The sequence below is a fragment of the Typopeltis vanoorti genome, chromosome 7 (assembly GCF_054136105.1).
Source record: "Typopeltis vanoorti isolate ZY-2024b chromosome 7, IOZ_Tvanoo_1.0, whole genome shotgun sequence".
Taxonomy (NCBI): domain Eukaryota; kingdom Metazoa; phylum Arthropoda; class Arachnida; order Uropygi; family Thelyphonidae; genus Typopeltis; species Typopeltis vanoorti.
In genome coordinates, this window is record NC_143555.1 from 43,386,416 (window position 1) to 43,530,594 (window position 144,179).

At 35.5% G+C, this 144,179-nt stretch overlaps 1 protein-coding gene and 1 non-coding gene across 2 annotated transcripts; both read right to left on the reverse strand.

Annotated features, from left to right (window-relative positions):
* Positions 1-15,823: 15,823 nt before the first annotated feature.
* On the reverse strand, positions 15,824-110,061 carry LOC150104633 (neuroglobin-1-like). Its single transcript, XM_090395235.1, has 4 exons — positions 109,953-110,061; positions 68,879-69,190; positions 36,696-36,927; positions 15,824-20,720 (listed from the first exon to the last, which is right to left on the reverse strand). Exons 2-4 carry the CDS (start codon positions 69,082-69,084, stop codon positions 20,526-20,528), a joined length of 633 nt encoding a protein of 210 aa, XP_090251361.1. The 5' UTR covers positions 69,085-69,190; positions 109,953-110,061; the 3' UTR covers positions 15,824-20,525.
* Positions 110,062-114,617: 4,556 nt separating this feature from the next.
* On the reverse strand, positions 114,618-114,690 carry TRNAT-UGU (transfer RNA threonine (anticodon UGU)). The gene has a single exon. It is a non-coding gene; the product is annotated as a tRNA-Thr (tRNA).
* Between the last annotated feature and the right edge of the window lie 29,489 nt (positions 114,691-144,179).

Below are 144,179 nucleotides of genomic sequence, written 5' to 3' on the forward strand. Positions count from 1 at the left end.
CCACACATTACGGAGCAACCGGACGTCCTGATGTACTAGATATAGCTATATTAAAAAACATAGCGCACAGCTATCAGATACAAACAATCAAAGACTTAAATTCTGATCATAACCCCATCATATTACAACTAGGCACCATATAAGATTTAACGGAAAACACCACCACATTTATAAATTGGAAACAGCTTCCCTCAGCCTTCCAGGAAAACCTTGGTCCAATACCGCATATAATATCCGCCGAAGATATAGAAAAAACAGTGAAAAACAACTACTGATAGCTATAACAGGTAACAAATATAACCAAATGTGCACCATCAAATAAACTCCCAGAGGATATAAAACGTCTTATCCAAGAGAAAAACAGATTAAGAAGACAATATCAGAGAACAATGGACAGCGGATAAACAAGCAGTCAACAGAGCAACAAACCAGGTTCGATATGCCCTAAACCATAACTAACTCTGGAATATCAAAATTCACCAATTAAACAAAGAGGATCAATCAATATGGAAAATGATGAAATCACTCCGTTCAAAGCGTTTTACATTTCCTCCAATCCAAGGTGAATCTAGTGTTGTCTACAACGACGAGGAAAAAGCTGAAGCATTTGCTGACAGCTTAGAAAAACAATGCAGCCCCAATTATATCAATACAGATGTAAAATTCACACCCAAGTGCGTAAAATAACTCAAAATGCCTCACTCCAATCCAACAACAAATCCGTGTCACCAACAGAAATATATGAGATTTTAAGAAAACTAAATAACAAAAAGGCTCCGGGTCCATATGGAATAACAAACAAGGTACTCAAGTTACTTCCCCGCAAAGGTGTTATGCATCTGGTAGCCATCATTAATGCCATCCTCCGGTTAAATTATTTCCCAGAGCGATGGAAAATTGCCGACGTTTTCCTAATTCCCAAACCTGGAAAAAATACACAGTTTCCTGAAAATTACAAACCAATCAGCCTTCTTTCATGAATAGGTAAGATAGCCGAACGTGCTATTCTCACCCGGGTTCAAGAGCCACCAACAGATATCAACCATGTCATTCAAGATGAACGATTCGGCTTTAGGAAATATCATTCCACAACGCTACAAATTCAGTGAGTTATCGAACATATAACCCAAGGGTATGAATGGCACCAACACTCTGGCGCAGTTTTCCTGGACATCACTCAGGCATTTAATAGAGTGTGGTATCACGGACTAATTTTTAAACTACACGAAGTTGGTATTCCATTACCACTAGTTCTACTCATCAAATCATATCTAAATAACAGAAAATTTAAAATAAAACTCAACGGTATCAAATCCACAGAGAGGAGAATCACGGCCGGAGTCCCTCAAGGCTCTCTGCTATCTCCCCTACTCTTCTCCATATACATGGCAGATCTCCCCAAGCTGTCCCCAGCTATTACCGCTCTATATGCCGATGACACAATCATTATAGCCAGATCCCTCCGTCCACACCTGGCCACAATCAAGCTGCGGAGAGCAGTCAATGAATTGGAGGATTGGTACACCAAGTGGCGTATCGCAATTAATCCAAACAAAAGCTCTGCAGTACTTTTCACCAGACGTAAAGCAGAACCGAATACAAGCATACAAATGTTTGGTAAAATCATCCCTTGGCGCAATTCTACCAAATATCTGGGAGTTCATCTTGATAGACGTCTAAACTTCAAGTCATATATGGATAGTGTCGCCACTAAGGCAAGTCAGACCATAACGCAGCTATATCCACTTTTGAATAGGAACAGCTTCCTAAGCATAAGCAACAAAATCCTCCTTTTCAAATCGGTAATCAGACCGCAACTAACTTACGCTTCTCCAACCTGGGGTCACACAACTAACTAAAAGCAACATCAACAGACTTCAGATAATACAGAATAAATGCCTAAGAATGGCATTTAATGCCCCATGGTTCGTCAGCAACATCCAGTTACATCAAGAAGCCAATCTTCCAGATATTAAGACCTACATGACAGACATTGCGGAGAAATTCTTCATAATCACCCAAATCAGCTAGTTCGACAGGCAGCGGACTACAAGCCCTCAGATCGTTTCAAATATAAAAAACCGAAATCCTCCATCGCAAGAGAAAGCTGATACAGCCTCAATGCTCACAATCAGCGGGTAAATTACCCACAATAATCTCATCACCCACAATCTAAAATCCAGATGAAAGGATAAAGAGTCAACGACTTAGTCCATTAACCAATTAAGTTCAAAGTTCAAAGTTATAAAATTTAATGAGGATTTATTTAATGAGGAGGAGACCCAGGAAAATAGATGGCAATGCTGTAGCAATGAAGTTTTAATTGAGGCTCGGCCGTTACCCAGCCATGACTAGTAGAGCTTTTAGCTCAATAACATCTTATCCACACGGATTTTCTTCATTCAGATGAAGGCATAAAGAGTCAAGGACTCAGTCCATCTTCCCCCCAAAAAATTATAAAATTTGCGCTCATGATATATGTTGCTCACACGCGTTTTAACGGTATTCTTTTTTGACTTCGGTTAGGTTATCTAAAATGCGCACGTCGGTTATAAAGAGTGCTGCTCATGTAAACAGGCCTTTCTATTAAATGAAATATAAACAATAATTTAAAAAAATAGACAGAAGACATCATGAAGTTAATTTGCTATTTGAAAAAAATAAAAATGATTCGGGAGCCTTCATAAAAAATTTAACCGGAGTTTAGTTGCCTGATCTTATACGGTGTCGTCAGCGTTTTTCAGCCGTAAAATACACTCATTTAAAAAAAACATGCTAATCTTATTCTAATATTAAATAACTAAACACAAAAAGAAGTTTGAGATCAAAACTCCAGAGATCAAAATATTGGTCTAAACATCGTAGGCTATGTTTAGATCAATAATTTGACACCTGGATGATTTGGTGGTGGTAGGTCCGATGGCATTAATTTATGTATACTGAAGACGCATATTCGTCTGTGAGTGGAACCCTTATTATATATATAAACAATATTAAAATAACTTTATAAGTTATTATATTTGCGAACCGTTTCTTGATATTAAGTTATGTTGTCTTTTAGGTTAAGAATATGGACTCTTAACTGTATGTTTGCCTTTCTCTTCTTCCTTCAGTTGATGTATGTTTACGTTGCCTAAAACTGAATTTATCGGTCCAGTTTTCTACATGAAAAGAACTAATTTCTTTCCGATTAATTCGGAGATTTGCTTTATTGTATGAAATGGAACAAAAATTATTTCAATCTTTAATGTTAAATGCTTCTCTGGCTTGCTTTTGTTTTTATATGAAATACTTAAAATTCCAATCATTTTTAAACAAACACAAAATGCCGATTTTAATAAGGTTTTATATTTATTTATGCAAGATATATTATGGGGGTTTAAATATCGCATTCTTCCATTTTGCTCGTTGAATTGGAGTTCAATGGCCTTCTTATCTCGGCTTCCTTTATTTTGTCGTGTACCTGACGTACATACTATAAGTGAGAGAACTAGTTTTTTCCCTCTTTTTTATTTTTAATTCGGTATGAGCACGAGGAAATGTCTGAATAAGAGGAAGTCACAACAGGAATGAGTAATCAGGTACAAGGTGTGGCAGTGAAAGGAATGAAGATGCATTTTGTTCGATTTCACCGTTTAAAATTGCGCTTTCGGAATGAGATCTTTAAGAGAACCAAATGGACGATCAAATTTATTCCAAAGTAGCTTTGTGAATTGGGTCTAATACTCCGAAAGCGCCCTCAAGCGTACTACTTGTGAACTATTTCCAATTATTCTTGTTCGAGTTGTGCATTATACTACTTGTTTAAAGAGTACCGGTGATCACGTGATTTTATTCATCGAATTTTGGATTGAAGACTGGAGATGCGTGGATGACTTCTAAATGGAAATTTGGATTAAAATGAAATTTTAAATTCTCGGGATCGGTATTAAAATTTTGTTAAATTTAAGTATACTTCATTTTTCTCCTCATTCATAAGGAGCATAATCCGCATAAAACTGAGGTAGAAATCAGATCCATTTTCTAAAAATTGTGCACTTTTATTTTCTGCTCTTTCAAACCCTTGTTGATTTGAATAATTTATATATACAAAAAGAAAGGATATTTGCAATAAGACAGTGCTTCCCAAACTTATGAATATAAAGCCCCCTTTGGAAAAATTAAAATACTTCACCGCCCCATCAAAAAAAAAAAAAAATCGTAATATAGACATTATTATAATATTTATTTATATTACATTATTATTTATATTAATATTATATTGTTTATTTATTATATTATTATAATATTTATTGTACAAACCCATATTTCAAATAAGAAGGATCGTATTTTCGAATTTTTTCATACGACATTTTTTGCCTCTTACCGTCTGGCGCTGAAGACGATGCGGAGTGTTCTGGTAAAATATGAGATACTATCGTTTATGAGTCTGCTTCTGCTGATTGTTCACTGGATTTTTTTTTTTTAATCAGCCGCTTATCCATCTCAGGGTTAAATTTTTAACGTGGAATAGATCAAATAATAGCATCACGTGCCGATACTGGCACGCCACAGACTAACAAGATGAAATTAATGAATTACGTGAATAAGGGAATCCCCTGCATTTATAGTTTTGATGCATGTGATCTGTGCTATCAGCGCAGTCGCCCTGCACCCAACAAGCGATTTCTTTCCCTCGCATCGCTAGCACCTGTGTACACTAGCAATGAAACATTAATTTTAAACGAGCACAAGATTTTGCGTTTGTAAGCTTTTTTGTGCTTCTTATCAATACCTTTGAAATGAAACTTACATATGAATAAGCATATATTTACTAATATTCATTAAGCACCGAAACACGCAGGAAGCAAGATTTGTGAATCAACACCAATGTGCGATTTTTTCCATTAAAATATAAAATTAACAAAAAAAGAAATAATAATAATAATAATTAAATACGTTTTTTTTAGGATAAAAAATATCTACTTAGTCTTAAAACATCTTAAATTTATTTTTATTATTTCATGGCCCCCCTCAACAGAATTAATGGCTCCCCCAAGGGGGCCGCGGCCCACATTTTGGGAAGCGTTGCAATAAGAGATTAGAAATGTAGAAGCCGTAGGTTAATTTCTAGAAGAGTTAAAAAAAAACAAAAACGACTGTAGTAAGAAACATTGTCTTCCTCCAATAGCAGAAGAAAATAAAATTGATGACACAGCAGAATGAAAAGAAGACACGACCAAGATGACAAACCAATTCTTGACGCGCAAGGACAGATCTACCCCCCCCCCCCCCATTTTAGAACAACTCTTCTGAACATTTATCCCTAATCAAAAATGAAGGTCAGTGCCAACTCAGCTAAAAAGCAACTTCAAATTAGACTTTCTATACAATTGCGGAACTTCGCCAGTCCGTTGATCATTTTTTTTTTTTTTAAAAAAGTTGAGCTTTTCTCTATTTAAACGCTTCTTTCACACTGCTAGGGCAGGATTTATCCTGCGTAATGTCTTCTAAGCACAAGATTCATAATTTTTTAATATAGAAACGATTATTTGTAGAAAAAAGAGGGGATGGTTAGTTTGACTATATTACCCACGGATGATTGGAGAGAGAGAGCACATTAATAACTTGTGTGGACCTGGGGTTAGATAGTTGGGGTGACTGTTAGTCACTTAAGACTAAAGCTTATTTCCTTCTTCAATACCAGGGAAGATCTCTTTCCCAAGGGGTATTATGCAGCCATTCGGAAGATGTACAGAAAAAAAAAAAAAAGGGAGGGGAAGGAATGTCATTGCTAACTCATAGATCCACAATCCATGCGAGGAAAAATACAAGTCCATGATATTTTTAGTACAATAAAATGTCAGCAATTCAGCATCATCTCGGCAAAATTATAAGGTCGAAAATGTATCAGTCTAGTTCGTTATACGACATCAAAATTCTTTATTACGAAACTGCAAGAAAATCAGAAGTAGAACCAGTGAAGATTGATATTATTACGAAAAATTAAGAGCGTTTCTTCTCCCCTCTCAAAAATTCTGAGCAACCGCTTGAAAGGGAATTAAGCGATGATTTTTGAAGATATTTCTTGCCTCCTTACTTTGATATAATACTAATCGAGTTAGAAATTCAGTTCCACGAAATGAAATTCAAAATAATTAAGTTAATATTTGTTACAGAGATTCTCAATGGACAGATTTCAATTAACGCAAGCCTAGTAATCCGAGGCCACGCGACACCACATCAACGTATAAAAAAAAAAAATAAATAAAATAAAATCCACGTGGTTAACAATAGACTGCACGATACTCGCAACTACAGCATAAAATGCAGAAGACAAACTAAATATTTTAAGCACTGGGCATGTTCCAATGCTAAAGTACTAATTCTGCGTGCTCATCCATTTATTAACTTTATGCATTTGTTTTGATTACCTCCGGGTTGTAAAAGACTACACATACTGCCCACTCAGGAATGTGACGTATCAACATAACTAATATTGGACACAATTCAAAAAATTGGGCAAAACCATAAAAGACGTTTTATCGATACATCTGGATAATTGACTGAACTAGGGGAGATAGCTTTTGCGTCGATAATAATGTATATTTATTTATTTTACCAATTAAAATCTTAGAAATGACAGTTAAACCTACCTCATTCTGTAAAAGTCTTTCCTCGAAACGTGGGCTGTTCAACAATCTGGAAATTAGTGAAGTGGATTCCTCCGAACAATCCCCTAGGTCCAACAACATATACAATTCCTGCCGCCATTTACACTTAACTTCCCCCAAAACTTTTTAAGCATATCAGATTATTGCATATTATATTACAGTTTCGTTTGACTGATTTACTCTTTTATAATAAAGCAAGTGGATGATAGAAAAGGCATTAATCGATAGAATGCATTTTTATTGATTGGCTGTAAATCTATGGGAAAGTTAATTCTCGTCTTGAGGGGGGGTGTAATTACTGTAAACGATGCCATATTGGAGAGGTTTAGAAAACGTGGGATTTCGTGTAGGGGGATATATATATATATATATATATATATATATATATATATATATATATATATATATATATATATATATATATATATATATATGTTAAAGATACCAAGCAATTTTAAACCCTCTCTTTTGGGCTATTGCGATCATGTTATATACAAGTCGAAGCATTTTGTTAGAAAAAATGTTGAAATTTTCCAGTTCATAAATGGAACACCTTAATGTTTTAAAAAGAATCTTTTTTTACAAATTAGAAAAATTTAAAATATGAAAAATGCTGACTATGAGATCAAGGTCCTTTTTAGAGACTTCCAGGGTAACGGATAGCAATGCTGTAGCCAATGAAGTTTTAACTGAGGCTCGGCTATTGCCGTTACCTAGCCATGACTAGAGCTTTTAGCTCAATAACACCCCATCCACACAGATTTTCTTCATTCAGATGACGGGATAAAGAGTCAAGGACTCAATCCATCTCCCAGTCATTTTAGGACGAAAAATGCTGGTGTGAGTATTATTAATTCTGCAGGATAACTTTAAAAGGGAAGTAATTTATGTGATTCATATTCAATTTCATTCTGATTTTATTTTATTGTATAACTTTGCAACATGAAAGGTATTGGATGACACCTGGTGACAAATGGGAGGAAAAAGAATTTAGGAAGTTTGTGCTGGTAGCTTTAAAAATGTGCTGCCGTATTTGTACTTGATTAATTTTTAATGATCTTAAATCCATAAATTTATTTTTGTAAGGTAAAAATTTCGGTAGATTTCACTTATAGAAGTGTAAATTTGATTCTTTTATAAAGAAATTTAATTAAATTCTCAATTAATAAGAATTTGCTTCCTTGGTAGAAGCATCCTTGTAAATGTAGTAGTATTTTACATGAAATGAAATAAAGAAATCCAAATCAACTCTTTAAGTGGGGGGATTTCAATTCGCATTTTATATTCACGGCATGAACTAGTCCAGAAGTATTTTTATTTCTATTCCCACGTAGTAAATAAATAAGTGAGTAGAATAACTGAAGTACAAACAAACAAGAACAATTTTTTTTTTTTTTGTTTATTTGTTTGCTTGTTTCCAGGAGTCGAAACCTTCCCTACTCAGTATGAAATTAGTTAACTGACCTTCAATTTTACAAAGCCCCAGTTTAACTTCTTGTGTCTTACACAAGATTTACGTGTATAATTATGTAACAAACTGGTCTAAGTGAATCATTACAGTAGACTCCGAGCTGGATTGCATACTACACACACGTACTAGTATTACATAACACAACCTGTTGTCATAGGAAAGCAAATGTCCTGTCTTAAACATGTTATGTATCGATTTTCATCAACAGAAATTACAGCAGGAAAACCGTACACTCATTTCCGAATTAAACGTGGAATCGACAAAAACATTAATCACTTTTTAAAGCAATAGGTACAGAATTTTTTTCTGAGACAGCATAACACGTGACATAATTTTTGCTATTGTTCCATTTTAAATGCAACAAAACATTCTTAAAAGAACTGGGCGATGGACTGAGTCCTTGACTCTTTATCCCGTCATCTGAATGAAGAAAATCCGTGTGGATGGAGTGTTATTGAGCTAAAAAGCTCTAGTCATGGCTGGGTAACGGCAATAGCCGAGCCTCAGTTAAAACTTCATTGGCTACAGCATTGCCATATTTAAAGGTAAAGCCGTCTCTAAAAATTCGGACGATCCCTAGACCACTCATTCGTGGGCGAAAGACCGTCCATCTCAGCGTTGGCTCCACTCAGTGATAGCCTTCCACTCACACACCACCACCGAGCAGAACCGCTCAAATTCCGAAGAAAAGCATTCACTGACAAAGCCCCTCAGCGGGCTGTGGCGGAGAACACTTTCCCTGGAGACTCAAATTGCTCCCTTAAAGCAAAAACCATAAGAGAGCGAACTCAAAACTCGCGAATCTCAGCGCCCCAGGGGGTAACAGCAACAGCCAAACCTCAGTTAAACTTCATTGGCTACAGCATTGCCATTTGTTACCCTGGAAGTCCTAAAAAGGATCTGCAACAAAACATCTTAAAAGAACTGGGAGATGGACTGAGTCCTTGACTCTTTATCCCGTCATCTAAATGAAGAAAATCTGTGTGGATGGAGTGTTATTGAGCTAAAAAGCTCTAGCTGGGTAACAGCAATAGCCGGGCCTCAGTTAAAACTTCATTGGCTACAGCATTGCCATTTGTTACCCTCTGTTTAAGTAAAGGGGTAAAATCTCAAAAAATCAGACGATCTCTTAGCCACTCATTCGTGGGCGAAAGACCGTCTAAATCTCCGCGTTGGTTCCACTCAGTGAAACTCGATCACCGAGCAGAACCGCTCATTCCGAAGAAAATAATTCACCGACAAGCGGGCCATGCCGGAGAACACTTCCCCCGGAGACTCAAATTGCTCCTGTAAGGCAAAAACCCTAAGTGAGCGAACTCTCGAAACTCAGCAGGGTAACAGCCGTATGTTTAAGTAAAGGTGATATCTCAAAAATATCGGACGATCTCTAGGCCACTCATTCGTGGACGAAAGACCGTCCAAATCTCCGCGTTGGTTCTACTCAGCGAAACTCGACCACCGAGCAGAACCGCTCATTCCGAAGAAAATAATTCACCAGCAAGTACCCCTCAGCGGGCCGTGGCGGAGAACCTTTCCCCGGAGACTCAATTGCTCCCTTAGGGCAAAACCTAAGAGAGCGAACTCATTAACCCAGGATAACAGCAACAGCCGAACCTCAGTTAAACTTCATTGGTACAGCATTGCCATTCGTTACCCTGGGAGTCCTTATTCCTTATAAGGACTGGCTTAATGGGGCGAAGCAAGAATGCTTTTCATCTTCCCCGTTATCTGTAGAGTACAGTGTAGGGATAAGGTGTTATTGAGCCATTAAAGCTCTGATCATGACAGGAAGATAACAGCAATAGCCGAGCCTCAGTTAGAACTTCATTGGCTACAGCATTGGCTACAGCATTGCCATCCATTACCCTCCCGGGGTTCATCATTCCAATACCCATCCTCATCCAACACCTACCCTGGGAGTCCTAAAAATACAATTTTGTTATTTAATGTATAACATATTCTATTTATGGTGTCTTTTAAAAATTTAATTTATTTGTAGTCATTTTCGAAAGTATATTTTATTTTCGATATTATTTTAAAAAATATTTTACTTACCATGTTTTTTATTAAATAACACTGTTTTCTTTATTTATAAATTGACAATTCATTTTAGGAATGCAAAGCGCAAAAGATAATGGATGCTTTTCACATGTCATATCAATAGCAAAAATAGAGAATAAAATATTAGATGTTCAATTAACTTGCTAATTAACAAATCAGCGCAATTAACTCTCCCATTTAGGAAGTTTGAAGTGAATCTAGGGAGAAATTCGGGATTATTATTATTATTTTGTTTCCTCAAGAAGTAAAATTAATATTTTAGCACTCTGTAGGGTGAACCAGGTTTGTAGAAATAGAACACAGCTTTCATTTGATGTTATCTCTTGCTAAGCTACATGCTGATCTCCTTTTATAACACCCGGCACGATTTTTACAGGAAACCATCGTGGGGTGATTAGCTAATCAATATTTCTTAATTGTTCCACGCCAGCTAGTGTATTCTAAATGGCCTACATCTGTCTCTTCGCTGCTATCTGCTTATGCGTAATTAACTTCTTGCAGCCATAAGTAGATCATTAGGCTATCCTGTTAGAAGCCGAGATTAAGCAGAAGAATTATGGAAATTAGTGAATCGATATCAACCCTTATTTTTTACGCCTTCTTAACTAATAAATAATGGAAATTTTCTATCCCCGCCCTCGTATTATAGGACATATTTAAAGTGAAGAAAAATCATGCAAGATACTCAATATGATAATATATAAATCAGGTTAAACTAATAAAAAGAAAAAGAAAAAGAAGCATGTTATTATATTACTTCCTATTGCTATCATCAGACTCGCTAGATATCATCATGGTGGATTAGTTTTCCATATAAGCTGAGCTCAGATTTCTGTTGTACGAAGGAACAATTGTGAACTAATCCATTTTGAGAATATGTAAAGTAGACAATAGTAGGTCCTGTAGCCACCGCTGGAGAAATTGCACGTCACAGTGCGTCTAGAGTATCAGTGTAACTAGAGATCAGCACAGGAGAGTGCATCTAGAGTATCAGCACAACTGTAGAATCTACTTTACATTGTTGAGTCTTGGAGAGACAATTATTGTTACTTATGCATTCACGTTATTGATAATACTAGAAATAACCAAAAATAAAAATAAATTAATAGGTTAAAATTTTTTCTCCCGAGTGCCAAATAAATAGATTAAAATTTTTGAAAATTTTCTCGTGCAGTCTTTACTTTCATTTTCAATAAGTAAGACAGTACCGATTACGATAATCTCTTCTTCATTTTGGGCACAGTGAAAAGATTTAACCCAGATTAAGAGATGATTAGTTTATTACAGACATAAAGAAAGCAGTTATATGAAATCAATTTCCGGAAGTAGGATAATATTCTTCAAGTAACCAATCAAATATCAGGTTTATACATTTATTTCCTGCTTATCTTCAAGCGGGAGTAAGTTTGGTCACAGTTATTGCTCCGAAAAATGATTATTTATTTACGTCACTAATATATGAGGAGGTCGAGCACACGCTCTTTATCTATTACACAAAACTAAATTTTCTCTTCTCTTTCTTAATCTATAAGATGATTTCCTTTCATCTAATTGTCTTTCTTGCTCCATTTACTCCGATTCTCTGTTTATGAGAACCATTTTTGTTTCTCTGATTTTCATAATAAAATAAGCAACGAATTGTCAACACACAACCGGCTGTGATTTACCTAAATAATGGACTTTGTGCCGGGGGGGGGGGGTTCGTCCACTTTCTATGCCATATCACGAAACAGTCGATGCGTTTTCTTATAAAAAATTTAATTTTTAAATTAGAAGCACATCTTAAACATATTTTTTGAAATCTTAAAAATGATTTATAATAATAATAATAATAGTTATTTATAATAACCATCGAATTATTGACTTCAAAATACGGTTCTGTGGGTATTATTAATAATATCCACAGGGAAGTTACCGAAATAGAAATAACTTTGAAAATTTAAAGAAAAAAATTACGTTTCCTCCCCTCCCCCATTCTTTCATTTGTGACGTAACTTAAAGGGGAGGGGAAGCGCTGCAGCATTCTGTGACAGAATCAGGAAAGACAGATTTAAAATTACAGAACAAAAGAGACATCATTTTAAGAATGACCTCATTCTGGGGGAAAAAAAAAGTTACACCGTACAAAAATATTGTCCACAAAGAAAAATGAAATTAATAAATTCAAAATGAGAAAAAAAATTAATAACTTGCATTAAACATATTTCTAAGTTTAATTTTTATTTGTAAACTGCCGCTTTAAAAGATGGAATCTGTAGCTTTATAGACTTTCAGAAAGCTCCTTTAAATGTTTCAGTTCTTTTTTTTATAAATGTAACGTATCGAAAACCAAATATTTTCTCTCTACCAAATTATGTCGATTTATGATAGTTTTGGACTGGTTATTGTTTGCAAGAGAGAGTATTTTGTCCGTTGTTCCTTTTGTTATGTAATGTCCAACAGGTTTTATATTACAGTTCTTTTATTTTTCCATTTTCTGCAGTAGTTTGTTCTTCCAAGTAAAATGCCCTTAACTTATCCCGAAGTAATAATTCCTATCAGGTTTCCATTAAAACCACAGCCTTCGCTTACGCTAACGTAATATCAGCGCCAGCAGAAAATGTTATCATCGCGTAATAGTAACAAGTATTGTTGGTGTGAATTGGTGCTTGCGTCACATAACGGAAGAGAGGAGATACTATTACACTGTACGTCTACATTTAATTATGGATTATGAAATGCTTTCTAAACGTACAAACGATCAACTGTGTTGCAAAGTGGGCATATCTGTTCGTGAGATAGTCCTAAGTTTATTCAAGAAAGGACGCAGTGATACTCGTGTAGCTACTGCCGAATGTTCCAATGATTTCAAAGAGCTTTTGCACACGTTCGCAGCGAACTTCCAAAATTGGCTGCCAAGTAAATACTGTTGCCTTTTGTCCCAGGAGACTACGGTTGCTCACTCTAGTGCTTTGTGACCTCTTTAGTTGTCCTTTCGTTTCCGGTATGTTTTCTTTCAAGGAAAAATAAACACCAACGACAGAGTTTTAACTGTTGGTCTGAGTTCGTTACTCCCACACGGGAGATGGTGTTATGAGCTTTTCACTAATGTAACGGAGTGGGCTAAAGGGGGGTAGGGAAGGGGGGACAGACGTATTCCCCGCAGGAAACTCGAAGTAGGAACTGCGGCATCGAGTCAGAAAGGTTTTCTTCAAGCCACATCTTTTCTTTTTTCTTCTTCCTTCTGTCTTTTTGAAGAATACGGAACTAGCACGTGCACTCCCTGTCCGTGCACTAAGTCTGAAGCAACGATAATGAGCAACTAGCTAGCGTCATCGCTGGTTAATGCTCGTTTGACAACTAACGCATCAAATTAGGTTACCAGTTCCCTGTAATTTAATTCTTTTCCCCCGTTTTGTCCCCCCTCCCCTCTTCAAGCCATCTTCAGTGAAACAGGCCTGTGTTATCAACGTTTTCCGCCCTAGACCGTATACTCATCGTTTGCGAGGATCTAATGGTTTCAATTAGTTCCACCATCCACTCCAAAGAATGAGATTTAAGTAACCCATTAAAAATATTGTCTTAATTATAATGGCGCACACACACAGTGAAGTAAAACTTACTTAAAAGCCTTCTACCGAACAGTAGTTCAACAAATTTGCGCAAATAGTAACGACCGGTAGCAATAAAGAGATGTGTGTGTGTGAACTCCCGTGGTTTAGGACTGCGAAAGAATAGAAAAAAAAAAAAAGTGCAATCTTTAACTGGAATGGATGTAACTATTTCTTTTCAGTTTTCTACAAACATATTTAAAAATATATAAATGGTTGAGGCATTGCGCATGTGTAAGTTTTACTTCCAGTGAAAGAGGGGAAATGCACTTTTTTTTTTAATATGTAATAACCCAAAATACTCATGAAAAAAAATCTGCTCTATAAAATGGCTGGAAAGTATCGATGAATAATTAATATTCTTTCTTATCCCAGATATGGATAATCGCGGGAAATATTCTACGCCCATACTTAGCCATAGAAAAAATATTTCATTTTCCCAATCGACATTTCCTATATTACGTGTTCTTATCCGCACGCCTTTGAATACATAGTGAGGAATATTGAATATCGTTCCTAGAATTCTCTCGATAAACACTTCAGAATTCGTTTTTGTCAGAACGGTGCGAGTTCCAGGACGATATGAATCTCCATGAGATCATTGACTCGGGGATTATTACTCGCGATGCAGACTGTAAATTAAGAACAGAAAAAGGCAGATTAAACTGCCACAGAATGGACAGTTGTTTAGTTGCAGCACTCGGAGAAACATCTGCACCGAGACTGGATACTGTTTTTGTAGTTTAATTGCTTTTGTAGGTTTAACTTGCCATGCTGACTGTGCATTGCTTGACATTGACGCCATCATTTGATTGCAGCCAGATGACCCTCAAACTTTCTCAGTGTTGCTTTGTCAAGTGTAACATTTTTTTTAAATCACAAATAGCGGAGGATAAATTGCAGTTAAAGAAAAATGCACTGTACGGAGTACGGAGTTGCATGTTAATTTTTGTGTCGGTTATTCATGAGAGATAAAGCTCTTTCATAACTGAAGACTGAGGTATGATATCTCGTCGTACGTTATGTTCGGGAGTCCAAACTAAGTGGAAAGCGAGATATGGGGTTTTGTAATCTGTTGAAAAAAAATCCATTTACGGTGCTGCTTTTAGACGACAATATTTCTAGCTTCGTCGATGGTATTCAAATCAGTCTTCTCATCTCTACTCTCATGAGACTGGAAAAGTGACTACAAAATTTCTTATTTGGTTAAAAAATTAAATGAGGATTATGAAATCTCCTTTTCTTTTTTGACATCGAGGCTGATGGCTATTAAATTCCTGTTAATATAAAATGATAAACTCTATATTTGCGCAAGAAACAGGTTTCTAACTGTGATAGCATCATCAACGTATACGCAATAGGCTTCATCACAGACCACTTTATCTTCGAGATGCATCCTAAGTAATATATTACAAAAGTAATTTATGGCAAAGGTGGACTAAGCTCCATGGCGATTACTCAATTCTTTAGGCGCAAAGCATGTCTGGTTCTAAAATAATTACCGATATCACACATAGTACAGTAGTCCTCCCTTATCCGCTGGGGATACGTTCCAAGACATCCCGAGGATAGTACCGAATCCTGTATATACACTATTTTTTCCTATACATACATACCTTTGATAAGGTTTAATTTATAAATTAGGCACAGTAAGAGATTAACAACAATAACTAATAATAAAATTGAACAATTATAACAGCATGCTGTAATAAGTTATCTGAATGTGAATGGAATCTTAGAAACTTCAGATGTGTGTAGCTCTCTCCACCTTTGCAATGATTTGCACTTGTGTTGGACTTCCTCAACCGAACTGTCTATTACTAGAAGAAAGAACCATACGGCTTCATTTCGGCGATGTAAAATTACATCGGCAAAGTGGATATTAGATCCAACATTATTTCAAAGCCGAATGTTTATAGTAGTCTCTATAGTTTCGTAAGTTAATATCTTCGGACCTAGGTTGACCGCACATAAGAGGTAACTGCTGTATTCAAATGAAAGCATTCTATCGTAAAGTGCCATGAAAGAAACACACACACAAACACATATGCTATTTTCTAATATGTTTTTTTTTATTCAGAATGTAGGTAAAGTTCCAACTTATATAAGATAGTAGAAAGAAGGCAAGTTTTAAAATAGCAAATATTGTATGGACTAGTTCTGGTCGTAGATATAGTCGGTCCATGGACTTTTGCCGATACATCTTTCTGTATATTTTACATGCACAAGCTAAGTAAACAATTTAAAATTGAAGGATTATTTCACAGGGAAAAAAGATAATTTGGTTTTATATGATGTCACAACACACATCGAAGTACATATACACATAGGAAGGATATAGAAACACAAACACATGAGAATAGGGCGAAAAAAAAAACAGTTAATGCAGGATTACCTTGAATGGCTATTCTAAATATGAAAACTGACGGAACACATTCAGCACTGGCAGTTGATTTACCTAATGAGACCACATCTGTAACTATACAAATTCAATAGGAGTCAAACTAGCAGCTAATGGAACTATTCGCAGTTTATCAAAGAACTCGTATCTTACCAGAAGAATAAAGTATTTCTTTTCTCTGCTTTATAGTATTTTAAATTATACGATCTGAAACACTGAGGTTGTTTTTGAATTGCCAACATGTTTTAGCTTCCCAGAGATTCTTGTTTAAACAATACAAGATGACGTCAGAATAATCTGCATTGTTGCAAAATAATTAGTTGTGCGAATGATTAATTATCTAAACTCTGTAAAAAATAACATATGCAGAAGCATTTTTTCCTCTGATAGTAATAAATAAAGGAGACTGATAAATGAAGAATAAATGTTTGAAGTAGTTAAGAAATCTTATAAAGAAACAGTTGGTTAAAATCAGGAAAAGAAATATAATTCCCGTATAACACGTCAAACAAAGTTATAAATAAAGTATTCTTTTGGAATATCAAAAAATTTTACTATTTTTTTTTTTTTTTTTTTTTTACGAATGTGATATTTCGTAATCTTTTATTTTATTTTATTTTTTATTTTATGAACAAATCCATGAGTTTTTCAGAAAAAAATCTTTTACTACTGAAAATAGTATTCAATTTCGTTTTGTTGTAGCGTCACTAATTTTTCTTAACGTGACAAAATGCTAGTAAACAAAAGAAAGGATAAAAACAAGCAAAGAAACACAAGTTGTCGATAATTCTGTAGAGAAAAAAAAGAGACAAAAGAGCAACACGGTCTCTTTTTTCTCCTCAACTTGTTTGAAATCTTAGAAGCAATAGTACAAAGATATCTCGCAACTACTTGTGTGCAGCAACCGCTGTGTGGTTTGTGGGGCTTAAAATAGCCGTTCTTCAATAGAGAATATTCAGCTGGTCTCAGAGAGCTCTAAATCAGGATTGGGGTCGGTGTTAAAGTACTGAGGACTTTTTTTTTCGCTGAGCTGTGAAAAAACAAACATGCATACCAGAAATAAGTGGGAGAGAATGTGTCATGGGCCTACCGATAAACTACCTGGCTTCATATTAAAAAGAAAAAAAATCTGGTACATATCAAAGAAGATCAGAACCCCCGATAGTGGAGAAAGGAAGACAAATTAACAATGCAGAAGAATTTAACCTTTGTAATAGTACACCCCCCTCCCCCTTCTTACTCCTCAACAGTTACATGCTTAAGTGATTGAAACAAATGACTAAAAGAGCAGCCTTCAGGAGGCAACCTCTGCATATTAAATAGGCCACTCGTGAATGACAAGTCGCTGTTATATTGTCCTAGCGGTGTGATAGACTAACCCAAAATGCGTAAACTACCCTGTAATGTGTGCAGCTGTGTCATACGATAAGGTCACGGGCTCTCTCTAGAGGGAACGTTATATCAGTTGAACGCAGTCTCAAATGAGGTCTGCTGGATATTTCGAAGCTCTTTCTCCTAGTTTCCTAATCTTTGAAAATTGGTTAGAAAGCTCTTAAAAAGATCTGAACTATAAATAAATTGTATATAAGTTGTAGATTTGATACTTTGTATATTTGTTTCATCCGCCCATAAATACGATTTTTTTAAGCCTATTCCTTCATTTTATATTCATCCAGTACACCAGTGTTTGTCGTACATAAACATAAATCCTGCTCACGAACTAATATCTGCCTACACTCCTTTTTATGGCACACAACTGATGAATTCGTATAAAAATATGCATAAATCAAGGAGGGCTCTTACTTTTTAGCAAAATTATATCTGATATAAGTTAAGGCGAATAGATTAAACATTTCTCTTAGGTACCGGGTATATATAAAACTGTGTGCATGTGTTTGGACATTGCTTCTCTGAAATGACACAATCTAAATATCTCAAACAAATTATTGATTCACCATAAAGTTATTGGATAAAACTAACGGAATGCAGAGGTAGTAAGCAGTAAAAATAATTCATTTTTTTAAAATAATAATGAACACGTAACCGTTTTTTTTTATTTTATTTTCATGTTGTTTTTGATGATGGATGAGAAATATTTTTGGTCTGATTGCGCACATTTTTTATCTTGCTATTATGTTCGTCTGCGTGTTTTCAAAAAACAACAATGAAAAAATTTGATAATTCTGGAAGCATGGCAAAAGAGATCTTTGTATAATTTTCTCTATAAATTATTATTTTTTTATTATTACGTTGCAAATTATACTAGCTGAATTGATGCAGTATATTGTCAGAATAAATGCAGAATTGATTTGTTTTTCGTCAAACTGAAAAATTAATCATACTTTTTTCGTAATTAATCGTAATGCGTAATTTTACGCATTATATTTTAAAAGGGAAAATTTTGGTAAAATAAGTATATATGAGAAATCCCTTGAACTTTTTGTTTGTATTGTTACAAAACATGCACAACAAAAGTCGACCGTCTGATAAAAGTCAATCTCTGAACGAAAACCATCATAGAAAGAACCAATTGAAGCCACAATTCAAAATATAGGTAGAAACCAACTGGAACAAAAGACGTATTAATATGACTTACGTGTTTCTATATATAAGAAATGGTATCATACAAGTCAGAGGATAAAAATAACATTAAACTTCACCTACTTTACAACAGTTTTTATATTTTAAGGCATAACGATGGAACTTACTTTGTTTACCATCGCATTTTCAATGAGGTATATATTTTTCTACTTGTAAAAGAATGCGTGGCTTTTTAGATGGATATCATCTTCATCTCCTTAAGATAAAGAGAAAAGTCATAACCATGTAAGAAATTTTGATAAAGTTATAAAGACATTTGGAACCGAAGGAATGCTTTAAAGACAAACACATAATTTGAAGATGAAAAAAAAAAAAAAAAAAGAAATTGATAAGATCCTAAAAACATAACTGAAACAGAAGGTATATTTGAACAATATACTGAACACATTTCTAACATAAATAATAGTTGATCAGATTCACATTTTGACCGAAAACAAACCATTATTACTCAACATTTGGATACCAGAAAGTGTTATGGAAGAAAGAAATACAAAATCTACAAGAAGGTTTGACTAGCACCACACTCGCCTACTTATCTCTCAAGTTTCTTAACCAGGACTCATATTTTCATTATAATATTATATAAGGTGTATTTCACAATCACTTAATTCAATAACATTGTATCCATCAATCGAAATCAAACACTACCTACTGGAAAGACATTGGAGATGTTATTTTTAAAATACGTTTCATGTGCAGTTTCATTATTTCTATAACAATGTTATTAATTTGTTATTAATAAAGTTAGAGCGTTAGTATTATAATTTTGCATAAAATAATAATGTACAAAAGTATATTTACGAGTTAGCAATAACGAATGTGTATTAACATATTTTAAAATTTAGGCTTAACACGAACTATAAGGTGAGATTAATAAAAATAAAATAAAGTAAAATTTATCTTAAACAGCTAAAATACAGACGAAAAGTATCGAATACACTAAGCCTCACTTATTTGGTTCAAAATCTTCTGCATGCATTTTTAGATATTTCAATACCGTTTCACTATCGTCCAGAAGATTATAGAAAGGCGAATATAACTTCACTAACAGCCGTATAGCACCGTATATAGTTTGTAAATCTTTGCTTCCAGGAAGCCCCTTTGTATTTTATTATCCTGACGCTAATTAAATATTCAGAGGAACCTGTTGTTCATAAAAGGCACGATAGTTCCCAATATTTTAAAGTAAAATTTTACATATTGTAAAATAACTGACAATTTGTTTATAACCAAGGTTTTCAAGCGGTTGTTTGAACGTAAGAGCTAAAACTGGCTTGAAATCTGAAAAGAAGCAAATTCTGATTTATAAAAAATGATGGAGCGTACATAAATACAAGCATTTCCGAAATTTGTACATTACGTCACTATTTCGTATCTCAATTGAATATTCAATTGCTTGTTTCGGGGGGGGGGGGAAAAAGAAAAGAAAGAAAAGCTGCCCAAAATGCCATCGTTATAATCTAAGCCTAAATCCTATTCAGTTCAGGAGTGGTCTTGCTTTATTATTTTTCCCGTCAGCTGCATAAAACTATCCTGGATTCGTCCTCTCTTGTGGCCATACATACATGCAAATACCCATACATATATGTATGTATGTATTATATACGCAAACAGATTTTTTTTTTAACACAATGAAATGTTCTTTTCTCATAGAGCCTTGGACACTTGATGTCTCGGACGGTTTCTTCAAGGCTGACGGAAAAAGTTGCAAGTGGCGACTTGGTGTCGCGTTCGTTATTTAACTGCTGTCAAAGGCTGTCTGGGGGAGATTGCGTGTCCTCCTCCACCGTTGCTGCAAAAGCCTGTTCTTCTCCCTGTTCAAAACCTTCGATAACGGTTTGGAGAATGAAATGAATGGTGATTTTGTAAATGTTTTCCATATTCTCAGTATAACGATCTCCCAGTGTCTCCTGGACCGCTGCCAGGAAGGGTTGCTCGATTTTCTGCAGAAAATAAAGAGACAAATAAATTCAATAGAAATTCATACAGGCAGACATTTTGAACTACTTTAAGAAATATAATACCGTTATTTTTATGCATGAAGGCAATTTGAAAAACAAATATTCACATAATCCAAAACGAAAAATACAATATATGATCTATGAAAGTGAGTTATTTCTTGCACAGACACATGTTTCAATATTTATAACATTGTAAAGTATTGTCAACTGATGGATGTCACGTTATCGACTTACGCGATTTTGTCAGACCTCTGAGAATTATGGAAGTGGCTCAGCATAGATTTAGTGAATTATCTTTTATTGTTCTGCAATGGACTGTACAAACGTTTTGTCCTTCAAGCCACAGAATTAAGCACGATGAGGAAAAACTCAAACCTTCATAATACTTGACCAGAATGTTTTACTTTCTCAAACCACAAATGAACTTGAGTCTCTCTCTTTCGTCATGTCACTTCTCAAAAAAAAAAAAAAAAAAACACGCACACACCTAGTGAAAATAGTCAGTGAGATTAAGCTTGTACTTATATACTTTTTTTTTTGTTTCTGTAAATGACAAATCTCATATTTATTCAAATAATGAAGTCCTATTCATTAGATTCACCTGGAAGTATAACTTACTCCACAGATTATATTTCCAAATGGATATTTGTAATGATTTATGAATATTGTGAAATACAAAATACGTAGGTGGCCTTGTAATAACGCTTTTTTTTTTTTTCACACAATGCTAAAGAAGACTAAACTTCAGAAGCAGTTCTATTATATCTTCGATTCCAGTCACCGACTGGAACGTCTTATAGGCGCTTTATTTCAGTTATTTTATTTTATTATTATTATTTTTTTTTTTGTAGATGCCCGAATTCCAGTGTTTTGGGCATTCCCTCTCCCTTCAAAAACTCGGATTTTTAACTCAATAATTTCTAAAAAGAAAAAAAACGAAGTTTAAAACTCACACCATTTCAGACAGTTATTGTTTAGGAACACGATATGGCGATAGTTGTCTGTTGTGCTCTCTCATCCAAGTTTTCAAATTGTTCCATAGCTACGAAAGCAGATACCTCTGCCAAGGGCAAAGATGGTCGCCTATTATTATTATTATTATTTTGAAAATCAAAACTAGAGCTAAAACTAATTTGATTCTGCGAATACCCCAAGGCAGTATTCACGTAAGCGGAAGTGAAATATTTCGGAGCACTTAATAAATTTCGATCCAATATTGTGTTTCATTATTGGAATATAGTGAACTTAAGTTTACGACTTTCCACATTTGTATGAGACCAAGAATTTTAACTAAAAAGCGCACGAGCTTTCTACCTTGCCTTTTCCTGATTATTATCCAGTTATTTTATTTATAAGTAACTGCACTATAAAACCGTTTTCATTGTATAAAAAATAAATTCTCTATGCCTTTTATTTCCAAAGTAGGTGAAGCTCATTTAGTCGTAACTAACTTTCTGAAGACCGATGGGCAGCCGGGATGCACTCTTGAGCGGACTGTCACCATCATTGATAGCGAGATTAACCTATTAATGAACCGACGTTTTCAAAGAAGAGGACAAGTGTCTCCATCTCGTGATCCTAAACCGTAGCAAGTACATATATTGTTTGAAACAGAGTTCTTCAGTTTTGAGCTGTGGGGGATGGAAACTGAAGTTTTCAGGAAAAAGCCTACTTTGCTTGTACTAAAGATCAATTAAGTCTGGAACCGGTTAGTCGATCTTTGTCGAGGGCAAATTGGGTTCAAAATGTTTATTCTTCATGTTTTAATGTTTGTTTTCGGTCTAACTAAATCAGTTTTTAATTTAAGTATACGCAAATATCTCAACGTATCATTGAATATATAAAGCGATACATGTTCAGATCTAATCTATGACGAGATTTATATTAACAAGGGCAAGTTAATTTTTTAGCCATTGATAGTAAAGTCCCCCCACTCCTTGTAAAAAGACGGAAATTAGTAGTGTATGCCCACAGATGCTAGACCCTTCGACACTTGTGCGCATGGCAGAAGGAGAATCCATTCCGATATTTGGGTAATCAATCCGTCTTGTAGGATGAGTTGTTAATTATTATACGTCGGAAAATTCACTTTTCTTTTATGAACATTGCAGTTGTTAAAGTGGTAACTATTTTGCTTGTATAACAGTTGGAAATTTTTACGTATAAACCACGTGATTTCGCTTGTTGGCGACCAATTCGTACATCCTTTATTCCTTTCTCCCCTTCAGCATGAATTGACTGGCAAACTTCCAGACATGGTTATATGAACTGTGGGCGTACAATACATTTATTCTTGCATTCTACTAACATACAAACCTAGACATAGACCAAAATCACTTTATTCAGTTACAAATTCAAAAACTAGTAATCTAAGTACAATAATTAAAATAATGACAATGAAAATAAAAGATTGAAACTATCTTAGAAAAAAGTAACAAGGAATTGAGACACATTCTTTATTATAAACTGCGTTATATTAATTATGCAGGCCGATATGAGAATCTCAAGTTACTTCACTCGAATTTAATAAAAACTGACAGAACGCACGTTGTGTGGTCTCACACGAACAAAGTCTGCATCATGTGACTACCGGGAATGAGCACACCGAGCGTCCTTGTCGCATAAATTATGCTTGCTAGAGGCCAGCGGAAGTGTGAAAATAATCCATGAATTTAAAGTAACCAGGAAAGAGATCTGCTACACTCGCATTAGGATTTCAATGTCTTGTAAATGTAATTTAAAAAAAGAATCCTTATTATAGCACTGTTTTTCCTACTCAAGTGTTTTCTTCAATCTGATGACGAAGTTTAGATGTAAGTTTGCTAACGAAGACTTAAGAACGTTGATCAAGTAAAAGGAGGAGATCGAGTGGGCAACGTATTCTCCCTTTTCTAGGAGAAAAAATAGATTAATTATCTCAGTGGTTAAATCTAATTACTGCTAGATAATCAAACTATTTACTCATGGGAAATCGTTTTACTAATAAGTTGTCAATTTACATATGAATACTAGAATTATATTAAAATTATTCATGTCGATTTTATTTCTTTATTATTATTTTCATATTTCACCAGGTTTATCTTTATTAACTAATGGATTTTCGTCAAGTACATTTCGTATATATTGTAGAATAAATTTTATTCTACAATATATACGAATATATATGTAGAAAAATTTATTATAGAATATTGCTACGTAGAATAAAAAATGCTGCGCAGAATAAAAATCAGCTAAACAATGACTCTCTCCTCATCGATAAATTATCGTTTGGTATATTTTTAACAACAATAAGCACAATAAAGATAAAACATAATTAGCATAATTTGCTATGTTTTAGCATAATTAATGTCATATTTAAGATTATGGCGCCAATAGATTCTATTTTTCGTTGCTTTTTTATGATTTACAATTATAGTTAATCAGATAAAATATCACACACAATGAGAGATGCATAAACATGTAAGGATATCGAGTCGATAGTGGAATAAGTAAAAGAAATCTGCATGACACTTATGCAGAAATCTGCATAAGTATTACGGAACCTCTTCTAAGTATCTTAATAATACTAATCCAATATCGTAACCATTAATTAAATCATGGTCTATCGTCATCACACCAGCGCACGAGGTACTAATAATACACATGATCGCTTCTTGAATCGATCTGATCTTGACAGCAGTCCTTCGGCTACTGCTAAGTTGGAAAAAGGGGAAAAAATGATAGCTGAATGGATGTGTAAGAGAGAGAAAGAAGTCCGCCTTTACGAGGTAGTAGCATGTAAGTAGGTGGTTATCGGTTATCGTATGCTGGTGAGACACATTTTATCGATTTCTTGCACGTGCCTGGTCACCTGACAAGGCATTCTGCAAGAAAAAAAAACAAAAAAAAAATGTACACTTACGGAATATTTGTAAGTTTACGAACATATAAAGACGAGATAAGTTTATTAGATTGCTTTATTGTGGAGGGTGATCGTTTTAAACTGGATCACGATACGGGAGTTTAGGAGAGATGCCAAATAAAAAGTGATCACCATTGGTTCTGACATAAACTGAGAAGCGCATCAAATGAAAAGGGACTACCAAAGTTGTTGTAAAAGGAATAAACATTGTTGGATATGAACACGGTGGAAATATTGTTGGGAATGAATAACAGTATGGAAGATCAATATCATGAAAGCCGAAAAGTATTCTGAAACAACTGAAAAAAAAAAAAAAAGTCTACAAATGGAGAAAAAATTACTAAAATCAAATGTGGGAGAGATTAAAAACAATAATCACATTGAATGCTGTCTAATCACCGTATGATAATGATAACTTTACCATAATGGATTGACTAATTCTTCAGTCATCAGATCTTAATGGTGTTAAAGCATCTTTAGAAAATGGGGGAATGAAATCAGAATTCATAATGCTCACCGGGAACAGTGGTGAATTTCGGAATCTCATACTCGATTCTTTATATATCGAGACTGATTCGAAGGCTCCCAATGGTCCAGTTCACTATTCGATGGTAATAAGCTGTCTTTAGTTTGGTTGGAGTTATGGTTCGAAGCGACTAAGTATGACTTCACTCAGTGGGTGAGTTGTGCTGTTTGTCTGGACGGTTTGCTTGCTTCGCAGAAAGTAAAACTTCATCAACTCTATATGGGATAAGCTAACTCACCTTTAGCTAAAGATCACTCAATTTACTCCCGTGTATGCGCGGTTAGCCTAGTGGCTTTACGCTTCGCAATCAAACGCCTGGAAAAGTAGTGTCCTGGGTTCGATTCCCGTCGGCAACGTGAGGAGCTTAAGGATCTTTCTCAGACATAGCCAAGTTAGCCGGTCTTGGGCGTGGACAGCAGGATTTTTCTCCACAGTTTATCTGGGGGTTTTCCTCAGGCAAACAGGCCCACCCCCTGAACGCACATGGACTACAGTCATGAATACGTCCCAGCCATATGCCGGTCCTGAGCCCGGATAAAATTGGAGGACTAGGGAAAGCAATGGTGAACTACCCCGTAAAAATCTCACCAGGAATTCTTTGTGGGAAATCCTTACAACGTCACCTACGGTCGGAAACGACGGAAAAGGGAAAATCAGTCAGTATGAATAGGAGGGAGATAGGTGTAGGAGTAGGTCCAGGAAACTGACTTTTCATCTCTTAAAATCGATAGTAGTACACGCACAAATAATAGAAATATAATCTAACCTTAGAGTCTCAGCTGCTTTAGCCAAAATTCTTCTCTCTCTGTCTCTCTTTCACACGCACACATTTGAAATAAGTGTTGGAGCAGTACTATATTTCGGAGAAATATAGTGAGGTGTGCGCGTGCAATCTTCTTTTAGCCCACATCAAACTTTTCACCCTCTATAAATACTTTTCACCATGTTGCGAGACTACGAATCAGATATTTTGTCCATTCCACATGCAACATGATCAGCAGTGCATGTGCTGTAGTTGAACATGCAGTGTTATCTTGAATGAGAAATGGGCCAAAATACCTGACTGGCAACCTCGCAACCCAGCGATGAGTATTCATTCCTTTCAAAGGTGAAACGAATGAATAGGTTTTATTAGGTTGAAATTGGAGCTTGTAGAGGGCAAGTTAAGTTTTTCGACATCATTTTTCTTAAATCTCGTCGCAATAGCATATGGACAGGATGCACTATGCTAAACAGTGTTTCGTAAAACTGCTATAGTGTTGGAAGTAGAGCATTATCCAGAAGTGCACAGCACACAAAGAGAGTATAATCCGGTTTCTGTAATCTAGAAATAAATAAACATGGAAGTATTTAATTATTTATTTATTTATTATTATTATTCAAGCTGCAGGCCTTCAATAATTAGGATGGTGGTTTCCCATCGGGCAGTGAAATTCATCTACCACTTAAACGGTCGGAATTACAACTGAAACAAGTAAGATTAAGGGGTCAGAGTCTTATGTGTTCTATTTGCGTGCTCCAGGGCCGGTTTGCGATTTTATTTATTTTTTAATCGAAATGAAAGACCGGAATTTCCTTGGAGTGGAACCCTGCTGTACCTTCGTGTGAGTGACGGTAACTCACATGCCTTTATAAACATTCTTGGTATCTGAACGAAATTCGAAATCCTAGATTCATTGAGCCACCCTCATGAAACTCTTAAAATAGCGGACGTCACGTATTAAAACCCGCTTTAATTATTATTAAAACTTGTTTTGATAAATGAGCAATAAAAAACAAGGACAAAACTATGAAAGCACGAATTAAAAAACGGCATTTCGATTCTTAATCGCCAACTTTTAACATTTGTTACTCGAGTAGCGGTTAAGTAAGGAAAAAAAAGTTTCAGCTGGCAATATACAAAACACTGCCAGTTGATTTTTCTTAAGTTAACCTAAGGATAAATAAAAATATGACGGAAAAGATTAGCTTTTGAGAAATATATATACAGTATATCAGGTGAGAGTTGAGATATAAATAAATACATTAAGACAGAAGTGTCTCCGAAAACAGTTCTAAGAAAGACCAATCAAATTAATAACAATGATTGATTATCTGTAAAAATTATTGACTGAAAAGCTATCGTTTGTTCTTAATTCTGTACGTTCATTTAGGATCCAGGAAATTATGAACTTCATTTCGATTCCTGTGACTTCACAAGAATGCGAGGCATAAAAACAAACTGCCTTCGAATTAAGTGTAATTCCTATAAAGAAACATGGTAAACAGTGGGAAGTCATTTTACATGGTGAGCTTTCTCTATACTATTCTGGAGGAAAACATAACGGAAAGTATTTCATATATCATAAATATATGAAAATTATGAAATTAAAACGAAAAAAAAACCAATTCTCAGTTAGGAATAGGATTTGTTAGGCTTTTGAGTTGATTTTTTCTTAATTAAATCCAACGTGTGTTTTTGTAGCGAACATTTTAAATAGCAGAACTGACTTGGTTTTGTCTTGAGTTTCGCCTGTCTTGAAAGATTCTGGAGATGCATTTTAATGTGTTTATGCAAAGCGATATAGATTGCATTATTATGCATGTGGAGGTTAATTTTAAATCGTGTGGTCCTTAACAATTGTTAGAATCAAGGCCCCCAATGGGGGGGGGGGATTACGGCCAATTTAAGGACTCCAAACAGTGAGGGAGTGACCCGGAGCACTCTAGCACTTCTGATACCCTTCTTTTACTCAATGTACAGCGGTTAGGAGAAGAGATATTCAATTTCTGTAGGATTCATTCTGGCAAAAGACATTACAGGAAAAAGAGCCCTACTTTGTTGTATGGAATTACGGCTAAATCAACTAATGCCGTGACACCACTTGTAATACGACTGTTAACTGCGAGTATTCTGGTAGTTGGTCCATTTTGTGGATTGAAAAACTTGAGTTTCTGTGAGAATAAAACCCCATTCTCTTCGTATGATCAACTAACTGACCTTCGGTATAAAAGTTCTTGTCCGAACCTGGATTTTTCTCTTTCGACGCTTTAAATAGGACGTTGAAGTTGTGTCCAGATGAATCCACCGTACACTTTTTGCACACGGACTGAAGAATTAGAGTTTGAAGACAAACATATGAGACGTCAACCTTTCATATCTTGTCTCAGCTGTATCAGCTAAAAAAATTTAATGGGGAGAATGTTCAACATAGTATGGTTCGGGTCTAGCCTCCCCCCCCCCCTCGTCTCTTTCTTAAGGGATGACAAAGTTTTTTGATTTCTGCAGTATTTTAATCCTGGTCTCTCCTGTAGTCTGTCATTCAGACTGTCCTCTCGCAGTTTAACTAGCTTTAGCACCCTTTTCCGTAGTTTCTCGTCTCTTCATACTTTCCTACCATCTTTTTCTTGCCCTTCTAGAATGCTTTCCATTCATCAGATCAATTGCTTTCCTAATCGCTCCCTTCTTTTCTTTCCTTATATCCCTTCTCCATACATGTACGACTCCTCCCCCCCCCGCAAAAAAAAAAACACGATTGCTCCTAACTCTTCCTGTTATCTTATGACCAATAGAGACAGTATATCCTCATTTCGGATACGATGTTTCTTTTGTAGCACCTCCTTTTGATCACATCTTCGGAGAGTCCATGTTTCTGTTCTATACTACTCTGTTGTATAGAACAGAAACATGAACAGAGTCCATGTTTCTGTTCTATACAACAGAGTTGGTCGTAGCAGTTTTGTAAATTTTTATTTTCAGATTCATAGGAAGCTCTTCATCATACGTAACTTCAAATCTTGCTTATTTACTAACTTACCTCCATCTCTGCAAGATGACTACTAAACATTTAAATCATTCTGTACATTTTATATTCAATCCTTCTATTTATAAATTTTCTTTGTACTCCACAAATTTTTGGAGATCTTTTTGGATCTTTTTTTTTTTTTGGATTTTTTTTTTTATTCAGATGTTATAACTAAATCATCGGCATACAGCAGATACCGTTGTGTTTGTGTTGTCAGCATTTCAGACAGAGTTGTAATAAACAGAAGTGTGCTCAGAACGACCGCTAATGTAATCCTACATTGAATTCGTATTACGACGTGTCTTTATGTTGTTTTGGAGCCCTAGCACATTAATTTAATTACACTGGTCATACTCAGCATCGCTGTCTTTCTTAGTGTTCATAATACGACATTCTTTGACACTGTTCCGGTCTAAAACTCTCTCGAGATCTACAAATAATTCTAATTTTTATCCTCCTCATATTTTCGAGTACTCGCCTCGATACAAATCGAAACGATTGCAGCTGTTTCGGTCTGAGCCTTTGATATCTTTTTCAATGTGTTTCAAAATTCCATTAACCTCATCCCTCTGTCATTATCACATTATAGTAATTCCCATTTCTTTCTTCTTTCTATATCGCATCAAAAAGTTCTGTAAACTCTTCTCTCTCTCTCTCTCTCTCTCTCTCACCGACAGGAATTTTATTATCCAATTACGACTCCACATCGTTCCCATCCAGAGTTGTAACTGAGATAATAAAATTATCTCATGCCCCTTGCTATCTTTTATTTTCCCTAAAGCCTCTTTTTACTTCGTCTGTAATTGCCATTTCTGATTCCTTAATAATATTTGGCACATTTCTTTAGTAGCCTTCCACACTAATTTCCATCTCGTCCCTTTGCAATTTCTTTCTCACCTGTCACGTTGTCATCTTCATCATGTCCCAGATGCTTCCCAGCCAACTCCCTTTGTTTGGATAATTCTAATTTTTATATCCGCCTTTCCCCTTCCTTATTTTATCAGTTCCAAATTCCTTTCCCATCTTTTTCTTTCGTCTTACTAACTTCTCATTTTGTTACGTCCTTATATTCCTTGCAGTTTCCATTACTTTCTGCATTCCTCATTTCCCTTTTGTTCTTGATTCCTCCTCCGCCATGCTGCTTTCTCTTTATACCACCACTTTTACATTTCTCTCTTTCATTTTCTCTCTCTATTTTTTTTTTCTTGATTAACAGAATTCTTCACTTTTCTACAGAAACATCTTTTTTTATATAGATTTTATCTTACTTTAAATAAACTTTAGGGAAGTTAAGTTTTCATAAAGAATAGCATCACATCATACAACAATTACAAACAGCGTGAATCCAATTCGTTGTCATATGATTGCTGGCCTTTCTGACCAAGTGGTTAGGCCTCCGCTTTCGAACAACAGGCTGATGACAAATCCCACTGTGGCATGGATATCTGTGAATGTCATCAAGTGAAGACAAATTTCATCGTCTAGTTTTGAGACCACCAACCCCCAGAAGACCGAATCGGCTTGAAGAGTGCACCAATTTAAGTTTCTAGGCAGCAGCAGCGTTTCTGGACAATGAACCCACCATCCATTTAAGTTTACAAGTTTTCGTGGGGAGGATTATCATAAAAATATTGAGACTAAGAGCAGTTTGCATTTCTTTTAACCCGAGAACAGTCTGAATTGGTGCCAAAAGACTCAAACTCATATCAAACTTCCATTTGATTAAGTAGGTTGAGATCAAGCGATTGAACACGAGAATGAAGTATGGCAAATTCTCATTCTTCTGAACCTATTCGCGAATGCTGCATCCTGCAACATTATGGATAAAAGACACTTTATTACTCTTAACCAACAGTAATTATTATAGACCCAGAGTGTGGTAAGAAAACTTCCCTCACCCCCACTCCACCATTGACTTGTGGTATCTAAACCAACTAATTCGTGCTACTGTCTGTTCAAGTTGTTCCAGGCTGTTGGCGTGCGCATGTTTTTTCTGTATGCCCACTATTTTCAATAGATCACTGTTTCTAGCAGGTAACTCTGTGAGGTCGCCTGCTGTTTTATTCCATCCTCAACATGATCCGACGTATTGTGTGTTTTCAAATGTCTCTTTGAAATCACTATTGTATTGACTGTCATTTATGACCCATAGTTGTGGCCCATAAGTTAGACTGAGCAATTCTTTCAAGTCTTCCCTTAGCTCACATCAAGCTGTCTTCAGCCACAGAGCATTCTCGGTATACTACTGATGCGTTGTGCGGGTAAAAATCTGTAGGGTGACAGTATTGCATAAAAGTTTATTAAAATTCATTTTATCCATTCTACAGCGATGTTTTTTTAATTATTATTTTTTTTAATAGCTCGTTAAAGCCAGAAAAGCAAACTTTCCGTTAGGGAAAGCTAATGCCATCCGTTTTATATCTTATTACGAAAAAAAAAAATAATAATAATAAATAACATAAAATAAATAACTATTCTCTTGAAAATTTTCAATAAAAAAAAGAGAAAGAAATTAACGGATGAGTGAGTTAAGATTAACCAGTTTACAGTCTGAAATATTACAAGGCTTTTTTTTTAAGTGTCCAGTATTATAACGTAAGCGTAGTTCAAGTTCATTAAACCAGATAATCTCTACAAAGAGCGATTTGAATATAGTGTAATCTTTTGAGTAATCCTTCAATCGTAGAAAAAGAACCACGAATTCTACACAGAGCTTATTTTATTATCCCCACTTCGACTTTTCCGCTACATTTATATACTGAGATATACATAAAAAAGTTGCAGTCAAGCAAAGTAAGATTAGATGCGCTATTTTCGTAACCATAAAAGTTAAAATTAGATTCCAGTATTGATTCCAAAGTAGTTTTTAAATACACTGTACACTTAACCGCTACATGAAAAAATACGCATCAAGCAAAGGACGAAAAGGAGAAAGATTTGATTGGTTAAAAATACTTCTTAAGTAAATTGTTGAAATCTAACGGTACTCGTTTTTTATTCTCGCAAATGAGCCAAACTGGCCAGAGAATATACACAACTGTTAACAATACATTATGTCAACAATACTACGAGAACATACATAACTGTTAACAATACATTATGTCAACAATACTACGAGAACATACATAACTGTTAACAATACACCAGAAAACATGCACAATTGTTAACAATACACCAGAAAACATGCACAATTGTTAACAATACACTATGTTAACAATACTACGAGAACATACACAACTGTTACTAATACACCAGATAATATGCACAATTGTTAACAATACATTGTGGCTGCAGTTGCTTCGACTTTAATTTCAATCAACTCGATTCTTTCACCGGATCTTCAGCGCAAAAAAAAAAAAAAAAAAAAGCTTTGATTAATAAATCTATCTCCAATTTATTGTAACTGAATACCTCTCTAAATTTCGTTAAATTTTTGGAATGTGAATTCAGACAAACTGTATATGAATGACTCATTAATTTTATATATTTCCCAACCGCTGGATTATAAAAATACCCAAAAACGTGAAAAAAAGAAATCTTAAAAGGCAATCAGCGTCTTTGCAAAATATTAGATTATGTTGGCGACATTCCAAAGGCTTTGCCGGCATACACACTTCGTTTTTAAATTTTTAAAAGTTCTCACAATAACACATTAAAAAGCTGTTAAGAGTTTCTTCGAGGAAGATAAAGGAAGAGGATGACATATATCGGCAAATTGGAAATACTTTGCAGGAATTTTATGCTGGAAGAAATCATAGCGAGGTAGTGTGCACTAAGAAGACAAACTGCTTCAAATTATCCATGCGCACTTAAACGTAGAATGTAGAGAGAAAGTGGGAGAGAAATTAGCTCGTGCAGGAGAATGAGTTAATGTTATAGGAACAGAAGGTTTTGGCAACATTCCTGTTGGACTAATGACGGCTTGGAAATGAACAACATGCAGCTTGTAAAAGAAAATGAGGAAATCAAATACATACGCGAAATAATTAAAAGATTTGTAAGAAGTTTTAAATTATTAGTAAAGTTTTACTATCTTATCAGTTGCAACTGCGCCAAGGAGTTGAAATATAGTGGAAGAGCCACAGTGGATTAGAATACTGATACGACTGTTCTAATCTCGTGTAAGTTGACTTTCGTAATTATGTAAAATAAACTTGGCAAAATTTATAGAAAAAGAACAAAAATAGATAAAAACTGATGAAAAAATGCTACAAATGGAGTCAAACGATCACCTCATTTACAAATTAATTTCATTGAAGTGAAATTTCTCGGCTGGTTATTGATTTTGCTTTTCAACCAGCAGGATGCGGGTCGGATCCCTCTGGGACATTGATGTTTGAGATAATCCAGGAAGAGGGTGATTGGATTATCTTACCCACAGTATACTAAATGTACGATAGGACACAAATCTTCAGTGCGTGTGGGATTGACAAAAATAATTAAGTATTCATTTTCTGATTTTAATTTGAATCGGATATAAGAATCATTGCCTCTAACCAAAATTCTACACTAAATATAGAAAATTTTCGAGCCACTTCAGGCCTCCAATAAGCTGACATTAGTGTCAGACCAATTCCCTTACTACGAAGGCATTGGAAAATTCCTAGAATGACATTATTATTTATTTATTATTATTATTTTATTTTGCTGTTAACTTTTATAACAACTTCAGCTATACATTTTCTAAGTTTCTAATTAGTGCAAAAAAAAAAAAAAAAAATCACATGCTAAAAATCATATATTCAAAATTTCTTTTTGAAAGAAACTTTTAAAGAAAGTTTTCTACAGAAAATGGACCGAGCTGAAAGGTGAAAAAAAAAAACATCTTAAAAACCAAAGCAAAGTAGTAATCCAGTAGTTTATAGAGCAATAGGAAGTATACTGAGTGAATGCAAATATAAATGTAATAACGTTTTCAATTTAAGAATATAGTCTACCGTGGAACAGAAAGTGGCATTCTTCTTCCTTTGAAATGGAGAGAACGAGGAAGCAAATACCGCAAGGTTGTTAGGTAGGCAGGTCTCTCGAACATATATTTGAAAGACCGACTATCAGAGGTCGTAAATCTTCGCTACTTGTCTACTGTTAACCATTTCAGAACCACATAAAACAAATGGCAACTCGTTGCTGTCCAAATAAATGAGAAAGCGTCAGGAAAAGACCCTTAATAAGAACGCAAGAAGGTCTAATCTCAAGTGTGGCAACAAGGAAACAAAGAGAATGAAAAAAAAAAAAACAGTATTGGATGCACAGCTATGAAGCAAGGAATTGAAGCAAGATGTATGTACTGAGGATGCATTACTGTCGGCCATTAAATATATATAACCTCTTGAAGATGTTGAACTACTATGGCTAAGATGCTCGAGAAACAATATAGTACATTGATGAACTTATCATTGTGTCATATATTTCGATGACATTAATAAAAAATTGGGAATCAAAAAAATAAAGAGGAACAGTTTAATCAAGTAATGCATTAGGTTTTGGTATTTTTTTTCTCTCTTTTATTTCACAGTCTTGATTTTATAAGATATGATTTCGGTAAACGTGTTCTTCCATTAAAAAGATCAATAAACTGGCACTTGCAAAGTGTCTGTATAATAAATACTTTATTATACATGTATTGTTGAACAATATAAAAGTGCCCGAATGAGACATAGCAATATTTGTTTTCATGCGACTTGCTCAACTTGTTCATATAATATTCGAGCAAACTTTTAGCATGGTAATTATGCACGTTTCAATATAATGCTCACATTATATGAAGTTTTAGTGCAACACCTCCATTGTATTCATAAAGATTGACTGACTTTGCTAAGCAGGATTTTGTTCCTAGGAAAAAGAATGATTCAATAGATCCATAAAATCTTCATTACCATAATTTCTCAGTTTAAAATTGGGCTTAACGAAAAATGTTCATAAATAACTAAATAAGAATAAGCAAGCTAACATGAAATAAGACATTTTGATAAAGATGATGAAACGACAGAAATTTTGGCACAAAAAAAAAAAAAAATGAAAGTAGAAAAATCCACATGGTTTATTTTACCATTTTTTCTCTCCCGAACTTCGTTGTAAATGTCAAGTATGAAGATATTATTAATATCGTGTACATAAGCCTCTCGAGGATTAATATTTTCATTTGTAAAAATAGATTAACGTTACATGTAATATTTATATTAAAGCAAACAACAGAGAAATCATTAGAATACAATAAATTTTTGTTTTGATTTGACTGAGACATTAGATAGAATACAATTAAGACTTAATAACCCCATTACAATTGAGAAAAATACCAAAAAATTTCAGAAATAATTAAGAATATATACATAACAGTTCTATTATACAGCACAAGGACAGAAATAACCAAATGAATTAAACAAGGTGACTAATTAAGTCCCATCTTATTTAATTTAGTGATGGATGAAATAATTAATAAAAGAAATAAACAAAATGGAAAAGTGTAGAATACCGATTAAAAATGACAAATTAAGAATAATTGCATATGCTAATGATATAATCTTACGAACAGAAAATGACTTTCGAAGATTATTAAATGCTTTCAAATGCAGCTGAAAGAAAAAAATAAGAACATCAACAGAAAAAAAAAACTAAAACAATGACAGTTGCCAAGGAAACCATAAGATGTAAATTAGAGATCACAGGAAAATAATTGAACAAGTTAGTAAGATAAAATAATTAGAAATAAAACTAAACTAGTGACGCAGAGGCGAAGCACATGTTGAGATTCTACGGTACCGTATTGAATCATTCGTAGTTACCTGCAAGTATATCCTTGTAGAATGAATTAAGTACATGATCCGATAGAATGAAAAAACATAATAATAAATTATGAGATATCTGAGTTTTGTAGATTACGAAACAAGATTTATATACCGTACAGGGACTTAAAGGTAGTGCAAGCATTCGCATAGTTGCAATTTTTCTGCATTTAATCTATTTAGTTCATCATACTTGAATGATCTCTCCTGGTTCTTCAATAATCCAAAAAAGAATACAGATGTTGACTCGAAAAGATGATCAATAAAGTCATTTTGTTGAAGTGAGATGAAGATATTATTCTTTACAAAATGAAAGTAAGGACACTCTGAGGAATTCATGATACCAGAGTAGAAAGTCTTCATGGACAAAGCACCATTTTTCGCTAAGTTTCTAACGTTTTATTACTCTCAGAATATTCTGAGCAACGTGGGAAGCAGTGAAATTGTCTCCACAACGAAGAGTTCTTTAGAAAATTGATCCTTGTGTGCGCATGTGTAAAATAATAACAATAAATCTCCACGTCTTTTGAGTGTCTGGAGACATTGTTTTTGTTCAATATTATTTTCTTTTGAGCAAAAACAAGTAAGGAATCGACAGACATTGTTTTATCTTTTAGAAGAAAATGAATGAATTTGATGCAGCATGAACCAAAGGATGATTATATATTAACTACTGAAAATAATGATAATATTAAAGAAAACAAATAAAATAGGGAAAAATGATAAATTCGATAATACATGCATACTTATGGAATAAGTATGCATGAAAAGTTATGGAATGTTGCGTCTGTAGTCTATCAAGCAAGAAATATGGAGATGGACTGTAGAGGTCTATGACCTCCTGTAACAATGCTTATATAAGAAGCGTAGACTTCATTTGTCAATGTAAACAGAATACAGCGAGTGTGAAGCTGAAACTATAAATTTCGGAATTATCAAGATGAATAACAATCATTTACTTACCCAGAAATATTCTTTTTGATATCCTGGTATTTTGGTGTGCAGCTTTCCAACAGAATGTAAGTAGTCTAGAAAATAATCGACGTTGTCAAGGGCTCGGATGCTTTCATCTAGTGTGGACATCACTATGGAGGCGTGTTGGGCAAGTTCCATATTTTCCCTGTGTAGTTCGTGTGTTCTGACGTACTGAAATTTTTCAAAAAGATGAAGAATGTCCTCGTTTTCTTGGAATAACCTGATATCAATCACGCAAAAGAAAAAGATTATAGATTAAATTGATATTTATAACTGTTTTTAATAAAGATATGCATATAACAAATAACATGAAATCACTTAATGAAACAATATCAGTACTAATAGTAAATATTTGATCTTTGTAGCATCAACGTTATATTCTGTAATGAATTTTTATATTTTGAGGAGTGAGCGGGATATTAGAAGAAATTATTTTATTACAATAATTTTATTGAAAATTGTTACTTTTTTCAAATTTTTGATTAATTTATAATTTATTACTAATCATTTCCCTTTGATTATTTTAATTAAAATTTAAAATATATTTTTGTTTTTTTGGGGAGCAATTATTTTTCCTGTCCCCTTCATGGATCGACCCTTGGTGCTGAAGGAAACAAAAAAATTCATTTCTTCAACCTTGAATCATGTCACAGAATTAAAAAAAAAATGCATTAAAATAAGATATTAATGGTAAATAAAATATAATGTACTAAATATTTTTATAATCATACAAAATGAAAGAGACTCGACTGGAATTGCTGGCGGTAATACGTACCGGCGCTCTTTTTAAACATCGAAGATCGGTGAACTTTCTGGATCGAGAGTTGAGGACGAGGGGGGGGGGAAGGATTGTGAGAGGTCGAATAGTTCCTACTGTAAGATTATTTATAAATGAATTATAAAATCCTATAATCGGACACATATTTCAAAACCAGACGGCGTGTGAATCAATTCTTGGCAGGACGTTGCTGCGTTAAGATCTGAAGTGTATATTTACATTTCATCTTTCTATTTTACATATATTTATTGCATGATGTTACTTTTATGTACGGGTCTTATACTACAATCGATTGTGTTGATAATCGTGCGAATTTATGGTGTGAAATTTCTGTAAATTGATAGCAATAGAATTGAACGGGAGTCTAACATCTTAAAAATGCAATGGTTAATAAGATTGTCTCGAATACCTTCTTTGCTTTCTCCTACTTGAGAATCTGATTCTATAAAGAGATCTTGAGTATTACAAAAGGTCAATGATTTATGTAGGAACAAAATCGGCCAATTTATTTAGGTTTTCATTTAGTTGGACAAGTATTAGCAGCTACATGTTGCAATATCAACTGAATGTGCACAATTGATAGCAAAATCTCAGCAATAACCAAAATGATATTACTGTGCAAGGAATACTATTGCATCTGTTGTATTATTGTCCATTGAACTGATGATCCAGATTAATCATCTCAATAAGCAAGAGCATTTCGCACCAGCTGCAGATTAAATATGGGTTGAACGTACAGTAATAGGCTAGGATGCATCCGTGTGTTAATATGCTGTAGGCGTGCGTTTTCCTTCCAGGCCTGCTTGATACAACGGGGAGCGAACAGAATCCGAACAGCCAAAACAGTACAATTCCCTTATTCAATATATGTATATAATTCTCCCAGGTCATTTTCATAATAACATTTAAATGGATTAAGCGTTTACGACATGAAATAGAGTATCCATCAGATGGAATAGTGCAGGAAAATAGGATGCTGCTTCACCAGCTCGGGAAAAATAATTCTGAGTATCTGCCTGAGTATTTCGAGAGCTTTGAGTTATCAACAATTAAAATTATTGAACTTCTACAGTATGTGTGTTCATTTGTGTACCTAATATAATTAATGAGCAAATATTATTACATTGTAGAGCTAATAGGATCTTTGATAATGACCTTCGTTATTGCTAAACTAGATCCTATCGCTGCGAAACAGCGAAATTGATTAACAGTTTACTTGTTTACAACGTAATTAACCGTGTAATGACAGTATAATTAGCCTCTTTGGAGCTTTGTTTTCCTTTTAAATTAACAAAAGCACGTAAACAATAATGTGGAATGCAAAGTCTCGAATGGGTGACATCAATTAGGCGCAATTATACAAAGGAAATTTTTATATGCTATAATTGGCATTCGCAAGCAGGCAGGATATTTACGAAGAGAAATAACGTAATTAAATCTTAGCATTGCTAGGCAAAATATCTTTGAGCGTCTCAATCGTCTAACAAACCCCCCCCCCCCCATACATTAAAAAATAAAGAATTATCGCATTCATGACCAGGATCTCTTTTAATTTACTTATTGTAACAAAACCCCCATTTATACGGGACGCAATTGCATCAATACATCGGAGGAATTCCCATTCGCAACTCGCAACTACTTTTCGTCATTTTAAAACTATTCCCTAATCAATGCCATGATCAACACCAAGTAAACTAAAATCAATCATTTTGAATATTGTTAGCTACTCATCCCAATTGAAGTTCCACTAACAATCGCTCCTCTTACCCATAATGCATCATTCTAACTGTGTTTATTTTATCTTAATGTAGTATTTCTGCCAAGCTGAATGAAAGAAGACTGTCGTTCATCAACATTAATACAACATCCTGCGTTATGCCTTCTACATTTTTCTCTTTTAAATTAACTTTATTTGATATTAGTGTATTTTTTTCTGTACTGTTTTACATTAGGATTACAAAACGTATAATAACCAAAATGGAATCAAACAAATGCGACTTAAGCTCCGAAAACTTTGGAATATACGACTTTCTTGTTATTTTCTGAGATCGGATATCATTAAGAATAAATTAGCTTGTATTTCTGAGATAAAAATAGCAACTGCGGTAACCATAGCTTACGAGAAATTTCTATCTGTCGGAAACTCCCGCCCCCCCCCCCCTTTCTAGACTTTCCGAAGTTAAACATTTGTCTCCAGAGCATCATTAGCATGAGGCAGGCAGCAAGTCAGCCATGAAAAGTTGGTCCCACATGGGACCAACTTTTCAGGCGGACATTTCTTGGAAATTGTGTGCGTTTCGGTGTGACACTGAATGACTACTTAGCTGATCGGATCTGACATCATCCGCTTTGTGTGTGTGCACTCGCGTGCTGGGTTTCTCGATGTCTATGACAACAAGTTTAACTCATGAATAGAAAGGCCGTATTAGCAAAGAAATTAGTAGAATTTTACGACTGGGGGGGGGGGGTTGCAAGCGAAAGGCAATAGAGTTGCTTGTATATCGTGTCAATGATATTATTAAGAGTCTAATCTATTGAATTCCTTCATTTGCGCCAACTGACGCTCTTGCTGAATTGCATTTTATAAATTACAGCTACCCTACCAGGAGCATGCATACAGCGAATAAGCAAACAATGAAACAGGTCAAAAATAATTCTCGAACGTAATCATATTATGTTATTTATCGAGAATGATGTGCGTTACCAATTCAAAGTTTTTTTTTTTTTTACAAATTCGGGATATTAATACTTAAATTTAGAACGTTTACAATGTAAATATCTAATTATTCAGTAATACTTAATAAAGAAGGAAATACTAAAAAAAAACAAAAAAAAAACGGAAGACTAAACCTATTTTCTTTATTTATTTAAAATTATCGGTTACTATGGGAGACAGCAGCAAATTACTTGTTTCCTAACCGCGAAGAAAATTAACTGACATTTCATTGCGAATTAGTTTCGTAATTGAATTTTATACGAAACTAAGAATATAGGTAAGTAGAATATTTAACTTAATCAGCCAACACAAGGGACTTATAACATTCTCAATTTATTTAAATTAAACTGAAAACAATGTCAGATCGTTTAAAGAAAATTAAGCCTTGATATTTGAACAAACAAAATTCACTATGTAAATAAAGCGAATCGATTACGATAGTGTTCGCTGCTTTTTCATGAATAAATAACGAAGAATAAGTTGACAAATGAGTAATGGATATTGCTATAAACTAGAAATGTTATTTAGATAAAGTATGCACGTTGTGGAAAAAGACAATTTAGCTGTTAGATAAAATCCGTGTATAAATACTTTAGCGGAGTGCAATATATTCGTACCGTTTAGCCGATAACGTGTTGATTATTTTAGTTTTATTCTAGATTGAAAATTATTATGCGCAGTGAAATTATCTTTACTTCAAAAGACATAAAATAGAGTAAAAAGGCAATTTAGATGTAATTGAGTGCGTTTCACGAAAATATTCATCCTCACTTCGTCACTTTATTTTGCAATTGCTCTAATGGAGTGCTTTTCTGAGTGTTACAGCAAGATGAGTAAATGCAATGGCAGTTGGAGAATATTTAAACTGAGGATCCTGTTGGTAAGTTGCAAATGAATGTACAATAACCTAAACCAGAATGTACAATAACCTAAACCAGAATGTACAATAACCTAAACCTAGACCTTCAAAAGAAGGTCTAGGTTGCCATATTCTTGACTTGAATTCGGTACTGACGACATATTTATTTATAGAAGAAAATAGCACTCCCTTCCGCCCGAAACTAATAATATAAAGGTAAGATTAAGAGACTAGCTGCGATCAAATGGCGAGTGGATAGAGTATTCACCCTCGCATGGGAGAGGCTATTTCATTCAGACGAAATTACTTAATTTCCCACTTAAATTCGAATCCAGTTCTTACCAACGCAGGAGAAAATGTCGCGATTGCAGTACAGACGCGTTTTCTGCAAACGGACCATCTTACCAGTAGGACTAGGGGATTCGTTCTTCATAACTGCTAACAATCGCCAATTTCGTCATGCAACGGGCTTCGTTACGTCTCCTGGAATATGGATGGTGGATCAGCTACGATTGGCGTTGCTTTGCGGGTTGAACAACGGAACCAAAAATTGTTATTTTGTCAAAAGTGCTTTTTTTCGGTTTCGACTCACGATGTATTTTTGGAGGCCCTGGCGTCACTTTCACTCAAGTGACTATGTATATTCCCACTTCCTAGTTAAGAGAATGACAGACAATCCACGGTGTTAGCACAAGGCGATTGAGTTCAGACTGCAAATACCGATGATTGAGCGGGAATACTCGAGTTCGTTTGATTTCTCACCAAATATTTGATTTCGAGATTAAACACGAATTGATTAATTCGGACTCGAGATTATGCTAACGTATTTGATTTTCCTTAACACACAAATCGTTTTAAGCATTTACTAGAATCCATTCTCGTAACTAAGCAGCACTGCAGGAAAAAATTAATGAAGTCCAATCCGTCGAAGGTTATCTGGTTTGTACTGACACCACTACGAAAAAAAATAATATGATAGACAAAGTATAGGAAATACAGAGTTAACTCCTTCATATAATTGGCTTGGTCCTTTTAGAATTGTAACATTTGTCCTTCATTTCTTTACACGTTCTATCTAACCAATCTAATTCTCTTTACACAAATTCCCTATTATTTCTGTAGGAAGAGTCCAAAGAATTCGTTGATCCGATGATTGTAGATTTTTTTTTTTTTTTACGTTGCAGAATAGTTGACTGTGGCTGAATCGGTTTTGGTGTAGCGGGTCCATACTATATTCATCAATATAATTAAAAAAAATGTTTGAAGATATTTAATAGCCATTTCGTCAATAATAATTCCAGACTTTTATAAGTCGATATTAACAAATCAATAAATGTAATTTCAAACCATGGCATGTGTACAACTGTTGAAACGCCACATAAACATTGCATTTTTCTTCCAAACTATGCCCAGGAATATTTGTTGCACATAAGTTGGTAACAACTGACAGTTTTTAAACCAAAAAAAAAAAAAAAGATGCGCCACTTCCTTGTTCAAAATAATTCTATTAATTTAAACACATTAAAAGTTATCTTCTTCGGAGACCTTGTTTTCAACTAGTTATTTCGGGTCTCGTATTTATTTCGTGTGTATACACACCCTTGCCTCTGGATACAAAGTGACTAAACATACACCGTTTGTGACAAGACTCCCTAATACAGCTACCAGAAAGTTAAATGGCACAATTCTAGAAATAAAATATTTATTTTAGTTCCAAAAGTTGTATAAAAGCTAAAGATTATAATCCTGTCTATCATTAACATAATTTATTAGTTTTATTTGCATTTTTTCTTGAAATGAAACACTTGGTTGTTTGTTAACGACCCATAAAACGTAACTACTTATAACAAAGCTTCAAGACAATACATAACAATATGGTTTTGGTCACGACACTCTCAGCTCACAGACATCGTAAAAATATACCTGAAAAAAAAAAAAAAAGAGAGAGAGAGAGAGAGAGAGAATGCTTAAAAAGTTTCCTCCACCAAATCTCATAACCAGAACTTACATGAATTCCACTAAAATCGTATATATTAATATTAAGAGAATTTATTCCTGAACATTTCTCAAGACTTCCTGCTCAATTATACAACCCCGTTGTGCTTTAATGGCCTCAGAAATATTTTGCAAGAATTAACATATTTTGCCAACATGTACATCTTCATTACTTTTTTCTTTATTGCTGCCATTATACCTTTTTATAACCCCTTACTGGTCCAAGGCTATCAGCAGTATTAGCATTCAGGACCAGCAGACAACAATATGTTTCCAAGAACTAATAAAGAAGTATCGTTGTTATAAATATGACTCTGTAATGGTATAAAAACCAAGTCTTCGTAAAATATTGCAATGTTGTGCAAAATATTACCCGATATCTAAAAGATACTGACTGTGATGAGGCATTATTTTTATCATAATTTTACAAGACTCGCCTAAAAGATAATTACAGACGTTTTATTCTTTAATAAAAAATATTTTGTAGAAAAGAAAAGAAATTTAGTGCTTGGAGTCCCATTTTCTCTAGTGTACAGTAGCAAGTTGGCGAAAGAGTAGACAAGGTTTTATATTACAGCAATTATTTTTAAAGGTCAGAGATACAACTGACGGCATTACTCCAGCATATACAGTGTCTTCAAGATGGATATATTTTCCTCTTTGGGCGGATGTGCATAAAAAATAATCATTCCCACTAACCATATTTAACGATGCAGCCTATAATCAGTCGCATATGCAAAGCCAACAGCTGCTGTTTAGTTGGTGTAAATTAAGAGAACTCGTTCCAATAATTGGTAAAAGCGCAAAATTTTATTGTTGCATTTTATGCATTTTTTCGCTTCACATTTTTATCTCATTATTGGATTAAGTTCATCTTCAAACGAGGGAGTTAAAAAATAAAAGAGCTTCTTTTTAATACGCTTGAGAATTTTATTGAAATCCTCTCCAGAGAACACCGAAAAGGTCGTTTGCTAGAGGGATGTTTTTCTAACCCACTTCACTTCGACGGACGCCCAGAATATTTTAGAAAGAGGTGACAGAAAACAAAGAATAGTTTTATACGAAAGAAGTGTCACATTTGTAATTCTCTTTCTTGTTATTCAGTGAATTAATAATCACTACATAAAGCAGACGACTTTATTATGCATTTAGTGATCGTGTTACCATTTTAGTAACCGAATATTCAAAGCTTTCATTGTTGAAGTACTTCAAAGAGGTTTTTACACTAAAAGCTCTTAAGCTGTAATACGACAAAATGAATAATTTATTCTGTAATAACGAAGTCTGGTGGGCGGCAACACATTTTCAATGTAAGTACTGAGGAACTGTGGGTACTACTACTACCCCCCCCCCAAGCGGAATCTGGACAGAATGAATAACGTGCTTAAAATGATTTATATTAACCTAACCCTTTCGCTATAATATGTAACAAGGCCGATGACCAACTTTTATTTATATTACAAGCGCTGACTATACACACATCACTGAAAAAAGTATTAGAACATCGCCTGTTTCAGAATGAAACATACCAACGTGTGTAATTTCCTGTTGTCACGTGTGAAACTAGTGAAGGGCTATGTCAGCTGTAGACAACATTTTCGACAGATGGTAATTTGTAGGTGGCGCCTCAGCAAAGAGATGCAGGAACTAATGGAAAGAAGGGTGTCACTAAAACCTCAAAGAATCTAGGGAATTCGAATTAGGAGCATAAAGAGGTGCACAGTCCCTCTTTCTACTGCCGTTGATGTTTGGCAATCCACAGCCGGCTTCATCTTCTTCAACCCATCCATTCTTAGGACCGGTAGAGTCCAATGGTTAGGAGTCGCAACGAATACAGGTGGCATGTCACTCCTCTGCTGCATACTAAATGAAGGTATTTATGCCTACAGGTCTGTGTGTTTGTTCACAGAGCCGGTTTGCCTGTTCTAAGGGGGGGGGTGGTAAATGATAGTAAATTATCAGTCTCTAACCCGTATGAGACTGATAATTTACTATCTGATTGAAATACCCGATAAAAGTTCCTCATCGTACACGGGATTCGAACCCGGGTCTTTCTACATGCAGAGAAGTATCACGATACTCTTTTCCGATCAGATGAGTAAGTGTGGTGAATGAGGGGGGGGGGAATTCCTTATGACAGAGCGAATCATTCCATCTGAGAAGTCTGTAGTGGAGGTGTTATAGTTAGGGGTGCTGTTTCTCCTGGTATGAGTTGGCCCTTTGGTGCGTAGAAGAATTAACGCCAGCAGATATGAACAGTTCTGGACAATGGCGCGCAAAAGTGTTGCCATTTTTCAGCAATCACTGGATCAAATAACTCAGCTAACTCACTTTCAAATAAAGAAACCTTTATGAAAGTTCTTCACGTCCTAGACTGGATTTGAATTCAGGCCTTTCCTACCTCAGTATTGGATAACTGCCAAAAATGCAATATTGGCAATGCTATTGTGATACGGTTTGAGGGGAAAGAAGAAGAAAAAAAAAACACTTATCTCTTGAAATGAATGTCTGTTCCAACCCATTGGAACCCCAGAAGGAGTTTGATACAGATCAAATAGAACAATTTCATTTCGACAGACTTGGTCGTGTGGATGGAAGAATTATCTAAAAATACCTGACTTACTGGTACCATCATAAACTGAGGAGCAGGATGTTAGAGGAAGGAGAAGTGTTTGAATATCAACAAGTTAAGTACCTAACGCATTACTAGGTTATAGTCTTTATAAGGACTGACTTAAAGGGGCGAAGCAGAATGTTTTTCATCTTCCCGTTATCTGTAGAGGACAGTGTAGGGATAAGGTGTTATTGAGTTATAAAAGCTCTGATCATGGTAGGGGGTAACATCAATAGCCGAGCCTCAGTTAGAACTTCATTGGCTACAGCATTGCCATCCATTACCCTCCAAAGGTATTAATCACCGCATCTCACGGTATATCTATTACTAGGTTATATTGACAATTGACATTTATGTCTTTAGGGGTGAAGCAAAATGCTTTTCATATTCCCCCGCTATCTGTTGTGGTTACAGCGAGGGTTAAACTTATGAGCACTTCGCTCTCCCTGAATGGGCATGGAGATTAAGCATCGTTATAGGAGGCTAATATAGCTTTCGGTCTTTTATATTTGAATATGTCCGTTGCCAAGTATGCTGCAGCTTGCTGAACCAAATCGTTGGGATGTGTGGACGTCTTTAGGAAAAACTTGGATGCTAAGGATTGTAGAAAAGAGAAAATATAGGGAATATTTGTGTCTCTATGGAGTTGATTGTTTCTAACATACCACAGGGCGTTCAGAATCTTTCTCAAGCACTTGTTTTGCACTCGCTGTATTTTGATAATGTTAGCATTAGAGGTGTGGCTCCAGGCAGGAGAGGCATAGGTGATTATAGGACGAATTATCATCTGGTATAGTTGCAATTTGATTCTGTTGCTGAGCTTATTATTTCTATTAATTAGCGGATAGATCTGAGCTATGGCTTTAGATGCCTTTGTGCACGAAGACTTGATGTGTTGGTTGAAAGATAGCTTTTTGTCGAGAATTACACCCAGATAATTTGTTTCTGTCTGCCAGGGAATTTTAGTATTGAATAGTAACACATTGGCCTTTTTGAGAAAAGAAGGGCTGAGCTTTTCTGGGGGTTGACTTCAAATATCCACTTGGAGAACCAACCCTCCAGCTTTAGAATGTTTTCTTGAAGCTTTCTGGTAATGAAATGGGGTTTGAGAGATCTGGTTATTATTGCCGTATCGTCCGCATACAGGGCCAAAATGGAAGTCATCGGATTGTGTGGGATGTCTGACATGTATACAGAAAACAGCCAGTAGAGATCCCTGCGGCACTCCAGCAAAGATGTGGCGCTGAGAGAATGTAGAACCGTTGATTTTTACTTGCATTGATCTATTCTGAAGATATGAATGAATTAAATGAACCATTTCTAGTGAGGTACCGGCTGAGATAAATTTGTGCAGGAGTCCAAAACGCCAGATTTTGTCAAATGCTTTGGATAAGTCTAGGAAAACAGCGCCTGTGCACTGGTGCCAGTTGTAGCTGGTGGTGATGTATTCCACAATTCTGTGGATTTGCTGGGTAGTACTATGGTGTTGACTAAAACCAAACTGTTCTTTAGGGAGGATGTTTAGGTCATTTACTGAGGTTTGGAGTCGTGAGAGGATGACCTTCTCTGCAACCTTACCCAGATTTGAGATGAGACTAATTGGACGATAATTTTGCGGTAGGTGTGGGTCTTTGCCTGGCTTATGTATAGGAATTATATCAGCCTGTTTCCAGGTAGAAGGAAAATAGTGAAATCTTAAAATTGCATTTATTATACTGGTCAGGTGCACTACTGCTTTTCGGAGCAGAAGTTTAATCACCCGATTAGTAATGCCGTCTAGCCCGGGAGCTTTTTTGTTCTTTAATTTTTTAATAATGTCATATATCTCAGCAGGTGATGTTGGTGTAATATGATCAGTGCTGGAGATAGGAAGTTTGAGTGAGTGTCTGACCTTGCTGTGAATCTTATATATGTGGTCGAAGTCAAGGTTTCCATACGAAGGCCTGCATTACTCCTCTAAGTTGTATGCTATAACTTCTGCTTTGTCTACATCTGTGTTAGCAAGGTCCTAGTCAGAGAATATTGGGGGAAGGGATCTGTCTTTGTTTTTGATATTTTTCAGTAGTCCCCAGATGGAGTGATCAGTAGGTGAAATGGAGGATAAATTTTCATCCCATACTTGGTCTCTATGGGCTTTGAGTGCATCTCTTACTGCCCCATTTAATCTGTTTAGATTTATTTTATCTTGTGGTGCACACGTGTTACGGAATCTTTTCCTAGCTCTGTTTTTGTCTCTGATCAAGTTCATGATGTCTTCAGGCAAACGATCTGGTTTGCGGGCAGATTTGTAGGAGGAAGCTACCTTTAAAGCAGAATTCATTTGTTGTGTGAGATTTGTAACTGCAGTTTCTACTTCTTCTTTTGTGCGTATGTGAGGAACAGGTCCAATATAATCCTTGAGTGCTGCTGACAGTCTTTCCCATGCAATGTAGGCGTGAGAAGGAGGACATAGGTATTCTTGATTTCCCAGCTGTAGTAGAATTGGATTGTGATCGGATGATAGTTCATCCATAGATATGATGCTGAATTGAAGTTTAATATCCTGAAGGATAGCTATATCCAGGATGTCAGCAGTGCCGAACGTACTAAGATGAGTTGGTTCGGTGGGACCTGCCACAACAGCGTTGCTTGATCCTAAGTAATTGTAAAGGATACAACTATTCTTGTTTGTGGTTGTACAATTCCACGCAGGATGCTTGGAATTCAGATCCCTGGCAATAATGGTGGGCTCTCTGATGCATAAGATGGCATTTAGATCAGAGTGAAGTAGAGATTTTTGGGGAGGGTTGTAAGCTGAGTAGATTTTCAGTTTGCCAGTGGAGCTGGTGACTACTTCCACTCCTGTGATCTCAAGGTTAGTGGTTGAAGGAATGCTCACAGAGTGGGGCTTAATGTAGTTTTTAATGAAGATAGCAGTGCCGCCGCCTCTGTAGAGTAGTCTGTCATTTCTGTATAGGTGATAGCCCCTTATTGTAGGATCGTCTGAGGCTTTTAAATGAGTTTCCCTGATTAAAATAACATCTGGTTGATACCTAGACGTGAAGTCTCGGAGTTCCAGAATTTTGTTTTTGAGGCCATTTGCGTTCCAAGCAACTATCTGGAGAGATGCTGGAATGAGTTTGTTACTATTCATTTATGAGAGCTGCGAGGATGACTTGTGTTTCACGAAGAAATCTTTTAGTGGACGTTTCAGTAGGGTTTGATAGGCTGAAATTTTGTAGCATGTTTGCTAGTGAGGCCGTAATAACAGCTGTTAGGTTTTTATGTGCTGTTGGTTGATTTTGTTCAGGAATTGGTCCAATTGTACTGGTCACATCGGCATAGCTTCTTGTTTGCTTTCGGGTGTCTCTATTATTGGAGGTCTCCGACTGTGGCCGCTGAGTCTCCGGTTTTGATGTCTGGGCCTCTGGTGTTCTTGTACTGAAGGAGGAGGGCTGTTTGATTGCCTCCATCCGTCTGTTCTTTGGGTGCTGAGTACATCCTTTGTAGTTCGCAGGATGAGGGCCACTGCAGTTGGCACATTTGGCCGAGGTTGTCCTCGGCTTTGTGCAGGTATTGGTTGGGTGGCTGTCTCCACATTTTAAACATCTATATTCCGCTCTGCATAGATTCTGGGCATGGCCAAACTTCTGGCACCTGTGGCACTGCCCAGAAGATGATCTTTTACGGAGTGGTTCCGGTGTGACTATAAGACCACAGACTGTTTTTAAGTTGTAAATATCCTTGTATATTTTATGAATCTCAACAAGGACTAATGGCATGGGCGTCCTGTCTGCTTTTGTACATTCTGCTGACTTTGACTGGAGGCAGATCCTGAGAATTTAGGTCAGCTGGTATTTCAGCTGTGTCAATGTCTTCACAGACACCATGAAGGACTACTTTTAAGTTTTTTTCGGAGCTGAGCGCAAAGGTATGATACTGGATGCCTCTTTCGTCCAGTTCTTTGGTCAACCTTCTATAGTCTGTCACTGTTGCTGGCTGGATCTTTGCCTTCATCCATGTTTTTGGCCTTAATGAAGCCAATATGCAAATTGGACATTGTGGATCTTAAAGCTGCCCACTTATGCTTTTCTCTAAGGATGATCGGAGGCACCTTTTCTTTGGGGGAAATAGCGGCGTCCGAACCCTGTTCCATTTCAGTATTGTCATTGTGGGGTTCATCTGTTGTTCTTCGCTTTTTGCGTGCGCGCACTTCTACAAAGTCTGAAGGAGTAGAAGGCACCGATTCTAAATGATCTTCAGCGACAACGTCTGAGACACATTCGGGGGAAAACGTGTCTTACAATTTCACTTTTCCCGGCCAATTATCACTCCGCAGCTTTCCTAGTCTGGGGAATTCCTTGTATACTTCCTCGAATTTGGTCTCATTCAGAAGTTTTGCCATTTCAAGACACAGATGGAGAAAGAGTAGAGATTTCTCAGGTGTCCCTAGCAGGTAAAGATAATCCTAGCAAATCCCGTAGACACTCTTAGGTGTCTACCAGCAATAAAATGTCACTATAAGAAACAAACAAAGGCGATACTAGCGGCTGTAGGCCTAGCGAATCGCCCTTGTAATTACAAATGACTTACCTGGATAAAGCACTATGGAAAATAAAGTGATAAAGTGACTGTTTATGGTAGCAAGCAGTTAACTACTATTACTAATGAATAAGCATAAATAATAAATCGCTAAAAAACATATCAATCAAATTCACAATTCATCATCAATAATACACGACACGAAACACTAACACACGATCCGCCATTCTTTTGCCTCTCTCATTAGGTTAAAGTCTGTCTCAATATTTATTTGTATTTATACGATACTAAAAATTAAAAGGTGTTTAAGTAATACTTTACAAATTAAAAAGTTATTTAAAATATTTAATTTTTTAGATAAGAATTCTAAATAACGTATCATTTACACGATTTCTAATAAATACAAAGCTTTTTTAAAATAATTTAATTATATTACTAAACTGTTGAAAATAACCACATGACATCGTCGAATAACCGACTAACATATACGGAAATCACTATACGCACGTTACGAGGTCTACCGTAATTATTTCGTTTCCCGGTTCCCCCCCCCCCCCCCCATCCTGACGGCACGAATTATTTTATCGTCTTTCTTGAAAAGACATAAAAAGGAGTGATTAATCCGACAGAGTTTATTTATATAATCTTACACGGCACTGTCCTCTTTCTGAGTGAATAATATTTGCGACAATTGTGTAGTCCATGTTAGCGGAACGAACCCATCTAAAAATATTTATTACCCGCATTAAATATACGAACTCGGGTTACAATAATCTCCAAAGGTGGGATCAGCTGTTAGCAGTGAGAGCGAATATTCATTTAACAATTGAACTTCCTGCTTTTAGTTCTCCCGGAGTCACGACTTTCCATTTTGGACTTCCGCAATGTCGATAGCATGCGCTGAACGTTTCTAGACATTCGTACGAAGATGCCGTCAGATAAATAATGATGAATGTTTCCTTATGAATCAGTGCTGTCCTTTGCAAAAGGAAGAGAAAGTGTTTCTTTTGTGCCACCTGGAAAACCGAGAACAATGGAGAACGTAATAATAATAATAAGAAAAAAAAAAAGAAGCGTAATAGCTGTGTTCTCCCTAAAGCTATTTTCTCCACCTACAGGTCTTGGGAGCGACACAAACTGTAACACACTCTTAATGATAAACAGATCAAATCTAGAAGTAGGTTGTCAATTCTTTAAACAAGGCATGAGAAAGAACTCAGCAGTGGTTACACAGATTATAGAATTTTTTTTATTCTTATTATTTTAAGATTAATGCATCATTTTAATGTCGGGAAGTCTTTATAAAGGAATCACCTCTTGAATGATTTTCTTTCTTTCTTTTTTTTTTTTTTGCACACGATACAATAATCAGAAGGGATTAATGATAACAATAACCCTCAGGACAACGTACTATTGAAAACAATTGTTGAATAACCTATGAAATTTGAACTTTCAAAATAAATTATTTTTCGTAATTGTCTGGCGAAAGAGACGACAGTACACCATGGGATGACTTTGCAGCAACACCCATATTCTGAGCCGAATACACAATGAGTGTGTCGAACTACGAAGATTAATTATATTTTCACATATAGGGCACTGTACGTGGAGGACTTCATTGGCTGATTAGTGGCAGTAAATACTGTCATTAACCTGCTATTATCTGCCACTGTGCTGTTTGAGATTTATCATTAACGAACTTTGTCCTAGTCTTCGGAGGTTACATTTTCCCCTGACAAAAAGATTCAATAAAATAAGCAGATAATGAACTAAACCCATAGTTAACTTTAAAAGTTACTTTTTCTCACCTTATTTATAAAAAAGAACAGTATGGAAACAAAATGCAGCGTGGATTATTGAATTTTTTTTTTTTTTTTTTTTTTTTTGTGGCTAGATGGGTGATGCAAGAATGCTTTTCATATTCCCTGTTATCTGTAGAAGAAAATGTATGGATATGGTAAAATAGGGCTATAAGCTCTGATCATGACAGGAGCGTAACGGCAATAGTTGAGCCTCAGTTAAAACTTAATTAGCTACAGCGTTGCCATCCATTACCCTCCCTGGTACCCATTTCAGTAGCCTCATACGACATGCATGGACTACAGTGGGATTTTTAAGTAAAGCCACCTCTAAAAATTAAGACGATCCCCCGGACCACTCCTACGAGTAGCCGAAAGACCGTCGAACTCAGCGTTGGTTCCACTCAATGGCGAGCACCCCACCACTGAGTAGAACCCCTCATATTCCAGGGAAAAGCATCCACTGGCAAGACTCACACCGGAGAACGCCCTCCCCCCAGAGACTCAAAATGCTCTCTCAGGGCAAACCCCCTCACCGGGAGCAAAATTCCGGAAGAAACCTAAGAGAGCGAACCTCTCAAAACTCAGCGTCCTATTTTAGTCGCCTCGTACGACATGCATGGGCGATAATTAAGTAAAGCCAACTAAAAAAATTAGTTGACGATTCCCAGACCACTCCATAGTGGCCGAAAGACCGTCCAACTCAGCGTTGACTCCACTCAGTGACGGGCTTCCCCACCACCGAGCTGAACCGCTCATATTCCAGGGAAACACATCCACCGACAAAGCCCCTTAGCGGCTGTACTGAAGAACACCCTCCCCGGAGACTCAATATGCACTCCCAGGCAAACCTCCCGAAATCTAAGCTCTCCCCCCCCCCCTCACCAGGAACGAAATTCTGGAAGAAACCTGAGAGAGCAAAACTCTCGAAACTCAGTGTCCATTTTAGTCGCCTTTTACGACACGCATGGGTTGCAGTGGGACTATTCTTATCCGGCCCCCACATGGGTTGATTAATGAAAACGCTTTCCTTTTAAATTTATTTTTATTTTTATTTACATTGCATTGTGGTGTTAGAATGCTATTAGAAAATTTCTGTATATTTAATTCCCTTGCTCAAGTTTACCCAATGATTAAATGAAATACAATTAAAGAGCACAAGTTCGGTTTATTAATGTGGCATTTGTTGGTCCTTTTGATTGCGTACCCATCGGATGAATTCGGATAACAATGAAACAGCGCATCGCAGCAAATTCAGCGCGTGACGCTGAGCTTTTATTAGAATGAAATAATGCAGAAATTGCTGAACGAACATAAGTCTGAGTGCAAGTCTGCATTTTGACGTTTCTTGACGAGTATAATGAGTGCTACGACTAGGTATTTTTGTTCCAGGGTACAAAGTGATAATCATGTGCCCCTTCTTCAAAACGTGCATTGAACTCTGAATGTTGGTCAGAAATAAACAGGAATGTTTCTACAGCACGATTTAACATCATATAATAAAATATAATGGAAAGAACAACTGAAAGTATTCAAGAAAAAAATCACTTAGCCTCATCTCAAAAAACTCCACCAAGGATCAATAATGGCTGCTTATAATTATTACATCACAGCCATTATTGATCCTTTGTGGAGTTTTATTTTATTTTATTTTATTTCTTTTTCTTTTTTTTTTTTGGAGATGAGGTTAAGTGATTTTACAACTTCGAGAAAATTAACAAATTAACTTTGCAAATCGAAGTCTTGTTCGATTACGTTAAACAAAAATACATTACACAGAGTAACTTTAGCATATACAAAAAATTATGCACGTTCTGAAAAACAGAACAAAATCGCTAAAAAATTATACGATATTCAGTTAAACACGAGACAAGGTTCGATATGATTCCATTAAAGCAATTCGATGTACTTTAAGCACTTGCTTTTGGATATTCGCCATGAAAAAAAAATGCGTTATATCCAATCAGATAAAGGGGAATAGCTTGCCAACATTTTTGTTAGAGAATTGTCTTTCTAGAAAATTACGTCATTTCTTTCAGGATGTGATATTATTTCTAAATGCGTGAACCATCAAGGTACACTCTAATAAAATAACATTTGCTTAAAAGGGTAATTTGAAACGTTCCATTTGAAAATAGTAAATTCTGAATTTTGTTTGGCAAATGTTCCACCATTGGTGTAGCTCATTTTTTAAGAATTTTTTTTTCAGATGGTATTTAAATTTTGGTTGCGTGACCTAGAACGTAAAAAAGCAAAAATACTTATTTCGTAGCAAGAACAGTATTTTTGATTTGTCTGTTTGACGGGTGAATTTAAGGATTGAAGCGCTTTTAATTTATTAGGAGTGTAACGAATTTGGTTAATGCAGAATAAAAGAGACATTAGCCAAAATGTCAACTAAATGCATCAAAAATGGATGAGATTTGGATCAGAATAACAACAAAAACGTTGAGCTCTTCTCACCTTGAAATTGGTACCTCAGCCTAGATCTACATCTTAATCTAGAAAACACCAAAGTTTATATAAAAAAAAGTACAGTCCTGGAATGACAACGTATTGGAATACATTTGGAATATACATTGAAGAAATGCATTTCTTCAATGTGTATGACGATTCTTCCCTCCAAATCATGCAGGTTTAAAGTTAAGCTGATTAGTTTAAGCCTTAATACCATCTTTGACTGCTTAAATTAACACCTTTAATCGAAGTTAGTGTGTGAAAAGCTGCAGTAATCAAGTGGGAAAAGGTCAGAGTAAAAGAACAAAAAATTACTGATTAAAACATTTTTTTCCACACTGAAACGAAGAGTTTTCATTGAAAGAATCTGAAAATGCAAATAAATGTTTTTGACGGAAGTTTCACGCATGTCATTGAACCGAACTTCGTGATCATGAAACAACTACCCTCTTTTGATCACATTTTTACGACCTACTGACAGGAACCTAATGGAATCAGAGTAATTTAAGGTTTAGCTAATCTAATCGTCAGAGCATCTGTGATCTCCAACTCCAGAGAGACACAATAAAGGCCTGCATTATTGGATGCAGTTTCAACTATTGGCCATAAATTTTCCAGCAAGCAGTCGAATGATCTCCCAAGCTCCCCGCCGAGAAAGTTCAGCTACACAATTTCCTTCAATACACATCGCATACTTTAACAGTAGTAATAAAACGACCGATTTCATTATAATCTAATAATAAATTAATTTCGTTATTGTTCCTTAATTTTCTTTTATCCGTTATTGTTTTAATTTTATTTTCATTCTTAAATTACGGTGAAATGACATCAACATTCTTTTCGGCTACATACGATCCGCCATTTCATTTTACGTCTTTTCCATCCAGCACCTAATAATCTCTGACCCGTTTTCATCGGAAAGTTACTGCAAGTGCTTTCTGTGCGATGAAAAAAGTATTTTCTAATTAAGAAGAAAATTATATCGATCTCTGAGATGATGGCTTCGTATAATTGCTCGGATTGTGGTATGTTGGAGGAGGGAGAAGAAATTCAAACGTGCTGAAAACATGCAGAGATAAAATGAAAGAGAGAGAAACGAACACACACACACACACACACACACACACACACACACACACACACACACACACAGGATACAGATCATTCATTGTTGGTTTTAATTTTATGTGTCCCTAACATGTGTAGTACTCTTAGAAATAGTCTATCAGTATTTGTGACTTCTCTCCATCTCAAAAAAAGAAAAAAAAAGGGAGAAGAATTAAGCAACCTGTTTTGTCATTTTCCACACCGCATCATCCTTATGACATAATTTCATCTTTCCTGTTTACAACACAAGGATTACCAAACCCTCGTATATATACTGTTACTAATGACGTTGATATTTATTTTTGTAACGATTTCTGCATTCACTGACCCCTTTCTGTTTAAATTTTTTGACATTTGACTATACAGGGTAAAAGTTTTGAGGCCGAACACACTTAACTCCTCTTTTATTTCTACCAATATAATTAGCGTGTCTCCGTACAGCAAGAATTTCTTTTATTTGTTTTCGAAATGCAAATTTAATCATTCTGAAATAGCTACGAAAGACACGCGGAAGTCCTCTAATGATGTTCTTATTCCTATGGACACGAGAATAACAGGTCATGATTTGTGTTACTTTCAAATCTAAATTATGAATAAAAGATTGTTAAAAACAAGTACGGTGTAATAGTTTCAATTGTTTGATTGTCTTATTCGGGGTTTAGAGAGATCTAATTGATATGTCCAAATAAATTAGGGTAAAATTCGATAAAATATCATTATGAATGATGCCCTATACCTCGAGAAGATCATAGTCAATTACATAGTTAATTAGGTCAATAAATCAATGAGAGTTATTTAACTATTGGATTTTAGAATGTACTGTTTCATTTACTTAAGATTCAGGGTAATTTTTAAAGGTCATCCTTAAATGGGTCATTTGTTTTCTTTCGAAATTTTAAATCCTTTTAAAGAGTCTTAAATGTAAACATGTCCGCGGAGTTAGCCGAGTGGCTTTGCGCTTCGCAACCATGCCTGGGAAAGGAGTGCCCTGGGTTCAATTCCCGACGCCAACGTGCGGGGCTTAAGGATCTTTCTCAGCAATAGCCAAGTTAGCGGGTCTTGGACTTGGAGAGGAAAGTTTTTCTCTCCAGTTTATCTGGGGTTTTTCCTCAGATAAAAACTGCGGCGGCCCGTAGGCGTGTGTTCAGGGGCCGTAAGCAGGCAAAGCGGCCCCGTGAAAACACACAGCTGCAGTCATAGAATATACCGAGAGGCATAGGGATAGTCATCTTATCCTCGAGACGGGTACGACTTATAAGGGCTTACGATATAGGTTCCTTGCGTCGTAGATGGGATTGTATACATAATCTGTAGAATTATTTCACAACAATCACAGTTATTAATTATAATATTATCTTTCGTCCTACTAAACTGTCACCGAGTTCTTTACCATCGCCATATTTTACGAGTATTTTTACTACATTACATAACTATTTTATTATTTTTTTTAAGTGGGCATTAAATGCACAAGCTATCTTCCCCTTCTCATACTATCATGCAGGATTTCCCCTGCTGAAACTCGATTTTTTAACTCCCATACAAAACTTTATAAGAACACACAGTTGAATATGTCGAGGCCGTTCGTGGCTTTGCTACCCTCAAAATAAAGAATCCAACTTCGTTGTCTACTAATAATATCCTTATTACGTAGACAACGAATCAGCTGATCATTTCAAACTGCAATAATTGGAAATGATCAGCTGACTGAATTTCAGATTCAACGAGGGAATTATACCAGAAATGACAATCTTAAAGCGGCTCTATAGGGAAGGTCCCGCTATCGAATCAAATGTGACAAAAAGTGACTTGTTATGCTTGTTCTTTGTAGAAACAAGCCACCTGAGGTGGAATGATCGCCGATAACCTACTACGTACCTTTATTTTATTTATATTTTAAGTGAATCCCACTCAGGAAGGTTGCAAACCTATTAGTGGCGCACTCAGGATTTAATATTGGGGGACCCGAGTTGAGTAGACAATTTGAGAATACGCACTAATACTCAGTCATACGACCTATGACTGAGCATTTGCAATGATCGCTAATTCATAAGTAGTATAGAAGTAGAAGACGCGACACAACATAAATAAAAAAAAAAAGAATTTTAATTAGGAAAAGATTTTATCCAAAAATATTTTCCTAATTAAAACACTAGAAATTTCTTTAAAATTTTCTAGTGTTTTTTTCTTTTTCTTTGGGGATGTAGAGTCCTTGTTCCTCCCCCCCCCCCTCTGGGTGCGCCACTGAAACCTATATTACATTAGCATTTTGTAGCTGGGCTGAGGATCAGATAAGCCGAATCCTGCTCCAGAAGTCAAACATGAAATTTTTTCAAGCTACTTCACGAAGGAGTGTCCCAGGTTTGATTCCCGTCGAAGACGTGAGGAACTTTGAGGATCTTCCTCAGGCATAGCCAAGTTAGCCGGTCTTGGGCAGTAGGGTTTTTTCCCGTCAGTTTATCTTGTGTTTTTCATCCCGCAAGCAGGCAAACTGGCCCCGTGAACATACGCTGCTACAGTCAAAAATATATCCCCCCCCCCAGCGAGAGGTCGGCTGGGAGTGGTCCTAACAAGAAGTCGTATCTAAGTAGCACGCGGACCCTGCATAGGAAGCGGGAATAACGCGTAATGAAAGAAAGAAAGAAACTTCACGTGATCACTTATTGAGCAATGAACAGTGATGACATAAATTTGAATTCGAAATACCAAAATCTGATTTGTTTTTCGGTAGTTCTCCAGATTTGTTTTGACGACTGATTCTTTAAGATCTTTTGTAGCCGGGGTACTCAAGTCTTTCAGACTTGAGTACCCCGGCTACATTAATCTAAAAGGGTTCCCGAGGTTACTTAATCAGTCCCCATTATGGGCAAGTGGTAAGCCACTTAATTCTCACATTTCAAAGTATCACTTTAATAGTCCGACCATGACTGCCGCTGAAGTATTCTCTTTAAACTTTATGCGCTAATTTATTCCTTGTTTACCAGACTACTACATCCCACTGCTAACATAAAGCACAGGAAGTAGCAAAGTGCTGCTACTGTAGTGTTACGAGTTCTCAAGAACATTTTCGCACAGGAAACTGTATGGTATTTAAATCACAACGCAAGCAAAAGACATGGAAGAGCAGGAAGCGCGAGACACAACGCTCCAACAGTAAAGCGAAAAGGGACGCGGATGATTGGCCGAGCAGGAAAGAATCACTGTTTGTAAATAAGAAAGTTTAGCTAAAGAAAGAACAGAGCAACGTTTAGTATGAATACCAAAGAAAAAATAGGAGCATTCTCTTAAAACAGGTTCATTCCTTCTATTGCGTTATGTTTTAAAGTTTATTATCATTTTTATTACAACTATTATTAAAAGTAAGAATCATTCAATATTTAGGTAAATATTTTCTAAAATTAGAAATATCTTTAAATATCTTCCTCCACCTTTTTTTTTCAAATATATCCATATAATTTATAACATTTTTAGATTTGCATTATTGTTTTATCCGTTGCTGATTGAAGCCTTGTAAGGATGATTTTTTTTCCGCAACTTTTCTAAGGCTGATAAGTCTGTAGTTTTCTGAGAGCTGGGAGTTCTTTTCCAGTCTTTTTGATTGGTGTGATATTATTCTTAATGAGCAGTTCGGATTCAGAAAAAACCATAGCACCGTACAACAGATACACCGACTAGTCGAATTTATCACTGAAGGTTTCAATTGGAACCTCCACACAGCTGCGGTCTTTATAGATGCTGTGAAGGCTTTTGATAAGGTGTGACATCAGGGTCTTCTCTACAAACTCATCAAATTCAATATATCAATTAATCTAGTAAAATAGTTCACATATACCTCAAAGACAGATTCATGCAAGTCAAAATAAATGAAACTGTATCAACCAGATGCAAGATTCTAGCAGGTGTGTCCCAGACTCACTTCTGGCCCTCCTGCTATGTTCTATCTACATAGCTGATATCCCTAAAAACCCAAGTTCAACAATCACAGTATTACATTATATGCAGATGATACTGCTTTATTAGCAAGATCTCTCAACCCACAACCTGGCAATCAAAAGACTCCAAAGCAGTATTCATACATTGGAGAAGTAGCTGATGGACTGGAGGATCCAAGCAAACCCACAGAAGAGTTCGGCCATACTGTTCACTAAAAAGAAGTTTCAGACCAAGGAAGACATACACCTGCTAGGAATCAAGATTCCATGGCAGAGCGAAGTCAAATATCTCGTGTGATGCTTGACAAAAATCTCCAATTCACCAGTCATATAAAACACATAAGCTCGAAGACATCCAAAGTAATCGCTCAGCTCTACCCCATGAGCAACAGAAGAAGTAAACTGGATACTCGGAACAAACTACTCATATACAAGATGGAAACACGCAGTCATCACCTACGTATCTCCTGCTTGGAGCCATACCTCGAATACCAATATTCAAAAGTTGCGGAGAATACAGAACAAATGCCTGAGAATGATTCTGGATGCCCCATGGTTTATTAGAAACTCCCAGATTCACAGAGAAGTCAACACATTCCTCCTCTATGACCTAGCAGAAAAGTTCTTCACCAAGACAAACAATCATCCAAACCCGCTGATCAAGCAAGCTTCAGACTACAATGAAGCAGAATTCTACAAATACAAAAGACCCAGTCAATTCTACGCTCAGCTGAACACAGCTAATCTCACTTCCCTTCATGGGCGAGCTTAAAGCTCAATAACTCTCCACTCAAAGAACTTCCCTCTCAGACAAAGGGGAATATGAAAAGCATCTATGCTTCACCATCAAATCAGTAGCGTTCTGCATTCGTTGAAAGCAAGTCACTTTTATAATGAGTCATATGCAGAGGATTTTATAACGTTATTACAGAGAAAATTTCAAGCATTTAATAGGAAAAATGCAGATAAGAAAAAACAAAAAAAATAATTTTTCAGATGTTAGGAAAGTTATATTGCCTAATTCAGAATGCATATTGGTTTCCTATATGGTACTTACACAGGACCTCACGGAAATGCATACTCTACACATTGATTCAAATTTATGAAATGCAAAATCAAATACGCTTAAACAAAACGAACAGTTTCATTCTTTTAAAATAATTCATCTTGGAAATCGATCCAGGACAGATGGATATTGATAAATATCTCAATTTTATTTTTAACGGATAAAAATAAAACACGCAGAACGTGTACTAAAATGTTGTTATAATAAGATTAACATTTCTCCAACGAATATACCAGAAAGTACATATTACAAAGACATTACATAAGAAAACAAAATGATGCGCAAATACAAATATTAAAATGTGAAAATCGGAATTTGTCACCCCAAATTTTAGGAGTATTTTTAGAGTAGTTTTTTATTGCATCGTCTTAGAATAAGATTATTCCAGAAATTGAAAATAATAGATGTAATTTTTTTAGCCGGTTCCCGAATTAAACTCGGGATTTAATCCTGCATCTCAGAAAAAAAAATCGACTAAAGAAGAATCCACATAATTTCGGACAACACTACTATTGTTAGGGTTTAGGATCACGAGATGACGATAGCAGTACTCTCAACCCGATGCTTCCAAAATCATTCATAGCCATGAGCTCAACTTCGGTATCCCCTGAGGGTGAAGTAAACACTGGATGCCTCCTGATTTCCGAAACTTTGTTAGGACTAAAAAAAAAAAAAAAAAAAAAAGCCCCACCTATAAAAAAAGGTAGAGTTTTTTTTTTTGTATTCCCTTTCTCCACCTATTCCCCTTTCATGAACAAAAGAGTTAGAGAAGTAATATATGTATATTATTATAATAATACATCCACAGTTTGGAAATCATCTGCAACAATAATAAGAAAAATATGTTTTGTAATAGAATAACTTCAGTGACAACATTCATTATCGCAAACACATTAACCTAAATTTAGTTTTGATTTATTTAGTGTATACAGTTTATGTGTGATCAATGGATAATTTATTATCATTTCAAATCGTTCGGCTCAATTCTGTCACTTGAACAGACCGATTTAAACCAAATTTGAGATGACAATAATGATTACTTGAGCCAAGTAAATAATCCATTGGTAAAATTGATCTCGTCAGAACAAAGTTGTGCTTATTGTTGGACAAAACGAATAATGTAATAAGTGCTTAAGCATGCGGCAAAACACATCTCGTAATGGTTTAGGACAGTGATTCCCACCCTTCGGAGCGCGCGAAATACCTAAAGGGGGGAGGGGGGGGGCTTGGAGGCTCGAAGAAAGTGGAAATCAAAGGAAAAACTGAAAACTACTTAATTGAAACAAAAGCATTTTTATTGACACAAAAACAAAAAAAAAATATATATAAAATGCACTCCGAAAATAAAATAATAAAATGTATAAAATCCACCTTATTGAATAAACTAGTTACTCTTACGGGAACATATCAATATTGCAAAATATACCGAGCAACTAATTAAAACTAAATAATTACAATGAATCTAAAAATTAATGGCTTCCTTGGGTCTGTGTTGCGGAGCAAAGCTTTTCATATGATGGTGATACATTGGAAATTGACACTCTTAGTTCTCTCTCTATATTTAACTGAGATCTTTTTCATTTACAGACAAAGCTTTTTAACTAGATTTTTGCTTTTCAAAACATTTCAGTTTGGCAGCAAAGACCTCTCGAGGTATTTTAACATACGATGTGTTTCCACATGTCTTTTAAGCTTATTCGGTTTAATGCTATCAACCGCCAAAATTTTCGAACAAACAACACACAGGGGTCTTTCTTCATCATTTACTCCAGTTTGTAAAACCGAAATCTAAATATTCTGCTGCATACTTTCTTGATTTTACTTTCGGAGGGATATTCTGTGAACCTGAAATTGTTGACATTCGACGCTCCACACATGTCTGCTTACGTCAAATTAAAACTTTATCCATTTTCCTACACTAGAAAAGATTGTTTTTATACAGTGTATCAGAGTCGTTGCGAACAGGAGTAAATTAACGCCGATCATCGACTTCTCACTGTTACTGCCGTCTTGCCATTTCAAGCCTTATTTATACTCGCGGAAACATTTCCAGAACATTCGAGATTTCTCGTGATGAAATCGCGAATGTTTCCGAAAGGCCGATACAGCCAGTGCAGTGATGCCAGATCTATACAATTTTCGAAAGATTTCATAACGTATCATTTTTTGATATTTAAAAATTTTAATTCATTCCTAGTTTTTTTTGTTGTTGTTGTTGTTGTTGTTTTGTTTTGTTTTTGTTAACTTTTATGGGTTTTTTCAGTGTCTCAACACAAGAATTACAAGGGAGGAAGGTGGAGGGCGCCACAAAAACTAATATTAAAAAATGGGGCACACATGAAAGAAGATTGAGAAACACTGGTTTAGAAATAAAAGTAATGTGATCATATACTGTTGATGGAAAGAAAAAAGTAAAATTGAATAATAAAAAGCAATGATAACGACAGTCTTATAAAATTAATTACGAAAGAGGTATGTGTGTGGCGGGGGGGTATTCCTACAGAAATTTCTGAGGTCGGTAGAAATATAACAGAAAAACATGGGTCGGAAAGACCTGGGTTCGATTCCCGTACAACACGTGAGGGCTAAAGGTGAGTTAGCGGGTCTCATAAGGAGGTAGGTTTTTTTTTAACCCACTCGAATTTTTCGTCCCGCAGAACAGACAAACCGGCCCCGTGAACACACACTTCTACAGTCATAAAAAATTGTCCTCCCCCCCCTTCCCCAACGCCAGACTTTGCGACAAGCCAGTTGGGGTTTTCCCACAATCGCATAATCATAGCGAACCCTGCACTAAGCGGGATAAAAGCGCTATAAAGAGAAAGACCACGAAGTTGGTTCAGTGAGTTTTAAGATGGACTGTAAAAGGGTGTTGGTTAGCAGTGACTCTTCGTTTAATGATTTTGGAGAAAAGTGGAGGAATAATTGTGACCAATTCTGCAGAGCACTGTCCATGAAAGTATCTGAATAAGAGGCAAGGCAGAAACTGAATGTCAGTGAGTGAGGAATTGAAGTAGATATGTGGAAAAAGGTTTATTAATCAGCCGTATATTGCCCTGTTTTGGATAGAATCGAGCAATCTTAGAGAGGATTTTGGTGCACCACCACAAATCTGGACAGAATGGGAAAGGAAAGATTGGCAAAACAAGTATTCTCTGCCAGGTTTGCAGGAAAAAGATCCATTACAAGACAGAAATATATGATATGATAATGTTGGACAGGTAAAAAACTGATTTGGAAGAAAATTGTAGATAGGAAGTTAGTAATGATGTAAATATTTCATGCACTATCTTATCCTGTACATGTCAGAAATTTGATGACGACCCCAAATCTGAGAGCAATATTCCATGGGCGGATTTGGGCTTAGCATAGAGTTAGCAGCTGTCTTGTGGGAAAAAGTACAAGAAGTTTTTTGGCGGCTGCAGAATCTATAGTTGAAATGTGGTTGTTCCAGGAAAGATCGGAGGTTGTGCCTATAAATCGAACAAATTCCAAGGTTTATTTATATATATACACCCACACATCCATATACCAACACACAGACAACAGACAACCGAACACCCTGTATATATATATATATATATATATACAGGGTGTTCGGGATAAATTTGACAGTTTCGTAAGGAAAAAGAAAATCTTCTTTGTATCTATTAAATTTAATGAATTGACAAAAAAACATTACAGGCAGAGTTAATTACAATACTATCAACAAGATTTACTCAAAATAACCACCATTAGCATCGATCACAGCTTCAATTCTGCTTCGGAACCTCGAACAAGCTGATGCTACAGTCTCCCTGGGAAGGGCCGCAAAAACTGTTTTAATTTTATCCATTAACTGGGCTTTTGTATTACTGGAAGTGCGATTGGTGTCTTTTTCAACTGCGCCCCATACAAAATAATCCATGGGGTTAAGGTCTGGGGAGTTTGGAGGCCAAACATTTGGACTGGTGAAGTCGTAGAAATTTTCAGACAACCATTTTTGACTTTTCCCAGAGGTGTGGCAAGGGGCCGAATCCTGCTGCCATACATACGGCCTACCATTGGCTACCCTTGTTATCCAGGGCTTGACTACAGTTAGCAACTCCACGAACAAAGCCCGAATTCCAATGCCAGGGTTCTTCAACACCTGTTCCTGCAGATTTGCGAGGAATTCTGCTGTACGAACGCAATCAGATCGTCTGCTAGGGATCTTTCTTCTTGCTACATCCTCGTAGTCACCATTGCAAGTCTCTAGTTCATGCCTGATTGTTTTTACTGTATTCAGGGAGCATTGGGCAGCAGTCGTAATATCCTTATTTTGATGGCGGGCACGAATCATCATGATACAAGTTATTCTCTTCCATGATTCAGGTGGGTTCCAGCTATTCATCCTTTCTGACATCTTGTATATGAATGAAGAAGGGTCCAAACTTTTAAATGAAGAGAAGTGTGTGTTAATACATGTAACTTACGGAAAAATATAATTAATTATAAATATGTCAAATTTATCCCGAACACTATAACAATATAACAAAACTTCTTATGTTATTGAAGTGTTGAAACCAATATATTTTAATTTACAAACTGAGTTTTTCATTACGAAGTTTGTGATAACTTCGTTACATACTTAAGTCAGAACTTTTATATCTAAAGCAAATATTCTGTACGAGAGATTGAATGCAAGAAAAACTTTTGAGGAGCACTCAGCTAACGGATTTTAAGAGACAAGAATAGCCTCCTTATTTGTTCTTCTTCCTTTTTTTTTTTTTTTTTTTTTTTAAAGTTTTGTTTCATTGGCCCTAAGCCTCATTGACAGGTTAAATCTTTTTTTAGTGTTTATTGCATCAGTCGAAACTGCAAGCCACATCTCATCAGATGAATGCTAAGCAGTCGGATGGAGTTTTACAATAATCCACATGCATTATTTATTTGACAACACTGTATACAGAGTCGCACGCCTCGAGAAGAGGACCTTAAATTCTGCACGCAGAAGTAGAAATTAAATAAACTTAAAAGATCATCAGAAAAGTCCGAAAGAAAGATTTCCACATTTTAGCGGAGAAAATGGAAACATTGGAAAGGAGAAAATGAAAGTGCTATATCCACAATGAAGCTCTTTTGCATTGAATTAATCCGAGATATAAAATGTTTCTTATGACTTTGGTGATTTTGTAATTTGATTATGTTTAACAATATAAATAATGAATCTGTCGTTATAATAAATTTTGTTGACGATTTGTTATTATTAAGGTCGACATACTTATTAGAATAACCCTTGTTAGAATAACACGAGAAAGCGGGATGAATATTGTAAAATGTCTATCAATATTTAATAGTAGTGGTCGTATGCTTAAAATAACAACAATAGTCTAGTCACAGAAGAGCGAATGCAAACGAATGTAATCCACTATACGCCACCTACAGACAATAATGCAAACGATAATAGAAATGTTAACTGCATATCATTTAATATCATTGAAAAATTAAGAATGCATATTTTTTTATTAAATTTACAACATACTGATTTCGGCAACAAATCATTATTGATTATATTGTGGCGAGTACGATATACGAGATATTAAATAATTATAGCAAGAAAATGATATATTTCGACTAAATTCTGATTTTAAACAAAGTATAATGACATGTAAGTTAAAAATTAAAATAACAGAACCGCAAAATAACTGGTTAAATGCTCTCAGTAAATTTATAGTAGTTCATATCAATGTTACGGTAAAATATTTATGATGTTTAGATCAGCTTCATTTTCTTCCCTTATCCTACAATATTAGCTAAAATTTAGTATAAGTTAATCTTTATACTAAAATAGCCATTAGTTTTAATTCTCTTTTGTTTATCAACAATAAACGAAACCTAATTAATTCTCTCTTGCATGAGTACACCCATTAGTATAATATATGTTTTTTTACATTTTATTCTTATCAGTCGATTTGTGTGATAGATTTTTCTTAGCGTAAATCTTATATCTTATAATAAAATTTAGATCAAATCTAATTTATACATCACTTTAGTTTTGCAGCCGGTTGTTGGAATGAAATCGATATTAAATTCAAGTGGTAGTGAATCTCTTAAGGGCTTGCTAGTTCTATTAAGATATTCAAAATTCTAAGAATAGCTTAAAATGATGACCATAAGGAGTTAATTACTAAACGAACATTTACTGTGTGGGGAGTTAAATTCCTCGAACTGTAATTGTCCATTAAATTCTGAAAAGCAGCTACGCTTAGAATCTTTCCCCCAAGATACTGCGGATCGCTAGCACAGCAAAGAGGATAATGGAACGTCAGATCTGTGTGACTTCTCATATGACGCATCACCAAAGAGGAGGGAGGGATGAAGAAATGTTTGTGAGTGGGATTTCAGTCCAAAAGGAGTCTTCGGGTTCGGAAAGCTGAGGGGTTATTAGAACACCAGTCCATTTGTTAGCAAAATAACAAAAGAACATTAACTACCATTCAGGGCTTTTTTTCAGCAATGTAATGCAATATCCTATCCTATTTCTCTAAGCTCTAAAAATTTCTCTAAATTCTAAAAATGATGTATTGAAATAGGGTATATTATGAATACATACATATTGTATAGCAAACTTTAGAAAATTTACTAGAAATGTACATAAATCTAAGTGATACTAAAGTGTAAAATAAAATCCCTCTATTAAGTATAATAAAAAGTCCTTATAAGGACTGACTTAAAGGGGCGAAGCAAGAATGCTTTTCATCTTCCCCGTTATCTGTAGAGGACAGTGTAGGGATAAGGTGTTATTGAGCTATTAAAGCTCTGATCATGGCAGGAGGGTAACAGCAATAGCCGAGCCTCAGGTAGAACTTCATTGGCTACAGCATTGCCATCCATTGCCCTCCAAGGGTATTGGATTGAATGAATCATCTGAATCATCAATCAATCACCGCATCTCACGGCCGATTGATTTCCCCTTCCACACCATCCCAAATCGACCGTATTGACCTGTCAGAAAGTTAGATTTATCCTAAGTAAACTTAGTAGGTGGCTAAATAAATAATTAAATTATGGAGTTTAACAGATTAATTTTTTAAACCTAACTTAAAATAATATAGGAATTATAGATGCTAAAGAGTTATATATTAATATAACTTTTTAATTTTTAATTTTTAATAAAATTTTTTAATTAAAGCTTATTTCATTATTCACTATGAATGTATCAACATGCAATCTTCTTGACTGGTAAATTTCTTTCAAAACACAAACTTCAGTTTTCTTTTTTTTTTTTTTTTTCACTGTGTGTTATGTGTATTACAATATTGTATAATAATATATCAAACTAATGGCAGAAGTATTATTTTTTGTTCTTATTTTTCACACACATACATCCAGCTTTATGCAATATATATCCAGCGGTTTTTGACGATGTAAATTTTGCACATTGCGTATTGATACTTTAATTTGTAAAGTGGCATGACGGTCCTACGTAGTATACTCGGTGTGTAGGAGTTAACTCAATCAAAAGAAGGTCTTCATCGAAATACACGTTGCATATTTTAAACAAATATAAGAAATAGAAATTTTATTTCATCTTTATGAACTGCATATCCGTTTGTTATCAACAGTGTTTCGGATAAAAAAAAAATCTTAATTTGCATGTTATGATTACAAGCGTGGTAAAATATTAATGTAGTGTAATTAGCATGCTAAGGCGTACAAATTATTTTGATAGAGAAAATTAGAATTAAGTCAAAATATCACTGAGAATATTAACCTGATACTTTTTAATGTGCTCTTTATGAAACCAACCATCATGAGCCAAAGTTTTGCACTGCATTAGGACATTTTTTAATATTTTATTATTTGGTAAATTGAAGACATTATTCTCTAAGTGGAACGCTTCATTTGGGTTAGTTCGTTACATTGACAACAATGACAATTTCTGAAATTAGTGTGACGTAGGAATTCAGCGCGAAATCTGGATCTTCATCATCATTTACTAATTAAAAAAAAAAACATGCCAAAGAGGAAACCGCAATTTCTTGAATTATTAGAATAAGAGTTGGTTCAGCCATTGCTGCTAGCACACAAACACTACACACATCAAGCACTAATTCGAATAAAAAAAGAAGTAATCTTATACCCTTTGCTGTTTCGTTTGTCAAATGAAGAAACGAAAGAAAAAATAAAACAGCTTAGCATCACAAGGCCGATGGTAAACAGAATGGGAGGAGGAGGAGGAGAACATGCAATTTAACTCCACTGAACTAAAAGAAATTGTCCCATATATTAAATCTCAGAATGAAATTCTTTAATATAAGGATAGCGATTTGGCGGAAATGAGTAACTATACTAGGGGAAGCACTTACTTGACAAACATGTTAATTCCTGTTGGCTCCATCGCTCTAGCAATTCCTTTCCATGACTTTGAAATGTTGAACCTTTGCTTCGCTGTGAGAGGAAGTCGAGGATCTGGAGGAGGAGGTTCGGGAGGTTCTTCTAACGGAGATAATGTGTCCCCTTCTTCGGACTTACGAGACAAGGAAGCGATTCCTTTAGTAAGAGCAGCACCCATGACTGTACTTTGCAATCCAGAGAAGTGGAAACTCTGTTGTCAGCTGCTGCTGGTCGATATGTGACGCATGCGTATTTGGGCGGATCACTTGAACTTGGCCTTGTAACTAGAGCATTCGCAAAAGGGAAGTGAGAAATTTCAATATACACTTCATATCGAGTTTATTGAAAATGGCATTAAGTTTTCTAATAGCAAAAATTATCCCCTAATAGATGAGAAGGCGTTAATACCATTTAAGTTGACAATTTTTAATCCCCCCCCTCTCCTTTTACGTGTTAATGGGATGAACGAATAGACATCGACTTAATCTACACTTCGTATGCAAAGCCTGAAATGCGTTTCAGCTTTAGGGATACTTAAATATAAAGATATTAGTAAACTGATATTAATATGCCAAATCGACATTTATATGCAAGAAAGTACGTCAAAATAAAACACTCTTAACGCGTCTTTTCTTTTTATTACCTCATCAGAAATCTTTTTTATTATTGTTGCTGTCATACAAAGCATTTGTCAATCAACTTATCACAGTTATTTTGAAATAAATAATTCAGATTACCACTAATAAAACTTTATTCCTGACATCATAATAAAATCTTATTGTTAATTATAATTAATAACTACTTTCTTATGTTTTAAACTTTATATGAATACAGTACTGTATTCATATAAAGTTCTTCCCAGCTCAGGTTAAACAAATACGGTGAAGGTGGACACCTCTCTGCATGACATCTCTCTCTCTCTCTCTCCCCACTGTTATTTCAGAAGTTTCAACTGCTCCAAATTTTATTCTTCCTACAGTATTTTTATACTACTGAAATATGATATTGAATATGTTTTTCATTTTTTTTTCTAAAATTTCAAGCAATTTATTCTTGATTATTGAGTCAAATGCTTGCTTAAAGTCAATAAAACAGCAGTAAAGATTTCTGTTTTTTCCTACATCAATTCTCAATTCAGCTAATTGTAAAAGAGTATAAATTTGCATTAGCTGTAGATCAAATCTCTCCTAAATCCAATTTGCTCTTCTCCTAAATAATGCTTACGAGTTGCTTTAATTCTGTTTTGTATAATTCTGGTAGATAATTTACATATATGTGACTTAATAAGGTTATTGTTCTATAATTTGCACATTCCTGTATACAGCTTTTTTATGTATGCTAATTAGTCTTACCAATTTCCATTCATTAGAAAATTTCCCAGAATTTAAGACTAAGTTGAATCATCATCATCATCATCATCATCATCTCATCCGTTTGATAACGGGTTGAGTCCACTAAGAAGAAAAGTTCTCCACTTATCGCGATCTTTAGCCATCTCGGTCATGACTCTATAGCTGGCCAGATGGGAATGTTCTTTCAGCAACTTCTTGGTCTGCTTCTAGGTCTTTTACTTCCTATATATCCGTTCCGAGCTAAATATGGCAGTCTATGAGGGGACATTCTCTGGATGTGACCAAACCATTTTAGTTGATGCTTAATGATTGTATCTATTATGTCATCTGGGAAGTTTAAATCTATTCTGACTTGCTCATTAGTCTTGTGTTGCATTCAGTGGGTGTTATTACTTTTTTTGAGGCATTTCATTTAAAATGCTTGAAGTTTCTTGATTGGTTGTTGAGTTACTCTCCAGGCTTCTGAGGCATAAGTAGCCGAGGGGGTGATAATTGTTTTATATAATTTTAATTTCAGATTTGTTGGGATTTTTTTATTTTTCCATATTTTATTTTGTTTATCCATGCAGGTCCATCCTAGGTTTAGCCTCCTGTGCTTTACTGTTTCCATATTGTTGAGGTTACTAGATATGAGACTACCAAAATAAACATACTTATTAACTTGTTCCAAATGGTGATTTTCGAGATTTATGGAAATATTTTCTTCTTCTCTACCTATCTTCATTATTTTTGTTTTATGAAGATTTATTTTCATACCATAAGTTTTACAGGAGTCATTTAGAATATTAATAGTTTTTTCTAGCTATGATTTAGAGTCTGCTAGGATAATGATATCATCGGCGTATTTAATGTGATTAATGTTGGTACCATTGATTTTTACACCTGGTTCATCAGCTATAGTTTTACAGACTTCTTCTAGGAAGATGATAAAGAGTTGAGGTGAGAGAGGACAATCCTGCATTACACCTTTCTCAACTCTGAAATCCTCGGTTTTAATGTTGTTCGTTTTAACAAAAGCTTTGGTGTCTCCATAATAATTTGTAATAAATGTTGAGGTATCAGAATCCATTTTTACGTTTTTTAAGATAGTGATCGATTTGTTTTTATTAACTGAATCAAAGGCTTAGTTGAAATCTACAAAACAACAGTATATGGGCAGGTTGTATTTCCAATATTTTTCTGCTATATTATTAATGGTGAAGATGTGGCCTGAATCCTGCTTGGTTTTCCTCTGTGATTTTTTCTGTAAGCAGCTGTGTTCTCTTTTGTATAATTCGGATGAATAGTTTATAACTATGACTTTGTTATGGGTCTATAATTTTCACATATTCCTTTGTCTCCTTTTTTGTGAATTGGTATAATAACTCCTGTTTTCCAGTCAGTTGGAATTACTCCAGTATAAAGAATTTGATTAAATAATTTCATTAAGAAGTTAATGGCTTCCTTGCCACCATATTTCCAGAGTTCTATAGATATTTCATATTTGCCCGTAGCTTTCGAAAGTTTCATTTGGTTTATTGCATTTATAATTTCTGATGCAGTTATGGGTGGTGCCTTTTCATAATATCATCTCTTCCGTTATACTTTCCTCCTCATGTTCTTTTTGAAATAATGTTTGATAGTAATCCTTCCAAATTATTTTAATATTTTGTATTGATCCAGTTTCTAGATTGTTTTTATCTTTCATTGTTAGTGGTTCATCTTTAAAGATCTTAGTTAATTCTTTTATAATTTTATATACAGTTTTATTGTAATTTCTTTTATTAGCTTCTTCGCACTTCTTGCTTTTTCCTCCAACCAATTATTTTTGGCAGATATGCACATTTTATCAATTTTGTTTTTAAGATTCTTATAATGTTGTTTATTTTCTTCTGTATTTTTTATATTTAATATATGCTTTGCTGCTCTTTTTTCTTCTAAGTATTTAAAATTTCAGGGGTCATCCATTCATGATTTGGCCTTGATGTTGTACCAAGTATGTTGCAGTAACAATTTTTTTACCTTGATTCCATGTATTTTCTATATTATTATATGTTAATTGTCTAAGCCAGAGGTCGGCAACGCAGTGCTCGCGGGCCCCATAGCGCCCGCAGTGAATTTTTAGTGCGCCCTCAGAGAAATTATTGTAAACTGCTTTGGAGCTCGCAGCGGTAATTTTGCAGCGTAGATCGCAGTATATCTGAGAGATACATTCATTACTAGTATGTGCTAAAATGCAAGAAAACAAAGAAAAAACACTGCAAATATAATACATGATGGTACAAATTAAGTGAATATTGAATCCAACATTATTTCATAGCCGAATATAGAAACTACAAGAGTTTCGTGTCGAATATATAGAAACTAAAAGTTTCGGCAGATGCAAGCATAAGTAGTGCCTCATGGGCAACTCGTAGTAAAGGTGCGGCAAGCTCCAGACCTCTTTTCTTAGTATTTTCCATAAATGTGAAGCACATCTTGCAGAGGTCAGCAACCTTTTTAATATGCAGAGCGCAATATAAACTTTGAAAATTACGGAGGGCTCATAACACAGGCATTTTTTTCTCTCATTTCAGGCTTAGAAATTCTATGATTAGTTGTTTTTAAGAAAAATGAGATTTCAAATCTTAACATTATTTTATTTACCTCGCTTTTACAACATATTTTTGTCGCATATGAATGAATATAAAATACTAAAAAATAAAAAAAAAATGAATACAAAAAGAATATTGATGTTAACAATTAGCATGTGTCTGTCAGATCAGATGCGAGCGCCTTGCTTTATCAATCATAATGGCAAATGTATTTGTTTATTATGCAATAATAGTGTGGCTATTTGTAAAAAAAGTAATATAGAAAGACATTTCAAAACCATTCATGCCAATTGTAATTTTAAGTTTAGTCATTTAAATCAGCAGGAGTCGGCAACGCGGCGCCCACGAGCGTCATGGCCACCGCAGTATTGCGCCCTTCATATTAAAAAGGTTGCCGACCAGTGGTCTAAGCTCATTTACTATTAGCGTTTGATAGTTGTCTTGCATAAATTTCTCTTTCAATTTTGACAGGTCCATTTTGTTGATAAGAGCTCGTGATTTAGGGTACTCGAATTTTAGTTTAATTTTTGCCGCAAGCAGTTCATGGTCAATGTCGAGATCTGGAGTTTTTAAAGTTCTAACATTTTGCACCGATGATTTCCAATTGCGTTTGATTAAAATGTAATCAATACAGTTCTTTATTGTACCATCTAGTGAGGTCCATGTGTATTTGTGGGAAGGTCTATGGAAAAAAGGGGTATTACAGATAAATAGATTATTTGCTTTACAAAATTTAATCTTTCTCCTCTTTCATTTCTGTTATCAACTCCAAACCTGCCCATCACATCCTCCATGCCTGGGGTGAACTTCCCAATTTTGGCATTAAAATCTCCCATCACGATTAATATATATTTCTTATTAGTCTTGTCTTAGTTGAATAACTATACTAAATAATGCTTTGCTGTTTCTCCTCCAAACTTCGAAAACTCTATCAGTATTTAATCTCCACCCAGAGGTTTATTTGTTTTCATCTGTCTGATCACAGTATCTGTTTCCATCCTTAACATTTTTGAGGCTATCCTCAATTTTATTATTATTATTATTATTATACGGACATCTCCATAGAGTTCGAAAACTCATCGTGGGAGACCCAGTCTATCATGCTTTTCCTGAACCTATTAACAAAGCACTCACAACTGACTCTGGCAACCCATTCCACTCATTCACCACTATCCAAGCAAAAAATGTAGTCTTCGCACCCATACTGACCACATCTTTATTCAACTTCTAGGGATGACCCCTTTTTATAGTCTCTCTATCCAAGTATTGAAACACTTCCCCTGCATCTATCCTATTAAATCCTTTAAGAAACTTAAATGATTCTATCATATCCCCTCTTTTTCCCCTATCAACCAACTTCTGCAATCCACACACCTTCAATCTATCTTCATAGGGAGCATTCCACAGGCCACTCACCATGTTGGTCACTCACCTCTGAATCCTCTCCACTGCTTTCCCATCCCCAAGAAACCCTGTGGATCAGACTTAAGCACACTAATCCAGATTTTACCAATTTTGTTTTTCATAATTTTTCATAATTTTTTATAATAATTTATGATTTTTTAAGACTTTTTAACTTTTGCGAAAATTTATTTAAAATTATCCATCTGAATTTCAGATTTTTTTTTAACTTCGACAGTCAGATTTCCAATTTATCTAATTTAATTTTGCTTCTCTACATTTAGATGTAATTATATTTTTTAACTGCTTGTGGATTTTCTGTCAATTCAAGTTATTCAAGTTATTAAGCCAATTATTATTAGGTCTCCATATTTTCTGTAATGTTTGTTTTATTGCATTTTTTCCTTTCCCCAAAAATTCTTCTGTGTTTTCACGAGTTAAAGCTCCCGTTTTATAATTAATTTATTTTATCTAAACACATTTTATGTGTTAGAGTCTTTTAATTTGGAGGTGTCAAGTCTTAGAGGTCTTTTCCTGTTGATGGTTGCTTTGAATATAAGTTTTATTTTTGCTGACAGTATTTCGAGATCGAAATCCATATTTATTTTCTTTAAGGATTTTATATTTTGAAATGCTGTTTTCTATTTTTTATCGACTAAGATGTAATCAGTTCAGTTTTTACACCAGGTGAGATCCATGTGCATTCGTAATCTAACCCAGTTGTCTTACAACGTTCAAGCATTCTATCGCCTCTTTCATCAATCCAAAATTATCCATTACTCCTTCCTTATCCCCAGAATACTTGCCTGTTTTGCATTGAAGTCTCCCATTACTGTCAACATTTCTTTTCTTGTTAGTATTACCAATTTGTATTTGCAGAAATTGATAATATAAATTAAATTATTGCAAATAAGTTTCTAACCATGTAATCATGTTTTTTTTTTAATCATGAAATTGGCATACTGTGTATAGTTCTACGTTTATGACTTGAAGAGCATTAAAAAGGTAATACTGTAACATCAGAATAGAAATACTCGCATATATTTATTATAAAAAAAGTTCAACAAATGAACAATCAATGTATAAGTATAGCAAACTAACTGATTTAATACAAAGGTCAATCGAATTCTACCAAATAACGGCAATCAGTTTATTGGCCACTCGTGAGTGGATGATTTGAAATAGCACGATACAGCACTCGGAAACATTTGAAGAGGCCAGTTACTCAATTTTAAAGGCCTTCATATCCAATAAAACCGATCCTGTGCTTACTAACCAACGAGTTTATTAAGGTCCTTGAATAACATTTCGGCTCTTAGTCAGCATGTAATAAATTTCTGAAGGACGCCAGCAACATGCTCGAGTCGGTGTACAGTAGAGCAACTGTAGGTGCAGAATACAGTTTTAGCAGCAAAGAAGATGAAATGAGAATTCCAACGTATGTCAAAACTGTTCATATTTCCGTATTAGGAATGGTTGCTCTTGAAGTTTTGCATTCCACTGATATTCAAGAATTCGTTTGAATCACCACTAATATTTGGATGGTTTCTTTTGTTGTTTTGGCGATCCAAGAATTCCTTGAGATTCCCAATTTAACTGAGCACCAAAATGTCTAATTTACCCTTTGATAAAGGCACTCATATAAATGATATGAATGGTTATCATTAACGGGCTTGACCTTCCCGAAAAAGTAGTTAGCATCCACACTAACTAAATAAAAATTATTTAGTTAATTAATTACTAAATAATTACTACACACTCTAAATAAAAATTATAATCGCTGTTAGAAAATCAAACATAGCACAGAATGGCCACCAGCGTACATTGAAGATTTTAAATGCATAACATTCGAAAGAGGATAAGGAAAGTATTAAGATATTTAGAATTTTAAGTTAAACACAGCGAAATGCTCTTTAGGTTTACTATAAGCGTACTACAGTAACTATTTTCATTATCTTTCCTTTTCACCAGTGTTCTCTTTCGTATGATGTGCTAACGTTTACATTAGCCGGCAGGTCAATATCTCTTAATGATTGGGTAAATAGCATTTCCCGAGTAGAGCTCATTAGGGTGCTCCTCTTTTCATTCTCTTATCTAAGGTAAACCCTAAATCTTTTCACAATCGGGGCGCTTTTAGGGAGCACTTCCTATGTTTGAAAGCTGTAGATATAAAACAGAAAGTTAAATCTATGTGCGTACACAGCGTTGCGAAGTGCCACTAGCAATAACTTGTGTTAGCAATAACTCGCGAATAACTTCTGCACTTCTGTTATTCTATCTGAAGTACAGAGAGTAACAATAATATAGTGCAAGGATAATAACATTAATGTTAATAAACAACAATAATGCAAAGATGTGTAGAACAAGGATAAAATAACACAGAAGAGTATACTTAAACAGAATCATATTATATTCACATAATAAAGAATTACTGACACTTTGAAAGCTTGTTCACGACAAAAAGTGGAAAGAATGCTCTCTCTGGAAATGAATTCGACTTAACTGTTCGACGACGGAGCAAGTAATGAGTTGATATGTGGAAATGCAGCTTTTTGCTGAGTAACTGTAAGTACCCAATAATTTATTCTCTTGGAATATTACTGTTAGCGAAATCCCATTAAAAATAAAGGCTTTTAATGGTTGATATGCCTGATCTCTAGAGATTAATTCACATTTGTATAATTATTCGCATTTTTTATGCCACTTCCATCTAGAAAGATGGTAAACCTATACGGTATTAGTACTGTGGATGGAATAACAGTTTAATTATTTTTATATTTATTTATTTTTGCATATTCTGGAAACCTTGCTTTAGAGACCACGCATGGAACGTTTTTTCAAGCCAGCTTCAGGCTTCCGATAAGCAGGGCGTTGGTCAAACACAGCTCAATTAAATCATTTACCATTTAAAGATAATCATAAACATACACGCCCATAGCGACATTCGAACCCGCAGCTTGTCGACTGGAAAAGTGGATGCGATGATCATTCGGCCAACTGGTCCGCGATCCATTGCCATGCCACTGAGATTTTGCAGTCCATTTCCGTAGGAATATTTCTCTAAAAAATACAGGTAGCTGATTTTTTGAAACGATTGCCTTCGGAAATATTTTCTGTTGTTTCTGTGATAAAAATGGGAGAAGGAAAGACAAAGCCTAACTGTTCTCATTGCCAAAAGGGGCGTAGAAACTGCAATATTTATTGAATTGGATTCGTACGTAACCAAATGTTTTCCACAGCTTATTTGAAAACATAGCGAGACAAATTCTTTCAATCATTGCATTATTAAAGATATACACCAACTTCTTAAATTTTATAGATTTCTAAAGTCTCCATTAACACATCTTTAAAAGTCAAGAATGCATTCCTGTCAAAAGGTTGTATCTTTTGTAATATACTTTATGTTTTATTTTGTGTGAATGACAAAATTTCGAAGATGCATATCTATTCCTCAAGAAAGCAGCGAGGATCAATACAATTCCAGAACAATTCACAGGATGGAAGTTGGCGTCGATATTTACATCTTGCTGGAATGATATGCACTGCGTCCAAGTACTTTAAGAATATCATTCAGCTCTTGAATGTGAAGAGTGTAATCAAATTTTAGATAAACTAAATGCTTGAAAAGAAGCAAAGACCTATTTGCATGTAAATTATATAATTTACAATTATATAAAACCATTTTCCCTTCTCTCTCTCTCTTTTTTTTTTTTTTTCCCCACCTTCAAGTTCGGATCAGGCATTTTAAACACGTGTCAGCAAGAAAGTATTCGTGCAAACACTTGCTAAAATTAATTAATAAAATTGCTTAATAACTGTCTGTGATAAAAATAATCAAATTCAATGATTTGCTCTGTTTTCTGATAAATATTTTCGAGACCGCGTGTATTTGCATTACAGGTCATATTAGAAATGCAGGTAGAGAGAGAGAGAGAGAGAGAGAGAGAGAGACAACACCTTGTCTAGACAACTGACAGACAACCAGCATTGATATCACTAAAGGAATCTTGCTTGTTGCTGCTAGGAGATGAATTAAGGTATCTTTCAAAATATCCCTTGCTTCATCTTTCAAAATCTATATTGGAATTCTACTTAAAACACTCACAGGTTCTATTAATGAAGTTTTTTCTTCAGCGAATTTGATGCAGAATTCTTTAATATGAAATTCAATCAGAACTAATAAATGCAGATTCACTTGCAATAAAATGAATCTCAACTGAGAAAAAATGATGTAAGAGAAATTTAGTTTTCCCCTAAGGCTTTCAAATTTTTGTCTAGTAATGACTGATTTTATTTATTTATTTATTTTTTTTGTACGTAATTCTTGACAATGGAATTCCTGTACCGATATATCTCATTACCGTCACGAGTTTGTTCTAACAATGAGATCCCAAAAAAGATCAAACACGCCCGCATAGTGACGCTTCCCATAACGCACGTCATTGCACATGCCTGAAAGGGAGTGTGCTGTGCATTATGGGACATTAGAACAACTTGATATGAAGGTGACCACCTATATATATATATATATATATATATACACACACACATGCAAACCCCTAGTTGCGAAGTCACTTCCCGTCCATTCTTTTGTTTGTTCATGGCAGAACAAAATTAAAAAAAAAAAAATGAAATTTCTTGTCAAATGTAATTTGCTTTAATTTCAAGAATTTACTGAAGAAACTTTCTCTTCTCTTAAGAATTATAAGAATATATTAATACACCATTTCATTACTTTCATATAAAAATATGATTTACGAAAGTGATTTTATTTACATTTGAGATGGAGAGATGATTGTATTGTTTTGGAGATCGGACGTGTTATCTTAGACTGTGCCTGGTTGAATTTTACACAAGGTTATTCGGGAAACTCACATTGCACTGGCGCTAACACAGTTTGATTCCTACTGCCTCCTCCTCTGCATGAAACATGCAAGAGGTCTGATGGCAGTGTAGGCCCCACCCGCTATGAGGATCAGTGGTGGATGTATGGTATTTTAGGGAGGTAGGTTTTCACTCTGTGGCCAAATGAGTTCTTGACACTCCTTTCCCCATTTAGTAGGGCATCACAAAGTTAAACATTGCTAGTAGACCACCGTAATCTACAAGATTTTTTGCTGGCAGTCCCTAGCCCTGCGGGATTATATTTGTAGGTCAACAGGCTTACTTCACTGTAAAGCTCCCACATTCTTTACTACTCTCAAACAGTTTCAGCTGCCAGGAGACGCCTCCTCGATATGGAAAACATCAAGGAACAGATCCGGATCCTTAATAAGGAGCAGTCTCTAGAGGTACTGAAGTTCGTAATGGAAAAGCTTGAATCCGACTGGCCAGGTTTTATAAAGCAGTACACTCAAACTAATGATCAAGATGGAGAGGAGGAGGAGGTAACACAAGGAGAATTCATCAAAATTATTCAAGTTCTACTATCAAAATCCCCTGCCAAAACAACTCACAGGGGGGAGCATTCAAACAAAGACGCAGAACTACAGAGGACCAGATGGATGAAGACTCACCAACACCGGAACACCGAAAAGGTCCCCCCCCTGTTATATTAAGGGACAAGGATAAATGCACCATTGTCTCATCAGCCTTTAGGGAACATAACATCTCATATTCCTGGGCTAAAAACTTAGAGGAAGGAATCAAAATTGACAAAATCTGGTGGTGTCACCGAAGGTGTTACCCTTCGATGACACCAGTTGTCAATCTCTAACACCTTCGAAGGTGTTAGAGATTGACAAGATGCAATAAAAGATATACGAATTGACTGATATCTGTGGCCTCAGAATTTCTACTGAGTCGCTAAGGAAAAAGTCCTCAGATGGGCAGTGCCATAGGTGCCAAAGGTTTGGTCATGCCTAAAAACTATGCAAAGACAACTTCAGGTGTCTAAAATGCGGCGAGGGTCACCAGACTATCACATGCACCAAACCAAGATCCACAGCAGCTAAATGCGCCAACTGCGGAGGACCTGACCTTGCCAACTACAAGGGGTGCATTGCACATCCAAAGAACCGCGGGTCAGCAAAAGCTGCCCTCCCACACCCCGCAGCGACACTCAAAGCAGCCGCCCAGGTCGCCCCCCCGGTTCAAATAATCTCCAATTCGACAACTCAGGAAGGAAAACAAACTGCAGCAGTGACCAAAACTTATGCTGCGGCCGCATGAGCTAAGACTATTCCATACCATAAACAAATAAGCTCTAATCTAACGTCAGTATTAACTGCCTCACTAGCTACCATGTTACGGGAATTCAGCATGACAAATCCTCCGCCATCCTCCACGAAAAGATTCCTGCAAGATACCCATTCAATTCTGACAGCCCTCAATCATGAATAAAAGGAAATATAAGCCTAACTCCCTCATCATCACTGCGTGGAACGCAAATGGTCTTAGCAACAAAATCCTGGAACTGCAAGAGTTCACTCACAGATACAATTCTGATATAGTCTTAGTAAATGAAACACATCTCAAGCCAGCTAACAGTCCTAAATTATGGGGCTTCGTGATGTATAAAACAGACAGACTTACCGCTGGTGGTGGAGGCACAGCCGTATACATGTATATCAAAAATTATTTAAACCACAACATTCTTGCCAACCCACAAACCAAGAATCTTGAGATAACAGGTATTGAAGTTCATACTAACAATACCGGCAGCATCAAAATCTACGCTGCATACAGCCTACTAGCATCCCACTGTTGGCATCTGATTTGGATTCCATTCTCGGCTCTACTGACTCCATTATTATTGCTGGAGACTTCAATGCCAAACACACAGCTTAGTTCAGCTCTACAATCAACAATAAAGGTCGTACACTAAACAGTTATTCAGCACAAAATTCAAGTTATAGCCGGACATACAGAGCCCAGTTGGAAGCTCAGATGTACTTGACATAGTCATCCTCAGAAACATTAGATACCATTATCAGCCGGAAACACTAAATGAACTGTCTTCCGACTACAACCCCATCCTGCTTAAACTCGGTACGTTCGAATTTAAGCAGGATGGGACAAACTCTCCAGAATTCTCCCAGAGCACATCGGCCCAGTCTCTGTTATTCACAATAAAGAGGAGATAGACTTTGCTGTAAGCAACCTAACCAGTCAAATCAAAAAAACAATAAATTCAGTTATCCAAATTACAGTCTTTCACCCGATCAGTCGGATCCCCGAGGAAATCATGGACCTAATAAGAGCAAAAAACAAAGCTCGAAAAAGATACCACAACACAAGAGCCCCACAAGATGAAACAATACTGAACAGATTAAATTGGCAAGTCCGTGAAGCTCTTCAAAAGCATCAAAACCATGATTGGGAAACCACACTGACTAATTTAAACCCAGAGGACAACTCCATCTGGAAATTCTTGACATCTCTTCGCACTAAAAGGCAATTTATATCCCCAATACAGACCAAGAAGGGAATAGCCCACACAGACAAAGAAAAAGCTGAAGCTCTAATAGACAACTTTGAAACACAATATAACCCTCTTATGAAAATTTAAACATCAACCTTATCTACAAAATTCACTGTCGAGTCAAGCAAGGCTTAAGACAACAAAAGGATAATTCAGAACCTATCACACCTACTTCCCCAGCAGAAATAACAAGTATTATAGCACATCTGAACATCACCAACAGAACAATCAAATTACTACCCAGAAAAGCTATAATTCATTTAGTCCACATAATCAACGCTACTCTCAGATTTCAGCACTTTCCCACAACCTGGAAGATTGCCGACATCATCCCTATAAAAAAGATTAGAAAGAATCCCCATCGCCCAGAAAGCTACAGACCCACCAGCTTTCTACGCTGTCTTGGTAAGGTAGCTGAAAAAGTTATACTCACAAGGCTCCAATCTGAAACGGGCAAGTTAGGAATCATTCCAAATGAGCAACTTGCATTCCGTAAAGACCACAATACTGTACAACAGATACATAGACTGGTTGAGCAAATCACAAGAGACTACAATTGGAACCCCCATACAGCTGCAGTCTTCATAAATGTTGCGAAGGCTTTTGACAAGGTGTGGCATCAGGGCCTGCTTTATAAACTCATAGAATTCTACCGTACCAATTAAGCTAATAAAAATAATAGATGCATACGTCAAAGACAGATTTATGCAAGTCAAAATAAATGAAATTGCATCAACTAGACGCAAAATCCTTGTTGGTGTGCCTCAGGACCCTTCCCCCCCTTTTTTATTTTCAATTTATATAACTGTCATGAAGATGATGACGCCGCTCTACTAGCAAGATCACTTATCCCCGACTGGCAATCAGTAGACTCCAAAGCAGTATTCATATACTAGAAAAGTGGCTGATGGACTGGAGGATACAAGTAACCCCCCAAAAAAGTTCAGCTATAATGTTCACCAAAAAGAAGGTTCAGAGCAAGAAGGACACACGCCTATTAGGAGTCAAGATTCCATGGCAGACTGAAATTAAATACCTAGGCGTGATACTTGACAAAAACTTCAATTCAGCAATCACATAAAACACATTGGCTCGAAGACATCTAAAGCAATCGCGCAACTCTACCCCATGATCAACAGCAGAAGCAAGCTGGATGTACGTAGCAATCTTCTTAATATATAAGATAGTAATACGCCCAGTCATCACCTACGCATCTCCTGCTTGGAGTCATACCTCGAATACAAATATTCAAATACTGCAGAGGATACAAACAAATGCCTGAGGATGATTCTGGATACCCATGATTCATAAGAAACTCCCAGATTCACAGAGAAGTCAACAATCCATATATTTCCTCCTTCTCCACGATCTAGCAGGAAAGTTCTTCATCAAGGCAAGTAATCACCCAAACCCACTAATCAAACAAGCGTCGGACTACAATGAAGTGGAATATTACAAATATAAAAGACCCAAATCAATCTTATGCTCAGCTGAATGCAGCTAATCTCAATGCCCTCACAGGGCGAGCCTAGAGCTCAATAACACTCCACTCAAAGAACCTCCCTCACAGACAAAGGGGAATATGAAAAGCATTAGTGCTTCACCCATCAAATGAGCAATGTTCTGCATGTTCTACACTTACAGGGTGTTCGGGATAAATTTGACAGTTTCGTAAGGAAAAAGAAAATCTTCTTTGTATCTATTAAATTTAATGAATTGACAAAAAAACATTACAGGCAGAGTTAATTACAATACTATCAACAAGATTTACTCAAAATAACCACCATTAGCATCGATCACAGCTTCAATTCTGCTTCGGAACCTCGAACAAGCTGATGCTACAGTCTCCCTGGGAAGGGCCGCAAAAACTGTTTTAATTTTATCCATTAACTGGGCTTTTGTATTACTGGAAGTGCGAGTGGTGTCTTTTTCAACTGCATACAAAATAATCCATGGGGTTAAGGTCTGGGGAGTTTGGAGGCCAAACATTTGGACTGGTGAAGTCGTAGAAATTTTCAGACAACCATTTTTGACTTTTCCCAGAGGTGTGGCAAGGGGCCGAATCCTGCTGCCATACATACGGCCTACCATTGGCTACCCTTGTTATCCAGGGCTTGACTACAGTTAGCAACTCCACGAACAAAGCCCGAATTCCAATGCCAGGGTTCTTCAACACCTGTTCCTGCAGATTTGCGAGGAATTCTGCTGTACGAACGCAATCAGATCGTCTGCTAGGGATCTTTCTTCTTGCTACATCCTCGTAGTCACCATTGCAAGTCTCTAGTTCATGCCTGGTTGTTTTTACTGTATTCAGGGAGCATTGGGCAGCAGTCGTAATATCCTTATTTTGATGGCGGGCACGAATCATCATGATACAAGTTATTCTCTTCCATGATTCAGGTGGGTTCCAGCTATCCATCCTTTCTGACATCTTGTATATGAATGAAGAAGGGTCCAAACTTTTAAATGAAGAGAAGTGTGTGTTAATACATGTAACTTACGGAAAAATATAATTAATTATAAATATGTCAAATTTATCCCGAACACCCTGTACATTTGAATCCCGTGTGGTGGCCAGGATAAGAATATCCCCGCTGTAGCCCATGCATGTCGTACGAGGCGACTAAAATGGGCACTCAGGGAGGTTAACGGATGGCAATGCTGTAGCCAATGAAGTTTAAACCTAGGTTCGGCCATTGCTGTTACGTTCCTGCCATGATCAGAGCTTATAGCCTATATAACCCCATCCATACATTTTCTTCTACAGATAACGGAGAATATGAAAAGCATTCTTGCTTCACCCATCTAGCAAAAAAAAAACAAAAAAAAAAACAACCAGATTGGACTTACATTTGAATGCGATTTTTTTTTTTTGATATTTTACTTAAATCACTTTTGGTCGCATACCTTTGGACTGTAGAACAAGCAATTTCCAAATTTTTATAAAACGATATACCCACACAAGCAATACAGGTGAGGGTATATCATGTTTATTTAGCTGTTGTTAGAAGAGTCATCTATATGGATATCGCTTTTAATACCAATTGGGAAATTCAAAAAAAGAAATTAAATGTCTGAGTTTCAGTGTATTTCCACGGCATGCTAGATAGGAGGAATATTCCAGTATGCAAATGTTCTACAGTCAATTTTTTTGCTGAATATCATGATTAAAAACTGAAGTTTCTTCCATAAGAAAAGGACCTATTTATCTGCATCAAAGATTCTGGACTTGATTGAAAAAAAAAGTCCGGAAAAGTTAGCTCTAGTCGGAGAGCAGAATCGAAGCTACAAGAGATCGTTCATTTGCAGACCTAGTGCAGCGAAAATTATCAAACCTTATCTAATATCGTGTACTAAAATTTAATTTACTTATTTTAAATACTCAGTTTTATTTCAAAATAGGTATTGCTTTTCAGCATCCATGGTTTTCGTTTTCAGGAGTCTCAAAGCAAAAAGTACTTTGGAAATATAATTAGTCACCAGGCTAACAGTACAAGAACAAAACTCCAAATTAAAAGAGAAGTGTTCTTCTCTTAGAAGGCCACTTCGTCACTTCAAATAGTTCCATCTAAGTTGATCAACGCGTGCATAAATATATTTGGTCTTTAGTACGTGTGAAGGCGATAATCTTTTCTGAACTACAATTCTGACTTTTTGCAACTACAATTCTCGGCACTTTTTTCCCCTCCTACGTGCAAGAGCAATTTTTATGGAATGTCGAAAACACCAGTAAATATAGGACTTGATGAATTTTTCATACATTCTGTGCGCATGCGCCATGCAGGGACGAAGTGAAAATGATTTTGAGTGATACTAAACTTTGGTAAGGAAAACACGTCAGTTATGAATGATATAAATGACAGTGATCTAGACAGATGCCTGACATACTGAATTAATTAATTACATTGATTAATGATTAATTAGATTTATACGAAATCAAATTTCTTAATCATGACAAACTGTTGACTATCAAGGGAAGGAGATGACATGAAATTAAAAAAAAAAAAATTAAAATGCGAAGATAATATAATGATGTAACTCTTTATCATAGTAGCCTTTTGCATAGTAATTCGAAGTTCACAAGTATGGTAACAACCTGGCCTACGATAGAATAATGCAATGTTTTGATACTGGGAGTTATAACAACAATTTGCTTTGTGTGCTATTCCTTGGCTTTTTCCGGACGAATTTCATGAAAATATACAAACTGAAGTTATTACTTTGGATGTTTACGAGATATTTTGCCGAATTTTATCCCATGCAAACGGTTCTTTTAAAAAAGAATACTGAGATGTTTCAGATTCTTACGAAAATAGGTCGAGTCATCTCAATTTCCTTTTTTAAAAGAACTTTTTGCACGGAATAAACTCGGCAAAATATCTCGTCAACATACAAAGCAATATCTACGCTATAGGTGGAGAGGCTAACAGATTTTTTTGTTTTTAAAAAAATTAAATCAATTAAAAAAATCTTTAGACAAGTAAACACCCATTGTAATTATGAAACTTCTACAGAGAAAAAAAATTGTCAACCTAACCTCCTTAAAATAACAATTAAACTTAAGTAGCTCTCGTCTAGAATGAATCAAAGTCATCGCTTATAAGAACCCAAACAATTATTTTCGCCTTAAACATTTAGCAAGAAAAAAAGTGAAATTCACAGAATTACTATTCCAATCAGAAACTCTAAACTGTTATCTTGTAGACAACGCTCGACTTATCTTCTTTGTATTCGTGTCACAGTGGTTGGAATAAATCTTCGATGCCATTAATAAATGCTTTCTTTAATTTATCCTCTGCTGGTGACTCGAGATGTCTTCGGCAGCCAGTTCCGATCCTTCTCTCGAACAGTAGGCCGTGCTATCACCCGCCAAAGTGTGTGGCAGGATGAAGGAAAGAAGAGTGGCGCCAGTCTAAGACGTCAGGAGACAGTAACAGTGGGACGATCTTAAGTACAAAAGATTTGAACGGAACAGAAAAGGCCGTCGAGAAATAAACGTCAACGCTAAGTCGCGTCAAGAAAATAGTCTGCATTCCCTTCTAGTATCAGTCTAATGCAGGAAGATTCTGTTAACGAGAATGAGATAGATGCTTATTACGTCATTTTTTTTTTTTTTTTAAACGAGCTCTTTAAATAAAGGGACTTGAAACAGCGAGCGCCAAGTTTACTTTTGTCTTCGTGGACATGCGTGAAAGTAAAGGGTCAAATCTTTTGTCGGCAAAACAGACTGTTATCAATCAGTTGCGAAATGGAGAGAGTCTTCATTTAAAACAGGCATCTTTGTGTCTTATCGACAAAGGTCATGACCTCACTTTGGAGTTTTCCGGTTCGTTAAGCATTCATGTTTGCTCATTCCAAGCATTCCCGATTTCCTCTCGATCTTTAGCTGACATTTTTAGGTAGGTATGCCGAAGTGCTCGAACTCCATGTTTAATCCTTCGCTTTGCGATATTTTAAAAACATCAATTATCTGCATTTTTAATGCTTAATCTCCTGTGTAAGCATTTGTTTCTTTCCTTCATTCCTTTTTCTAGACTCTGAATAAACATTTAATTCGATATTTCGGGGTCATTTTAGAATACAAGATAAAGAAGTATTATATTCAAGTCTTGTCTTTTTGTAGTTTAAATGAGCACATGATACAAAAACTGCTATTTATTTGTATTAAATAAGCAGATAATGGCCTGATATGATAACTATGATGAAAGACGAAACAGATGAATTTGTTTAAATTTACTGTGTAATTGATTCATTGAATTGTTTACACACACACACACACACACACACACACACACACACACACACACACACACACACACACACACACACACACACACACACACACACACACACACACACGATCTTTCATGAAATTAACTATAACATTGTTTTTTAAATTATTCTTACTTTTAATTCTATGCTTGTATGCTGCCTTAGGTGGCTGAGCAGGTCTTTGTTTGCAATAACTATCCGTATTAGTACTCAGCATAAGCTCTAATTTAAAAAAGGCTTAAAATCTTTTAGTGTGCAATTTTAAAATTTTGTTAAGCCTTTTATAAATCAGAGCTACGTTTGTATTTGGAGTTTTAGTTTATGTTTTTGAGAAGTTTTAAAATAATTCCATCCCTCCTTTTTATGTTTGTTCAAATTTTTTATTTATTCAAAATTGGGGAGTGAGATTGGCAGAGGTCAAGAAACAGTTCTTGAAGTTCGGTCACCAAGATGACAGCGCCTTTTCAACAGGATTTATTTTGTTATTCATTATTTAATTTATTTCCAAATATGTTTTTGGTAGTGGATGTTTTTTTGTCGCCTGGTGTGAGGCCATTACCCTACTTGATGAAGGCTGAAGTGGTTTGGAAGAGTTCCACGTTGTCTGTAGCAGTGCAGTCTTTCCAGAATATCCGAACAGTAGTTGCTTAACGTACGATAGGCTTACAAACTTTCGTAGTGGAACTCCCATAAAATACGTCTATGAAGTGCTTAGATAAATTATTATAATAATACAAGAGAAACTTGATAAAGCACAAGTAACTTTTTTATGTGATTTCCACCTAAGAAAGGATTTTTTACTTTTATTAATTTAATTAAATTATTTTTTTTTTACATAATCCGGACGCTCTACGGCTTTAAATTAATCCATCTTAATGGCTGCGCTTCGTCAAATCACTATTATCACAAATAGGTTATAACGTCAATAATTTGTGAAATCTAAATAAAAGCATTAGTCAGTATTGGCATCCCTCTTCTTAAGCCTTATTCATGTTTCACACAAACATAAAATATACAATAAAAATGACTTATCCCAATCAAATCCTTAGGAAGCATCAAGCTGAAATATATTACGTTAGAAAGGTAAGGAGGAGATGGGTCAGTTGTCTTCTGTTATTATCCAGCAGATAACTGCATGAATTTTCGATGCATTATAAGACCGATTGCATATTTTCATATCAATTTGTTTTACGAGAGGGAATAAACTATTGTCGCATAATGTTTATGGAGAGTAGAGGTAATTGCATTCCACAGAAATTACCAATATCGAAAATACTCCGATTTGATTTCAGGTCAAACAACAGCAGGGATTTAGGTTAAAAAGTAATTACAAATCCTGCGTTATTTAAAGACTGTACAGGAAAACATAAGACTGGGAAAAGTTATTAGTTTAGGGATAAGAACTTGGGCAGATGCCTATCATGACTATCCAAAATTAGAAATGAGAGCAATAATTCGCATGACAAGAATAAAATCGGTACCAAACATAATAACACTTAATGGATTTGGGCTTATCGAATCATGTGGCTGTCTTCGGATACCTCGTTTATTACGTGCGTCATTAGATCACCTTGAGGTTAACTGCACTTAGCAAAGTACTTTAACCGGCTTGCAAACAGAACACAATGCAGTAATTTTGTAACAAGACGTACAAAAAATATACTAACGGGAAACACAATGAATGTAGCGGAAAAATCATTAGCAAACCAGAAGCATACTTGGCGATTACTTAGAAGACATAGCAGAAGAGGAATCTTGATGTAATATAATGGAAAAAGAAGATAAAGTCTGAGTTAAAATACGAAATTAAGTGGAGATACATATTGAGAAATTCCTGAACAGAAATATGTAAAGCACACGTCCAATTTTTTCATTTAAAAATTCTAGAACGAACTAATTACGACTGACAGCTTGGAAAGTATTTACAAATGTCGGAATTGCATTTACCACATAATCTCATATTAGATGAGATTTGTACATTTTTTATGCTTACCAAAAATTGCTTTTCAGTTGCAGTTTTTTTTGTCCATCAGTTGTAAAAAACCAGGGTTCAAACCCATTGAAGAAAGAATGGGTTTGAACCCTGGAAGAATCTTAACGAAATGTCAGTTGTATTAACATATCTGATATGAAGGAGGAAGGGTTTATCATCCCCAAAAGCAGTCAAACCAGCTAGAGAACACACGCGTTTAACAGACATAGTACACCGGCCTTAGTTACGTATCATTGCATTCTGATATTGTAAGAGACATTCGTAACACAGCAGAAACATGAACTAACAAACAGCGCACCAAAGAAGTGAATTAATTCCACATTAGCTTTCTCTTTCCAGTCCAATTGCAAGCTTAAGTATCGTTAATGTAACAGACAGCGGCCTCATGCAGTGATTCAAATGCTAGCGGAAGGAATTAATTAGGAAACAGATGGGAATAAATCACTAGCGTACATCTCCATTAACAATCATTACAGATGTGCTAGTCGCGAACGAATTTAGTTGATAAAGATGAATTAAGATATATATCTTGTGACTTTTCGATGTAAGATTGCACGAATAGGGCAATAACACATACCGTTCTCGTAATCATTAATAATTTAAAATAAATGAGAAGGTTTAAGTAACTCACTGAAGCAGATTTTATACTAGGATTACGAAGTGTAGTTCTTAATTTTAAATATGTTTGCAATCTATGCTACCTCGCCATAATCTATGCTGCTATACGCCATCTTGTATCTGTCCGTCAACGGGCATGAAACGACTTGAGAACAGATGAGGATCGCACAGTTTTATGCTCAAGCTCTTGGAGCACAACTAGTTTCCGATTGTACATCATATTTTTCAACAACTCCAAAGATAAACGCCATTAGAGGATGACTGGAGAAAAGTAACGAAAATTCAAAACTTTCTCTTTGCTTTATCCAGCGATGTGGAAATTGAGCATCAAGAAAGGCCCTGACATCGCGATGGAAATGTGGTAGGGCTTCATCTTTCTCGTCATCAATTTCCTCATCCCTGCATCTGACGAGGGACGCTCGCGATTTATGTTTGAAGCATGTTAAAGCACAAAGCACCAGTGATCGTTCTCTTACACAAAAAAGGTTTTAAATTTTTACCAGGACGGGATATTTCATTTCCATTTTCATTCTCCTTTCTTCGAAACCAGTAACAAAATACGATACATCAATGAAGATCGTCCGAAGTCATGGCGAATACGGTTTCCATTTAGTAGATCTCTTTATGAGGTATACACTTTCTCTCCTATTTCCGGTGATAAACTTTTATTTTTATTGCATAAATGCACGCAGTGTAGCAGCACTCTTTCCATTGGTTAGGGTTTTAATAACATCTTGTTGTAAGCCTTATAAACTGCCATCAGCTTCGAAGTTAGAATCTTATTTAACAATAAGATTTAGCATTCCTCGATTTCCAGTAGAAATGCAAAAATGCTTAAATCGAACATTCTGAACATTAAATTGAACACAGAGAATTCTGCGCTATTGTTGCGGTTGGTAACATGTGAATAATACGCAGTCAGGCTAACGCATCACATCTGTTAACTGCGTGCCACGTGGAAAATGTGTATTTGGTCATTTGACTACTAAAATTCATTTCATGTTTCACACATAAAATATATTGTTACGTAGGTGGAAACAATAGAATTAAATCCAAGTCTCTTTCGTTATTATGAACTTTTTGTTTCTTTTTCCATAAAATGTAAAGAAGTGAATGGCGAGCCCAGTTTGCTGTTCATATGCATGAGATGCAAACAAAAACTGCTCTAACAATTACAGCTAGCAAAGAGAGAGCAAATTGATGTGCAGCTGTGACGGGTTATTCGTGTGAAAAGCTGACTTTTCGATGACAGGCGTGTTTATCGAAGTGCGAAAATTTTAAAAGAGAAAGAACGCTGTTGTGATATTTAGTTAAAAGAAGACGTAGTTCATTTCTTCTGACGTGTCTGCCCAACTCGGTAAAAATGGTGTTTAATCAGAAAATCTTTTGCGGTCCATTCGAAACTCTTTAAAGCGAAGTAAAACACGGTATTACTTAAAAAAATAATAAATCGGTATAAGCACTGAAGCGATTCAGAAATTTCGTTCTGGAAATCATTATCAGTTACATTAAAACTGATGAGAGAATCGTACTATTATTGCATCCAAATAGGGATTTATATCGGTGGATTTAAGTAAATTTTACTGCGAAATAATCTGAAATTACAGTTACGATAACACCCCGGGAATCTTCAAGAATTTACAGTGTAAAATTGGAAAACACGCACTCATATATCTGTTCCAAGTTTGAAATGTTGTTCAATCTGTAATCAAATGGTTGAAGAAGAAGAATTAAAAAGTATTAACGTTAGTTTTGAATCTTTGTATACTCCTTAGTAAATACGTACTACCAGTAACAGTGCGTCTGTTAACAGCTGCAGTAGAATAAATGAAGAAGATGAATCATTTGATATAATTTGGTGATACATTATGAATGGATGTTAGCCAGTTCCCAGGTTTAGAGAAAAATATGGCCGTGAGCAGAATTATTTATGCTACTTCTGATAAACAGTCACTACGAAAATACATTTACGAAGTGCATGCAGCAAACACAGACCTTGTGAGACGTTAGGGCATCGGTGGAATAAATCGGTGATGAAGGGAGTTATTTATCAACCTATGCTCTGGTCTACACAAATGTGAACCTTAAATTTTTACGCACATCATCCAATACGGACGGTGAACAGAAGGGCAGTTGATTGGTTGCTTGATATTATGATAAAGCAACTGAAGGCAAAATGCACATTGGGTGTGTATTCTCTGTCCTTTTTTGGCATGGACAAAACCCCAATTACCTGAAGATTAATTTTCTATGATATCTTTAGATTGTATAGCTGACCTTCAGTTGTAAAACGTAAACGAATAAGTGTTGCTAGCACACCCAACACGTTTCGAATCGAACAGAAAGAGAGACGAAGGTAAAAGTTGGAAAAATAAAAGCTGTTCAAACTAATACCTGAGTGCAAGATAAAACCTGCGTTTTTGGATGCTGAGTGGACGATATTTGCGATATGTTTATGCCACGAGAGATTTGAGATTAGAGTGATCTCAAGAAGAGAAATCTCATTTTGTCTAAGGGTATTGTAGAAAATAAAGACCGGAGAGAAAGGATTTTTTTTTTGGAAGAAATAAAAGAGGATTGTGTTTTACTAGCACTGAAATTAACAAGCTTATCAGAACTCCACTAAAGAATAGTTTTGCAGATCAGGAGTCACGAGTTTAGAACTGGATAGTTTGCAAGTTTCGGTTGTCTGTAGTGCAAGGATTGTCAAATGAGACAATATATTGTCTCATCCGAGTACAGTCAAATATGTGTAATACTGTCATCAGAAAAACGTTGGTTTGACTTACAGTCAAATGTAGAAGGTAACTGATATAGAGAAACATTAGAGTACGTAAAACAATAGAGCTTTGTGGCACATTAGCATTAGTTGTATAGTTGAAGAGAAACATCTATTCGCCTAACAAAAGCTGTCAATGCGGTTGCAGAATTCAGAAGATAAATCAAGCAATAATCACTTGAGAGTCCCAATATTTTTCTCCATGGCATTTGTCCAAAAGTGGGTAACACAAGCCAGAAGATCTGCTATTATTCGGCAGTGGTGGAATTCACACTGGCGATCTTTCACCGAGAGCCTCCAACAAAGCATAGAAGTATAGTATTAACGATTTTATCAGTTACTTAGAAAAAAGTGAAGTAAATGATATTGGATGGTAATTAGATGCACAGTACCTCAGTCTGTTTTGACTAACCCTTTAGTTGGAAATACCCAGATTCGAATCGCATGTAGGACGAGAAAAAGACCTTTCAAAATGAAGATGAGTTAGCCTATCTTATATGGAAGTTAAAGATCTTTTCTTCCCAGAAACTCAGGTTCTTCGTGACACAAATCAGTCAGGAGAATGCACGTAATTTACATACGGAAATAATATTTAGGTGTAAGACTAGCTATCTTATGCTAAAAATACGGTACGGTTCTGAAAGCTAAGGATATTTGGCAAGTCATGGACCTTTAGAGCCAGAACTATCACCGATTGCTATTAATTAGATAACAAAGATTTAGTCCTTTTTGGGAATGGTTTGCGTATGGGACAACGTCCATGCTGAAGGATAAATAATAGTGAAATAACAAAGGGGGGAAAAAGCAACAAAAAAAAGGTGCTCTGGCATCTGATCTCTTTGTGGCCAAAAGTAATCAAACGGGTATTCAATGTATGTGTTAGGAATGATAGGAGGACATTTAATAAGATTATCAGTGTAAGAATTAGGGGAGAGGTAATAAGAAGCTAGAAGATTTTTTTAAATTTTATTTATTTTATTTTTATGGATAAAGATGAAAGGAACCATTCACGTGCAAAAGAGGTGGAAGCACTGGACCAAAGTTACGGCCAAGTGGCAATCGATCAAAAAGCATATTACCGTTTGGAAATAATGCATTTCTTGCTCTTATCCGTTTTTAAAAACAGTTTCGGATGTGCACATAAACAGGAAAGGAAGATGAAGATTTCGATGAACGCCAATTGTAATACGCCCGGTTCTTTTCTTTGTATTGTCTTGGCACACTTCTTTAGACTTAGAGAACCGAAGCTTAGATTGGTGAGGAAGGGAGTTAATAACTATTTGTTGTTATTCATCAACAACAAATACTTGTTAATCATAGTTACTATGCATAATCTGAAAACGGATCGACTTCTCATCTGAAAGGAAAACAGAACAGAAAGGTAACCAGTAATTAGAAGTTTAGATTGATACGTAAGTCTTGAGATAAAATGGAGAAAATTTCAGGGCTAAAGACTTTTTCGCTTCGGGTTATATTAAGATTCTCATAATTTCTTTCTGCCAAAAAGAAAATCAGAAATATTAAAGATGACTTATAGTAGTAACAGAGATTTAATTAACTGGATAATCAACTCAGCAGTTAGAGAAGAGGTTAACGTTTCTAAAATTTTGACGTAAAGATGTTCGGATGAAAATAAAGAAGAAGCAGAAGAAGTGGAAGGGAGCCTAAACAGAATGAAATACAACGAACTTAGTGAGGGATAAAAATATACAATTATCATTAAGCAAGGTCTCTGCTTTTAAAAGTGTCCGTAATGTAGATAATACTTGTTGGTAAAGTAATGAATGCTTTATTACAAAGCAGTTGTTTTCGATGAAAGCCAGACAATATGCTTTATTATCATCCCACGATATTTGTAATGTATCATGCAAAGCAACACGGTTGGCTGGTTGTGAGAACGAAGCTCCACAAGAGAGAAATTTAACATCCGTTGTATTATGAATTCTCTGAAAGCGACCAACATGTAATAGATCTCGAAGGGTTACTAGTGAGGAAGAGCTCGAGGGAGTTCGGTGATAGACGAGGATGACCAGGAAGTATGGTAGGTAGGTGAACCACGTGCAGGATCGTTAGTGATAGTAAACACATTGGTTGCTATCTGCTAAATCAATGCAGCTGGAAAACGGAAGTCAGTTGGAATTATAAACATATTTTACGAAGCAGTAATTTCACCATCAGGCAACATACCCGGAGCTTTAAATATTGAAAAGTCAAAAACTGAAAAACCATTCTAATTCTACACAATAATGTGTAGAATTAGAATCGAGACAATCGAGAGAATTTTACCATTTTTTAAATTTTAAGTCACTGCGATTCTTTCCAGCTGCAATGTTGAGGTGGCGAGAGAAAGATAGGTTACTTACCTGTACGGTGTGCCTACTCGCGTTCGCAGATCTTATTGCTAGCTTAGTTTCAAACCTTACTGAATAAGTAAACTAAGTAAACACTGATCGGAAATTATTCAACTTCATCATCAAATGTTCCTTAGCAAAGTTCAACATTAACAAACCGAGAGGGTACGTCGATCACCTCAGTCCACACGTCTGCACACAGTTAAGGCAATAAAACGTTGTTAAACAGTAACGGTGTTGAATTAACGGTGTTGAATATAACGCCGTCAAAATTATTCAGTTACCTGACTTACAAATACAGTAAGAACAAAAAAGCAAAACGGTTATAAACAAACAACGAAAAACCGAAACTAGCAGAATAAGAATACCATACTTAACATTTATGTGCCAATATACGCATACCATCAGTTTTAAGAAGATTGATTACATCCATAAAACTTCAATTCACAGGTTTAAAAAAAGGTTTCAAAATGATAAAAAAATTATGTTAGAGAGTGTTGTAGCATTTGTGAAAAAAAAAGTTCCAATAATGAGAATAATTCCGTAGCAATACTCGTGAAGAGTATTCGGAAGTGATGAGGTCGTTTGAGTGGTTGGAAAAATCATTCAAGTATGCAAGAAGCTCCCTAGTTTTCCCTTTCAATCGCTTCCGACCATAGGTGACTTTGTAGGCTTTGCCCACAAAGTACTCCTGGTGAGATTTTTACAGAGTAGTTCACCATTGCTTTCCCCAAACCCCCAATTTTATCCGGGCTCGGGACCGGCATATGGCTGGGACGTATTCATGACTGTAATCCGTGAGTGCTCACGGGGCCAGATTGCCTGTTCTGGGGGGGGGGACGAAAAACCCGAGTTTCTGGGTGAAAAAAATTCCCTACCTCCGTATGAGACCGGCTAACTCACCTTTAGTCGAAAGAGACCAAGTAAAGATTCCTCACGTCACTGACGGGAATCGAACCCATGTCTTTCAGACCAAAGGGTTTCGTCTCTACTGACTGAGATACGAGGGCTCCATTTAAGGAACAATACTTTTCATCTTCAACAAGAAGGGGGCGAGTTTCGGTAGTTTAGTCGGTATTGACGACGATCTTGGTTGCTAAGATCTGGGTCCGATTTATATCTAGGAAGTGAACCCTTTTCAACCTGAAGGTGAGTTAGCCAATTTCATACGACGAAGGTAATTTTTTTTTCCCTGTGAAACTCGGGGGTTTTAATTTCAAACAGCATGCAAATCATTAAATTACACATATAATACATTGCGTCTCATAGCCTTAGTTACTTTGGCCATAATTCCAAACAACTGAAAGTTAGTTAGCCTACCTCAAACCCAAAAGTGTCAGGATCCCTTTCCCAATCTCACCCGAAAACCAGAAACATGTATTGACAGAGTGAGTAGACAAGAAGATATGATTCGTCGTTCAATTATTAGCAATAAGGATTAATAAATTACTCGGCTTACAGGTTCCCGGGTCCGATACATAAAGGAATACGGGATGAGAAATTCTTCTGCACATACCCTTTATAATGTTGGTGTTAATTAATGTGATGAGAAATTTACAAACCGACTGCCGTTATGGAAAAATAGACTCTCGGCTAATGAATGACCAAATTAAGTTAACGCACTAAACTATCTCAACCTACCATTCCGAAACTTTTAAAAAACATAACTTATACGAATTTATTTTAAATGAAGAAAATTAGAAAATATCTGATTTTCTAATGAATCAAAATATAAGCGCCCATCATACGGGATTATTCGTCCCGCCTACAACTGATGGGTTAAAAAATAGTTCAGTGCTTCCAAACTGTTACAGTTATTAGAGAAATTTTAACAATTACAACTATTATAGACTTAATTTTATTGTAGAGTATGAATCAATAATTATATTAATTTTTCAAATTTAATTCTACCAAATTAAAATAATCCTATAACAGTTAAAATCTACCATAAAACAAACCAACAGAAACAATTTTCGGCATTGATCCAATTCTTGCCTAAAATTTTATTTGTAAATTTAAAGGAATGTAGGTTTTTTTTAATGAAAAGTTTCAACAATTCAAAACAACCAAGTATAACAATCGAAAAATTGAACGTTAAACTATTCAGAAGTCTTGAAAGACTTTGCGATTAACGAATAGAAATATTGATTTTTATAAGACTCTATTATTTTCACTTGCTTAATAATTGGACTGTCGCTTAGTTTTTTTTTTTAACATGCATTTTGGCAACCAATCTGGCGATAAACTGTTAGCAGAGGAATTATTGTTCATTCTCGACAAAAAAGTTAACATTCAAAGTAATTCGCCTGGATCATTCGTATAATGAAAGGCAAAGCAATCTTCCCTTAAGAAGAAAGATGAGGGGTGGGGGGGGGGATGGAAAGAGAATAGTTTTCGATTGCAGTGCAATATCAGCAACTAGTTGTTAAGTGAAGCTTTAATAGTTCGAGAACTACGATATGAAATGAAAGACTGTTTTATTTGTGCAAACTGCTAGATTGTTTCCGAACAAACAAACAAACAAACAACTATTGTTTTATTTTCGCATTGAAGTGGAAAATCTTTTCTATAAGCATTTCGAATAGGGAAAGCCCTGGACGATTCCTCATTACCAACTCTGATCTACATTCTATTAGAAGCAGCAACAACAATAAAAAAAAAATTAACTCTATGCTCATGACATAGGGATAGAAAAAGAAAAAATATTTAGTATTGTAAAAGTATACGTGTCACAGGGATAGAAAAAGAAAAAAAGACTTAGTATTGTAAAAGTACATGTTTTATAGTATATGACTGGTCGGTGAGTGAGAGGGAAGAAAATTGTCCACAGGATCGCGATCTGCGGACTACAATGATTATTTACTGTTTGTTTTATCGCTTTGCTATGAAATGCATTTCCAGTGGACCTCTAGACTCATCTTTATGGAAACAAAACATGTTATCGATTAAATGAGTGGGGAATGGCTTATTGGGGTAATTTGAAGGGAGTTTTATTGATGAAGTAATACTTAAATCATTTATATAGATGTCTTTTTCATCTAAAGATGACAGGAAACGTTATTCATCATCTTGCCTCTCTCTCTCTCTCTCTCTCTCTCTCTCTCTCTCTCTCACACACACACACACACACACACACACACACACACACACACACACACACACACACACACACACACACACACACACACACACACACACAGTATCAAATCTCCTCTGCAATCGAGAGATATCCCACCCTTTCCACTTTCCGACGACGACACAATGAGATGTTGTGCTCCTTTTCGAGGTCCGTAAAGCGATTCGCTCGGAGAGTGATTAGATGCTACCACTTCACATGTGAAGAGGAGATATGTCACAGAGCGCTTCGTGCCCCAGGTCAGGGTTACCAAGTACTGATTGACATGCCGTTTTGGAGAGATCTGACATATTAGTAGAGAGTCTAATGAGGTCGGAATAGCATAGAAAGCTACTATTATGAATGACGATCTTTTCCTCCGATCCAAAATAAATAACTGCGTCCGTTTATTTATTTCCCACTGCCTAGACTGACGCCACGCGTACACTTTCTTTTACTTCGCTTTATAAACAGATCGACATGCCTGGTGGCTCTAGCATCTTCTGCCATCTGATTATCATTATTTATTAGAATGTAAATGCGCATTTGAATTTTAGTCGACTGTATAGCTTTGGAGAATTATCTGAAATGTATTCACAACGTCGTTTCGCAATATAAATGCGTCTTCGGTTTCAATTTTTTGTTTATTAGTATCTTACGGATTCAATGTCAACTTTTATAAAATAAATAACAATGGCCTACTCATCGAAACTTGGGATTTGAATTAGAATAGCTTATCAATCAAAGTTTGCCTTTTTTTTTGTTTGTTTAGTAACACTGACGTCATTGTTGGTATCATCATTAGTAGCGGTAATAATAAATGCATTTCTTTTCACAACAACAGTGTTTCGCTCTCAATGGTTTAATAACTTTTTTATTGTTAACACTAGCATTATTGCAGTGCGACTTGATTCGTTACGACTTTTCACCGCTAATACTGGAGTCAAAGGACAAGGTCTACACTCCACAACTTAGTTCATGTCCCAAGTTCAACAAGCACCACGATGATGAGTTAGTTTTTATGTAGAGAAAAATAAAAAAACCCTGAAACTTTAAGTAAAACTATGATTTAATAATTATAAAGTTTAATAAATGAAACGAATCTTTAAACAATGTACAATTAGTTCTTTGAGTGATCTGTAAGTGCACATGTTTTAAAAATATGTCGAAGGTTGTTACGTTTCGTTATGATCCTCAGGGCACATAATACTTAATTGGGCTTTAAATTATACAAAGCTTGCAATGCTCAGCTGCCTTTTATGTTTACTTTAATCACGAGCCTGCTGTCGATTGACTGTTATCAAATATTCATTTGCAAATGATTACAATACGTGACTACAATATGTCAAGATAAGCGAATAGAGTCAGAACATCCAGCACGAGTAAAATAGAGTGACATTAATGGGCTGTTGGTGAGGATTTCGTAAAGCATAAAATATTTGAAGGCAACGAAAAAAAAAAAAAGGAGAGAGAGAGAATTAAAAAAATACAATGAAGTGTATGAACCAGAAATTATTAATAAAGTTTTTAACTCACATTATCAAAAATAACTTGAACTTCCGAAAAACTGTGAATTTAAAAGTATTTATTATTTCAAAAGTAATTATTTGGTTGTTTTACGTCACAATTCACTTCTTCGGTTATAACTGTAACTATAAGAATGGCTATTGAATGAGTCAATATCTATTTAAAACAGCAGAAGATAATTCATTAACTTTCTTCATTTTAATAACAAACATGAAAAAAAAATGTGGCGTTCCCAAAGATGATCAGCCTTCCTTTGGTTTCCTCCCCCCCCCCCAATAAAAATAACTTATAACATTTTATCGTATGCAAACAAGAAAATCGAATTGATTTATAATGAAGTCGGTATGGATTTGGGTCAATTAGAAGAAGTGATGCCGGGGCAGCTAGCTTCGGATAAATACTCAAGTTTCCATGAGAAATACACTTCCCATCCCGTTTGTAATCGAATAAATCACTACTTGGTATAGTCAAAGTATAAATATCTATCGTATAATCGGCATAACTACATATAGCCATTGCATCGACATCAATAGAAATAAACGAATTGACAACTGACATTTATGTCTTTAGGGATGAAGCAAGATGCTTTTCATATTCCCCGCTATCTGTTGTGGTTGCAGTGAAGGTAGAATTTATGAGCAGTTTGCTTTCCCTGGATGGGCATTATGTCCTTACAGGAAGTTAAAATGACTTTAGGTCTGTTATATTTAAACATATCCGTTGCTTCGTATGCTACAGCTTGCTAGACTAGATTGTTGGGATGTATGGACGTCTTTAGGAAGCACTTAGCTGCTACAGATCGCAGGAAAGAGCAGATGTATGGAATATGTGTCTCGAAAATGGTCTCTGAACGAGACCATTTTCGAGGAGGTTTATAATGAAATGAATTCCTCAGATTAGGAAAACTTCTGAGTGATAGTTGGCTGGGAAAAGTTAAGCTTTTTGACTCATTCCCACCCTCTGCAGTCACCGAAGATAACTCGGACGATACAGGTGAGGAGCTCATTACTCACTTTTTTTCGCAAACTGACACTGAACATATAACCGCTCATATAGATTTTGGTATGAAAGAAATAAACGAACTTGAACTTAATTGGTTGATGAACTGAGTCCTTGACTCTTTATCCCTTCATCTGGATTTTAGATTGTGGGTGATGAGATTATTGTGGATAATTTACCCGCTCATTGTGAGCATTGAGGCTGTATCAGCTTTCTCTTGCGATGGAGGATTTCGGTTTTTTATGTTTGAAACGATCTGAGGGCTTGTAGTCCGCTGTCTGTCGAACTAACTGATTTGGGTGATTATCCGTGATTGTGAAGAATTTCTCTGCAATGTTTGTCATATAGGTCTTAATATCTGGAAGATTGGCTTCTTGATGTAACTGGATGTTTCTGATGAACCATGGGGCATTAAATGCCATTCTTAGGCATTTATTCTGTATTATCTGAAGTCTGTTGATGTTGCTTTTAGTCGTGTGGCCCCAGGTTGGAGAGGCATAAGTTAGTTGCGGTCTGATTACCGATTTGAAAAGTAAGATTTTGTTGCTTATGCTTAGGAAGCTGTTCCTGTTCAAAAGTGGATATAGCTGTGCTATAGTCTGACTTGCCTTAGTGGTAACACTATCCATATGTGACTTGAAGTTTAGACGTCTATCAAGATGAATTCCCAGATATTTGGTAGAATTGCGCCAAGGGATGATTTTACCAAACATTTGTATGCTTGTATTCGGTTTTGCCTTACGTCTGGTGAAAAGTACTGCAGAGCTTTTGTTTGGATTAATTGCGATACGCCACTTGGTGTACCAATCCTCCAATTCATTGACTGCTCTCTGCAGCTTGATTGTGGCCAGGTGTGGACGGAGGGATCTGGCTATAATGATTGTATCGTCGGCATACAGAGCGGTGATAGCTGGAGACAGTTAGGGGAGATCTGCCATGTATATGGAGAAGAGTAGGGGAGATAGTAGAGAGCCTTGAGGTACTCCGGACGTGATTCTCCTCTCCGTGGATCTGATACCGTTGAGTTTTATTTTAAATTTTCTGTTGTGTAGATATGATTTGATAAGTAGCACTAGTGGCAATGGAATACCAACTTCGTGTAGTTTAAAAATTAGTCCATGATGCCATACTCTATCAAATGCCTGAGTGATGTCTAGAAAAACTGCGCCAGTGTGTTGGTGCCATTCATACCCTTGGGTTATATGTTCGATAACTCTGTAAATTTGTAGCGTTGTGGAGTGATATTTCCTAAAGCCGAACTGTTCATCTTGAATTATATGGTTGATATCTGTTGCCTCTTGAAGCCGTGTGAGAATAGCACGTTCGGCTATCTTACCTATGCATGAAAGAAGGCTGATTGGTCTGTAATTTACAGGAAACTGTGTATTTTTCCCAGGTTTGGGAATTAGGAAAACGTCGGCAATTATCCATCGTTGTGGGAAATAATTTAGCCGGAAGATGGCATTAATAATGGCTACTAGATGCATAACCCCTTTGCGAGGAAGTAACTTGAGTACCTTATTTGTTATTCCATCTGGACCCGGAGCCTTTTTGTTATTTAGTTTTCTTAAAATCTCATATACTTCTGTTGGTGATACGGATTTGTTATTGGATTGGAATGAGGCATTTTGAGTTATTTTACGCACTTGGGTGTGAATTTTACTTATGAAATTTATATCTGTATTGATATAATTGGGGCTGCATTGTTTTTCTAAACTGCCAGCAAATGCTTCAGCTTTTTCCTCGTCGTTGTAGACAACATTAGATTCACCTTGGATTGGAGGAAATGTAAAACGCTTTGAACGGAGTGATTTCATCATTTTCCATATTGATTGATCCTCTGTGTTTAATTGGAGAATTTTGTTATTCCAGAGTTGGTTACGGTGGTCCTTTAGGGCATATCGAACTTGGTTTGTTGCTCTATTGACTGCTTGTTTATCCGCTGGGTCCATTGTTCTCTGATATTGTCTTCTTAATCTGTTTTTCTCTTGGATAAGACGTTTTATATCCTGTGGAAGTTTATTTGATGGTGTACATTTGGTTATATTTGTTACCTGCGTTATAGCTGTCAGCAGTTGTTTTTCAAGAGTCTTCACTGCTTTTTCTACATCTTCAGCAGATGTTATATGCGGTATTGGACCAAGGTTTTCCTGGAAGGCTGAGGGAAGTTGTTTCCAATTTATAAATGCGGTGGTGTTTTCTGTTATATCTTGTATGGTGCCTAGTTGTAATATGATGGGGTTATGATCAGAACTTAAGTCGTTGATTGCTTGTATCTGATAGCTGTGCGCTATGTTTTTTAATATAGCTATATCTAGTACATCAGGACGACCGGTAGCTCCATAATGCGTGGGTTCAGTGGGTCCTATTACTGTTACATTTCTTGAAGTGGTGTAAGAGTTGAGTATTCTTCCATTAATATTTGAGTTTCTGCTATTCCAGACTGAGTGTTTGGCATTAAGATCTCCGGCTATAATCACTGCTCTGCCTGTATTTAGTATCACCTCTAAGTCAGATTCAAGGAGTTTTTTATTTGGGGGGGTTGTAGGCTGCATATATCGTAATGCTGCTTGTATTTTCCATATGTATTTCTATTCCTGTAGTTTCCATGTGTTCTGTTTGGGGTTCTGCTATTGAATTATGTTTTATGTTACTTTTCACAAAGATGGCAGTGCCTCCACCTCTAGCAAAGCATCTGTCTGTTCGGTAAGTGCTATAACTATTGATTCTGATTTTGTCACTTGGACGAAGATGTGTTTCATTTATGAGGATGATGTCTTCTTGAGTTTCTGCTGCAAACTCCTGCAGCTCCTGTAATTTGATAAGTAAACCATTTGCATTCCATGAAACAATTTGTAATGATTTCGGTTTTCTTTTAGATTTATCCATTAAGAATTTCCATAAAGAGTGATTGTGTATGCCTTAAGATGATATCTTTGGCTTCTTGAGTTAGGTTGGTTTGTTGGAGTTCAGCAAGCATTTCACCTAAGTGGCTTGTTATGTTCAGTAGGATAGGTTTGTTGGTTTGCTGTGACTGCTTTGGTTTTGGGTCTTTTTGGAAGGTCGATCTTGTAACTTCAGCATACGATCTTCCATCCGTTGTGGAGACTATGGTTTGATGGGAAGACGCTTGTTCTTGAAGAGGTTTACTGGTTTTGAGTTGTAATTTTTGGTTTTGAGGAAATGCTATACAGCCCCTATAGTTTGCAGGGTGTGGTCCTCCGCAGTTTGCACACTTTGCTGGAAGTGTACGAGGTTTATGGGATTCATTTGATGCATGTTTGCCACCACATTTAACGCAACGAAATTCAGCCTTGCAGCATCGTTGGGCATGCCCAATCTTCTGGCATTTATGGCACTGGGTTGTAGTTGATTTATGTTTCAATGCCTCAACTTTTATGACTAGATCACAGATGGTTTGGAGATTGTATATATGATTTTGGTCTTTGCTTATTTCCACTAGAATTAGGGGATAGGGTGTTTTATCAGCTCTCCGCATTCGGCTGACTTTAATTGGGCTAAATCCCTTAAGTTGGAGGTCTGCAGTGAGGTCTTCTATTTGTAATGTTTCAGTTACTCCCCTTAACACTACTTTTAAATTTTTTTTCACTGTTGAGTGCAAAAGTGTGATATGGCAAGTTGTTGTTGTCTAGAAGTTTGGTCATTGTTCTGTAATCTGATGATGTTTTAGGTTGTATGCGAATCCCTTCTTCTGTGTTTGTGGCTTTAATGAAGGTGATATCTGAAGATTTCAGTGTGGATGCAACGGACGTCCAGTGCTCCTTGGCCCTTAGGACGACTGGGGGTACCCTTTCTTTAATTACATTATCTGGTTCTATCTCCACTGTTTTGGGTGTATCTGCAGTAGAGGAGATTTTCCTTTTCTTTTTGACTGTTTGAAATTCTGTGTTGGTTTCCACAATCTGCGGATTATTATCCTGAGATGCAGCATTCTCTGTATTCGTGAAGTGACTTGATTCTGGTTCAGTCAACATACTTCCTTCATTAGAATCATCCATCCTATCTTCTGTGACTGCTGTAGGGGGGAATGTATCTAAGAGCTTTACTTTCCCTGGCCAGCTGTCGCTCAAAAGTTTTCCTAATCTTAGGAATTCTTTGTAAACTTCCTCAAATATGCCTTCATTGAGAGGTTTTGTCATGATTGACAGAAGGCAACAACTCTATTAAAATAAAGTTTGAGAAGTGGGACCTAGAGCCCAATGTAAATATCCCGTAGATCAAGTCGATCTACCAGCAAAGGTAGTAAATGTTTCACAGAATGAACACTTACTTCTATATATAATATATAAATATCCCGTAGATCAAATCGATCTACCAGCATCAGTAGCAAATATTTTACAAAATAAACTTTTCTTCAGAAAATCATAACGACTATTTAAATCACTGATCACATATATAAACACTTGGCAACCGCCATTACGCCACTCTCCAAATAAACGAACTTTAACTTGTCGAAATTTTATATAGTTTTATGATGTAATAGAAATGGTGTACTTATAATTATTCAAAGAAAAGAGCAAAAATAGGCTAAATTTATTAATTCATACTTTTATATGAAAGTATATTAAAATTACATTATTCTAATATTAGACATTTGAGATTTTATATTTTAAATGAATAGTGAGCTTAAGATAATACACCCGTTGACATCTAATTAACTTATACTACTTAAAAGATGAATTCTACTGTTTGCTGGCATGTTCTGCTCTTGTTAATGTTTTGAAACCGCTGTCAGGCCAATGAATCCTGAATCAAAATGCTAATAAGAGGCAAATGTACGGGGAATTTAAGTAGTATAATATTTTAAGTAGTATAATTCAAGTTATATCAACCGTCTGTCTAATGTAATTAGACAGACGGTTGATATAACTTGAACTTCTGAAAAACTGTGAATTTAAAAGTGTTTATTATTTCAAAAGTAATTATTTGGTTGTTTTACGTCATAATTGACTTCTTTAATTTGCCTGTTGTATTCTCATAAGTCCACTGTTCATTTTCAAAAATTTAAATCCTCAAATATATAGCGTTCAAAGAATAGTGGATTTTTTGTCTCGAAATTGAGTCCTTTTGCGCCCTTTCTTCAACTAATCATAAATACACCATTACGACTACTTCAAAAGGTAGTATTATAAAAAAAAATAATAATCTAGCAGGTCTTCAAAACATCCTGCATGTTTTCAGTATGACGACTATGTATTGATGTTTACAAAAAATAAGAAATCGTATTCTGTCTTGCCTAGATTGTTTGCAATCATAAGAAATTGGAAGTTCCTAAAGAAAACAGATCTTTTTTCATCTTTTTGACGATTTTCAACCAGTAGCTATTATAAATCATCAAATTAAATAAAAAGTGAGTGCATAAATTATACATTTTGGTTAAAACCTGACGGTTTCTCCATCTTGATTACAAATACGGTAATTTTTTTTTCACTTACCTTTGATTACCCTTATTTAACTTTCTTTATTTTAAGTACTTCTCTATTTCTATTTTTCAAAAAGTAGTGGGTGTTATTTTAGTACTAATTATTAACCATTTTCCGACTTGCACCCGAACGCAAAGGGGAAGTTCATGTACTTCTCTTCTACAATACTTTGAACTAACAACTATTGCCCTATCTGGTCCAATAGTTCTCGATCTTTGTTGTTCCAGCTTCCAAGTGTAAGTAGGTATCGGCACCCCAGAAAAAAGTCCTTTGTAATTTAATACCGTACATTTGGCGACTTTAATTTGTTGCCAAGTAATTCAGTTAAACGTGTCTGTAGAGTACACTTTCCACTGTGGGGATATCACGTTGTCTTTCTTCACAGCTATTTATGAGCGCACGCTTAGCTCGGCACTCTTACGATAAACGAAATTACGAAAAACAAACTGAATGCTGCTGGATTAACACTTCACAACACCTTAGAGAATGTCTGACTACTCTTGCGATAATCTTATTCAAAAGCAAATACCATGCCATTAATCATTCTCTTTTAAGTCGTAATATAGTGATAATGAGCAGAAAACACACACACACACAATAGTTGCAAGATGACCATTTTTTCCCCCGTTGTAGTGAATTTTAGAATTCGAACCCTCGAACCCAACCTTTATGTTGATACTCTCCTAAAAGTCTCCAACATTTAATCATCCACCAAATCTAATAAATATTCGTTTCAAGTAGTGCTTGGCAGAAGGCCTGTCGCACCCCGATTATTTTCCGCAAAGTTGAAACGCATTCCGTTACTTTTCGGAGACCTTAAAACTACCTGGCTACTTCGATGCTGTCATTCTTACTAATGGACCCTCGATTTCATCATGGCAGTCACGTTTACGGCTCTATCTTAAAAAGAAACGGCGGACGCACACAAACCGCTTATTACTATGAGAATTATCATCTACTCTCAGAATAACTAAAATTGAAATTCTGTTGAGCAGCAGCTGAGCCAAGAGTGCCTTTAAAGTTTTAAATAACATTTTAATTGATACAGTAATTGTGGATTGATCCTTGTCCAATGAAGGATGGTTCAAAAACAATTAGTCACGTTAAATTCTAATGAACTACTTTATAAAACAATGTAAAGCTTGAGGCCTAGCTGGCCATGTGATTAGTATACCCATTCCCAAACTACTCGTTAGATACTGCTGGTTCGAATCGCCACGCAGTTCTGAATGTCTGTGAAAGTTTTCTAGAGTAGAGTCTCCGGATTATGCAGAAAAAAGTACCCCAAATCCTTAACCTACCTTATTAATCTATTACAGATTTATACTTCAATGTATCATGCTACAAATATTTGCTTTTTTTTTGAGTGTGTGGGGGGGGTTATTTTCTATTTATGTATCAACAGTGGGTATCGGACTGCGCTTTAAAAGGCACAGTCATCGTTGAGAGGATATGCTGTCCCTATACTGGATTTGGAGAGGGGTCCATTATTTGAGTACTCGGTGTATAAATCGATTTACACACCGACCAGCAGTTCACTTGCAGAATATTAGCTATCATTGTATTTAGAGGATTTCTGTCTGATCTCTGATGAGCACCAACAAGTCGAAACAGATGCCCGCCCAGTGAAATATCAGAGGTACTAATCATGTTTTAATTAGTACGTGTTGTGTCACCAAAACCCCCATTCCAAAGATTTCTATTTACTTAATATCTGGTAAGATTTAAATGTCTTTAAGAAGAAGAATGTAGGGTTGTCTTAGAAATCTCTTTATTATCGAAGCGAGAATGAAGACTTTTCTAGAAATAACTACATCGCTAACAAAACGTAAGTATATTTTCTGAAGAGAGATTAATGAGGTAAAGATAAATGTTTTACATACATTTATGCATTATCTATTGCAAAGTTTTCAGATAACAAACACATAATATATTATTATCAGCAAAATGGATCATCACTGGTTGCAAATCACTGGTTTTGTTGATAACAGTATTCTACGTGTTTGTTCTTACATGTACACAAGGAAGTGAGAAAGTTCAGAACCCTAGGCGGGAAGATTATTTTATAAAAAGACAAGGATGAAATCGGACTATCTTACACGGTACATCGTGTTAGATCTGTCTTCCTTGAAGAAGATCATATCTCTCAGGTCTTTATGCCTTAAAGATAACAATGAACAGAGATCAACTACTCTGATTTCTTCACCTTCCGTGGCATTTGGCCAAGAACAGTTTGGCTGAGCAAGGCAAATCCCCCGAGAATCGAAAAGAGCGAGGCAGGAAATTATTTATCACTTAGGGATTTTGAGGTAATACAGAAGTTGACCATTGATAAGATTCACTTTTTTTTTTTTTTAACGTGCACAAAAAAGAAAATTACTTTTGCTAAAGATGAGGAATGTCAGATTAAGGATTCGTTTCTTTCGTCAAGTCGATCCTCATCTTAACTAAAGGTTCTGCTTCTTTTTGCGTGCATTTTCCACAGATGGTCACTGTTCATCGGAAGTGGCATCTGTAGTTTACCTTCGCTGGATAAAGACACTTGTAGCAACACAATCTGTCATCATCCTTATCTTTTTTATACATATCTCCTAAAATGTACAATTTACAGGAATTCAATCTAATATTAATATTGGATACGATGAACCATTATTTTCGTATCTGAGATTGCCATGTCGAAGAGATATCGAAGATTATGAAGAATGTAAGCGCATTGATTTTTAATATATTTGTATTTTAAAAAGAGACTTGTTAAACTGAAATTAAAAAGTAAACTATATTATTGCGTTAAAATGTTGGGCTGTAAATGTAACAAGTATTTACAAAAAGGCTTAAGGTACGTTTCGCTGATTTATAATTCTAAATATTTTAACCCGTATCCCAATTTTTTTTCTGTAGAAAATTCTTTAATCCGCTTTTCTATAATGCAAAAGTCAAATTTGTTTCTCTGTTGTAGGTTTTTAGACGTGATCAGTCCAAATGATTTCGGCATGCGACCAAAGGATCATCTTTCAGCTCCTCAAGTCAGGAGAAGAAAATTCCGTTGGATATCAAAACTATTTGGTGTGTGTGTGTGTGTGTGTGTAAAATGAATTCCCGATCACTGTGGATACGCAGAGAACTCTGATAACTGGTATTATGCAATAACTACATACACAATTTAATTAAGTATTTCTGATTTTATTCAAAGCGATGCATTATCTTTCAAACTACCGTTTTATTTATTCCACCTTAAAGATAATCGCAGCGACTTTAATAATATATAAAACGTACAATGTCGAGCAGAAGAAAGGGTTTGTATGTTACTAGAACACAAGAAATTATTCTATTTGCGTCAACGCATACAATGAAGATAAGAACACTAAGCATATCCCTTGCAAAAGTATTTACCGACTTTTAATTCTTTTTTTGAACTCTTTCTCACGATAGCAAAATTCAAGAACTGGCGGACACCAACATTTATTTCCTAAGTAGAGAATAAAAGTACCGAATAAAAAGAATATCACAGATCATAATCAGGAGACTAAAGAATAATATATTTCGCCATCCGGGAATAATTCTATTGTCCTAAGTGAATTATATAAACCTTCATCGCGGAATGGTTTGTAGGTCACATCACGCTGTAAACGGGAAAGATGTAAGCAGATTACCGAATAATAAACACTGACTTAGAAGCTTTAAGAGAATATGTATACTCACATGATTATCGTTTGCTTGCTTAGCGAATTAGAGGGTCCAGTACTGTAAGATATAAGAAAGTATATTAAACAAGTGACCAGAGTTTAGTGTTGCCGATTTTATCATCAGATGTCGCCACTAGATTTTTAGTAGAATGAAAAACAGTATTGTCTGGAGGCTCTCCGCTGCTTCTATGTTTCTTGGCCCTGCGCCAGTTTCCAAAAAGAAAAAAGAGTTCGTTCTTGGCTGCAGACAAAACTGTGATGAATCGCCATATTGTACATGAGTCATAACTCACCCACCCACTGCATGGGTTTACTAATCTCAAAATAACAAACTCATCTCCCTGGTGATGATGGCCATCCGCGTTGTTGCACACAATCATTAGTTCCGCTTCTGGTGTTGGCTAATTAAAAGACGTCGTCTTTCGTCATTAGGAAGCGAGAAAAATGGCATTTTTCATTTGAATTTATTTGTACGTACGCTTAAGTCAACACGACCCGACACAGTGGAGCTGCGATTTTACAAATATCAGATTAATCAAGTATTTTCAGTTATATAAACAAGCGCACGAGTTCTTACACGGCACATAATAAATGGCGAATAGTTATGATAGTTTAAAAATTCCAAATGGTGGTCTGCATCCAAAGGGAGAACGGATATTTCATGGACCACCGATTTGAACCCAACTCAGTAATTTACTTATAAAGTAATTATTTTGACTGAAAGTAGTTTTTAATTGGACATCTTAATATTTTGATTTATAACATTTAAATAATTGGAGCGCAAATTTAATTAAGCGAATCAGTGCCTTCACGTTATTGATAATATTCTTATATTGTTATGAAGTAACATTTAAAAGCCAAAACACGAATAAAAAAGGAAAAACTTACCGATAGCTGATAATTAGAACACGTGGCGCGTGTCTCGCTAATTCAAATACTGGTTGCAACCAACAATGAAGAATTCATTAGCATGCATTGGTTGGTTCGTCACATATAATGGAGCTCGATTTTATAAGCATATTTTCAATATTAAATTTATCATCTGCATTAAGAGATTTGTTAGGTGAAAAGTATCACAATCTCGCACAAATTTATTATTTTGTATTTCGCTAAATGCAAACTGATTACAATATACACTTATTAACAATGAGTTCCGTTCACTTCTAAAACCGAAATCATTGAACATTTTAAGTGGGATCAGTCATAAGAAATGTCAGCTTTATTTTATTCAGGAAAGGGCACTGTGTTTTGTCCTCAAATATTGCATTTTTTTTACATTTACTGACTATCTAATGAAGAAATCGTCTTGTTTAAATAGAGTTTATTAGAAACGGCCCTTCATAATAAATCCAGTTTGATTTAAACGGTCAAATTAAAGTACAGTCATGCTTGATTATGCAGAAAAAAAGAAATTAAGTTGGCATCAAAGTTAACTTTTTTTTTTTTTTTTGCAATTTATTTTTAATGAAAACTAGTAACTGGTATGTTATTAAGAGGTAATCCGTAAATGATGTCGGGCTAGGGGAGAAGGTATGGAAACGGTGACAAGGAAGGGAGTGCATCTAGAACGATGATGTGTCACAGAGGAATTTAGTTTCAAATTAGAAACGCGGCATCTTAAACAGTTCCTTAGAAAACTGCTATTGAGTATTACTGTTTGTAAATTAAGCTTTCAACGAAATACTTTTTATTTGTAACCTGTAAAAAAAAAAATCTTTAATGTAGCTGACACACACGGCTTGTGTGTGTGTGTGTGTGGGGGGGGGGGGGGCTTATGAAGCTTTATATTTTGTGACAAGAAGTATGAATAAGAGGAGGATATTCGAAAGAAGTCAGACATGGTTCAAGAATGAGTTTAAGTCGTTAAATCGCGAATGGAATTCCAAAATCATAGCGAGCTTTTCAGAGACGAATTCAGTAAGGGACGGGGAGGGTTCTACAGAAATTAATCTCCGAGGGCGTTATTGGGTTGTGAAGATAACGTTATTTGAATGATGTTTATTTTTTCAGTTTATTTAATGCTAAACATTCAAACTAAGGTTCTTCTAACAACTTCCAACTAATGCACTTACAGACTCAAACTTCTGTACTGTTGAGTAGATACAAACCAGCCGAAAGTACACGTCCAGTTCACAGACATAATCCACTGCCCTCATAGCCTTGGTGCGTCGGCTGTAAGTATAATCAATCATCTTTAAGAGAATGACTAACTCAACTGACAACCACCGTTGTAAACATTTTTTTTTTTAATGTGGTTCCCACCGACAAAAGGTTCTCTTGTTGTAAATCTATAGGACATTCGTACCATGGTTGGGCTAAGGATTTTTTGTATTTTTTTTTTAGTTTAAATTAATTTTCTGTACTTTTTACATAGTTTGGAAACCCTGCTCTAGAGACCAAACCAGGAACTTTTTCAAGCCACTTCAGGAGTTCAATAAGCGGAGCGGCAGTCTCACACAGGGCGATGACATTCATCTTCCACCTAAGAACAATCACAAACATCCATGGCCATGACGGGATTCGAACCAGCAGCCTGTTGATTAGAAAGCGAATACGCTAACCACTTGACCCATCAGTCTAGTCGCTTATAGACAGGCGAAACCTTCATTGTTTTTAACTAAGTTTTGACCAAGATTTTCCAATTTAATTCCAACTCTCTTTTTTTTTTAATAATGCTCTTAGAGCATTATTAAAAAAAAAAGAGAGTAGCCATTCCTCAAAAGCACTCATTATATATCCCTGGAGAATTATTTACAGTAATAATTGCAGAATTTACTCAATTCTACTATGCCTACCTACAAAATATCAGCGTACAGCGAAATTATAGTATTTGCGCTACTGTCTGCTTCTCTTATGATAGCACACCAAATGATTGCGGCGTATGTCTGTTCGAATGAGCGACATACAAAATTACACTTTCCTGCTTGCCATCACAAAACCACAGTCGACCTACTTAAATCAGAAAAAACAAATTAAGATTTGTTTTTCTCAGCGGTGAACTCCGAGTTTGAAGATACGGTGGATTGCGACGAAAATAATCCGAACAGTTATTAAATAAAAGGTTCAATTTAATCTGCCTTTACATTGCAATTAAGACAGAGAAGATAAGACAAGGGAAGATTCATATTTAATAAATAAAGTAATCATGGAAAACTTAAAAGGAATTTCTCAAGGAATCTGTATATTGTAAGCGAGTGATATCGTTTGGACGTAATCGAAGACGCAAGTTTTTAGTCTATTCGACATCAGAAACCTATCCGCGATACTTGCAATAAGTGTCAGTAGGCGGAACTAGAATATGTGAATAGAATATCACAATAATGATTTCGGATTGCGTAACTGGATGCTCCAATAGTAGCTGACTGCCTCCTGCTCATCTGCAGAGGAACTTGTTGATGATCCTCCGCGGTGGATCACCTTCCACAAAATGATTGCATCGATCAGATAATAAACGGTGATAATCACAACACACTGACCTGCATGGAATGATTGATTTACATCATTTCGGCCACGCTAATAATTAAAGCAGTGCTACGCTAAGCGGCCTTTGCTGACGAAGAACGACATTTGCGTGCCACACAACTCTGAAATGGGAAATGGCCAGAAAATGGGATACGTGCTTTGAATACAGATTTTTATGATAATGTTTGGTTCCGATTCGGTGCGTTATCAATTAGACACGAGATATTCGTAACAGAAAATTAATTTCTGAAAATCGAGAAACATTCTACACGATGGGGGAGTCTCCTTAATATCTATGTTATGGAGATAAGATATTGTTTTTCAGAACGGCACAAAAAGTGCTGTTTTACGTTAGCTTGCTTGAAAGTGTTGGCTAAAGCTATGAAAGCAGTAGTATGTCCGTTAGTTGCACGTGCTCTTCTGGGTTTGTGTTTGTCAACCAAGTCTCCAACCTTTTCCCCTTAAAACTGCCAACAAGAAAAGTAACGTCTGTTAAACAAACCATTAAAGAATGGTTCGAACAAAAAATACATGTTATTTCTGAAGACCGAACGGGAAAGTATCCTGAAGTGAATGCATTAAAAATATCAGTGAAGCGAAATGTGACTGGCGCCAGTACGATAAACATCCTTTCGGAATACTGCGCGAGTCAATATTTGATAAAACTGAAAATTATGTTGGCTGCCTGAATTATCAGTGATAAATGCAACCAGAGGCACTCCAAATAGTGTTTTATGGTAGATTCTTTTTCTGAGTTGCGCGATTTAAAAACCAAGTTTTGGGAGAGAAAAATATCCTTCTAGTTTGAGTGATTAGTGACCTGAAAAAAAAAAAACCTCTGCAAAAAGTTCCTCTAGTCCGTACCTAGAAGCGAATCCATAACAGTTTTTCTTCTAGCGGTCTAGCACTATAGAACCACAGACGTTGACAGACTTTATTTTACTTCACATCTTTAGGAAAGGCCCGTGAGTTAATTTTATGAATTAAATAACTCAAAATATAAAATAATGTCTGACAACGTCTGTGGCAGGATGTGATTGGCTTATAATTTTGATTAATTAAGAACACGAGTATTAATATAAGTCTCAAGTAATTTTTTTAAAAAGAAATTGTTGAACAATAAAAAAAAAAAAATCGGCATCTGTTAATGCTCAATTATCAGGTAGTGGTAAGTTAGATAACCTGAAGAAAAAATGTTTTTTTTTTCAAAAATTACCAAAGCCCCTAGTGAGGATCGAACTCACGACCCCTGGTTTACAAGACCAGTGCTCTAACCACTGAGCTATAAAGGCCCTGAAGGTGTAATTTTCCATTTTGAAGGATAATCGCTATTATGACGCAAATTCTCTCTCTTTATGTTATCTTATTTATTTTATGAATGTGTCTCTCATATAAATCAAATCAATGATAAAAACAATACATCATTTTTGCGTAGATATAAAACATGCCATCATTCAGATTATCCCCCCGTCCTTTTAAACAGTTAGCTTTAATGCTTTCTTACTTCAATTAATATTTGTGCCGTCAGCAATTTGGCGAGTCATTTGAGGAATACACGGTTCTAAATGAAACTTTTTAAAATTTCGCAAAGTCAGATTTGTTAATTTAACTTAATTCTATTGCTTAAATGAATCACCAGGAAAAAATGTCACTTAATGAAAAAATAAAAACGTAACCACTTAATGGAAATGATAATGACCTGACCCTCGTGAGAATATTCTAACTGAATCTGGTGCTGGAATCCAAAAGGGCGTTAAAAAAAGATCTGCAAAGAAGTGACATCAAAAAGTAAATAAACAAGTTGATGGAAAGGATTATAGCGCTCTCAAGTGTGCTGAAATAAAAAGCGATACAGAGTGACAATTATGTGCGTGTTAATTATTATTAATGACGACCGGAACTCGAAAACTATGAGTATTAAAAATATAAATATGAAAAAGATGCGAATGAATATAATGACAATATATAACTCCCAAAACCTAGCGTAAATGCTTAGTGTTGATGGAGATTTCACATGAAGGTTATTATTATTAAATGGGAAGAGATACATTTCATAATTTTTTACATATCTAAACCGAGTCCTTATCACGATGGGCTGAATAAAGATTGCTTCTAAATAAAGAATTAAAAATTTCCGTTAGTATTTTAAAATTATGCACTAAAATGAAACATAAATTTGGCGCCTTTTTTAATTTACTGAAGGCACTTTGCGTAAAATATGCATTAAGCAACAAAGTGATTTAGTGCACAGAAACTAAATGAAAATATACTTTGAAAAAAATTAATGTATTACCCACAAGATGGCGCCAGTTTCCAAAAATGCTGTAGCAATAATTACATTTTTATTTTGGAAAAAAAGACAACATATCTTTTGGATTGATGAATGAGTGCAATAATTATATCAAGATTCAAAATAAAAATAAATAAATAAAATAAAATAAAACAGCACAATGAGCCGACATGATATACATAAAACGAAAACTCATTCATCAGTATTCTTTTTTTTTTTTTTTTTGCTAGGTACGAATCTGTTTTCGTCATGGGTTATTCTGCCTAGATTATTATTTTTTGAAGTATAAGAATGTAAAAAAAAAACACAGAAAGTCACATTTTTAACGGCTTATTTTTCTTTTCAAAGTTGAAATTGCGATACAAACTGAAAAGTGAACGGTATTCAGAGTTTTTACGTTGTGTATGCAAACGATTTGAACAGTTGTCAGTGGATGTAATGTTGCTATTTAGTTTTATCAGTGAATAAAAGAAAGAATAAAACAGAAATTATAGCTTAAAAGGAACTAGATTGCAAAACTACAATTCATAAATTTAAATTTAAAATTATGCTGAGTGCAGTCGACCTTACACAGACTTCATTACTTATCTATGTAAATATAAGTCATGTTTCCTAGGAAGTAGCACGAGAATAATAATCTCGTGCAAACCTTTATTATGCGTTTTAAGAGAAAATCTGGACAAAAATAAGAATAGTTTTTTTTTATTATTATTATTATTATTATTATTATTATTATTTCAGTATGCATGCATAGCAGATTCGCGGAATCAACTACTGCTGTTTAGAGTAAATCAGCTTTAATGCCTTTAAAATTAAAATAATTTTTAAAAGGTAGTTTTTAACTGAATCAATTTAGAATCAGTCATAAAGTTTAGTTTTTAAAGTTATTTTCTCAAATACATAGATTCTAAGGATCATTTATATTAAAAACGATTTAATGAATTTCATATATATTACTCTGTCCAGCAAGAAAAATTTCTAAAAAATCTTCAGTATTTCATAAATGTAAGTTTAATATTTAGCAATAAAATTTATTTACAAAATATGCAATAGAATCATCTCATACATTATTCAAAATATAACTGAAATATTTAATACTTTTCATAATAATATGACGATATAGACAATTCATAGCGCTTTCCCAAGACAACAAATTTGGGCGAGCTTTAGTGCTTCACGAGAGAAGTTTGACAATTTCACGTGCTTTCCGCATTCAAATAGAAATTTAACAATGACAGAAGAATATGTAAAATTAATGAAGAATGAGAAATCTGCAAAGTCTAACAGAACTCAAATATGTGCAGTAGTTCAGCTATGCGTGAAATTAAAAGTTTACACTTGGAAGGATTTAAATCACTATCGTGATGCCAATTTCTAGTATCACCACTTTTAAAATTATTCTCCACCAAAACGGGATGTCACTGGGTTGGGCTCAGCACGGAAACTTTTCATTTAGACTTTTAACGGACTGTACTCGTAAAGTGATTGATCATCAAAGATCACGAGGTCTGTTTCTTCATTTAAACGATTTCAGGTTTTAAGAGTTGTTGCTGTTGTTGTGCGCAACTCAAAAATAGAATGGATGAAAGTCTTGCAAGTATTCATCCACTTAAACTAAGATTATATCGGACTCTACAGTAGGTTCCATCCACAGCTGGTGACCGTTAAAGGATATCACAAACAGTCGTATTACCCCCCTCCCTCTACTGACCTGGCGAGCAAGGAAAAAACTGCACTACGGGAGGCAGAAACCTAATTTTGTGATAACACGAAAGTTTTTTTCCCTCTTGAGAAAGGGGTAATCAAGTGCAATCTAAAAGTGACGATCTGTTGGGATTTATTTACGGTCATGCTCGTGAACCTACTCACTTAAGATTTTTAACTTGCCCCTTTGTTTGAATAAAAGTAGGCTGAATAAAAAGACTTTATGTAGATAACTGTCGTTGTTTAAAGAGAAAATAAGTAAATATATATTTTCAGTTCAACCATACCTCCACTTACATGCAGATAGTCCTGTTGCATCATTTATCTTAAAAACAATGCCCTACTGGCATCTTAAATTTTCTTTCACTTGCATTCTAAGCTCGGAAAAGTTTTTTTTTTTTTTTTTTTTGTTGCTGTTACTTTCAAAGAAAATGTTGATATTTGTCAAATAGTGTCTCCGACCTTAGTCTGTGTTGTCGCAAGGAGAGAAAAAAAAAAAAAAAACACTCCCACTCTCTTATAACTCACTTTCAGCAAAAACGCCCTTATATTTTTCGCATCCTAAACTGGCTTTAATCCCACGTCTTTTCTTTCCAAAGTACACTCAGTTGTCCCCTGCTGCTCTTTGGAGGTGCACTGATGACAACACACTACGCTCCACTAATAAATCTTGTAGAATAAATAAAACTTCTAGAATATCTGCTGGCTAAATACCGATTGAAACACTTTCGTGTGTAAAGGATGAAGGATGATGAACTGTCTATGCTAACATAAAATTGAATAAGATCATAAACTTTCTTAAAATAAAATTTCTTTGGCATCCCTTACATTAAACGATTTATCTGGATTGTATTGCTTTTTTTTGCGTCGTATCATTTTTTCAGTATTTATTTTATTTTTTCCAGATATACATTTTTATGGACACTGTTTATATTAATTTATATCTGACATATTGGTTAGAGCTATTTAAAAATAAATAATAATTTGAAATAAAAATCCCTAATTTTATTGGCAAAATTACCACTTTTAGTGGTTCTTTTGAATGTATAAATACATTTTTAAACATTAGTCTCGGAAGGGAATAATACCGTAGCCATTCGGCAGATGTGAAGGTTTTTGTATTCCTCTTTGTAGATGCTATTATAACAGTCGGTTGCTTTAATATGTCTGTTACTGATGTCAAAGAGCGATAAAACATCTGCAAAAAGATAAATACAGCCAAAAGGAACATAGCAGTCTGCTCTCAGAATTCATTCATGGACTATCATACGTGCCATACTAACAAGAAACTAACATGGGTTAAGGCGACGATTCCGATCTGCGATACTTACTAAAAAAATAAAAATAAATAAAAAAAAAAGGACGTCAGCGTTTTCTTAAACTTAGAAAAGGAATTAAATAAATATTGAGATTACATTTATTTATTATTATTATTATTATTATTATTATTATTATTATTATTATTATTTACTTATTATTATTTTTTTTGTACGCATTTAAACTTCTCGTTTTTCCCCTTTAATATTTCATTTTAGTGAAGTACAATAACATTAAGCTGGTAAAAAAAAAAAAATACTCTGTTTTAATAATTCAATATTTTATATTAAAATACCACATTCTGTATATGACGCGAAGGGCTTTTCATTGGAAGGTAAGTTGAGAGATCTTGTACAGAGGTTGAAGGTCTTTCCTCTGAAATTTTGGTTTGTCATCCGCATCCAAGAAAATCGGCAAGGAGAACACACGGCCGATTTTCTGGGATGAAAATCAGCCGAGTGTGATTCATCTTCATCTTAAAATTATGGTTAGCAAAGGCCAATTTGAGTAAGTGGTGGGCCGTAATGGCCTAAAATTACAACTTTTCAATATTCTGTATATTTTTAAGTTCATAGAACTGAGCAACAATAATAATGAGTAGATTACTTTTTCGTGTGTGTCTTATTTCAGTAAAGTAATTAAGAGTTATTGCTCCAATTGTTGAAAGTCAACCAGAATACTGATGTGCGTCCTAGTAACCGGACGAAATGTGAAGGTTGTCTGAATAACAGAATACGTACTTTTTTTTTTTTAATTTTTAACTGGAATGTATAAAATACCCTCAGATGTCACAGTACACGACCGATTTAAAAATAAATTTCTCAGTACATTTTGAAATGCAAAACACGCAAATTTTAAGCAGGGCGTGCGTACTCCTCCCATATTTCAACTGCGTGTGTGTTCTGTCGCCACTGTTAAACGGGTTACGGACTGAGTTGAGTTAGTTTTGGATTTCATTCCGACTGATTTATGGTCGTTGTGGTTTTCTTCGCAGAAGAGTAGCCCAAATGGTTCTTTAACTGTCCTGATATTTCGAACGTGCAAATTGAAATGTAAACAAAGTCGTTCGTGGTTTAAAAGGTGTGGGAAATCTTTCCGGTGCTTGAGCAACTAAGTTCCCCCTTTAATTCAACGGAAAAATCCGAAGTCAGGCGTATAAAATGACGGCTGCGTCGACTAATCATTAGAGACACATGACCGCAAACAGAAATGTGACCTCTCCTCCTTCTATAAAATATTGTTTTGTCGGGAACAAAGTGAAAAGAGCTTTGCGGAGAGTCGGGATGACGGAAATGCGTGTCTTTTGTCACGGATGAGCAATCAAGACGTCAATCGCTCACTGGAGTAATAAGCCTGACTTCCCACTTCAATGCAATTGTTACACATGGCTTTCCTGCAGAAAATAATAATAAAAAAACGAGTTTCAACTATGCCTGTGAAATATCTCTTGCTAAGAGGTAGAAAAAGAAGTCGCAAAGTCGAATTATTTATAAATTACTGTTCACGTGTATAGTCCTGTTTTCATACTTTGCTAATACTGCTATACAAGGCAAACAGATATAATACTCAAGTCAACTATAATTCAGATTCTTAACTGCAAATGCAGAACTTCTTAAGGACTTCAAAAAGTGGTAATATAACAGGATGCCACATCAGTAGCCAAATCCATTAATGATATTGGTAAGAGACTGCATCTTCCAAAATTATCAGCCGATGAAAGCGCGACGATGACACCTGAGCCAAGAATCACACAAGAGGAAAGCATTCTAGTCCGAAAGGGATGTTTGACAGGGTGATATGTAAATCCTATTAGCCAGATGTAGAACTGACCATCTAGGAGCTCAAATATCAAGTGGGAAGCCTACTTTCTAGTAATAAATCAGACTTCCTGCTTTTATGCGCGCTGCATCGAGGTAAAGAACATTGTGATTGATCTGTAGTCTGCCAGTGCGATGAGCTGTTTGTTTGATTTATGTTCGACAGAACACTGGCTTAGTGCCTATCCATCGATAATTAGTTTCAAACATTATAAGGTTTAAGAGTCATAACCTCTGATAGTAAAAGGTTTACAACGAATAAAAACCGATGCCATCCAGCAGATGGCAAATCTTGGACAGCAATGTTTGTGTTTCTATGTATGCGTGTGAGAATGATGTTCTGGTGGCTTGAGCCTTTGTTGAAATAAATTTTTACATGCATCAGCCCCTATAATTTTTTTTTTACTTGTTTGTAAAATACCATTAAATAAAAGGTATTTCATCGTCTACGACGCATTTATCTATCCAGCGTATTTGCTTTCTGCATGGCGTCATTTTTTTATTTTTTATTTCTATGGATTAAAAAAATGGGAAACCAGGATGAGAAAAAAAAAAAAAGAAAACCAGAGAATCCGGTTGGTATAGACTCATTCGGAAAACGTGCGATTCTACTGTGTTATAATTTGCCATTAATTACAAGGCGCTGGTTGTCTCACGACTTAGTACAGTAATGCGATGCAAGGTCAATGAACAGAGATTCCATTCCTATCTGCTCGACTCAATTCTCAGAACTGAGAAGGCGCGGACTCCTGGCATCCCCTCCAGAATTGTAATATATTCGTCCCAACCTGGTAGACACACGAAGACAAACTTTGCTTATTCAGGCATGCTTCCAGGAATCTATAGCGGTTGTAAGCTATTAGTAGGCCATGCATAACTACAATAGTTAGTTACCATGTGACTAAACAAGCGCATGCACGCAAGGATGTGTGCAGAATAGGAGATGGGGGATGGAACAGTCTCAGCACATGTAATTCAAAGCAATGATGCAAATATTGCTCGCATGTCGACCACTGATATAACACCTGCAGTTTTTTTTTTAATTCTTTTAAAATCAATGCGAAATACAGTATGATCTACAATAGATGCCTTTGCTAAAACTATTTTATCAAGTATCACACATCCTGCAGAAAATAAACACCACGCCAGAAAGGAAGCCTCCGAGTGATGACATGGAGCTACCCAAAATTGCTAAATTTATTTACGACTGATTTTTAATAAAAATAAATAAATAAAATATAAAAAAAAAGTACTTTACAACATATTCCATCAAAGTGTATACAAATTCTTCAGAATTATATCCAAATTAGGCTCATTTCTGAGACTAGATAAGATTTGTGATCTACTTAAAGAGCTTGGATGTTAAATGATGTAATTTCAAAAGCAGTTCTGATTACTATTATTAGTCACTCTCCAAATCTACCTAGGTAGTTTCATCATGACATTTATTTTTATCTGCAAGCGCACATATTCTTTGGCTTGAGTTTCAGTAGTTTATTCAAAAATAATCTTTAGGAGGACTTTTCGTAAGGGTTTATCCTTCTATAAACTTGGGTTAATTCATCCTGCAAGATAAGTAAAGCGGCCAGAGGTCCACATGCAATTAGCAGAGATAAAACATCGGATTCCAAAGTTTAGTTACTTCTGTCACATTTCCAGACAATAACCGCTTGTTTTGCAGATGGAAAGAAAAAAAAAACTGCTACCTTTGTGCGAAGACAAAAAAGATTACCTTCAACTGCAGAATCCCTTAACAAGAATCCCCACTTCATGATGAGGTTCAAACCCAGGTTTTTTACCAACCAAAGGGTATATCGACCTTCCGATTGCTCTACGGAGGCACTTATGGCTGGTGACTGTCTGTTTTATTTTTTATTTTTTCAATTAATATGCCCTCTGAGTTCTCATCTGTATCAGACCGATGTCAGGTTTTTAATTTAAACTAAGGATTACGTCGTTTTTACGAACGAAGAAACGAGACGCGCGCGTGTGTGTGTGAGTGTGTGTTATGCCTCGTCACTGAATTCTTTTAATGGATTATTATTTTTTTCTACTCTAAGAGCAAAAAGATTAATTTTCGTATGAAAACCAAATCTGTCCTTTCTGTCTGAGACCAGTTAAATCAGCATGGATTGAAATGGCCATGACAGTTCCTCCTGATACAGTTAGGATTAATAAAAACAGGCAAGAAAAAACATTCTCAGTAATTTTATTTATTTGTGTGGGGTTTGTCCCCCGCTCCTTCGCCGTCCCTTAGGACTAGTTGAACCCTCTAGTGAGGGATTAAGTATGTAGTTTGTGACTGTAGATCTGTGAACACAGGCAAACAGACCTGTGTTCACAGGTCTGTTTGCCTGTTCTGATGGATGAAAAACTTCAGTTTTCGGGTAAAAAAAAACCCTACCTCCGTATGAGACCGACTGGGTTTGATTCCGTCCATGACATGAATCAAACCTTTCGGACGAAATGGCTTCATCTATATCGACTGATCTACGGAGGCTCAATTTTCAGTGATGAATCGATAGAACAGATAACATTTTAAGAACTCTTAGGGATCATCGCTATTGTCATTTAAACAGAAATGGAAACGAAACTAGTGTTTGGATCAAAAATGAACGAGAAAATTCTTTGTGGAAGACTTGAATGTATTTTGGTTAACCAGACATTTGTCTGCGACCTAAAGAAATGTTTCATAAATGATTAGCATGCCTAATATATTATGAATAACTTTGAAAAACTGCCGGAAGAAAACCACTAACGAAACCTAGATGTTAATTCGTAGCGTTCTCCTATGTATGTGTATTTTGAAGGGGGGGGGGTGAATTGCAAGAAATGTTTTTTCTCAATCTGTAGGGAATGCTGCTCGTTGAAATACACGATCATATCAAATTCGAAGGATCTGTTTATTAAATAGCTTTTTTTTAAAAAAATAATAATTAGAGTGAGCAGTACCATCAAATATCAGCTATTTATTATTAAAATTGGTGACAAAAAGATCTAGAATTAGGAAGAAAAAAAGGAAAACAAAAAGTCCATCGGAATAAATCAAATGGGTGAATCACAAATTAAAAGGAAATGCGTTTTTTTTTTTTTTTTAAATAGACTCTTTGCTTTCATAATAGAGTCGATAAAAATAGGCTCCTCGAATATAGGCTTAACGAACAGATTCAAATCTGGGAGTTGAATGAATTATTGCCTTTTTGCTTTTCTGTCATCAAAAGAGAAATGATATCACAAAAGCCCATACACACTTTTCATGTTTATCCTAACTCACATCATCAAGGAAACACTCCTGTGGCCTCATTCCATAGTAAAATTAGTAGGAAGTGAAATGTTATCTCTAAGACAGAAAATATTCAAAAGCAGATAAATAACAATAACGACTGGAGAATTGGTGGCGAATATTTCGACTGATTTAAACAGATGATTATTTTTTGCTGTTGTAAGCACTCCGATTGTCAAAAAAAAAATCAGAATTTACTGGAAGATAATATTTTGTAATATGGCAAGCGATGAGGTATGTCAACTTAAGGCAACGCTAATTACACCAGGAAGAAAGCAACGAACAAACGAAGAATACTGATCGGTACCGTTCAAAAGAAAAAGTCAGTGCTCTGCTTACAAATATGAATTCATTTAGCAACTGTTCCAGTTCTATATTTCGATAACCTCTATCTAGAAGATTCTATTACAATAAATCACCGGAATTAGCAAAATTGGGAGATTCACAATGTGATAAGACATGTGATAAGAATGTGATAAATTTAGGATTATCTGCAGTTCGCACACCATACAAAGCAACTCACTTCATTTACAAACCGCACATGAATTTGAATAACAGACATTTGCGATACGAAAAAATCAAAATGAAAGTTTTTTTTTTTGTTGTTGTTGTTCAGATAGAAACAGAGAAGCATTCCAATTTATTGTATGAAAAAAAAATCACATTCATAATTATATGATGGTGAATACCACGTACGTATATTTGATATATGCCATTATTTAAACCAATTGAGACGGGGATATAAAGAATGTGCAAGTTTAGAAATATTTAAGTCAGATTTGTATAATATTGAACCTCAAGAAGGTCCAAGAGTTGGCAGCATTCACAAACATCCTCTGACACCTTTTCATTCACCACAGGTGCTTAATTTAAAAGTTATACCACAGGTGCTTAATTTAAATGTTATTTATTTGTATACGTCTTGTACATGATTTTGGGTTGGAAGCATCAATCGACCGTGAGATGCGGTGATTGATTCATTCAATCCAATACCCTTGGAGGGTAATGGATGGCAATGCTGTAGCCAATGAAGTTCTAACTGAGGCTTGGCTATTGATGTTACCCTCCTGATCAGAGCCTTAATAGCTCAATAACACCTTATCCCTACACTGTCCTCTACAGATAAAGGGGAATATGAAAAGCATTATTGCTTCGCCCCTTTAAGCTAGTCCTTATAAGGACTATTACAATCCTTATAAGGACGATCGATTCTGGAATGAAGAGAATCTACCGTGAGATGCGGTGATTAATACCCTTGGAGGGTAATGGATGGCAATGCTGTAGCAAATGAAGTCCTCACTGAGGTTCGGCTATTGCTGTTACCCTCTTGCCATGATCTGAGCTTTAATAGCTCAATAACACCTTATCCCCACACTGTCCTCTACAGATAACGGGGAAGATGAAAAGCATTCTTACTTTGCCCTTTTAAGCCAGTCCTTTAAGGACGTCTGTGTGCTATATGGTTGATTTTGTTTCGAGTTACTGGGTTAAAACCTGAATTTATTCTAAGGTTTTAGTGAGCACTTATGAGACTACTGTATATAGAGAGGTATGAATAAGGTTTAAGAATTAACAGCAGGAAGAGATACACTCAACTATGGATGCCGATGATATATCGCTAATCTCATTCTCAAAAGTTTAACTGAGAAAATATAATTCGTTATTCAGAAAGGGTTTCCCTTTCTGAATAAAGTAACTAAATAATTTTCGAAATATTAACAGACTCTCTGAATATTTATAAAATGCAGATCATTCGTCTATCATTGACCTTCTAATAACAACTACTGTTGTGTGTCAATGCAGTTTGCGTATAAATTTTATACGCTACGCTGCATCGGAGATAATATTTCCTTCTTCAGAGAATAAACAGAAAAAATTAATTTAACTCATCAGTTCAAGACCGCAGTTTAAACTATACTTACCTAAGTAAAAAGTTAAGTACGCTAGGTTTAATTTTATTCATTAAGTTATGGTTTCTCTCAACATTGTTCAGCATGAGAGATTTAATATCTCTGACATAATTTCTTGATCGGAAATACTATTCTCTTATATGTGGGTTACGTTTGTGGCTTCTTATTACTGTGAAGATAGCACGGAAAGTTACTGGCTAACTTAAGAGAGGAAACAGAGCGTAAAGGAATTCATCTTCTGCTCACCCGGTTGATCTTGACAGCTATCTAAGAGATTCTAATCTCTATCCCAAGCTTAATTATTAAACTGATGGTTACGTCTGTTGGGTGGATCACTTTTATCAAGCGCTTCAGTTATTCACGACAGAGTTAATTTAGCACATCAGGAATTTAATAACTCAAAACCAAATTAACGATTCTTTTCATCGTGTTTGCATTTTAGGTTGTTCAATTATTTTCAAGTAAGCATTTATTTGTCGCTAATATAACCACAGTCCGTAAAATATAGTTTGATTCTAGTTCTCTTTATCTAAAGATACAAATAATGCCACGGATGTGACGCAATGTTTCTATAGCAACGATGACTTGCGCATTATCACGAATGAAATAAATCAGCATTTTTAGCTGAGTGTAAAATGATTGTTACTATTTTCAAATTCTGAGTTCCAGTAATTTGATCTGCAAATATTAATCTGAGGGGAGGAGGAAGAATGATGTAGGTGATTATTGTCTTTCATCAAAAATCTAGCGTAAACAGATCTGATATTCTACATTGCATTGCAAGTCATCATAATGCAACATTATCATTCTGTGTTAGTAATGCCATTAGCTTGCTTCTTGCAAAACCCGATTGATGTAATATAGTTCTTATTTTATTTTACCCTCCTGAAGAAGTGTACTATAATAAATACGAAACTATAGAGATTAAAACTTAAATTACTCAACAGTCTTCATGTCACGTTCATTTAAAACGACAGGAAGTCTGATTTAGAACTACAGAAGAATGTTATCAACCTGTTAATGTGGACACTGCTCATTAAATTGCAGACACCTTGAGGAAATCATCCGATATTTTTTTTAAAGTTATTCATGCCTGAATAAGCAGATGGATATAACACATCGCATGCCTTAACACACCTCTGCTTGACTGTGACTCATAATCGGTCAGTCTATAAATAAATATGAATTTATAACCTCCCATCAAAACAAGATGAAAGTAATTTTAATCCTTACATAACTACCGAGGCTTTCTCTTTCTGCACCCTGAAGTCTAACTCCACCGTGAAAACAAACAAACAAACCATCAGCACATGGTTAAATAAATGACAAACTGCATAATAAAGAGAAAAATAACATTTAATTACTTGTAGGAATCAGAAAGCCTGGTGCAGTCACCTTAACTGCTTATCGTTATGACACAGTTATCTGAAGTATCTAACAGAGCCACTGTCCCCGATTTCGTGTGAAATTGAGTTCCAAGTACTAGTTACGTCAGCTCAATTACCCATTACACAGTGCTTAGTTCCTGTCGCTGACACTAGTGGTAGACAACAATCGAGATTCGTGGAGTCTCACAGATGCTATCTGCTAACCACGCCTCAACAATACGCGCGCTCTGAAACCACTCTTCCAGATAATGAATGTCCTGTGATAATATGATGGGAACAAGATTAAATCAGCACTGTTGTACGCACACACACACGCATCTAGGTACTCTTTTCAGGTAAATCACCAGTAAAGTTCCCTACGCCAAATATTTCCATGCTTTTATTGTCAGATACAATTTCATTAATATGATAGTTTACTACCACAATAACATATTAGTTACCAAAATTAGCAGCAGGCATTAATTCTGGTCCTACACAGACGTTTACAGTTTAAAAATCTAGAACAGAGATGGCCATACTCTACTAAGAGAGTCTTAATCTTAATTGCTATAATAATATGGGACGGCTGCAGCACACGCATACTATTTTAAAGCAATTGCTTTTAGGTTAATCTTATAACAGTAAAGTTCCACTCTAACTGCTTGTTACGTGATAGAACGAACAATAGTCTTTAACCTGTTATTGTTTTAATGTGTAAAATATATTACGGACAAGTTAATTGGCTTATTGTGCAATTTAAAAGTCCAAACACACAGATGGATTATGAGGAGCGAACTCCTCTGAATGAGGATGATCATTTGCTAATAAGTAAAACGTGCAGAGGTGGAGAGGTTATTCTAATTCAGTGATGACGTGGATGAAATGGTCTTGACAATACCTGCTACCGAATGGGAGCATTCCACTTGAGCAGAGAACATTAGCTGTCCATTCCAACAACAGACGGTTAATACAAAACATAATGATATCATATTACAGTAAAGAAATTACACTAGATTTTGATGTTCATATATTCAAATTTTTAGATTTATATAACATGAGAATACATTTAAGCACAGATTTCTTTACTCTTGCACATCCCATATGGTTATTCTATATTATTACCTTAACTTCGACTTTATTCTATGAATGATATCAGTGAGAGGTAAAAAATGCGTAATATGCAAAATATTCGTTAGAAATAGCGATGAGAATTCACGTCATTCTTTTATCTGACCAATAACAATTCTTTTCTGCCTTACTACACTCACAGTAATGATATTAGATAGATTCACAACCTTTAGTAGGTGGGATTCAACATAACAAAAGTGATATCTTTTTGCACTGCGCGTTTATCCCGCTTCTAATGCAGGATCCACTCCACGTACAATTGATGCGACTTTTGTTAGTACAACCCCCTCCCCTGCCGGCTGTGCCGGGCCTTCCACTGTGTGTGTGTGTGGGGGGGGGGGAGGAATGTATTTTTGACTGTCGCAGCGTGTGTTCACGTCGCCAGTTTGCCTTTTCTGAGGGATGAAAAATTCTCTACCTCCTTATGAGACCGGCTAACTCACCTTTAGTCGAAAGAGACTTGATAAAGGTTCCTCACGTCATGGATGGGAATTGAACCCAGGTCTTTCCGACTAAAGGGCTTCATCTATACCGACTGAGCTACGGAGGCTCTAACATAACAAAAGTGATATCGTATTTAAAAAATATTTCCCAACCATATCCTTATAAATATCTAAAAAAAAAAATCAGGAAAAGCATTATTTATATTGTGAGTTTAATTTTTACCAGTTCCTGGGAAAAAGAAAGGGATTCTGTTCATTCGTACCGCAAACTATAAACCTTTAGTGTTGATAATTTGCATCTCTGGGCCTCCATATGCATACAAAATAGCAACGTGAGAAAGCAGTCATTGTGTTGAGGACAGCACTCCTAAATCCAGTAAAACACGAGGCGTATTCATGAAGCATAAATTACTATAATTTCAAAAAAAATTATACCGATGACGGATATTTTTCATTGTCCAATTTGGAACTTCTTTTCCCTGTCGTGTACCAATGAGTCAACCCATAGGTCAGTTGCTGTAGGGCCTCTCAAGTGGTTTTTCGTGATTAACTTCGGATAACATACTGTATATAATTTAACTGTTTTGTTCCTTAATTGTCATATTTCCTCTCTTTTCTCTTTTATTACCAGTTACATTCTGATTATACTTTAGCGCACTTCGTCTGCAGTTAATATGATTAGTCTGCATACATAAATATCAGTATAGTTTATGAGATTGAATTTGGCACGTTAGGCCTAGCGATCAATGTTTCTCACCACTTAGCACAATGCTATAAGCATTTTTTAAAATCACATTTAGCTGACATAGAAAGGGTCATAAATTTAACATTTTAAATGCAATTTTAAATTTTTATTACGTGTAGTGGTTGAACATTGAATACATACTATTATGTATGTCAGCGTGTATATTTTGGAATTACAATAGGAGCTTGAGAGACTCGCCAGAAGGCATCTAAACACCATGTGCTAAAAGTATGGCTATATCACCTGTAAGAGAAACTAACAAAAACTGTACTTGGAGGGTCCTGTCTTTATTTTTAATATTAAACTTAGCATGCTTTAATAGGATACGATTTCGTACAGATTCTCTCTCTGCCAGTTCTGTTTTGTTTTTGCGAGAAAGTGGAGACAAGAGACCAAATCGGGAACACTGTCCCGGTACGTAGGACAAAATATTTTCTTCCTTGATAATAATCAAAATATTCTGAAGACTTTCATCATATTTCGTGGTCTTTTTGATTGTTTTGCAGTCGGTAGAGCGTGCGCGCGCTGTGATTTTCTGTGTCTCTGTCCGTACCACTAGTATGCTTCCGTTTCATTCGCTACTTATGGCAGCAATCAAATACAATTAAAATTTGTTAGCTTTGAATCCTTTAGTTACCTTTAAAAGAGAAATAAATAAACAAAATACAAAAGTCGAAATAATAGAATGAAAAAGAAAATTCATAATGATCTTTCTGATGTTGGTAAAGTGCTAGCCCAAATACTTTAAGAACGTCGAAATTGTCTAAGATGTAGTAGAGAAAACCTGAGTTGTTTTCCGCGAACATAAATATATTGTACAAAAATGGATAATTTCATTTTGATTCTTACAATTTCGCCTTATTGACCAGCATAATAGAACCTAATGCAGCAGGAGTAAATATACGTTAGAATAAATGCATCATTTATCGCTTCAACATAGCTTGGAACTAGTCCAGACAGCTGTGGTAGTTTAGGGAGCGTTGACCTAATGGAATCAACACGAGATAGGATAGTTTAGATTGTCTAGACACTCAAATAGGTTACAAACAATACGAAAGTCTTGGGTAACACCCTTCTGTTCTGTCTTTTCTAAGGTAAATGGGGGGGGGAGAAGAGAGCAGAGGATGGATGTGTATCAGTTGCAACAATGCACGTGGAAATCGGATTTTTTTTCCCCTCTTTGTTACACAGATACCTTTGGACTTTTGCTCTTAATCCTATCGAGTGAAGAAAGACTAATATAAGATCTGGACGATCGGGACGCAGTAATAACTAAAATGCCATTAACTGTCACGTAGAAAGTTGTAGTCCTCATTAATATAAGACTGCAGTTTCAGAATATAAATACTATTCATCTTGATTATATTTGCAGGCATTGCAGCATATTTAGGAGATAGAATCGCGACAGATAAAATGGGTCATTCAAATAAATGCATCTGAAAAAGGGTTGATGATTTTGGTGACTGTTTTTTCTCACTAAATAATTGTTTTGTCTTGATTTCATCTCGCTCACACCGACTTGTATTAAGTGCTGCATTTAGTGTCAAAGAAACTTTACCAAAATAGAAAAATAAATTTATACTAAAATTTTCGTTTCCAGGAGAATTTTTATTATTATTTTATTTTTGAAACAGTATAACAGGACAAAAATATGTCATTCAACAGAATAAATTTCTTGTTTCTGCGAAAACAGAAGCAAAAATTCTGTTCTAAGAGCACGGCACTATCTTGGCATAAAGGCCTTTAGACCATCTTGTTTGTGTCAAGATCAGTCATTCAGAAGATTCGCAATCTCCTTGTTGTTTGTATCTATCTTAACAGTAGCTGCCCGTGTTTTACAGTCTTGGAAGAAATTGGAGAAATAATGATAGCCGGTTCAGCAAAATTTTATTTAAGAAAAAACCCACAGAAGAAACATAAGTGGCTGCAGTGAATCCGTAAGAAAGCTCATCAATTAACCTTTTTTTTTTTTTTTTTTTGATAGCATCAATGACAGATTATTGCTGTCAAAATAATATCGATACTCAAAAATGCATTGTAAAACGTAAGTACGTACAGTTCCATAACGCATAATAATAATAAAACGGCACTGCTCGCTTCAACTGAATAAGATTGACCCGAGTTCAATTCTCGTTATGGTGGGAGGAGTTTTATATGAGCTTTTGTAATTGATGGTCAGTTAGTCGATCTCACATGGAAATAGAAAACAGTTTTTCATCCTGCATAAAGGCAAGTCAGCCAGAGAACAAACAATTAACTGGGGGGAGGAATACATTACAACAAACAATAGCTTTATATTGGTTTCATAAGATGAGTTTCAAGGTCACTGTATTATCCTAATCTGTAGCCTCCTCTCTTTTTGAGAAGGTTGCAGCTAATTACTAAGGAGATATTGCTTGTTTTGAGGAATGAAAACCCGAGTTACCGGGAGAAAATACATTCTACTTCCGTATGAGACCGATTAACTCACCTTTAGTCGAAAGAGACCAAATATAGGTTCCCCACGTCACTGACGGGAATCTAACCCAGGTCTTTCCAACCAAAGGGCTTCGTCTATACCGACTGAGCTACGGAGGCTCTGTTGTATCATCATCATCCACTAAATAAAATTAACAGTTTATGTTCGTGGAGATTATCGTCATAAATTTTGGGATTAATTGTTCGAGAATTTGTTAATGGTCAGTTATTTTCTCATGTGGAGTTTCCACCCTTTTTCTCCCCTATTGGGGCGAGTTGAGTCCCCTCATTGGGGGGTTAAGTATTTATGGCTGTAGATCCGTGTGTGTTCACGTGGCCGGTTTGCCTGCTTGCGGGATGAAAAACGACAGATAAACTGGCGGAAAAAACCCTACTGCCCGCGCCTAAGACCGGTTAACTTGCCTATGGCTGAGGAAGATCCTGAAATTCCTCATGTATTCGATGGGAATCGAACCTGGGATACCTCTTCCCCAGTCATATGGTTGCGAAGCGCACAGCCACTAGGCTAACCGCGCGGATAGTTATTTTCTCATAGCACAAAGTGATAAAACAGATGTCTTTTTATCTCTTATCACATTTTTGTAATATTTTATATGCTCTTTTTCTAAATGACTCTACTCCTAATTATCTTTTATTTATTTTTCATTACACTGCTGTCGGATATTCCATACCTGATTATGTGCGCTATCGTCTATCTTTGTGGTGCTTCTCTAGGATTGTAAATATCAGTACCAATATAGTTCAGTGTGTCAACTGCCATATTCACACCACAGCTGTTTACCCACGCACACCTTGTCAAAATTTTATTCAATGCCTCTTAGCATTAACCTTGTTTTTTGTTGCAATTTAGAGCCTTCAAACTCGATACACTTTATATGACTTTAAAGGACAGTCGTTTTTTTGTACAGTACTTCCTGCGCATCACGCGTGCAAAAAATATAAAAGAAACGTTATTTTGCATACACCACGACGTGCATATACAAAACAAGTATCGCAAGTGGAGATCAACCCCTATTTGAAGTTGAACCACTTGGCAGAAGATGGTGGGAGGAATACGTAAATAAATAGCAAGCATCGATTGAAGACTTTTTCTCCGATTAACCCGTTTCTTAACTTATTATCCACCCATTAAAATTGCTCGCACGCGCGAAGACCACGTCGAGGTCACTCGAAGTAAGAAGGGTCAATGGACGTAACACTTTTTGGCCCAACCTGTAAGGAGTCCCGTAAGGTCAGTCGGACAGGTAAATTGCTCGAAACTAAGTAAAACCGCCTACATAAGTAAGAAACTTGTACTGGAAAATCTTTCAGGAAGTTATTAATATGGATTCATGAAAACAAAGCTGACCACCGAGCTTCTTCTAGAAGTTTAATTTCGGTGTTCCTTTTACCTTCTTCACAAGAATTTCCAGGTTTTCTCAGTTTATTGCGTATTCTGAGAATTAGGATTATTTTTAGAGCTGTTCTTTTTCTGACAACAAAGCTGAACAATTTATGTGACTATGTTTATAGTTTGTGTTTTTTACCAGGTCAGAACCGTGATATTTTTCGATTTTTTTAGCCACTAAATTAATTTAATGATATTAAATTTTATAATGGGCTAAGGTAAGATTTCCAACAACATACGTTAAAATTTGCACTCCGACTTATTCGCTATATTGAAAATTACAAAGCTCGAAATTTATGAAAATAACGTCTAAGAATGACAAAAAAATCTCAAATGAAAATTGAAGCACCCTTCGATTTTTACTTTATTGTTGTACTTTTCTTCTTCTTCATTTTTGTAGTTATTACTTTAAATAATGTGACTGTTCACGCGATAAGAAGTAACTCCCGGTAAGAAATTCGATGCAAAACAAGGTTTTTATTAACATAAAGACTTAAGAAATCACTTAAGAAATTGAACCGAAAAAAGATGAAGGACTAATAATATTCTCTAAATTCATGTACACATTTCGGTGGCTTTTTTTTTCATGACCTCATTTCATATAGTTGATTTTCAAAGAAAGTCTCGTAACAAAAAGAAAACATTTGCATAATACGTAATCTCAGTAATTAATAACGATTGCCGAGCTTAATAAATTGCTTGTGGCAGTGGATATTATTTTTTCCAAGGCTTAAAGCTGTAGGTCCTGTAATTTGTTTTGTCACCATTTCAGTGACAAATGCAGGGCTCAAACCTCGATTTTTAAATGGAATTGTGTTAAATTATCAAAGAGTGTGTTTAGCTACCTCCAGTTTAATCTTGACCTACTGAGAAGGAGGACAAAACTGAGTTTAACTCCTAGATTTTTTTTTAGAATTTATTACAGTAATATTTTTTATGAACAAAAAGAGTGAATACATTTGAAACATTTTAAATTCTATTTTCGTAGGAAAGATGAAGATATCAGTGAATTTTGGCATATCTGGACCGCTTTTCAAAGTTAGACTCGTACTGACAAGAAGATTAATTAGAGATTATAATTTTAAAATTGTTTGATCTACTTAACGGATTCTTCTCCCTTCTTATATCGCCAAGTAATTGATATTTCTTTTTACTTAAGAATCAGATATGTTTATAACTGAAAATATTAAGGAGTTATAAAAGCAAAAATCTCCCCATCCCAATAAACTTAAAGCCGGTTGTCACGAACGTATATTCACATTCTATACAAGCAATGGAGTATTATAATGACAGGTCAGCAATCAGCCAGCTCATTTTTTCTGCTTGTTGCTTTCATTTAGGGCCGAGTGCTTGATATGTTTATCGACATGTGTTAGTACTGAAATACTGTACAGATGTAAGAACATCTGATTTATTGAGGATCAGAGCAGCAAGTCATTTTGCAGAAAACAGGCTTCCCAACACCTTAAAAAACAATCCGGTCTGAACAGTCATTGTTGTGAAACATTTTCCTACCATCGTGGACTACCTTTAACAGCGCACATTACGCTACAAACCTGTTCTTAACTTAAAAAAAAAAAAGAAAAGAACAAAAGCGTCCGAAGAAATGCCCTCACGCAACAACCAGGATGAATTCTATCTCCTAACTCTTCCCTTACAAGTGCAAAATTGCTGGTCAGGTCGACTGCTAACCTATCTTCTCCGGCTACCAATGAGGTGTCACTAACCCATATCCCACCTTTTTCTAGTGAGACGCGAGCTTAATGAAACAGGAAGTCACATGCGTGTGTGAAAGGATAATTCAGCGCCCCCTGTCGGATTTAAACACTTGTCCTGACCTACTTTATGAATCCCCTTTCTTCTTAGGACGTCCTGCTTTAGTAGTAATAATAATAACATACTAAATCTGAGATTGTTCTTTTGCTAGTCTGATTTTTGGGGATAATTTCTGTGAATTGAAGTTGTTACAGAAGCGTAAGGATTACGTAGTAAATAAAAACAAGTTTGAGCAACTGTTGGCTGTTGTTTATATAATCCAAAACATGCTTTACGTTTTTGGGGAAAAAAAAAAAAAACATAAGACATTTTCGATTATTTTTAAGTAATTGAAAAAGAAGAGCGATAAAGTTTGAAGAAATATGTTAACATTTAACAAAATTACAATCGTAAAAATTAATTTGTATTTTAAAATTGCATTTTTGCATAGCAAATCAAGTAACTATTCCAAATTCGGGTGTTTGAAGCCTGCAAATAAGACATGCGGGTCTGCTAGATGTCAGCATGTTATATCTGTTAATTTCGTGAATTTATTGGCAGAAGAAAGACAAAGCCAAGAAAAATTCTTCTCGTCCTTGACCGAATCTAACAAAGATTTCCCTAATCACGAGACTGGTATTATTTTACCGATTGATCTATGGAAACGTCATGTTCTAGATGCTACGTTGAAGTAAGGAATTTTAAAAATAAGCAGAGCGTTGGAAGAAAGAAGATAAAAGGTATAAAAAGTATTAAATCTAAATGGAACATTTATCCAAGAAACGGGATGCCATCTCGAAAAGAAGTGCATGATGACGTCAGAATCCACATCTAGTAAGACACCCCATTTCATCTAAGCAAATCACCATAACAGCATGTGAACAGCGTTACATGCTGTCAATGCAGTGAGAGAGTTCTTTAAATTACATACGAGTACATACAGATATTTCTGCTGTTTGTCTTGGTGGCTCGTATCAAGAAAAATATTAGTCAGTATCACGCGCTTCAGTCTGAAGAGTCTGAAGAGATGTTGAAATCAATTTCCTGGAAGAAGTAGTTTAAAAAAACGAACGCGACATGCACGGAGGGATGTAATTTCTTATAGGCCCTGAAAAAAATCAATTTAAAGCGTTTCAAGATATAGTGGATTAATGAAAACTATCCCGTTTCTAATTTATGGTTGTCAGGTATTTGTGGTACCCGCGATTTGTAGGTTTGTAGTGATCTAAGCCACGTTATTATTTATAACCGTCTTAATGACTGTCGTATTTCAAGTGTTTATGTGTCCGAAAGTTTAATGTGTATAACACAGCACGATTTCTTGCCATCGGAAGACCATGAAAAAGGATTGAGCAGTTAAGTGATTTTGATTCAATGTATTATTCAGTACGTTTGTTCTCCCTACTCAGTGATGCAGTAGAAACCAATGATCTTTTGGCATCTCAAACACAATGGGATAAACAGAAATACCTTTATTGCACATATTATTATATTAATATTACATTCGGTTTTCATATCACTTACTAGGGGGCACATGGCATGCACAGAGATAATTTCAGGTCTAACTGCTCAACAATCAAAATCTTTGTTGCTATACATGCAACAAAGATCAGCCTTTGTTGCATGTATAGCCTCCATGCTTCCTACGCTGTGGAATTACTTCGGCATATATATTTATGAGCTGGAGAAGGCTGATCTTTGTTGCATGTACCAATTTCATTTATTCCTTTGTCTTGAGCTCTTTCATTCGAGTTCTGAATTTCAACCTCAGCTAAGTCTTTTCGGATATTATCCTCCCAGCATATCCGGTTTCATCCACGCCACGTATTTAACCTTGTGTATAGTCGTATACGAAATATACGATTCCAGAAGCAGTCGATGAATTATCGGTCAATTGCTGCACACCGTCTTGCTCCCCATTTAGCATGAAATTTAACTGGAAATATAACCATCCCAATCTGAGTCAGTTTATAAGATAAATAAAAGGAAAGAAGAAAGATTAAAAAGCACGAAGGAATTAAAAATCCTACTCGGATTTCTAACACAAGTGGGTTAAAGATACGAGAAGGATCGACTTGTTTGGAATCGTAAACCGGACACCCCCCCCACATAGCGCCACTAAATGCATATTAATTGAGAAAGGAATCTGATGACCATTTCATTGCGTAAAATCAAGACGTAGAACTTGTCAGTTTAAATTATTAGGTTTTAAGTACGTTCTGCACGGCAATTTTATGCTCCCTCATTCTTTCTCTTTTCACACCAAGTGAACTTTCTCTTTACTCGAAGGCACACTTTCATTTTTTTTTATTATTATTCGCCTCAAGCGAAGAAAATCAAGCAGGTTAATACGAGTAACGTGTGTTTGGGTGATATACTGCTTTGCCCTGGAGCCAACATTAAACTCTCTTCTATAATAGAGACAGGTTTAGTGATTAGGTAAGTGGGAAAGTTCCTTTAAGGGTGATGGACGTTTTTATTATTTTGCTAAGTAACTCATTCATATAGATTCGATTGACAAATCCCTAGATTAGAGGGGGGGGCACTCCCACAATACGTTATCCTAATACAAAATGCGTTAATACATTAACGCATATTCAAAGAGTCGAACAACAACAACAAAAAAAATGCACAAATGAAATTCAGTGCAAGAGAAATCTGTCTTCAATTCATAGCGATTTTGCAAGAGCCCAGAGAGCAATATTGTCCTGTCAAATATACACTATGTTGACAAAAGTATTTGGACACCTACTTGTGCTAAAAAAATGCGTTTATTTACATTTCTACTACCGAGTGGAACCACTTTGGACTGAATGACAGCAACTACCCTTCAAGGTATGCTTTCAACCAATTTCTGATATATCGCAATAGCAATATTCTTCCATACCCCATTGCTGATGTTGATGACGGCCGCTATGGTCTGGAACGAATTTGGTGCGTTCTGATTTGTCCCGAAGATGCTCGATCCATTGAGGTCTGGACACCGAGCCGGCTAGTTCAACACTTCAACGTTGTTTTCTGAAAACAAGTTTCGGACACGTAGTGCAATATGGTTTTGTCGAGATGAAACATGCATGGTCTACTGCCGAAGTAATTCCACAGCGCAGGAAGCCTGGAGTTGTCCAGGTAGCCATCAGACGTCATGGTTTTGGTCACGTCCACTAATGGGCTGAGCCACATTCAAATGAAACACCCTCATACCATTACCAAATGGACCACCAAACTTGACAGTTGCAATGATGCAGTCCTGCCGGAACCATTCCCGGGTAATCTTCTGATCCAAAAACGACCATCAGAGTGGAACGTTCGAAAGTGTGATTCGTCGCTCCATTCATTTACAGCCAGGAACTGCGTGAAAGGACACCAATTCAAACGTCGTTTGGCCTTGATTGCAGCTCTACCGTGGTAACCTAAGGCATGAAACTCTCTGCGGACAGTTTTTTAATGGCATTTTCAGGTTGACTGTGGTGTTCTGCAGCTGATGACGTGCGGGATGCTCGTACATTCCGAGACAGAGCTTGTCGATTTCGGTTAGTGGGTGTCGGTGGCTTCCAGGGCATGGCAGCACCATCAACTTTCCATCGACGAATGACATAAGCAATGGTGGATTTCGGTATATACTGAGACAGATAGCAATGTCACTGACAGAAAGACCACTGATGTGACACCCAACTACCATCCTACGCTGGAATTCTATCATTTTAACTGAACGAGCATCCTCACATCGAATACAGGGCAAAACATGCAGTGCATCGCACATTTTATTATCACACTTATGCAGCCGCCCCTGAATATTTGCATGTGGTAGAATCTGAAATTTGCCTGACACTTAAGGAGTCCAAATACTTTTGTTAACATAGTGTATATGTTCATTCCAAGCATAACTATACACCAAATATTTAAAATAGTCTTAACTTTATACCTTTGCTATTAATATCACACATTTATGTAACGATATTAGGAACCTCTTTATAGTTTCAATGGATACTTAGTATAGAAGCTGCAGTTTGAGGCAACAACAGGCCTAATTCACCTGCAATTGCATCTATGTAGATCTATTAATTTCTCCAACCCAGAATATTCCTAACTTCTGTTCTGGAGAAACAGCATCGCACAAAACCAAATTCGTAGACAACAAAAGTAGCAAATACTTCAATCATTCATAAAGAGAATAATGATTTTTTTTTTTGTTCTCGGCAAACTAACTTGAACTTTTAGTCGGTGAATAAATTATTCAGTGACAGATTCAGTTCAAGTTAGTTCGCCTAAAAAGATGCAATTCTATTCATTTATGCACGATTATAAATAGTATTAAATAGCTTAATTTGGTTCTATTAATAACAGACGAGTAATTTAATATTAAAAGAGCTATGTTAAAATGCGGACCAGTCAATGTAATTGATTACGAAATCACAAGAAGAACGAAATTTAACACAGCGGATGATAACAAATAAAAATAAATTAAAAAAAAATAATTAAATTTTGTTTTTAGACTCAACTAGTTTTCGAGACACTTATGTAGAAAATATTAGTGTATTAACATAGTTTATTAACGTAAATTATTCCCAGCCCAACTTACACTGAATAATTAACATTATTCGCCGTTAGTAAGAACCCCGTCATTTGCACACTGACTCGCAATATTTATTCGTATCTGTGCGTGCTCAAGGTTACAACAGCAATCTAAACCTTACATTATAAGCTACAATCTAAACTCAAAACTAATTGAAATCGAAATCTGAATTCATTATAGTAAATAAATTTTTAAAAATTACCTTTATTAAGGATGCTCAGCTGTCTTTAATATATTTCGTTCATTTCTCACTGTAGTTGGCCTTTTATTTATTATAGGGTTACTAAAATCCTTTCAACTGACATTATTTTTATATGGACAGAAATTACAGCAGTTTTTATATAAACGCATACAGAGTTCAACGTAGACGCCATTAAGGTTCCGATCCATAATAATTAGCATAAAAACTGAATTAGAAGCGGCATTCTCATCATATACTCGACCTAAGAACAGAAGCAGTAATTGCAAGAAATAGTACAGTATGTGCACAACAGCCAGGAGAGAATCGCAGTTCTCGCGTAAGAAAATACAATATGAATGTTCAATAGGGATTGGAAGCTGTTATTTTTGAATTGGATGCGATTTTTATTTTAAAATATTGGGAAATAATTTATTAATGCAACTAAATTTAATATGGTTTATTATTATTTATTTTTGCCTGTAGATTTCCGTTAACCCAGCTTTAGTATCCTCCTTCCCCCCTATTTTTTTTCGTACAAGATAGAAAGAATCTCAAGCAATTGATTTTTCCCAACTGTTACAGCATAGATTATTCATTGAAAAGCAGGCTGCAATTTTGTTTTTATTTCAACAGTTATAAAGTCAATTTGAATGTGAATTTGGAAGATCTCTGAGAAGTTATAGGAAAGTTTATAAACAGCTGGTTCAGGAAGTTATTCAAGAGCCATCAGCAGCTGGTAGCTTAATGATTCCTTTTTTAAGCGGATGCCATTCCATGATTCTAACAGGTTCAAGGTCAACCGGCTGACTATATTTAGTTTCAAGGTCAAGTGACTTCATTTAACTTCTAGGACCTAGGTGAACGTACTCAAATAGAGAAACATGAGTCTAAATATTATTAAAATAAAAGAAAAAGATAATCTCACAGTATTTAGTATATAATTTAAATATTTTTAGTTTTTAATTAAAAATAATTTAAGTATTTTTAATTATAAACAGGTTCTAAAACAATAATCTGTTTGGTCTAAAGATCAGACAAGGGAAATTAGACAGTCATACCGATACATCTTATAACAATAATGGAGGCTGCGGAAGAATGATCATTATAGATTTATTTCTAGTCGCTGGCTAGAGAATCTTTTCTTGGTCTCTCCTCCCGTTCTCTTCGTCGGTTTCATACGTAGATGGTAGAGATTTTCCCCCAGAAACTCAATCCTGCAAAACGGGCCCGAATAACACATGCAATTTTCAGACATTCTGGCCTCAGCTAATTTGCTTCAGCCGTAAATCCAGAATCCCGAGTCAGTCACTCTTTGGAGCAGACAAGTCGGTTTTCTTTTCCTTCCGGAAATTTGGGATCCATCATCCAAATTTAATCCATCTTAGAAAAATCTATTGTAGAACTCGCACTATTACGTATAGCAATATGAGTGTTAAGTTTAGGATCACGAGATGGCGACAGTTATCTGCCGTACCCTCTCTTCTTCCCCCCCCCCCCCCCCGATATCTTTAAAATCATCCAAAAACATGAGTTAGTGTTCGGTAATGGCTATGGATGGGCCGTCACAATATTTAAAAGTTAGTTAATGCTATAAATAACACCTCCCACTGCGTTTGGAGATCAAAAGACGTTAGAAGGATTTCATCAGAATATCCGGGTTACACGGACACACTATTAAAAGGCTTTGTTGTTTGTGTTACTGCAAAGAGCTGATTGTATGAATATGACTTTTTTTCTTCTTTAAATTGCTGGCCGCCAGTAACAGCACGTGACCACTATTTGATCAGTTGCAAAAACTTTAGAGGTATATAATTATTGCTTTTTTAAAATGGATTTTGAACTTCTTTCTTTTCTCAGGGGGGGGGGGGGGAGTTAACGGTAAGAATACTGCCATGTAGCACAAGCCCTGATTCCGGTAGCGTTATTGTCTTAAAACGAAACTTCTTGTTGTGATTGAATAAGGTGGAATGCCAACTTTATTGTAACACGTGCCTATGTTAAAATGAATAGTTCATTTTGAGAATAGCTTGGCAAATATACAAGAAAAAGAAAGTCGTGAGTTATTTATAACTACTCGACAACAGTGGTATCGAAATAATAACCAGAATAAAATATTTTCTGTTTTTGTCTTTCGTAGTGTCATTGACTTAAACTCGTGAGTCTAACTTCAAAATGTGTTAGCAATGGAATGAGCGGTTTGTCCGACCTTCTTACCCTGTATTTTCACTCGGTCTTGAAGCGCGCCAATATTTGACAGGCCTGTAACATCTTTCCTTTTAAATGTACGATTACTGACAAGAGAGCCGGTTTTTGAACTTTTCATTTGGGGCAGAACGTCTGTTATGTTTCTGTTCCATATGAGGCTTCTAATCGCATCAAAGTCGCTTAATTTCCTGGATTCCCACCGTTGTTTTATCTGTTATCCTATAGCACAATGTATTGTCTCCAAGATAAACATATGTTTAATTAGTGTAACTCTCTCTCACCCCTCCCCACTCGCCCACTTTTTTTATATTTTTTATAATTATTACGCTTAACAATAAATGCCTGTCTTAACTTTTAGGCTATCATTAAGTTTTCCCATCCTGAGGGAAAAAGTTCAGCAAATGATGACTAATTAGAAAACAGTACCTTTGGCTATGTTACGATTCCTTAACTAAAATTCATAACTAATATCAGCAGATGAAAATTGCTCAGAGCTTAAACCAATAACTGTTATCATCGTTGTGTAACGTGTCTCATTAAATTTAAAGGCAGAGTCATTTTTGGATAATTATTTATATAATTCTGCTACATAAAGTCTGGAAAGCAGGTTTGCTTTCCTAAAATAGCTCATGTTAGACCGTATAGCAGATTAATTCACAATAAAAAGTAGGCAACTTGCGCTTTTGGTATCACAGTCTACTCTCCATCACGTACTCGTTAAACTTAAATGCAGTATCTCTAATTTAGATTTTTTTTTTTTTCAGTTAGATGTAGCACGAACTACCACTGTTCTATTTTTCTGAGAGGTTTTGTGCGCCTCATCCCATTTATCTTATATTCATCATCATCATCATCAATGTTTTCTATGCCACAGGGAGACCGAACAAAAAAAAAAAAAAAAAAAAAAAATCTGATATTTTTTTTTTGTGAACAATATAAAATTATACTATGTTTCCATTATGTGATTTTACTATCCCTTTTCTTTATTAATTTACATATCATTTTCACTTTTATTATTTCTTGTTTAGTTTATTATTATTTAGAAATTCCAGGGAACCTGTCTTCGCATGTCGGCCTATAGACGCCCATGCTTATTAATAGTGTAATGGTCACGCATAATGCTGTGTGGACAGAGCCGATTACACTCAATCACAAGGACTTCATGGCTACTCAGTGAATGGGACAGGGATATAATACAGCCCACATAATTAGAAACAGTGACTGATTGCTTTTTATGCAAACATATCGTTGTGGTGGGGAGGGAGGAATTTCATCAATCTAGACTTATAAAGGCTGTTCAACTATAATCTTCGGTGGTAAATTCACACTTGACATTCTGTCATACATACTTCAAAGCTAATCGTGAAAGTTGCTTAATTTGATATGTCAAAATGCTGACACTTACCATATTTACTCGAATCTAACTCGCACTTTTTTCTCCAAAATTAAAGTTAAAAAATCGTGATGTATGCGGAGATTTTCGGAAACTGAAGTTTTTGAAGAAAAAATTAAATCGACGTTTATAATTAAATTCTCAGTATTTATTATAATTTGTAATTGCTTACATTATTTATAAAATGAATGCATTTAAATTTTAATTATCAATATTATTTACGCGATCGGCCGCCCACCTTCATCACGCGACATATTTGATTCTTTAGCGACAACTATGTCCGAAATATTTTCTTCAAGATCGTAGCAGAACAACATGACCATGAAAATTATTTGCAGTGTTATACAGAATATATATATCCTGCTAATTAAAATTATTAGATAATTTATTAGATAATAAATAATTAAATAAATATATTCTGCTATATAAAAATTCTCTGCTAATTTTATGTTCAAATTCAATTTCAAATCAAAATAAATGCGTCGTTCTTATGCCGAGAAGAGCATAAAGAAAAAGCGACAGATTAATTACCACAACAGCAGTTTCCATTGGTTTCAAGTGCACTGGGGACGTGTAAAAGTCTAATAACATGCTCTTAGTAATAGCGAAATAAATTTGTTTAAACAAGCAGCTTTCGTTCCATGCATGCACTCATGGGGACAACTAGCATGAAAATGGAATTAAGTCAGCGAATAAGAAAACACAGTGAAAGAAACTGCAGGCGCCAATCAATGAAGAACGGATGTTAACTTTCATATAAAAAAAATCATTAATGGTGAATATTCTTCTTTAACTTGACATTATT

Bases quoted from the DNA above. Each gene is read 5' to 3' on its own strand.
- LOC150104633 (XM_090395235.1), bottom strand. From the start codon at position 69,084: ATGGGTGCTGCTCTTACTAAAGGAATCGCTTCCTTGTCTCGTAAGTCC. The intron at 36,928-68,878 runs GTAAGTGCTTCC...GATTGATATCAG, and splicing joins GGAATTAACATGTTTGTCAA to GTTATTCCAAGAAAACGAGG. The intron at 20,721-36,695 runs GTAAGTAAATGA...TATTTTCTGCAG, and splicing joins ATCAAAAAGAATATTTCTGG to AAAATCGAGCAACCCTTCCT.